Raw genomic sequence first — 126,574 nt, forward strand, 5'->3', positions numbered from 1 at the left:
CACAGACAAAGCTGCCATCCACCACTGACACCCCAGGCATGGAGAGGCGCCTCGCCAACGCGCGGCTCACCAGGATGGGAGATCTGCCAAGGGGGCCTTCTCAGCGGCAGCGGGGAAAACGCCCCCCATTGGCGTTGGGGATGACGAGGCCCCTCTCGGTCCGCCTCCACCGGAGCTCTCAGTCGTGCCACTGCATCGCCAATGCCGACAAACGAAGGCGGATCACAACCTGTGCCGGCTGGAAAACCTACCGGAGGTGGCCTTCGCAAATGTAAAGAGGAAGGTGCTCTACTCCTACATGGTCCGGTTCCACCAACAGGACACCCTGAGGAGCCACAGGGACCATGCCTGGAGGAAAGCCCTGCCCTGCATCTCTCCGGAGAGGCCTCGCTGGAGGCAACTCTACTCCAGCCCGATGTACAACCGCATCGGCGACCTCAGCTGGAGCATCGCCCACGGCACCGTCACCACCAATGTCTCCCTGGTGCGCTTCACCGACACGTCCCCAGAGTGTCGGTTCTGCGGTAAAGTGGAGACGGTGGCGCACCAATACGTGGAGTGCAAGAGCCTGGACTCGCTGTTCAAGGTCCTGAGAAACATCCTCCTAAGGTTCAGCCTCCACTTCTCCCCGACGGTCCTCATCTTTGGATACCTGAAGGGCGACGGACCCCAACATCTTCAGGGGCTGGTCAACGTGCTCTTCGGCTACGCCAAGCTCACCGTATACAGGGCGAGGAAGGTGTCCCTGGAGGGGCAACGTCCAGCCAGCAGCCTGGGCATCTTCCGCACTCTGGTCGGAGCCAGGGTGTGGCTGGAGTTCCGCCATGCGCGGCTGACCCACGCCGTGCCGGCCTTCAAGGAGCAGTGGGCGCTGGAGGAGGCCGTGTGCTCGGTGGGAGATGACGGAGAGCTCTGCATGCAGATCTAAGCTACCTGTCGGAGGCCGTTTGACTGTGGGAAGGGCTGCGTGCAGGTGCAGCACTTGTCGTAGTTATTAAAAAAATAGAGCGAGAGAGCCAAATGGAGTAGGAAGAGAGGGTGCAGGGAGACAGGGGGGGGGGGGCAGAGAGGGGGGTAGAGAGAGAGGAGAGGCAGAGAGGGGGGTAGAGAGAGGGAAGGGGTAAGGAGAGCAGAAAAAAAAGAAAAAAATATATTTTGTTGGGTCTTTCATTTAAAAGGGGGGGGGGGGGGGGTTACATAAAGCAAAGCATAAAAAAAACGAAATGATGAACGGAGCAAAGTGCCGACTACACCGAGCATCTTCTTGTTTCTTCTGATCGTAAAAAAGGAGAGAGGGAAGGAGAGATACTGGGAGAGGGAGGGAGAGACACGGAGAGAGGGAGAGACACTGGGAGAGGGAGGGAGAGACACTGGGAGAGGGAGGGAAGGAGAGACACTGGGGTCCTGGCCCTGCCACTGGAGTGACTAAGGTAGTCACGGGCTGGTGTGTGTGTGGAGTCAGCTGACCACCTTCCCACTGCAGGCCGTGCAAAAGTTCCTGCACCCCGTCCCTGCACTGCCCTGAAGCGTCACGGCCTCCTTCCTCCTGAAACAGCTGCGGGTCTGCAGTGCTCCAAACATCTATTCTACATGGACCTGCAGGGCCTCCCATTGGGACACCTGCCACCTTTCTACAGGAGCGTCCTGCAGACATGGAGCTCCCTTGCCGTCAGGTGGCTCAACTGGCCGTGATCGGCCGAGGATCTGGTCTTCGAACCGATCCTCAGGAACCCACAGAACCATGCCTGGAGGAAAGACCTGCCCTGCATCTCTCCGGAGGGGCCTCGCTGGAGGCAACTCTACTCCAGCCCACGTACAACCGCATCGGCGACCTCAGCTGGAGCATGTCCCACGGCACCGTCACCACCAATGTCTCCCTGGCGCGCTTCACCGACACGTCCCCAGAGTGTCGGTTCTGCGGTAAAGTGGAGACGGTGGCGCACCAATACGTGGAGTGCAAGAGCCTGGACTCGCTGTTCAAGGTCCTGAGAAACATCCTCCTAAGGTTCAGCCTCCACTTCTCCCCGACGGTCCTCATCTTTGGATACCTGAAGGGCGACGGACCCCAACATCTTCAGGGGCTGGTCAACGTGCTCTTCGGCTACGCCAAGCTCGCCATATACAGGGCGAGGAAGGTAGCCCTGGAGGGGCAACGTCCAGCCAGCAGCCTGGGCATCTTCCGCACTCTGGTCGGAGCCAGGGTGTGGCTGGAGTTCCGCCATGCGCGGCTGACCCACGCCGTGCCGGCCTTCAAGGAGCAGTGGGCGCTGGAGGAGGCCGTGTGCTCGGTGGGAGATGACGGAGAGCTCTGCATGTAGATCTAAGCTACCTGTCGGAGGCCGTTTGACTGTGGGAAGGGCTGCGTGCAGGTGCAGCACTTGTCGTAGTTATAAAAAAATAGAGCGAGAGAGCCAAATGGAGTAGGAAGAGAGGGTGCAGGGAGAGAGAGGGGGGACAGAGAGGGGGGTAGAGAGAGAGGAGAGGCAGAGAGGGGGGTAGAGAGAGAGGGAATGGGTAAGGAGAGCAGAAAAAAGAAAAAAAATATTTTGTTGGGTCTTTCATTTAAAAGGGGGGGGGGTTTACATAAAACAAAGCATAAAAAACAAAAAAAATGATGAACGGAGCAAAGTGCCGACTACACCGAGCATCTTCTTGTTTCTTCTGATCGTAAAAAAAAGAGAGAAGGAAGGAGAGACACTGGGAGAGGGAGGGAGAGACACGGAGAGAGGGAGAGACACTGGGAGAGGGAGGGAGAGACACTGGGAGAGGGAGGGAAGGAGAGACACTGGGGTCCTGGCCCTGCCACTGGACTAAGGTGGTCATGGGCTGGTGTGTGTGCGGAGTCAGCTGGCCACCTTCCGACTGCAGGCCGCGCAAAAGTTCCTGCACCCCGTCCCTGCACTGCCCTGAAGCGTCACGGCCTCCTTCCTCCTGAAACAGCTGGGGGTCTGCAGTGCTCCAAACATCTGTTCTACATGGACCTGCAGGGCATCCCATTGGGACAGCTGCCACCTTTCTACAGGAGCGTCCTGCAGACATGGAGCTCCCTCACCGTCAGGAGGCTCAAGCAGCTGTGATCGGCTGAGGATCTGGTGATCAGCTGAGGATCTGGTCTTCGAACCGATCCTCAGGAACCCACAGAACCATGCCTGGAGGAAAGCCCTGCCCTGCATCTCTCCGGAGGGGCCTCGCTGGAGGCAACTCTACTCCAGCCCGACGTACAACCGCATCGGCGACCTCAGCTGGAGCATCGCCCACGGCACCATCACCACCAACACCTCCCTGGCGCGCTTCACCGACACGTCCCCGGAGTGCCGGTTCTGCGGTAAAGTGGAGACAGTGGCGCACCAATACGTGGAGTGCAAGAGCCTGGACTCGCTGTTCAAGGTCCTGAGAAACATCCTCCTAAGGTTCAGCCTCCACTTCTCCCCGACGGTCCTCATCTTTGGATACCTGAAGGGCGACGGACCCCAACATCTTCAGGGGCTGGTCAACGTGCTCTTCGGCTACGCCAAGCTCGCCATATACAGGGCGAGGAAGGTAACCCTGGAGGGGCAACGTCCAGCCAGCAGCCTGGGCATCTTCCGCGCTCTGGTCGGAGCCAGGGTGTGGCTGGAGTTCCACTATGCGCGGCTGACCCACGCCGTGCCGGCCTTCAAGGAGCAGTGGGCGCTGGAGGAGGCCGTGTGCTCGGTGGGAGATGACGGAGAGCTCTGCATGTAGATCTAAGCTACCTGTCGGAGGCCGTTTGACTGTGGGAAGGGCTGCGTGCAGGTGCAGCACTTGTCGTAGTTATAAAAAAAGTAAGCGAGAGCCAAATGGAGTAGGAAGAGAGGGTGCAGGGAGAGAGGGGGGGGCAGAGAGGGGGGTAGAGAGAGAGGAGAGGCAGAGAGGGGGGTAGAGAGAGAGGGAAGGGGTAAGGAGAGCAGAAAAAAAAATATTTTGTTGGGTCTTTCATTTAAAAGGGAGGGGGGGGTTACATAAAGCAAAGCATTAAAAAACCGAAATGATGAACAGAGCAAAGTGCCGACTACACCGAGCATCTTCTTGTTTCTTCTGATCGTAAAAAAAGAGAGAGGGAAGGAGAGACACTGGGAGAGGGAGGGAGAGACACTGGGAGAGGGAGGGAAGGAGAGACACTGGGGTCCTGGCCCTGCCACTGGACTAAGGTGGTCACGGGCTGGTGTGTGTGCGGAGTCAGCTGGCCACCTTCCGACTGCAGGCCGCGCAAAAGTTCCTGCACCCCGTCCCTGCACTACCCTGAAGCGTCACGGCCTCCTTCCTCCTGAAACAGCTGGGGGTCTGCAGTGCTCCAAACATCTATTCTACATGGACCTGCAGGGCCTCTCATTGGGACAGCTGCCACCTTTCTACAGGAGCGTCCTGCAGACATGGAGCTCCCTCGCCGTCAGGAGGCTCAACCAGCTATGATCGGCTGAGGATCTGGTCTTCGAACCGATCCTCAGGAACCCACAGAACCATGCCTGGAGGAAAGCCCTACCCTGCATCTCTCCAGAGGGGCCTCGCTGGAGGCAACTCTACTCCAGCCCACGTACAACCGCATCGGCGACCTCAGCTGGAGCATCACCCACGGCACCATAACCACCAACACCTCCCTGGCGCGCTTCACCGACACGTCCCCGGAGTGCCGGTTCTGCGGTAAAGTGGAGACGGTGTCGAACCAATACGTGGAGTGCAAGAGCCTGGACTCGCTGTTCAAGGTCCTGAGAAACATCCTCCTAAGGTTCAGCCTCCACTTCTCCCCGACGGTCCTCATCTTTGGATACCCGAAGGGCGACGGACCCCAACATCTTCAGGGGCTGGTCAACGTGCTCTTCGGCTATGCCAAGCTCGCCATATACAGGGCGAGGAAGGTGGCCCTGGAGGGGAAACGTCCAGCCAGCAGCCTGGGCATCTTCCGCACTCTGGTCAGAGCCAGGGTGTGGCTGGAGTTCCGCCATGCGCGGCTGACCCACGCCGTGCCGGCCTTCAAGGAGCAGTGGGCGCTGGAGGAGGCCGTGTGCTCGGTGGGAGATGACGGAGAGCTCTGCATGCAGATCTAAGCTGCCCATCAGAGGCCATTTTGACTGTGGGAAGGGCTGCGTGCAGATGCAGTACTTGTCGTAGTTATAAAGAAAAAAGAGACAGCGAGAGAGAGCCAAATGGAGTAGGAAGAGAGGGGGCAGAGAGAGAGGGGGGGCGGAGAGGGGGTAGAGAGAGAGGAGAGGCAGAGAGGGGGGTAGAGAGAGAGGGGGGGCAGAGAGGGGGATAGAGAGAGAGGGAAGGGGAAAGGAGAAAAAAAGAAAAAAAATTTTGGGTCTTTCATTTAAAAGGGGGGGGGGGGTTACATAAAGCAAAGCATAAAAAAACGAAATGATGAACGGAGCAAAGTGCCGACTACACCGAGCATCTTCTTGTTTCTTCTGATCGTAAAAAAAGAGAGAGGCAGGGAGAGTCACTGGGAGAGAGAGACACTGAGAGAGGGAGGGAGAGACAGAGAGAGAGAGGGAGAGACACTGAGAGAGGGAGAGACACTGAGAGAGGGAGGGAGAGACACGGAGAGAGGGAGGGAGAGTCACTGGGAGAGGGAGGGAGGGAGAGACACTGAGAGAGGGAGGGAGAGACACGGAGAGAGGGAGAGATAGAGAGGGAGAGACACGGAGAGAGGGAGAGTCACTGGGAGAGGGAGGGAGGGAGAGACACTGAGAGAGGGAGGGAGAGACACGGAGAGAGGGAGGGAGAGACAGAGGGAGAGACACGGAGAGTGGGAGGGAGAGTCACTGGGAGAGGGAGGGAGAGTAACTGGGAGAGGGAGGGAGAGACACTGAGAGAGGGAGGGAGAGAAACTGTGGACTGGGGCGTGGGGGTTGGAGAGACACTGAGTGGGAGAATCTCGCGTGCAGAGTGGCGATGGTGATGGTGGTGACGTGATGAGTGCCATGGTGATGAGGATGACATAACGCCGCTTCCCTCGACCGGGACAGGTGAGTGTCGAACGCGCGCCTGTGCCTGCGTGTATGTGCGTGTGTGTGTGTACCGGTGTGTATGTGCGTGTCTGTGTGTGTACCCGTGTGTATGTGCGTGTGTGTCTGTGTGTACCCGTGTGTATGTGCGTGTGTGTGTACCCGTGTGTATGTGCGTGTGTGTACCCGTGTGTGTGTGTACGCGTGTGTGTGTCTGTGTGTGTACGCGTGTGTGTGGGGAGCGGTGGCATAATGATTAGCGCTGCACTGTGCTACGAACCCGGAAACCCTAGTTCGATTCCCGCTCAGGGCCAACACTGGCGACGGATTATCCGAACCGGCCCTGGGACTCCCCTAGGTCGACTCAGCCTCAAATGAGTACCCGGTGCGGTGTAGTTGCTTGCCACTCACTCCCTCTTGTGCCACAGTGCCGGCAGCCTTCATAGGTGCTGCTTCGCTACCAGCACTTGCCCCTGCAGTCTGTTACAGGCTACACGGGGGGTCTGTGTGCACGTGAGTGTACACGTGTGTGTACACGTGTGTGTGTGTGTGTCAGTTGGATTCCCGCTCACGGCCAACATCAGTGGCGGATATCTTGCATCGGTCGTGGACCTCCCCTAGGTCGACTCTGCGTCAATACATATATTGGCACGGCGTTTAGACATCACCATTTGGGGAGACAAAGGCGGCCGGGCGTGGCGCGGCCACACCTCGTGTGCCACAGTCCCGGCCTTCACGGATGCTGCTCGCTAGCGGCTCTTGCCCCAACAGTCTGTGTGGGCTACACGGGGGATCTTTGTATGAGCGTGTGTGTGCACGCGCGCTAATGTACAGGGTGGTGATGTTGGTGGTGGTGATGTTGGTGATGGTGATGTTGGTGATGATGGTGATATTGGTGATGATGGTGATGTTAGTGATAGTGTTGGTGATGATGGTGATGGTAGTGATGATGGGGATATTGGTGATGATGGTGATGTTGGTGATGATGTTGGTGATGTTGGTGATAATGGTGATGCTGGTGATGATGGTGATGTTGGTGATGATGGTGATGTTGGTGATGATGGTGATGTTGGTGATGATGGTGATGTTGGTGATAATGTTGGTGATAATGGTGATGCTGGTGATGATGGTGATGCTGGTGATGATGGTGATGTTGGTGATGATGGTGATGTTGGTGATGATATTGGTCGTGTTGGTGATAATGCTGATGTTGGTGATAATGCTGATGTTGGTGATGATGGTGATGTTGGTGATGATGGTGATGTTGGTGATGATGGTGATGTTGGTGATGATATTGGTGGTGTTGGTGATAATGCTGATGTTGGTGATGATGGTGATGTTGGTGATGATATTGGTGATAATGGTGATGATGGCGATGTTGGTGATGTTGGTGATGATGTTGATATTGGTGATAATGCTGATGTTGGTGATGATGGTGATGTTGCTGATTTTGGTGATGTTGGTGATTTTGGTGATAATGGTAATGTTGGTGATAATGGCGATGTTGGTGATAATGGTGATGTTGGTGGTGGTGTTGATGATTTTGATGATGATGGTGATGGCTCTGATTGCTGTCATCAGAAAACGCGTGGTGATGAGGCGAGTAGCGATGATGCATTATGATGGATGATGATGATTATTGAGGTCACGTGAATTACTCTCGGCGCGGATGGGTAAGTGTGTCACGGGGTGATGGGTCAGTGTGTCACGGGGTGATGGGTCAGCGTGTCAGGGGGTGATGGGTCAGCGTGTCACGGGGTGATGGGTCAGCGTGTCACGGGGTGATGGGTCAGCGTGTCACGACGTGATGGGTCAGCGTGTCACGGGGTGATGGGTCAGCGTGTGACGGGGTGATGGGTCAGCGTGTCACGGGGTAGTGGGTCAGCGTGTCACGGGGTATTGGGTCAGCGTGTCACGGGGTGGTGGGTCAGTGTGTCACGGGGTGGGGGTCAGCGTGTCACGGGGTGATGGGTCAGCGTGTCACGACGTGATGGGTCAGCGTGTCACGGGGTGATGGGTCAGCGTGTGATGGGGTGATGGGTCAGCGTGTCACAGGGTGGTGGGTCAGCGTGTCACGGAATGGTGGGTCAGCATGTCACGGGGTGATGGGTCAGCGTGTGACGGGGTGATGGGTCAGCGTGTCACGGGGTGATGAGTCAGTGTGTCAAGGGGTGATGGGTCAGCGTGTGACGGGGTGATGGGTCAGCGTGTCACGGGGTGGTGGGTCAGCGTGTCACGGGGTGATGGGTCAGCGTGTCACGGGGTGATGAGTCAGTGTGTCACGGGGTGATGGGTCAGTGTTATAGGTTAGGGGTATATGTTTAGGGGTTTGTTGCTGTTAGGGGTTATAGTCTTATAGGTTCGGGGTTTTATGGGTTGGGGTGGTGTTTAAGGGTTAGGGTTTGTAGTGTTATAGGATAGGGGTTAAAGGGTTAGGGGTAAAAATACTAGGGGTTTACTAATTGATTGAGAACTTACATTCCATCCTCATATTAATCACATTTCAAAGAAATCTAATTAAAAATCAATTTTTTTATATACAGAAACGAACAATTGTTTTCCCATTCGACGACTGCAAATTGTTGAAGCGATCACTCTTCCGTTGTTTGATGACTATGACGCTGCTTGCAGATCAGCTACTAATGAATCACGAGACAGACTACGCCCGCTTTCATCATTCTGCTCTTCGATTCGCACTGGATGTACCTTACAGGACCCACTATTGTAACCTCTACTTAAAACTCCAATCTCGCATCACTTGAAGCAAGAATACATCTCTATTGTGCCTTGTTCATCCATAACATCCTTATTGGCAAATCTGTGCTATGCTTAGCTAATTTCATTAACTCCACTGTCAAACTCAGTAAACCTAAGACGTCCATCTAATTGCCTTTTAACTATCCCAAGAACAGCAATAGGAATAGGCGAGAAAGCCCGTGCCATTGCAGCACCAACGTTTTGGAACAACAACCTCGTTTCCATCCCCTGAACATCGTAAAAATCTTCCTTCGATATACATTCCGAAGCAGAAGATTCGTGCTGGACACAGCCACCACGTTTACAAATGTGATTTGTAGCTTTGATCCTTACCCACGTATCGAAAGTTAAATTTGAATGTGCATTTTTTTATTGAAGGGCTGTGTTGTTATTGCCTTGGTGTGGTCTAGGACTTTTTTTTCTGTTATTTTACTGCCTTCCCCAAGCTGAGGAATTGATGTACTTATGAAATTTGAAACGTTTTATGTTTTTTATTAAAAAAAAATTAACTTTAAAAGCGACACGGTGTCATAAAGTTAACTACCTCGCCTGGTATACAGGAGGTCGGGGGTTCGATCCCGACCCTGACGCCTGCTGCTGTATATTTGTAGTTTGTGTCTCTCATCCTCATCACGGTGGCTAGATGTTAACCACCTCGCCTGGTATACAGGAGGTCGTGGGTTCGATCCCGATCCTGATGCCTACTGCTGTTTATTTGTAGTTTGCGGTGTCTCTCTCCCCGTTCTCGCGTGGATTATTTTTCTCCGGGTCGTCCACATTTAGAAACAACATTCGTTTAGATTATGTCAAATTATTTTTGGTGCGATACATTTCCACGTGATGAGCCACTTCGCTGAGCCATCATTTGTGATAGCCAGGTTGCTTCTAAAAAATAAGCTAACAACTCAGTGTGTCTTGCCTAGTAAAAGAAAATAAATTGTTTCAGTTTTATTCGTGTATATTTTTGTAAGCAATGCGTTTACCTTTTCTGTACTTTGCACTACCATCGTGTTTCTGGTATTATTTGCTGTTGTAACGTTCCGAGCCCGTGCCCCTACTGGACATCTGCGTCAAGTAGCTTTATAGCTCATCGGATTCCTCCTGCAGTATAAATAAAATTTCTGACTCTGGGTTGGCGTCTTCTCCGTCGCGTCTCCTTACCCAACCTCTCTGCACGGCTCTCGTTCCCAATATTTTGCACAGGCCACCGCTTCTTGCCTTGGCATTGCCAAGCATTGATGGAGTAGCGCATTGCGCGGAGCTGCGGGGCATGCGCAGGAGATGGCCCGTGGCTTGCTTCCCCTGACGAGCACCATTGTTCGGTTGTGAAGAAGCCACCCTCCACGCTTTCAAGGGGAGAGCGGCATCTGTCGATACCCACCTGCTCTCGGTCTGTTTAGACTGCGGCCACGTGAGCCATTGGGAATTGGAGCCAGACGCGAGCTCCCTCACTGCGGGGGTGGGGGGGAGGGGCGGGGTGATTCCTGGGTTACTGTTCGGGAGTTACTGGAATCCATCTCGGTGCTGTGATCACAGACTCGGAGCTACTGTGAGGGGGGTGGTGCGGGTGGGGTGGAACGGTCAGAGGCTCTGGGGATTCGAGATCCATCCTCGCGCTATTGATCGGGTCGCGTGCCGGACGATTCCGCACCGAGGAAGGCATCGTGGCGACGCGCGTGGGCCCTCTTTTTCGCGAGCGCCGGGCAATCGATGCGCGATCGTATGTTTGCGTGGAAGCAATGAAAACAGCGGTCGCGCGCAGAAGTCGCACGTGGAAGAAGAGCCGACGATGCAGGCAGTGGTGAGGAGGAGGCCGGGCGCTGTTTGGTGGTGGGATGGACAGCAAGAGGAGCGTGTAAAGTGATGTTGTTGTCGGTGTTCGGAAGAATGGAAGGAACCGGAAAGTGAGGAGGACCTCACAGAGAATGGGTTTGACGGCGACGTCCTGAGAGAGTGATGCCAGAAAGATGTGGCCGCTACTTGAGCGTATTGGCAGAGTAGACAGAGGGGAGCGGCAACAAATGTGCAGTGGACACCTGCGGGGCGATCTGTCCACGGCTCGCGATCACGATGACGATGTTTGCATCTCCCAAGTTTGGAGCGCTGAATTTACGGCCAGTCCACCTGGCCCTCTCTGGGCTAAGTCCCGAGCTGATAGCAACGCGACAGTACTTCTACGTGTCACGATGAAGGGCTGTGGTGAAGAAGCGTCATTGCCCGAAACGTCGCCTGTTATATATGTTTTCGTTCAAGGCCACACACACACACAGCGGTGAAGTTGTTATTGACACGGAGCGGTGTTGAGTGTTGTTATTGGCTGTGCTTGTGCACCACTGCCAGCAGCAGCAGTGCCACCAGATATTGAGGTGAGCTCACCACGTGGCCTGCTGCTGTCTCTCTCTGAGCGAGTCCGGCTGGGAGAGGTTTTCTTGGTGGGTGTAGGGGATGGCGTGGGTGGGTGTGGGTGTAGGGGAGGGCATGGGGGTGTGTGGGTGTAGGGGAGGGCGTGGGTGTGTGTGGGTGTAGGGGAGGGTGTGGGTGTGTGTAGGGGAGGGCGTGGGTGTGTGTGGGTGTAGGGGAGGGTGTGGGTGTGTGTAGGGGAGGGCGTGGGTGTGTGTGGGTGTAGGGGAGGGCGTGGGTGGGTGTAGGGGAGGGCGTGGGTGTGTGTAGGGGAGGGCGTGGGTGTGTGTGGGTGTAGGGGAGGGCGTGGGTGGGTGTAGGGGAGGGCGTGGGTGTGTGTGGGTGTAGGGGAGGGCGTGGGTGGGTGTAGGGGAGGGCGTGGGTGTGTGTGGGTGTAGGGGAGGGTGTGGGTGTGTGTGTAGGGGAAGGGCTGGGTGTGTGTGGGTGTATGGAGAGGGGAGGGGCTGACTGTGTGTGGGTGAGTGTGTTTGTGGGAAGCAGTAGTGTAGCGTTGGCCCGAGTTCAATTCCTGCTCACGGCCAATAACAGTTGCGGATATATTAACCGGTCCTGTGTCGACTCAGCCTTTGAGGTTAATTACCTCGCCTGGTATCCAGGAGGTCGTGGGTTCGATCCCGACCCTGACACCTGTATATTTGGAGTTTGCGGTGTCTCTCTCCCCGTGGTGAGATGTTAACTACCTCGCCTGGTATGCAGGAAGTCGTAAGTTTGATTCCGACCCTAACGCCTGCCGTATGTTTGCAGTTTGCGTGTTTCTCTCCCCATGGTAGTGTGGATTTTTCTCCGGGTCCTCCGGTTTTTCCCTCCACATTTAGAATCAACATCGCGCTTTAAAATATTTGGCTGCTGCTCTAAATGTCCACGTGATGATGATGATAAGCCAACTTTGTTGAGGCTATCATTTGTGATGGCCATAGCTCAGTGTTGGGCCTTACATAGTCAAGTAAAATATACACACACACACAGCGTGCTTCAAAAAAATGTTAACACTTCAGAGAATTCGTAACAACACCACGTGACATGTGCTGCCGCCTCCGGGCTCTGGAGACCACCTGGAGAAGATTCCAGGCCACGTGTTGACAACGATGGCGAACAATTGGAGACTTTTTAACTTTCATAAGCTATTAACATTACATTTCTTATCATATTCTTGGTTATTTCGGTAAAGTCACGTAGAAGGGAAACAAGATAATAAAAATATAAAACAATAAAATTCTCACGACGTTTCGACTGCAACACAAGCAATCATCATCAGGTGTGAAAACCACAGCAAGAAAATTTCAAAAAACCACAGCAAGAAAATTCTAAATTTTCATGCTGTGGTTTTCACACCTGATCATGATTGCTTGTGTTGCAGTCGAAACATCGTGAGAATTGTATTGTTTTATATTTTTATTATTTTATTGTTTCCCTTCTACGTGACTTTACCGAAAGAACCAAGAATATGAATCCCTGCAGTCACGAAAGCTTTAAATCAAAATTTCTTATGTTATAGTGTATATAATCCGTTCTTGTCCCATTAAAAACAATAGTCCCATCTAAGTGTGAACATTTTTGAAGCACCCTGTAAATCGTGTTCATGGGGGACCCAACCAGTGCTGAGTGAAAAATCCGTGCCGGATTTCCTCTGCAGTGGAGGAGGCGGTGAGCCCCCAGGGCTACGGCCACCCTCCTCCACCCGTGGGCCTCCTGGAGCCCCAGGGGCACGGTAAACACGGGAGGGGTCACGAGAACGGCCGCTCCGATTCGGACCCCGATGGACCCGCGGTCACACCTCGTGGTGATGGAAGTGGTCGACATGCACAGCCAACAATAACAACACTCAACGGCTCCGTGTCAACAACAACAACAACACTGTGTCTGGACGTCACGTGTGGTATGAGGAATAGCAACCTCGGTATGCCGGGTTCTTAGCGTGCGCCAACTCACACACACACAACAACAACCGCCACTCGCCACTAAGTGGCGGTGACGTCACCACGACGCTTGCGCCAGGCCATGTGCACCTTGAGGCCACGTGAAGTGTCGAACGCCCGCTGGCAGGAGGTCACGGGGCAGACCCAGATACCACAGATCGACTGACTGAGACAACTGGCTGATGCACCAACTGTGACCCCTACTGTGCCAACCTGCTGTGCTTTAGCCACCCGGCGCTCCGCTCGTTGTCAGCGTCACTCCTCCGCCCTCTGTTGTTGTTGGAGGGCGATTGTCTCCAACTGCCCAGTAGCGTCCTTCACGAGCCTCCTCCACAGAGGCCGATCTTGACACCGCTGGTACCAGTCACCGGCAAGTCCACTCAGCTCCACGTCCTCCTGTACCACATCACTCCATCTCTTTAGCCCGTGCCGCGCCCGTTTAGCCCCCTCGATCCGGCCAAACAAAAGCTGTATAAGCATGCGGTGGCTGGGCATGTGGGCTACATGACCCAGCCAACGCAGCCTTGCCTGCCATTGGAGCTCACCAATGGAACTTTGCCCAGATTTTTCAAGGATTTGTAAGCTCACACAATCCAGCCTGGTTAAACCCAGGATGGATCGATGGCGGGCCAGCCGAAATATTCCCAACCGGCAAAGATGTCCCATTAGGGGGGGCCCACGTTTCGCAAGCATAGAGAAGGGAGGGCATGACTTTGGCTGAAAAGACCTAAAGCTTTGTGTGGAGCGACAGACCAGGTAGCTCCACACAGTGTCACGTAACCGATAAAAAGGTAATGCCGCTCGACTGATTCGGAGTGAGACTTCTGCTGTCAAACCAGAGCCAGTCATGAGCACACTACCCAGGTATGGGAAACTCTCCACTATCTCCATAACTGCCCTATCACCAATTGGGAGTTGTGGGGTGGAGTGTTTGATGGTATAAATACCCAGGCAGATGCTTAGTTTTGGTGGGGCTGATGGTAAGGCTCCACCTCTTGGTGGCAAGCTTCAGGTTCAGCAGCAGCATCTCCAACTCCTCGGAGTGAGCAGCAATTACCAGATCATCGGCATACGTAACATGGTTTACCAATCAGGAGCCATCCCTGGACCGCACCCAAGTATCGATCAGCTTCCCATTGTATCTGTACCAGATGGAAATTCCTCCGGTGCAGCCATCGAAGGCTTCACAAACTATGTGCTCGAAATATATTTTAAATAATGTGGGAGCCAGAGGATATCCCTGTCGCACCCCAAGGTGAACAGGGAATGGCACTGATTCCCAGCAATGTAGTTTTACCCGGGTCCGCTCACCATCATGAACGTCCTTAATGATCGTGAGTAGAGAGTCAGGGACTCCGAAAGCACGAAGAACAACCAAGAGCCCAGGCCTACTGATGGCATGGCCTTGACGAGGTCAATAAAGCAGAGATGTAGGTCTTGTTGGAATTCCCTACACCTCTGCTGTATCAGACGGACAGAAAATATGGCATCTCACAGGACCGCCCTTTCCCGAAACCACATTGGGGCTCCGCAATCCTCACATCAGCGTGCCTGGCAAGGCGATGCTGAATAATCCTTACCAGGACCTTTCCCAACACACTGAGGAGTGTGATGCCCCTGTAGTTAGAGTCTGTGTGATCCCCTTAAAGAGGAGCACCACCAGGGCATCCTTCCAATCCTGCCGAACCCGTCCAGTGATCCAGACTGTTATTATGATGTCATATAGGGCAATCTGTGCACAAACGCCACCCTCCCTCAGCATTTCGCTTAGGATATTATCTCTGCCCAGTGCCTTTCCTGGTTTCAGACTCTGGATCGCCTTCAGTACTTCCTCAACAGATGGTACCTCAGCCAGCTACTCAGAGAGGATGACAACTTCTTCCAATATTTGAGGCACAGCAGCCTCAGCAGAGTCATCCCCACATTGTCCAATGCTGTTTTCCAGGCTGAGGGATTTCCCCTCCCCCAAAATATCGCTTAAATGGTCAGCAAATCTGCAAACCTGTTCCTCGTGGTCGGAGCTTGGATCACCATTCTTTCCCCCAATGATGGTGATAGGTGTGGCACTACAAGTCACTTTTTATGGAATTAAAGAGTGATTTGTGATCGCGGACCACTGAGGCAGATTCCATTTCCTCAGCAACGCGCGACCACCACCCATCCTTGTAATGCCTCATAGCTCTCCAAACCTCCCAGCGAAGACTATGGTAAGCCGCCTCATTCTCTGATGTGGAATGCTGTAGCCGATGAGAGTGGGCTTGTTGCTTTTTCTCAATCAGCCTGAACACCTCCTCTGTCAGCCAGGGTCTCTGCGGAAGTCTGGACCGTGTACCCAAGGCAGCCAGCTGCATGAGCCACAGTCCTAAATCTCGCCCATTTCCCCTCGACATCAGGAGGAGTGGTGGACGATGCCAACTCCAGCCGCAAGCGATGGTGAAATTCTCGCTTGCAACTTTCATCAGCTTGCTGAGACCAGGCCACTATGGGTTTGAATGGGGTCCTGGGTGTACACCCACCACCAGAGCGGAAGAATAGTAGTATCATCTTACAGATGACAAGTCAATGGTCAGTGGGTAGATCATCTCCACGTGAGGTCCTGATGTCAAGGAAATTGGCCCGCAGCCGCTGTGCCGTCACTATATAGTCCAGCAGATGTTCTTGCTTGGACCCAACATGCATCCATGATTTTGTGTGGATGCGCCCATGCAGCCCATGGGCTGCACAAAAGTCTAACTGCCTTCGTTGTTATTAAGCTGATCTATCCCATGCCTTCAAATCACTCCAGACCAGGTGCCAGCATCATGACCAACTCGGACATTTAAGTCACCCAACAGGATGACTCTATCCCGAGGGGTCACTTTAAATAGCACCTTTGACAGGTCATAGAAGGCATTTGACTCATCTGCCTTGCCTGAATCCCAACACTGATGTTCATCTTCGGTGGGGCATAAGTAACCACGACCACCACTTCTCGCCTCTGGTTGATGGGAAGGCAAGCCCAAAGTAGCCTGGGGCTTACAGCTTCCCATATCTCACCGCCACACTCCCATGCCCCCTTCATTCTTTATTCTGAAAAAGAGCCACTCCCTGTTGTTTGGCACTCTCCTGCCCCGATTAGAGAACTGTCCACCTCTCGTGGTAACAAGAGCCAGAGCCAGTCCACTGGACCTCCTGAATACCACAAAGATCCAGGCGGTACCGGACCAGCTCCCGACAGAGGAGTGGCAGCCTCTCCTCTGCAGTGAGCATTCGAACATTCAACATGGCCACCCGCAGTGGTGTTTTTGCTGCTTCTGGAGGAATCCCGAGGGTAAGGATTCAGTCTCCTGGCTCTGCCAAATGTGATTTGGCCAGGAGACGTCATAGACGGCTGTCCACCCGGGGCATCCGGCACAAGTTTTGTTTGATATTTTTTTTGTAGTATAGTGGTAATTTATTTGAAGGTTGAGGGGTTACCAGCCCCTCGCACCCGTCCAGAGACACCATTTGGCCGCTTTTGTGGCTACAAACGCCATGAGGAGAATGGCCAATCGAAATTGGCCCTCCCCCCACGGCACTGCTCATCACAGCGTTACCGTCCGGCACCAACGAGGAGATAGGGGGTTGTTTTGCAGGACTAGCATATACAGTACCCACCCATACTCACACACTCCCACACACACCCACGCCCTCCCATACACCCACCCACACTCCCACCCACACCCACGCACTCACACACACCCACCCACACCCTCCCATACACCCACCCACACTCACACACTCCCACACACACACGCATTTACACACACTCACACACTCCCACACACACCCACGCACTCACACACAACCACACCCTCCCCTACACCCACCCATACTCACACACTCCCACCCACACCCACGCACTCACACACACTCCCACACACACCCACGCACTCCCACACACACTCCCACACACACCCACGCACTCCCACACACTCCCACATACACCCACGCACTCACACCCACACACATCCCACCGTACGGTGGCCGTGTCGCACTCAATCGATCTGGCCGAGTGTTGACGTCACGCGGCGCGAGGGAGGAACTCCACTGGGAACTCGGGAGCGGCTGTGGACACAGACGGCCTCGTCACGCGGCTGGTGATGATGGCACTGCTGGTGGTGATGATGACTGCTGGTGATGATGGCACTGCTGGTGGTGATGATGACTGCTGGTGATGACACTGCTGGTGACGATGATGACATTGCTGGTGATGATGATGATGACACTGTGGGTGATGATGACTGCTGGTAATGGTGGCACTGCTGGTGATGATGATGACTGCTGGTGACGATGATGACATTGCTGGTGATGATGATGATGACACTGTGGGTGATGATGACTGCTGGTAATGATGGCACTGCTGGTGATGATGATGACTGCTGGTGACGATGATGACATTGCTGGTGATGATGACACTGTGGGTGATGATGACTGCTGGTAATGGTGGCACTGCTGGTGATGATGATGACTGCTGGTGACGATGATGACATTGCTGGTGATGATGATGATGACACTGTGGGTGATGATGACTGCTGGTAATGGTGGCACTGCTGGTGATGATGATAACTGCTGGTAATGGTGGCACTGCTGGTGATGATGATGACTGCTGGTAATGGTGGAACTGCTGGTGATGATGATGACTGCTGGTAATGGTGGCACTGCTGGTGATGATGATGACACTGCTGGTGATGATGACACTGCTGGTGATGATGATGGCACTGCTGCTGGTGATGATGATGACACTGCTGGTGATGATAATGATGACACTGCTGGTGATGATGATGATGATGACACTGCTGGTGATGATGATGATGACACTGCTGGTGATGATGACACTGCTGGTGATGATGATGACACTGCTGATACCACTGGTGGGGATGCTGATGATGATGTTGACAATGCTGAGAATAGTTGTGGTTATTCTGCTGATGCTGCTGCTGATGATGATGATCATAATGGTGCTGGTGACAACGATGTTGCTGATGATTGTGGTGACGATGATGATGCTGTTTGATGATGATGATGATGGATGTTAATTTGATAGATGGATGCGCTTTTGACAGAGTGCACCGTGCTCTGTGTGATGATGACCGTAGTGATGATTGCGATGGTAATTATGATTAAAGTCCAGGTGATGATGGCGTTGTTGATGTTGTAATGTAAGAAACACAAAACCATGCTAATAGCATCTCTAATAAATTTTTCTGTCGCATCACGGTGTTCATTAAATAAATGTTAATGCACGGTGATGTTGATGGTGTAGGAAGTGATGACGTTGGTGATTACGTTGTGGATTTATAGTGGTGGTGATGATGATGTTGTGGATGGTGGTGGTGATGATGATGTTGTTGGTGGATGGTGGTGGCGATGATGACGGTGGCATATAAATCCACGCACGTGATCTCTCTCTCTCGAGATCTCCGAGGCTCGGCCATGGCCTCGTGGCAGCTTCCAATGCGCGCGCTCAGCACGAGCACAGGGGAGAGACAAAGGCGGCCGGGAGGGCGTTGGCGGGCGCGCCGCGTCACCCTTACCCCGCGGCCTGCACGCGATGCGCGTGCACCACGTGCGGGGGGAGCGGTGGCGCAGCGGTGAGCGCACCGCGCTGCGCACTCGCTGCGCGTCGGGGCGTGCCGATGACCGCACCGCCGCGCGCGCTCGCTCGCTCGCTCTCTCTGTGTTGAGGCATCGCTCGCAGCGGTAGCAGCAGTGGCATTAGCAGCGGCAGCAGTAGCAGCAGTAGCAGCGACATCAGCAGCGGTGGTGGCGGTAGCGGCGGCAGCAGTAGCAGTGGCAGCAGCAGTGGGAGCAGCGGCCTTAGCGCGTTCCACCCGCACGTGCGGCCAGCCTCGTGGCTGGTGTCAATGCGCGTGATGGTGACAGCTTATCGTCATCATCATCATCACGGATCATCACGTGCCATGTGCCCAACAGACATTGTTGATGACGAGCGGCGGGGGGAGGGGGAGTGGGGAGTGTTACCCCTCCCCCCACGCCCCACCCCACCCCTCCCGCCCACCCCCTTCTGGGATGTGTAAGGCTGGAGGACGTGGGTTGTTACATCACAGGGATAATGCAGAGATGGTGATGGCAGTGGATGTATCATGGCTGCTGCAGATGATGATGGCAGGACGGTGCTGCTAATGCTGGAGATGAGATGTCATCAGCAGGAGCCGTGGTCAATCCACTGCTGGATGAAGGCCACCCTCCCCAATCTGCCACCACCACCACCGCTGCCTCTCGCGACCTCTGCCCTGTAACGATCCCCCCGGGAGGACGCTCCGCGAGGCCGATATCAATCATCGCTCCATCTCCTCCACGTCGGTGGTGGTGGTGGGGGGAGGGGTGTGGGAGCCGCCTCCTCTGGGTCGCGTCCCACTCGTGGGTTCACGCTCGGCGATGATTCCGCGACCTTTCGGCCATCACCCCGGCGAGACGTGCCTTGTCCCGCTGAGTTCATCACGGCTCCACCTCTGTGTCCAACCGGACGTATGCGAAGTAAGAGCTTCGCGGCTCATCGGATTCACGCTCCGCTTTCTGAATAAAGATTCCGTCTCGAGTGGCTGCCGCTCCGTTATTAAACGAAAGAAAAAAAAACGTAGCTATTTTTATTTTACCAGGTGATGCCCACTGAGCTCTATGGCTCTTTTTTTTCAGAAGCTACCTGGCTCTCACAAATGAGAGCTCGACAAAAGTGAGCTCATCGCGTGTACATTTATAATAGCAGACAAATACTCGGGACACGTGACGGATGTCCCGGAGAAAAATCCACGCGACCACGGGTAAAGAGAAAGAGATGCAAACTCGAAATCTACATGAGCAGGCATCAGGGTCAGGATTGGGATCGAACCCACGACCTCCTACACACCAGGCGAGGGTGATTAGATCTCACCACCACGGCACGTCCTATTGTCAATAGTATCCATACCTGTCAACCGCGTTTCAGTGCCTACCTTGTTACCGACCAATCCAGACCTTATTGGTCACCCAAGTGCACGTATACATCTCAACGTTCATCCTACAGAGTCCCATCGCAATGAAGAAACACAAACAGACTTCTTGTGCCCGTATTGAAACGTCTGTACGCCGCATGGATCTGAAAACTTGACGAGTATGGTATAGGGGTGGCAGTGCTGAGTCTATGGGTGGCAGCGCTGAGTCTAGGGGTTGCAGTGCTGAGTCTATGGGTGACAGAGCTGAGTCTATGGGTGACAGTGCTGAGTCTATGGGTGGCAGTGCTGAGTCTATGGGTGGCAGCGCTGAGTCTATGGGTGGCAGTGCTGAGTCTATGGGCAGTCCTGAGTCTATAGGTGACAGTGCTGAGTCTATGGATGGCAGTGCCGAGTCTATGGGTGGCAGTGCCGAGACTATGGGTGGCAGTGTTGAGTCTAAGGGTGGCAGTGTTGAGTCTATGGGTGGTAGTGTTGAGTCTATGGGTGGCAGTGCTGAGTCTATGGGTGGCAGTGCTGAGTCTATAGGTGGCAGTGCTGAGTCTATGGGTGGCAGTGCTGCGTATGGGTGGCAGCGCTGAGTCTATGGGTGGCAGTGCTGAGTCTATGGGTGACAGTGCTGAGTCTATGGGTGGCAGTGCTGCGTATGGGTGGCAGCGCTGAGTCTATGGGTGACAGTGCTGAGTCTGTGGGTAGCAGCGCTGAGTCTATGGGTGGCAGTGCTGAGTCTATGGGTGGCAGTGCTGAGTCTATGGGTGACAGTGCTGAGTCTATGGGTGACAGTGCTGAGTCTGTGGGTAGCAGTGCTGAGTCTATGGGTGGCAGTGCTGAGTCTATGGGTGGCAGTGTTGAGTCTATGGGTGGCAGTGCTGAGTCTATGGGTGGCAGTGCTGAGTCTATGGGTGGCAGTGCTGAGTCTATGGGTGACAGTGCTGTGTCTATGGGTGGCAGTGCTGAGTCTGGGTGACAGTGCTAAGTCTATGGGTGGCAGTGATGAGTCTATGGGTGGCAGTGCTGAGTCTATGCGCAGTCCTGAGTATATAGGTGGCAGTGCTGAGTCTATGGGTGGCAGTGCTGAGTCTAGGGGTGGCAGTGCTGAGTCTATGGGTGACAGTACTGAGTCTATGGGTGGCAGTGCTGAGTCTATGGGTGGCAGCGCTGAGTCTATGGGTGACAGTGCTGAGTCTATGGGTGGCAGCGCTGAGTCTATGGGTGACAGTGCTGAGTATATGGGTGGCAGTGCTGAGTCTATGGGTGACAGTGCTGAGTCTATGGGTGACAGTGCTGAGTCTGTGGGTAGCAGCGCTGAGTCTATGGGTGGCAGTACTGAGTCTATGGGTGGCAGTGCTGAGTCTATGGGTGACAGTGCTGAGTCTATGGGTGACAGTGCTGAGTCTGTGGGTAGCAGTGCTGAGTCTATGAGTGGCAGTGCTGAGTCTATGGGTGGCAGTGTTCAGTCTATGGGTGGCAGTGCTGAGTCTATGGGTGGCAGTGCTGAGTCTATGGGTGACAGTGCTGTGTCTATGGGTGGCAGTACTGAGTCTAGGGGTGGCAGTGCTGAGTCTAGGGCTGGCAGTGCTGAGTCTATGGGTGGCAGTGCTGAGTCTATGGGTGGCAGTGCTGAGTCTATGGGTGGCAGTGCTGAGTCTATGGGTGGCAGTGATGTGTCTATGGGTGGCAGTGCTCAGTCTATGGGTGACAGTGCTGTGTCTATGGGTAGCAGTGCTGAGTCTATGGGTGACAGTACTGAGTCTATGGGTGGCAGTGCTGAGTCTATGGGTGGCAGCGCTGAGTCTATGGGTGACAGTGCTGAGTCTATGGGTGACAGTGCTGAGTCTATGGGTGACAGTGCTGAGTCTATGGGTGGTAGTGCTGAGTCTATGGATGACAGTGCTGTGTATATGGGTGGGAGTGCTGAGTCTAGGCGTGGCAGTGCTGAGTCTGGGTGGCAGTGCTGAGTATATGGGTGGCAGTGCTGAGTCTATGGGTGGTAGTGCTGAGTCTATGGGTGGCAGTGCTGAGTCTATGGGTGACAGTGCTGAGTCTATGGGTGGCAGTGCTGAGTCTATGGTTGGCAGTGCTGCGTATGGGTGGCAGCGCTGAGTCTATGGGTGACAGTGCTGAGTCTATGGGTGGCAGTGCTGAGTCTATAGGTGGCAGTGTTGAGTCTATGGGTGGCAGTGCTGAGTCTATGGGTGACAGTGCTGAGCCCATGGGTGACCGAGCTGAGTCTATGGGTGACAGTGCTGAGTCTGTGGGTGACAGTGCTGTGTCTATGGGTAGCAGTGCTGAGTCTATGGGTGGCAGTGCTGAGTCTATGGGTGACAGTGCTGAGTCTATGGGTGGCAGTGCTGAGTCTCTGGGTGACAGTGCTGAGTCTATGGGTGGCAGTGCTGAGTCTATGGGTGACAGTGCTGAGTCTATGGGTGACAGTGCTGAGTCTATGGGTGGCAGTGCTGAGTCTATGGGTGACATTGCTGAGTCTATGGGTGACAGTGCTGAGTCTATGGGTGACATTGCTGAGTCTCTGGGTGACAGTGCTGAGTCTATGGGTGACAGTGCTGAGTCTATGGGTGACATTGCTGAGTCTATGGGTGACAGTGCTGAGTCTATCACACCTGTCAACCCCTTGTCAGTGACCTACCGATCTCCCGGCGCGCCAGCTGCAAACAATGTGGTTCATTAGTTCTACTGCTGGATGATATTTTTTTCCGCCTGAGGACGACCGCTTGTGTTGCGATCGAAACCTCGTGATATATATATATATTTTTCTACCTACGTGAATGTGGGCAAGGTGTATGACCTCTCCCTGCCCTCTCCTCTCCGTCCGCCGGGCAGTGGCGGGGTGAAGCGTGGCCACTCCCCCGATTGTCCCCAAGACGACCCGGCCCGCGTAGAAGCAGTGGTCCGAACACCCTCCACGTATGCGTGTGGACGCTGAACTTCTTTCGCAAGCCTGGGTAGTCAACCGCGCAAATCGGAGGTGCGGGCGGGGGTGGGCGGGAGGGATGAGAACCAACTTTAACACGACAAAGCAGCCCTTAAATAAAAGGGATTTCAATTCAGATTTGAAAATTTGCACAAATTGTTAAGAGTGCAATACAGCTCTGGAGGAGACCCCCCCCCCCCTCGTAGGAGCCTTCCTCGTGTGTGAAGGCCCCTTCCCTGAGCAGTGGCGTGAGCGAGCGCTTGCTAGGGCCGCGCCTTTACCCAGCGAGAAAGCGGCAGGCCCCCTGCTGGAACTCGCCGAGGGCTGAGACCCCCCCAGCGAGGCACGGCTGGGCGAGGCACGCGGGGTCTGTGGCGGCTCTGCTGGGCCGGGGGGCCTTGGGGTTGAGCGGTCGGGAGGAGAGGGTTAGAGGAGCTGCTGCAGCCGGGGCGCGTGTTTGTCTGTTGTGTTGTTTTGTTGTTGCTGTTTGTTGTTGTGTTTAGTTTGTCGTGTTAAATTCTAGATTTGAAGCTTTCGTGACTGCAAGGATTCATGCTCTTTGGTTTTTTCGGTAAAGTCACGTTAGGTAAAATAAAATGTAAAATAAAAGAAAACTAAATGAAATCACGACGTTCCGGAGGCAACACAAGCTTCCGTCTTTAGACGGAACAGTCACGGCAAGATAGCTGCAGCCTCCGCAAACGTCGTGATTTAATTTAGTTGTTTTATTTTATTTAAAATTGTATTTTGTTGTGTTTAGTTTGTTGTCGTTCCCCCGCACCTCCGATTAGCTACGTACGGTGGTGCGAAATAAGTTCAACGTACACACACACACACATGGGCAGGCCTTCATCTCAGCCGGAGCTGTCCGGGGCTGAGCTCCGAAAAACAATATCCTCCCGCGGTCGTGGAAGGGGTGTGGGATGAAGGGGAGGAGGGAGAGGGGGAGCGGTGCGTTTGAGGGGGGGGGGTGGAGGGAGGCAGGAAAACATTGCATGAGAAGCGTAGACTCTGGCTTTAGGGGGCAGGGTGACGAGGGTACGAGTGGGCAAAGGGCAGCAGCGCAGCGATCGTGGGGGCAGTGGGGGGGGGGGGGGGGTGCCTCCCCTCCCGCTCCGTGATGACCAAAGTTGTGGTACCACCGTGAGATGTTTTCGACAACGGTTGTACGAAAAATATGAACAGCAACAACAGACTTATTTAAAACGGAGCGCCCCCCTCCCCCCCCACAGCGTTAAATGTTCGAGCCCGTGAGCCTAACGACGACGATGTGATTGGGTCAAAAAAGCGTCAGCGTCGGTGTATTTATAACAACGACCGTGAGAAGAGACGAACCAAACATTGGGGGCACCCCGCCTGACCCATCGCCGCACCCCGTGAGCTGACAATGGAGTCCCTACTGACGAAGCGTCCATTGTTAGGGGTAGGCTAAGGGAGGGGAAGGGTTCGAGGGAGGGGTACGGAGCAAAACGGTGGCGTCTCATCTCTCTCCTGCCCCTCCCCCCCGTGCTGCCCCCTACCCCTCCATCCCCTATAGGTTCCTCCCCGCTCGCGACTGTTCTTCTGGAAGCAGAGAGCGGAGGAGCAGCCCACGGGAGAGAAGAGAGCAGAGACACGCGCAGGGTGGAGGTGTGAGAGAGACAGGGGAGCAGAGAGAGTTGGGAGCGGGTTGGGGCGTTGGTGAGAGAGAGAGTGAGTGTGAGTGTGGGTGGAGTGAGTGATTGGGCTGGTGAGTAGGTGGGTGAGTAAGCTAGTGAGTGAGTGATTGGACTGGTGAGTGGGGGGGTGGTGAGTTAGTGAGTGATTGGGCTGGTGAGTAGGTGGGTGAGTGTGGGTGGAGTGAGTGATTGGGCTGGTGAGTAGGTGGTTGAGTGAGCTAGTGAGTGAGTGATTGGACTGGTGAGTGGGGAGGTGGTGAGTTAGTGAGTGATTGGGCTGGTGAGTAGGTGGGTGAGTTAGTGAGTGAGTGATTGGGCTGGTGAGTAGGTGGGTGAGTTAGTGAGTGAGTGATTGGGCTAGTGAGTAGGTGGGTGAGTGAGTTAGTGAGTGAGTGATCGGGCTGGTGAGTGGGTGGGGTGATTGAGTTAGTGAGTGATTGGGCTGGTGAGTAGGTGGGTGAGTGAGTTAGTGAGTGAGTGATCGGGCTGGTGAGTGGGTGGGGTGATTGAGTTAGTGAGTGATTGGGCTGGTGAGTAGGTGGGTGAGTGAGTTAGTGAGTGAGTGATCGGGCTGGTGAGTGGGTGGGGTGATTGAGTTAGTGAGTGATTGGGCTGGTGAGTAGGTGGGTGAGTGAGTTAGTGAGTGAGTGATCGGGCTGGTGAGTGGGTGGGGTGATTGAGTGAGTGAGTGAGTGATTGGGCTGGTGAGTTGGTGAGTGGGTGAGTTAGTGGGTGGGCGATTAGCGCTGGTGAGCGTGTGGACGAATAGGGTTAGAGAGCGGATGAGCAGTGCAGCAAGCGAGTGGCAGTGCGAGTGAATGAGTGTCTGAGTGGGTGGTTGAGCGAGTGTGATTAGTGGGGAAGGAGTCGGTGAGTGACCCGGACCCTCTGACCATGAGCGCGGCGGCCGTGACACGTGGTCCCCAGGGAGTCCCCGGCGCCCCTTCTGCCAGAGGGCACGCGGGGGGACCCGAGGGGGCAGCAGACCCCGAGTCGAACTGCAACAACTCTGACCCCGAGTCGAACCCGGATCCTAACCCTGCTCGACAAACCGAAATCCCGGCGACGTCATCAACATCATCATCAGCAACAACATCATCGCCATCGACATCAGCATCTTCATCATCGTCGCCTTCCTTGGGCGTTTCGGCCGCCACGCACGGTTCGCCGGGGCCACGGCGCGCGCGGCAGCAGCAGCAGATAGAGCCTGCACTACAGCAGCAGATAGAGCCTGCACTACAGCAGCAGCTGATAGAGCCTGCACTACAGCAGCAGCTGATAGAGCCTGCACTACAGCAGCAGCAGATAGAGCCTGCACTACAGCAGCAGGGGCAGCAGCATGGACAAGGGCAGCAGCAGCAGGGACACGGGCTGCGGGGGCATCAGTTAGGGGCACGGCAGCAACAGCAGCACATCCCGGGGGAAGGGCAACAGCGACTTGGACAAGACCAGCAGCAGCATGCGGGGCAGCAGCAGCGGCAGCAGCAGCAGCAGCAAATAGAGCCTGCACTACAGCAGCAGCAGCAGCAGATAGAGCCTGCACTACAGCAGCAGCAGCAGCAGAAGCCGGTAGAAGGGCAACACGCGGGGCGGCAGCTGAGAAAGAAGCCGGGAGAATGGCATCGAGGGCAGCAGCAGCAGCAGCAGGGACAAGGGCAGCAGCAGCAGCAGCGGCAGCCGGGGCAGCGCGCGGGGCAGCAGCAGGAGCAGCAGGAGAGCTGCGCCCCGCGCTGGAGCCGCGCGGAGTGCGAGCGGCGCCGTGTGCTGCGAGCCTGCGGGGGCCGCTCCCTGCAGGAGAGAGTCCGCGCGCTCCGCGCCGCCGCCTCCGGCACGGCCCGCGGGCCCGCGGCGGGAGCCCCGCGGGTCCGGCACTCGAGCGTGGGCGACTACGACGACGACGAGGACGACGAGGACGACGAGGAGGAGGAGGGTGGCGGTCGAGGGTCGAGGTCCGTGGGGGTGGCGAGGAGGCGACCGCCTCGGAGGTGCCGGGAGCCGGCACGCCGCTCCTCGGACGCGGGGGTCGGCGCGGCCGCGGTCCCCGCGGCCTCGCCCCCCTCGGCCCTCGGGGCCACCGGCGGCCCCCACGGCGCCCCCGAGGGACAGCGCGCGGGGGGATGCTCGTCGTTGCCGGGGAGACGAGTCGCCATGGCGACCGTGGCGGAGGGGGAGGCGGCAGGGTCCCTGGCGCGCATTCCGTTCATCGGTGAGGTTACGCAACCCGCTTCACTCTCCCTTAACTCTCCCTTAACTCTCCCCACTCTCCCTTAACTCTCCCCACTCTCCCTTCACTCTCCCTTCACTCTCCCTTAACTCTCCCTTAACTCTCTCTTAACTCTCTCCACTCTCCCTTCACTCTCCCTTCACTCTCCCTTAACTCTCCCCACTCTCCCTTAACTCTCCCTTAACTCTCCCTTAACTCTCCCCACTCTCCCTTAACTCTCCCCACTCTCCCTTCACTCTCCCTTAACTCTCCCTTAACTCTCTCTTAACTCTCTCCACTCTCCCTTCACTCTCCCTTCACTCTCCCTTAACTCTCCCCACTCTCCCTTAACTCTCCCTTAACTCTCCCTTAACTCTCCCTTAACTCTCCCTTAACTCTCCCTTAACTCTCCCTTAACTCTCTCCACTCTCCCTTAACTCTCCCTTAACTCTCCCTTAACTCTCCCTTAACTCTCTCCACTCTCCCTTCACTCTCCCTTCACTCTCCCTTAACTCTCCCCACTCTCCCTTAACTCTCCCTTAACTCTCCCTTAACTCTCCCTTAACTCTCTCCACTCTCCCTTCACTCTCCCTTCACTCTCCCTTAACTCTCCCTTAACTCTCCCTTAAGTCTCCCTTAAGTCTCCCTTAACTCTCCCTTAACTCTCTCTTAACTCTCTCCACTCTCCCTTAACTCTCCCTTAACTCTCCCTTCACTCTTCCTTAACTCTCCCTTAACTCTCCCTTAACTCTCCCCACTCTCCCTTAACTCTCCCCACTCTCCCTTCACTCTCCCTTAACTCTCCCTTAACACTCCCTTAACTCTCCCTTAACTACTCCCTTAACTCTCCCTTAACTCTCCCTTAACTCTCCCTTAACTCTCTCCACTCTCCCTTAACTCTCCCTTAACTCTCCCTTAACTCTCCCTTAACTCTCTCCACTCTCCCTTCATTCTCCCTTCACTCTCCCTTAACTCTCCCCACTCTCCCTTCACTCTCCCTTAACTCTCCCTTAACTCTCCCTTAACTCTCCCTTAACTACTCCCTTAACTCTCCCTTAACTCTCCCTTAACTCTCCCTTAACTCTCCCTTAACTCTCCCTTAACTCTCTCCACTCTCCCTTAACTCTCCCTTCACTCTCCCTTAACTCTCCCTTAACTCTCCCTTAACTCTCTCCACTCTCCCTTCACTCTCCCTTCACTCTCCCTTAACTCTCCCCACTCTCCCTTAACTCTCCCTGCCACCCCTCCAGCTCCACATCTCCCTGCCCTTCACGCTGCCCCTCGCTGCCCCGTTGACGCTGCAAGGTCACGTGGTTCACGTCGCGTCTCAGTAAAAAAACAAATTTAGTCGCGGCCACTTCGGGCTCCCCGTTTCCCTCCCCCGCACATTTCCCCTGCACGGTATCCGTGCCGGGTTTAGCAGAGCAGCGCTGGGGGCTCGAGGCTCCGTGGTGGTGGTGGGGGGGTGAGGTGGGGGGCTCTTAGTGATGTTTGTGAACTCGTCGCTGGATCCTTCCGCGACGTCATCGCAGTTTTGTGCAGAGTAATTATCGAGGGAGAGGCAGAGAGAGGCAGAGAGAGCGAGATAGCAATCCCCCCCAGCGCCCGGCTGGACCGTGCTGCGATTTATATCACTGTGTGTGTTGTGTGTATCGTGTGTGTCGTGTGTGTGCGTCACGTGTGTGTGTGTGTGTTGTGTGTGTCGTGCGTCATGTATGTGTGTTGTGTGTGTCCTGCGTCATGTATGTGTGTTGTGTGGCGTTTTGTGTCGTGTGTGTGTGTGTTATGTGTACGCTTGGCAGCCAAGGGCTCACTCCGAATCAGTCGAGCGGCATTATCTTTCCATCAGCTGCGTAACGCTGCGTGGAAGCTGGCCTTGCCCCTCGCTCCACACAAAAGCTCCGGGTCTTCTCGGCCACGGTTCATGCCCTTCCCTTCGCTTAGCTTGCGCAACGTGGAGACCTCTAAAGCAGGGATCCTCAACCCTCGGGCCACGGACTGGTACCGGTCCGTGGCCTGTTAGGAACCGGGCCGCACAGCAGCAGGAGGTGAGAGCGGTGAGTCCGCGCGTGGCCCGACCCCATTATTTTATTATTCACCACTTCCATCCGCGCCTCTTTCCCGCACTGCGCACTCGTCTCAGTCACAGCGTTGGTAAGCCCACAAGCTCTAACCCCTAGTAGCCACAATGAGTAAGCCCACAAGCTCTAACCCCTAGGAGCCACGATGAATACAAAAGAAACGTCGCTGGAGAGCTTATTTGAAAAGGGGGGAAAGACCCAATGATGACCCCCCCCCCGGTCCATGAAAAAATTGTCTTCCACGAAACCGGTCCCTGGTGCCAAAAAGGTTGTGGACCGCTGCTCTAAAGGAACATCTGCACCGGTTTGAAACGTTCAGGCTCGCCTGCCTACGGATCCATCGTGGGTTTAACCAGACTGGATTGTGTGAGGAGCTCACAGATCCTTGAGAGATTTGGACGCAGTCCCATCGGTGAGCTCCTCCGGCAAGCAAGGCTGGGCTGGCTGGGTCACGTAGCCCGCATGGCCCAGCAGCTTCTGAATGGCCGGATAGAGGGGGCTAAATTGGCACGGCACGGGTTACCAACGAGATGGGTTGATGCGGTACAAGGAGGACGTGGAGCTGAGTGGATTTGCCGATGAATGCTCCCAGCCGTGTCAAAGATCGACCACTGTGGAGGAGGCTCGTGAAGGACACTGCCACTAGGCAGTTAGAGACAGTCGCCCTCCCAAAACAGCGGAGGTCAGATGAGCGACGCTCACAACAACGAGCGGAGCGCCGGGTGGCTAAAACGCCAAAAAGTTGGCACAGTAGCGGGCACAGCTGGTCCATCTTCCAGTCATCTCAGTCAGCCAACCCATGGCACCTGCTGGGTATGTTCCGTGACCTCTCGCCAGCGAGCCTTCAACACCTCACGTGGCCTTAAACTGCACAAGCGCCGTGGTGATGTCACCGCCACTGAGTGGCGATTGGCGGTTGTTGTTGTGTTATGTGTGTGGGTCGTGTGTGTGTGTTGTATGTCATATTTGTGTCGAGTGTGTGTGTTATGTGTTTGTGTGCGCGTAATACATACGTACATCTCGCACAATAATTGTAAAATAATCGGCAACGTTTCGGGCAATGGCCCTTCTTCGTAGAACATAATAATGCCATTTGTAACGCGTACAATATTTCACAGACCTAAAATGAACCCAAAATATATGCTCTCAACAAGGCCCGTTGTCAGAAACGTCGCCTGCTGTATAATTATCATTTTAAGGCTACAGTGTCGTTCTTGTTGACGAACGTGTTGAGGCTTTCTGTTTTACGGTATTTGTGTTGTTGCGCCAATGCTTCCAGGCCATTAGCTTGTATCACGTAATAATAATAACGTGTTTAAAATAATCACTGCAATTTGCGTCGGTTAGCGAGCAGGAGGAATACACCCCACAAGCCCCGCCCACTTGCCACGCCCTATTCCTCATTAGCCACGCCTACTCACCACACTACACGCGTGCCAATATGATCAGATTCCGACCACCGATAAAGCTTCTGCCCCCTACCACGGTGTGAGATGGGTGGGGGGGGGGCTGGAGACTTTTCACAACTCAGTTCAACACCAACACCGTGGTGACTCCACCAGCCTCGCCTGGACGGTGCTAGCCAAGTTTAGGGCGTCACGGTGTCTAGGAGATGTTAACTACCTCACCTGGTACACAGGAGGTCGTGGTTTCGATCCCGACTCTTGCCCCTGCTGCTGTATATTTGGAGTCTGCGTCTCTCTCTCATCATCATGACGGTGGCTAGGAGATGTCAACTACCTCGCCTGGTACACAGGAGGTCGTGGGTTCGAGCCCGCCTCTGACCCCTGCTGCTGCTGCTATATATTTGAAGTTTGCGTCTCTCTCTCATCATCATCATCACGGTGGCTAGGAGATGTTGACTACCTCGCCTGGCATGCAGGTGGGTCGGGAGGGGAGAAGGGCTTTTCGCAGCAATCTGTGCGTGATCCACCAACCCCACGTTCGCTGCTGCCGCCTCCGCCGGTGTTGCTAACGCGTCTGCAGCCTCAGCAGACTGCCCGGGGCAAGCGACGAGAGCGAGCGGCACCCGCGAAGTCCGGCACAGGCGCACGAGGGGGCGGGGTGGCCGGGACCGCCCGCCCGGGCCGCCTTTGTCTCCCCGCTGACGATGTTTAGAGACAGGACCCAGGGGGAGGGGCGGGGTGGTGCAGCAGGCGACCTCTGCACTGGCTCGCTGCCGCCACTGTCAGGGGGTCTCCACAAGCGGGGAACCCCCGAGTTGACTAGCGGGGTACAAAAGACAAAGATCCCCCCGTGTAGCCTTAACAGACTGTAGGGGCAAGTGCTGTTAGCGAGCACCTATGAAGGGCGGAAACGGTGCACGAGGGGATGGGTGGCCAGCACCACGCCTGACCGCCTTTGTCTTCCCAGTGGCGATGTTTACACAGCACACCAGGTACTCATTTGAGACTGAGTCGACCTACGGGAGGCCCAGGACCGGTTCAGATAATCGTCATCGGTGTTGGCCATGAGCGGGAATCGAACCCGGGTGGCCGTGTTCATAGCGCAGCGCGCTAACCACTACATCACCGCTCCCACTAGCGGGGACCCCCCCCACACACATCCCATCCCCCCCGTAGAGTGGTACTTGGCCTACTTATCTTGTTTTTTTTTAATTCGGTAAAAACAACAACTCGCAATGACACCACGTGGTGCAGACGAGACGGTGGCGGGGTGCTGAATAACTGACGTCACGTAAGGGCGCTTAATGCGGCCGCATGCAGCTCCACAGCCGCGGGTTGGCGACCCCTGCCGATGGTAAACTGGACTCCCATGGTAAACTGAACTTCCATGGTGAACTGGACTCCCATGGTGAACTAGACTCCTATGGTAAACTGAACTTCCATGGTGAACTAGACTCCTATGGTAAACTGAACTTCCATGGTGAACTAGACTCCTATGGTAAACTGGACTCCCATGGTGAACTAGACTCCTATGGTAAACTGAACTTCCATGGTGAACTAGACTCCTATGGTAAACTGAACTTCCATGGTGAACTAGACTCCTATGGTAAACTGAACTTCCATGGTGAACTAGACTCCTATGGTAAACTGAACTTCCATGGTGAACTAGACTCCTATGGTAAACTGGACTCCCATGGTAAACTGGACTCCCATGGTGAACTGGACTCCCATGGTGAACTGAACTCCCATGTTAAACTGAACTCCCATGGTAAACTGGACTCCCATGGTAAACTGAACTCCCATGTAAACTGAACTCCATGTTAAACTGGACTCCCATGTTAAACTGGACTCCCATGTTAAACTGAACTCCCATGTTAAACTGAACTCCCATGGTGAACTGGACTCCCATGTTAAACTGAACTCCCATGGTAAACTGAACTCCCATGGTGAACTGGACTCCCATGGTAAACTGAACTTCCATGGTGAACTGGACTCCCATGGTGAACTGGACTCCCATGGTGAACTGGACTCCCATGTTAAACTGAACTCCCATGGTAAACTGGACTCCCATGGTAAACTGGCACCCAATGAGAGCAATGTTTTTCCTGAATTTTAAATTGCCGCACCGCAATCCTCACAGAGCCGCTGCCCCGGTCTCGACAGAGGTGGACGCACCAACACCACCACCACACGGGTGGACACATCAAGCGGGGGGGGGGGGGGGGGTAGTGGTAGAGTGGGGGGGTGGAGACTGAAAAGAGGCCCCGTGTGGTGAGGGAGGGAGAGGGGGGAGGAGGGGGAGTGGTGAGGGAGGGGAAGGAGGGTGAGTGGTGAGGTAGGGGGAGGGGGAGGGTGAGTGGTGAGGGAGGGAGAGGGGGGAGGGTGATGGTGAGGGAGGGAGAGGGGGGAGGGTGAGTGGTGAGGGAGGGGGGAGGGTGAGTGGTGAGGGAGGGTGAGTGGTGAGGGAGGGAGAGGGGGAAGGGTCAGTGGTGAGGGAGGGAGAGGGGGGAGGGTGAGTGGTGAGGGAGGGCGAGGGGGGAGGGTGAGTGGTGAGGGAGGGAGAGGGGGAAGGGTGAGTGGTGAGGGAGGGGGGAGGGTGAGTGGTGAGGTAGGGGGACGGGGGAGGGTGAGTGGTGAGGGAGGGGGGAGGGTGAGTGGTGAGGTAGGGGGAGGGGGGAGGTGTGAGTGGTGAGGGAGGGGGAGGGTGAGTGGTGAGTGGTGAGGTAGGGGGAGGGTGAGTGGTGAGTGGTGAGGGAGGGAGAGGGGGGAGGGTAAGTGGTGAGGGAGGGGGAGGTGTAAGGTTGAGTGGTGAGGGAGGGGGGAGGGTGAGTGGTGAGTGGTGAGGGAGGGAGAGGGGGGAGGGTGAGTGGTGAGGGAGGGGAGGGGGGAGGGTGAGTGGTGAGGGAGGGAGAGGGGGAAGGGTGAGTGGCGAGGGAGGGTGAGTGGTGAGGTAGGGGAGGGGGGAGGGGTGAGTGGTGAGGTAGGGGGAGGGGGGAGGGTGAGGGAGGGGGGAGGGTGAGTGGTGGGAGGGAGAGGATGGAGGGTGAGTGGTGAGGTAGGGGGAGTGGTGAGTGGTGAGGTAGGGGGAGGGTGAGTGGTGAGGGAGGGAGAGGGATGGAGGGTGAGTGGTGAGGTAGGGGAGGGTGGAGTGGTGAGTGGTGAGTGAGGAGTCGTCACGGGGGGGTTTGGTGACCGCGAGATTGGGGATCGAACCCTCGACTCGCCGGGTTCGTAGCGCGGTGCGCTAACCGCTGCACCACCGCTCCCCATGTGAGTGGCGACCTCTGGGGCCACGCGCGCGCTGTAAGCGGTGGTCACGGACCCCCCCTGACCCCCCCCGTCACCCCCCCCACGACACACACGATGGGGGGGGGGGTGCAGGCGCCAGGAAGTGGAGCCTGGGAGCCGGATTGCTCCCGCCCCTCGCTTCCCAGAGATCGCTTCTCCCTCACCGCCTCACCCCTCTCTCTCTCTCCCTCACCACCCTCACCCCTCTCTCTCTCACCCCTCTCTCTCTCTCACCCTCACCGCCTCACCCCTCTCTCTCTCCCTCACCACCCTCACCCCTCTCTCTCTCACCCCTCTCTCTCTCACCCTCACCGCCTCACCCCTCTCTCACCCCTCTCTCTCTCCCTCACCACCCTCACCTCTCTCTCTCACCCCTCTCTCTCTCCCTCACCACCCTCACCCCCTCTCTCTCTCTCTCTCCCTCACCACCCTCACCACCCTCACCTCTCTCTCTCACCCCTCTCTCTCCCTCACCACCCTCACCACCGAAACCCTCCCTCCCCAAACCACTCCGCGTTGCTCTTCCTCGCTCCTCACCACTCTGTCGCCATCTTCCTCACCACTCCCTCACCACTCACCCTCCCCCTCCCTCACCACTCACCCTCCCCCTCCCTCACCACTCACCCCTCCCTCACCACTCACCCCTCCCTCACCACTCACCCCTCCCTCACCACTCACCCCTCCCCCTCCCTCACCACTCACCCCTCCCTCACCACTCACCCCTCCCTCACCACTCTGTCGCCATCTTCCTCACCCCTCCCTCACCACTCACCCCTCCCTCACCACTCCCCCTCCCTCACCCGTCCCTCACCACTCACCCCTCCCTCACCACTTACCCCTCCCTCACCACTCACCCCTCCCTCACCACTCACCCCTCCCTCACCACTCTGTCGCCATCTTCCTCACCACTCCCTCACCACTCACTCCCCCCTCCCCCTCCCTCACCACTCACCCCTCCCTCACCACTCACCCTTCCCCCTCCCTCACCACTCACCCCTTCCTCCACACTCACCCCTCCCTCACCACTCGCCTTATCCTCTCTCTCCCCCTCACGCTCCCATTCACCTCCACCACCCACAGCCGCACGGCTAACATCAGTGGCGAGTGAAGTCTGAACCAGTCACGTGCCCCCTTCCGACCCCCCCCTCCCGCACCGTCTACTACCATTAATCAACCAACATTGACCAGCGTGGTGAAGTATGGTCACACAACTTCCCCAGGCCTGACGTGAGAATGCCGTATAAATCACGGTCGCTGTACAGGATGTTCATGTGCCCCACGTGTGTGTGTGAGTGTGTCTGTGTGTGTCTGTGTGTGTGTGTCTGGGGGTGAGTCTGTGTGTCTGTGTGTGAGTGTGTCTGTGTGTGTGTGTCTGGGGGTGAGTCTGTATGTGTGTGTCTGTGTGTGAGTGTGTCTGTGTGTGTGTCTGGGGGTGAGACTGTATGTGTGTGTCTGTGTGTGAGTGTGTCTGTGTGTGTGTGTGTCTGGGGGTGAGTCTGTGTGTCTGTGTGTGAGTGTGCTGTGTGTGTGTGTCTGGGGGTGAGTCTGTATGTGTGTGTCTGTGTGTGAGTGTGTCTGTGTGTGAGTGTGTCTGGGGGTGAGTCTGTGTGTCTGTGTGTGAGTGTGTCTGTGTGTGTGTGTCTGGGGGTGAGTCTGTATGTGTGTGTCTGTGTGTGAGTGTGTCTGTGTGAGTGTGTCTGTGTGTGTGTGTGTCTGGGGGTGAGTCTGTGTGTCTGTGTGTGAGTGTGTCTGTGTGTGTGTGTGTCTGGGGGTGAGTGTCTGGGATGAGTCTGTATGTGTGTGTCTGTGTGTGGGTGTGTCTGTGTGTGTGTGTCTGGGGGTGAGTCTGTATGTGTGTGTCTGTGTGTGGGTGTGTCTGTGTGTGAGTGTGTCTGGGGGTGAGTCTGTATGTGTGTGTCTGTGTGTGGGTGTGTCTGTGTGTGAGTGTGTCTGTGTGTGTGTGTCTGGGGGTGAGTCTGTATGTGTGTGTCTGTGTGTGAGTGTGTCTGTGTGTGAGTGTGTCTGGGGGTGAGTCTGTGTGTGTGTCTGTGTGTGAGTGTGTCTGTGTGTGTGGGTGTGTCTGGGGGTGAGTCTGTATGTGTGTGTCTGTGTGTGGGTGTGTCTGTGTGTGTGTGTCTGGGGGTGAGTCTGTATGTGTGTGTCTGTGTGTGGGTGTGTCTGTGTGTGAGTGTGTCTGGGGGTGAGTCTGTATGTGTGTGTCTGTGTGTGGGTGTGTCTGTGTGTGAGTGTGTCTGTGTGTGTGTGTCTGGGGTGAGTCTGTATGTGTGTGTCTGTGTGTGAGTGTGTCTGTGTGTGAGTGTGTCTGGGGGTGAGTCTGTGTGTGTGTCTGTGTGTGAGTGTGTCTGTGTGTGTGGGTGTGTCTGGGGGTGAGTCTGTATGTGTGTGTCTGTGTGTGTGAGTGTGTCTGTGTGTGTGTGTCTGGGGGTGAGTCTGTGTGTCTGTGTGTGAGTGTGTCTGTGTGTGTGTCTGGGGGTGAGTCTGTATGTGTGTGTCTGTGTGTGAGTGTGTCTGTGTGTGTGTGTGTGTCTGGGGGTGAGTCTGTGTGTCTGTGTGTGAGTGTGTCTGTGTGGGTGTGTCTGGGGGTGAGTCTGTGTGTGTGTGTCTGTGTGTGTGAGTGTGTATGTGTGTGTGTGTCTGGGGGTGAGTATGTATGTGTGTGTGTGAGTGTGTCTGTGTGTGTGTGTCTGGGGGTGAGTCTGTATGTGTGTGTCTGTGTGTGAGTGTGTCTGTGTGTGTGTCTGGGGGTGAGTGTGTCTGTGTGTGAGTGTGTCTGGGGGTGAGTCTGTATGTGTGCGTCTGTGTGTGAGTGTGTCTGTGTGTGTGTGTGTGTCTGGGGGTGAGATTGTATGTGTGTGTCTGTGTGTGTGTCTGTGTGTGAGTGTGTCTGGGGGTGAGTGTGTCTGTGTGTGAGTGTGTCTGGGGGTGAGTCTGTATGTGTGTGTCTGTGTGTGAGTGTGTCTGTGTGTCTGGGGGTGAGACTGTATGTGTGTGTCTGTGTGTGAGTGTGTCTGTGTGTGAGTGTGTCTGGGGGTGAGTCTGTATGTGTGTGTCTGTGTGTGGGTGTGTCTGTGTGTGAGTGTGTCTGTGTGTGTGTGTCTGGGGGTGAGTCTGTATGTGTGTGTCTGTGTGTGAGTGTGTCTGTGTGTGAGTGTGTCTGGGGGGTGAGTCTGTGTGTGTGTCTGTGTGTGAGTGTGTCTGTGTGTGTGGGTGTGTCTGGGGGTGAGTCTGTATGTGTGTGTCTGTGTGTGTGAGTGTGTCTGTGTGTGTGTGTCTGAGGGTGAGTCTGTGTGTCTGTGTGTGAGTGTGTCTGTGTGTGTGTCTGGGGGTGAGTCTGTATGTGTGTGTCTGTGTGTGAGTGTGTGTGTGTGTGTCTGGGGGTGAGTTTGTGTGTCTGTGTGTGAGTGTGTCTGTGTGTGTGTGTCTGGGGTGAGTCTGTATGTGTGTGTCTGTGTGTGAGTGTGTCTGTGTGAGTGTGTCTGGGGGTGAGTCTGTATGTGTGTGTCTGTGTGTGAGTGTGTCTGTGTGTGTGTGTCTGGGGGTGAGTCTGTATGTGTGTGTCTGTGTGTGAGTGTGTCTGTGTGTGAGTGTGTCTGGGGGTGAGTCTGTGTGTGTGTCTGTGTGTGAGTGTGTCTGTGTGTGTGTGTGTGTCTGGGGGTGAGTCTGTGTGTCTGTGTGTGAGTGTGTCTGTGTGTGTGTGTCTGGGGGTGAGTCTGTATGTGTGTGTCTGTGTGTGAGTGTGTCTGGGGGTGAGTCTGTATGTGTGTGTCTGTGTGTGAGTGTGTCTGTGTGTGTGTGTGTGTCTGGGGGTGAGTCTGTATGTGTGTGTCTGTGTGTGAGTGTGTCTGTATGTGAGTATGTCTGGGGGTGAGTCTGTGTATGAGTGTGTGTGTGTATGTGTGTGAGTGTGTCTGTGTGTGTGAGTGTGTCTGTGTGTGTCTGTGTGTGAGTGTGTCTGTGTTCGTGTGTCTGTGTGTGAGTGTGTCTGGGGGTGAGTCTGTGTATGAGTGTGTCTGTGAGTGTGTATATGTGTGAGTGTGTCTGTGTGTGTGAGTGTGTCTGTGTGTGAGTGTGTCTGTGTTCGTGTGTCTGTGTGTGAGTAAAACAACCCCCTACCTCCTCGCGGTGCCAGACGGGAAACTCTGTCGTGGACAGTGCTGTGGGGGGAGGGCCAATTCCGATTGGCCCCTCCTCTCATGGCGTCTGTGACCACCACAGTGGCTAAACGGGGGCTCTGGACGGGTGCGAGGGGCTGGTAACCCCTCCACCTTCAACATTTTTACCACGAAACCAAGAATAAACATTTAACTAATAAGCTTGTGCCGGATGCCCCGGGGGGACAGGCGTCTATGATGTCTCCTGGCCAAACCCCAATTGGCAGAGCCAGGAGATTGAATCTCTACCCTCGGGGCTCCTTCAGAAACAACGAAAAGCCACTTCGTGTGGCCACGTGGAATGTTCGAACGCTCACTGCGGAGGAGAGGCTGCCACTCCTCTGTCGGGAGCTGGACCGGTATCGCCTGGATCTCTGTGGCATTCAGGAGGTCCAGTGGACCGGTTCTGGCTCCTGCCACCATGAGGGGTGGACAATCCACTACTCGGGGCAGCAGACTGCCGAACAACAGGGTGTGGCTCTTCTTTTGAACAAAAGATTGAAGGGGGCGTGGGAGCGTGGCGGTGAGGTGTGGGAAGCTGTAAGCCCCAGGCTACTTTGGGCTCGCGTTCCCATCAACCGGAGGCGAGGAGTGGTGGTCGTGGTTACTTAGGCCCCCACCGAAGACGAACATCCGTGGAGGGATGCAGGCAAAGCTGATGAGTCAGATGCCGTCTATGACCTCCTGTCACAGGTGCTGGCTAAAGTGTCCCTCGGGATAGAGTCATCTTGTTGGGTGACTTCAATGCGCGAGTTGGTCATGATGCTGGCACCTGGTCTGGAGTGATTGGAGGGCATGGGCCAGATCAGCTCAATAACAACGGTAGGAGGCTTCTAGATATTTGTGCAGCCCATGGGCTTGTAATTACCAACACACTGTTCCGGCATCGGCGCATCCACACAACATCATGGATGCATGCTGGGTCCAAGCAAGAACATCTGCTGGACTACATAGTGACAGACCAGCGGATGCGAGCTCATGTCCTTGACACCAGGACCTACCGTGGAGCTGATCTGCCCTCTGACTATCGACTAGTCATCTGTAAGATGTGCCTGCCATTCTTCCACTCCGGTGGTGGGTGTACACCAAGGATCCCATTCCAACCTAAAGTGGCCTGGTCTCAGTTATCTGATGAAAGTTGCAAGCGAGAATTTCATCATCGCTTGCAGCTGGGGTTGGCATCATCCCCCACTCCTCCTGATGTCGAGGGTAAATGGGCGAGGTTTAGGATTGTGATTCATGCAGCTGCAATGGCTGCTTTGGGTACGCGGTTCAGACCTCCCCAGAGACCCTGGCTGACAGAGGAGGTGTTCAGGATAGTTGAGAAAAAGCGACAGGCCCACTCTCATCGGCTACAGAATCCCACATCAGAGAATGAGGAGGCTTACTGCAGCCTTCGCTCGGAGGTTTGGAGAGCCATGAGGCGCTGCAAGGATGGGTGGTGGTCACGGGTTGCTGAGGAGATGGAGTCTGCCTCAGTGGCCCACGATCACAAATCTCTATTTAACTCCATAAAAAAGTAACCTGCAGCACCACACCTATTACCATCATTAGGGGAAAAAAACGGTGATCCAATCTCCGACCCCCAGGAACAGGTTTGCAGATTTGCTGAGCATTTCTGTGAGGTCCTGGGAGAGGGGAAATCCCTCAGCCAGGAAAACATCGTGGCACAAAGTGGGGATGACCCTGCTGAGGCTGCAGTGCCTCAAATATTGGAAAAAGTCACCCCCTGTGAGTGGCTGGCTGAAGTACCATCTGTTGAGGAAGTACTGAAGGCGATCCGGGAGTCTGAGACCAGGAAAGGCACCGGGCAGAGATGATCTCCCAAGCGAAATGCTGAGGGAGGGTGGCATTTGTGCACAAACTGCCCTATATGACATCATAACAGCAGTCTGGACCACTGGACGGGTTCCGCAGGATTGGAAGAATGCCCTGGTGGTCTCCCTCTTTAAGAAGGAAGACCGCACAGACTGTAACAACTACAGGGGCATCTCACTCCTCAGTGTGCCGGGAAAGGTCCTGGAAAGGATTATTCAACATTGCCTTGCCAGGCACGCTGAGGAGAGGCTTGCGGAGCCCCAATGCGGTTTCAGGAAAGGGCGGTCCTGCACAGATGCCATATTTTCTGTCCGTCTGCTACAGCAGAGGTGTAGGGAATTCTAGCAAGACCTACATCTCTGCTTTATTGACCTGGTCAAGGCCTATGATACCATCAGTAGGCCTGGGCTCTGGGTTGTACTTGCTTTTGGAGTCCCTGACCCTCTGCTCACGATCATTAAGGACTTACACGATGGTGAGCGGGTCTGGGTAAAACTACGTGGCCGGGAGTCAGAGCCATTCCCTGTACACCTTGGGGTGCGACAGGGATGTCCTCTGGCTCCCACATTTAACATCTATTTTGACCACGTAGTTCGTGAAGCCTTCAATAGCTGTACCGGAGGAATCTCCGTTTGGTACAGATATCATGGGAGGCTAATCGATGCCCGGGTGCGGTCAAGGGATGGCTCCCTATTGCTCAACCACGTTATGTATGCCGATTATTTGGTAATAGCTGCTCATTCAGAGGAGGAGTTGGAGATGCTGCTGCTGAGACTGGAGCATGCCACTAAGAGATGGGGCCTTACCATCAGCCCCACCAAAACTAAGCACCTGCCTGGGTATTTTTATACCATCGGACACTCCACCCCTACAACTCCCAATCGGTGATGGGGCAGTTGTGGAGAGAGTGGAGAGTTTCCCATACCTGGGCAGTGTGCTTATGACCGGCTCCAGTATAACAGCAGAGGTCTCACTCCGAATCAATCAATTGTCGCTCCGCACTAAGCTTCAGGTCTTCTCGGTCACGGTCATTCCCTCCCTTCTCTACGCTTGCGAAACGTGGACCCCCCCTAATGGAACATCTTCGCCGGTTAGAAACATTTAGGCTGGCCTGCCTACGATCCATCCTGGGTTTAACCAGGCTGGATTGTGTGAGTAGCTCACAAATTCTTGAAAGATCTGGGCAAGGTCCCATCGGTGAGCTCCTCCGGCAGGCAAGGCTCGTTGGCTGAGTCATGTAGCCCGCATGCCCAGCCACCGCATGCCGAAACAGCTTTTTTTCGGCCGGATCGAGGAGGCTAAACGGGCATGGCACCGGCTAGAGAAGAGATGGAGTGATGTGGTACAGGAGGACGTGGAGCTGAGTGGACTTGCCGATGACTGGTACCAGCGGTGTCAAGATCGGCCTCTGTGGAGGAGGCTCGTGAAAGCTGCTACTGGGCAGTTGGAGGCAGTCGCCCTCCAACAACAATGGAGGGCAGAGGAGCGACGCTCATAACAACGAGCGGAGCGCCGAGCGGCTAAAGCACAGCAGATTGGCACAGTAGGGGGCACAGATGGTGCATCAGCCAGTCATCTCAGTCATCTTAGTCAGTCGACCCGTGGCACTTGGGTCTGCCCCATGACCTCCTGCCAGCGGGCGTTCGACACTTCACGTGGTCTCAAGGTGCACATGGCCTGGCACAAGCGTCGTGGTGACGTCACCGCCACTTAGTGGCGAATGGCGGTTGTTGTGTCTGTGTGTGTGTCTGTGTGTGAGTGTGTCTGTGAGTGAGTGTGTGTGTGAGTGTGTCTGTGTGTGAGTGTGTCTGTGAGTCTGTCTGTGTGTGAGTGTGTCTGTGTGTGAGTGTGTCTGTGTGTGTCTGTGTGTGTGTCTGTGTGTGAGTGTGTCTGTGTGTGTCTGTGTGTGAGTGTGTCTGTGTGTGAGTGTGTCTGTGTGTGAGTGTGTCTGTGTGTATGTGTGTGAGTGTGTCTGTGTGTGAGTGTGTCTGTGTGTCTGTGTGTGAGTGTGTCTGTGTGTGAATGTGTCTGCGTGTGTGTGTGTGTGTGTCTGTGTGTGAGTGTGTCTGTGTGTGAGTGTGTCTGTGTGTCTGTGTGTGAGTGTGTCTGTGTGTGAATGTGTCTGTGTGTGTGTGTCTGTGTGTGAGTGTGTCTGTGTGTGAGTGTGTCTGTGTGTCTGTGTGTGAGTGTGTCTGTGTGTGTCTGTGTGTGTCTGTTTGTGTGTGTGTGTCTGTGTGTGAGTGTGTCTGTGTGTGAGTGTGTCTTTGTGTGAATGTGTCTGTGTGTGAGTGTGTCTGTGTGTGAGTGTGTCTGTGTGTGAGTGTGTCTGTGTGTGAATGTGTCTGTGTGTGAGTGTGTCTGTGTGTGTCTGTGTGTGTCTCCGCTGCCCCTATTATTTCATCTCTATTGATTCTCATTTTCCCTCCGTAATTCTCAACAAATCTCTCCCAGTTGCATCTCTCTCTCCGTGACCTCTGTGTTTTATTTGAAACCTGCTGCCATGCGTAAACATCGCCACTGGGGATACAAAGGCGGCCGGGCATGCGTGTGTGGTGCTGGCCAGCCACCCCCTCGTGCGCCGTGCCGGCCTTCTTCGGTGGCTACTCGCGAACAGCAACTTGCCCCAGCAGTGTTACAGGCTACACGGGGGGGGGCCTTGTATTTACAGTTCGTGTGTACATTGCCATTCCCCATGGGTGCATCATTGTGTCTTCCTGTTTACACGACGCTAGAGCACAATCCGTCTGCGTGTGTGCGTCTGCGTCTGTGTATCTGTGTGTGTGCGTATCTGTGAGTGCGTATCTGTGTGTGTGTATCTGTGCGTGTGGGGAGCGATAGGGGAGCGATAGTGTAGCGGTTAGCGCTACGCTGCGCTATGAACATGACGACCCGGGTTCGATTCCCGCTCACGGCCAACACCAGTGACGATTATCTGAACCGGTCCCGGGCCTCCCCTAGGTCGACTCAGCCTCAAATAAGTACCTGATGCGGGGTGTAAACATAGCCACTGGGGAGACAAAGGCGGCCGGGCGTGGTGCTGGCCACCCACCCCCTCGTGTGCCGTGTCGGCCTTTATAGGTGCTCGCTAACAGCACTTGCCCCTACAGTCTGTTAGGGCTATATGAGGGATCTTTGTCTTTTATCTTTGTGGCAGTGAGCGTGTAAATGTGGGGAGCGGTGGTGTAGCGGTTAGCGCTACGCTGCGCTGCGAACCCGGCGACACGTGTTCGATTCCCGCTCACGGCCATCACCGGTGACGATTATGTGAACCGGTTCTGGGCCTCCCCTAGATCGGCTCGGCCTGAAATCACCCCCCCCCCCCCTCGTGTGCCGTTCCGGCCTTAGTAAGTGCTCGCTCGCAGCACTTGCCCCAAAAGTGTGCTGAGGCTACACGGGGGATCGTTGTCTTTGTCTTGGTTAGCCGCATGGTACTACGACCCCGGCGACACTGAGTTTGACTTCCACTCCCGGCTCACATCAGTGGCGGGCCCTGTCAGAGCTTGTCCCGGGAGCCCTGCCCCGTAACGTCGACTCAGCCTGGTGCGGAGGGTGAATCTCGTCACTCGGGATGAGACAAAGACGGCCGGGCGTGGTTCCTGCAGCCACCACTTCGTGTGCAATGCCCTGGGAAGTCGGAATGCCTCTGCCGGGACCCCTTCTATATTCACCTGTATCTGTGTATGTGTGTATCTGTGCGTGTGTGTATTTGTGTGTATTTGTGTGTGTGTATATATGTGTGTGTGTGTATATGTGTGTGTGTATATGTGTGTGTGTGTCCCCTAGGTCGACTTAGCCTCAAATGAGTACCTGGTGCGGTGTGTAAATATCGCCACTAGGGAGACAAAGGCGGTCGGGCGTGGTGCTGGCCACCCACCCCCTCGTGTGCTGCGCCGGCCTTCATAGGTGCTCGCTAACAGCACTTGCCCCAACAATCTGTTAAAGACTATCCGGGGGATCTTTATCTTTGTCTGGTGTGTCCATCTCTCTCCATCTCTCACGCAATCTCCTCCAGCCTCACCCACACCGCTTCTCCCCCCTCACAATGCCCCCACCCCCACATCCCCTCCCCCCCACCCTCAACCCCCCACTCACCACCCCCCTGACAATGCCCCCCCCACTCACCGCCCTTCACCCCACACCCCCGCCAACCCTAACCCCACGCCCCTCCCTCACCACCCCCCTTCTAGCATCAACTCCACATCCCTCATGGAGCAACATTTACACGAATAACGATCGTCCAAATGGTGATACAGGGACCGCATTCGGAAACGTATCGTGGCCATCAGAAAACAAACGTTCGTAAGCCACCTCCAAATCAAAGATTCGTCCGCAGAAATGGAAACGTAGAAATGTCCCCCCCCCACCCCCCCCCCCCCATCAAAGATGAGTCGGCGGGTCAACGTTTCGCATCCGATACACCCCCCTCCCCACCCTTGGCAGTTTAACGCGTTCGGCTTTGTCGACCAATATCATCCATAATCGAGGTGTCGTTGGGGTTAGGTCGTCTGATGAAGCGAGTTGTAATTACTGGCGAAACGCCACGGTACTGAGTAAATGTTGTGGCTTGGCTCTTCGACACACCGCCGGTTAGTGCTGTCCTAGTGACGAGTTGGCCACGTTCTAGTCACGTGACCCCCCCCTCGCCCTCGATCACTTATCGCGGTTCGCATCGCAGTTGGAGCAATTCCCCGTGAGGGTCAGGCGGCCGGGCACACTCGGTCCGCTCCACTGCACGGCTTACATCGGCACGAGCCGACAACTGCCTCCTCCCTTCGTCTCTCTCTCTCTCTTCGTCTCTCTCTCTCTCCGCCTCTCTCTCTCTCTCCGTCCCCGTCTCTCTCTCCGCCTCTCTCTCTCCGTCTCCGCCTCTCTCGACTCTCGACATCACGGGCCACACGGTGCCAACCACCCCACCAAACACAGCTGCCCTCACGGTCCTCCGCCCGTCGCTAGAGTATCGCACGGTTCGAAGCGAGCGGCCGCCCTGGTTATCATTCCTGCGGTGGCGTGCACAACATTGTACAGCCACGTGGGCGCCGTCCGCTCCACTCGGGGTGCACGTTAAAGACCGCCCCGCCCCCCCCCGCGCCCCTCCCCCCCCCCACCGTGCCGCCGAAAAATTTGAAAAATTACCCCTACCAGCAAATCACCTCCGATTAACGCGATTGGCAACGTACGGTGTGAAGGAAGTTCAACGTGCACGCCCAATTTGGGGATCACACACACAGCAGCAGGAGCAGCAAGCACCCCCCCTACCGTCAACACGTGGCAGGATCAAACTTGGTTTCAAGCTTTGCGTGACTGCAGGAATTAATCTTTGGTTCTTTCGGTAAAGTCACGTATAAAATAATAAAATAATAAAATAACATTATAGCGTACGACGTTTCGGTTGCAACACAAGCAGCCATCATCAGGTACAGAAGAGCTAAATTTACGAGAGAGAGGAAACACATAACCATCATGGCTGCTTGTGTTGCAACCGAAACGTCGTACGCTATTATGTTTATTTTATTATTTCTTATTTATACGTGACTTTACCGAAAGAACCAAAGATTAATACGTGGCAGGATCCTCCTAAAAACAGGAGTCTTGAGACTCGCCGAGGCTTCCTGGGTAAAACCAAGCAGCAGAGTGACGTGAATGTGTCGACGTTGCAAGCCAGTCCCATCACGAGGCCGTGACTAACTCCGTCATTAGCCCCATCCTGGTTACAGTACAGGCTGCCTCAACAGAGTGTTCACACTTACACGGGACTATCGTTCTTAGTGGGAAATGAACGGGGATATTTCGCTGTGACACGATAACAAGTGTCGTGTTAATAGCGTCAGTAAGGTCCCCGAGTCTCCCACGTGTTCGCCATCATCGTCATCTTCTCCAGGTAGTATCTCCAGATCCCGGGGCAGCAGCACATTGGTGGCGGCATTGATGCAAATTCTCCAGAAGCGTTACAAAACGTTTATTTTTTTATTAAGCACCTCGAGTATCGCCAGCCCCATCACGCAGTGCGTGACCACGGAATTTGGAATGCCGTGGTGAGCGCTGCTTCACGAACTCTGTCTGCTGAAGCTCTCTCGCCGTGGCCAGCAGCAGCAGCATCAGCAGTAGCAGCATCAGCAGCATCATCAGCAGCAGCATCATCAGCAGCAGCATCAGCAGCATCATCAGCAGCAGCATCAGCAGCGGCAGACCTCGACATTGGCATCGATAGCTCGTGAACCACGTGGCAGCTGATGCTGCTGCTGCTGGTGGTGGTGCTGCTGCTGCTGATGCTGCTGCTGATGCTGCTGGTGGTGCTGTTACTGCTGGTGGTGGTTCTGCTGCTGGTGGTGCTGCTGCTGGTGGTGCTGCTGCCACCATTCGCAAGGATGGAACAGAATTGTGCATCCCCATCCCGTAACAAATTGGGACTCTGTGACAGCGACCAGTACTGGATCCTTCACGCGTAGAGAGAAAGAGATAATGATTCAGAGAGAGAGAGAGAGAATTATTCAGAGAAGGATTTAGAAAGATAGAATGAATCAGATGAGTCAGAGAATGATTCAGAGAGAGAGAATTAATCAAAGGGAGAGAATGATTCACAGAACGATTCAGAAAGAGAGAACGAGTCAGAGAGAGAGAGTGATTCAGAGGTATAGGGAATGGGTGGAATCCTCCTGCAAGAATCGCGTTTGATCCCAGAGGAGTTTGCTCACCCCTCCTCGCTCACCCCTCCTCGCTCACCCCTCCTCGCTCACCCCACCCCCTTCCTTACCCCCCTCCCCCGGCCCGGCCGCCTTTGTCTCCCCAGACGAGCCGGTGAGCCCCAGTGTGGACTACTCTGGCGCCGGCATCTCGGCCGTGGAGGTCTTCACGAGCAGCCACGAGCCCGAGCCACCCCTCCCCCACGGTGAGGGGTGGGCGGGTGCAGGGAGGGGTGGGTGGGGAGGTGCAGGGAGGAGTGGGGGGGGGGTGCAGGGAGGAGTGGGGGGGGGTGCAGGGAGGAGTGGGGGGGGGTGCAGGCAGGGGTGGGTGGGGGGGTGCAGGCAGGGGTGGGTGGGGGGGTGCAGGCAGGGGTGGGTGGGGGGTGCAGGGAGGAGTGGGGGGGGGTGCAGGGAGGGGTGGGTGGGGGGGTGCAGGGAGGAGTGGGTGGGTGGGGGGGGGTGCAGGGAGGAGTGGGGGGGTGCAGGGAGGGGTGGGTGGGGGGGGTGCAGGGAGGGGTGGGTGGGGGGGGTGCACGGAGGGTGGGTGGGTGGGGGTCCAGGGAGGGGTGGGTGGGGGGGGTGCAGGGAGGGGTGGGTGGGGGGGGTACAGGGAGGGGTGGGTGGGGGGGTGCAGGGAGGAGTGGGGGGGGGGGTGCAGGGAGGGGTGGGTGGGGGGGTGCAGGGAGGGGTGGGTGTGGAGCTCTCCGTGTGTCTTAGGTGAGGCTCTGCTGTGCACTCACAGCCCCCCCCCGCCCCCCCCCATGTGCTGCTGTGGGGTGGGGGTGCTGCCAGCAAGGCCACGAAGGCCGACACCCATTGACTCACAACAAAGACAAAGATCACCGTCTCGTCTTTAACAGCTCCTGAGGGCGTGGGTGGCCAGCACCACCATAAGTTGAACTTCTTTCGTACCGTACGTAGCCAACCGTGGTAATTCGGAGGTGCGGGGGACGGACAGCAAACTGAACTAAAAAAAAACATGTATTTATTTTAGGCTGCGTCGACCTAGGCGATGCCCAGAGCCGGTTCACACATTCGCGATCGTTATGAGCGGGAGTCGTAGCACGGTCCGCTGACCACTGCACAAACACTCCCCACGCGTGCACACAAAGACAAAGATCCCCCGTGTAGCCCTAACAGACTGTAGGGGCAAGTGCTGTTAGCGAGTAGCAGCACCTGTGAAGGCCGGCGCGGCACACGAGGGGGTGGGTGGCCAGCACCACGCCCGGCCGCCTTTGTCTCCCCAGTGGCGATGTTTACACACCGCATCAGGTACTCATTCGAGGCTGAGTCGACCTAGGGGAGGCCCGGGAGCGGTTCAGAATAATCGTCACCGGTGTTGGCCGTGAGCGGGCATCGAACCCGGGTCGCTGGGTTCGTAGCACAGCATAGCGCTAACTGCTACAGCACCGTACACACACGCACACAGACACACACACAGACACACACACAGACACACACACACGCACACACAGACACACACACAGACACACACAGACACACACAGACACACACACAGACACACAGACACACACACAGACACACACACGCACTCTCAGTGAACTAACACCGCCTCCGTCTCCATGGTGATGCAGGGAGAGCCTACTCCGTCTCCGTGGAAACGGCGCGTCGCCTTGACGACAGGTACCCGGATGTGTGGGTTGCCCCGCGTGCTCCTGCGGCTGAGCGCTTGGTGGGGTGCGTGGTGGGGTGGGGTGTGTGGTGTGTGGTGTGTGGTGTGGTGTGGTGTGTCGTGTGGTGGGGTGTGGTGTGGTGGGGTGTGGTGTGGTGGGGTGTGTGGTGGGGTGGGTGTGTGGTGTGGTGGGGTGTGTGGTGGGGTGTGTGGTGGGGTGGGTGTGTGGTGTGGTGGGGTGCGTGGTGTGGTGGGGTGCGTGGTGTGGTGTGGTGTGTGGTGGGGTGGGTGTGTGGTGTGGTGGGGTGCGTGGTGTGGTGTGGTGGGGTGCGTGGTGTGGTGTGGTGGGGTGCGTGGTGTGGTGTGGTGGGGTGCGTGGTGTGGTGGCGTGCGTGGTGGGGTTGAGGTTCGTGGTGTGGTGGGGTGCGTGATGTGGTGCGTGGTGGGGTGGGGTGCGTGGTGTGGTGGGGTTCGTGGTGTGGTGGGGTGCGTGGTGTGGTGGGGTGCGTGGTGTGGTGGGGTGCGTGGTGTGGTGGGGTGTGTGGTGTGGTGGGGTGCGTGGTGGGGTTGAGGTTCGTGGTGTGGTGTGGTGTGTGGTGTGGTGGGGTGTGTGGTGGGGTTGGGGTTCGTGGTGTGGTGGAGTGCGTGGTGATGTGTTGGTGGTGTGGTTGGAGTTGGTGGTGTTTTGGTGCACATGGTGCGGCGAGATTTTATGGTGGTGGTTGTGGTTACGTCCTATCCCCGTTACATCTCGGAATCTAAGCAAGCCGTGCACCACGTGTCTGCCGTGCACCACGTGCCTGCCATGCACCAGGAGCCTGCCGTGCACCACGTGCCTACCGTGCACCACGTGCCTGCCGTGCACCACGTACCTGCCGTGCACCAGGAGCCTGCCGTGCACCACGTGCCTACCGTGCACCACGTGCCTGCCGTGCACCACGTGCCTACCGTGCACCACGTGCCTACCGTGCACCACGTGCCTACCGTGCACCACGTGCCTGCCGTGCACTACGTGCCTGCCGTGCACCACGTGCCTGCAGCCTGTAGTCCAGTGCTGTGGAGGCAGCAGCAGCGAGGGTTGGTGGACCACGCACTGATGGGCTGTGAAACTCCCTTCCCCCGTGGGTGGGCGTCGAGAAGGAGTTGTGCCCTGGCTCGCCACAAACCGGCAGCGTGGAGACAATGCGGACTCCGCCTGCTCCATCTATGCGGGATCGCATAGATGCCCCCTTGCACCCGCTCTGACCAGCGTGGTGAAGTATGGTCAAACGACGCTCGTGACTCACGCGGCTCGGAGAGTCTTTCATCCAGCAGTGGATAGATCGTGGCCGATGATGGTGCTGGTGATGGTGTTGGTGGTGCTGATGATGATGCTGATTCTAGATTTAAAGCTTTCGTGACTGCAAGGATCCATACTCTTTGGTTCTATTGGGTAAAGTCACGTAGGTATTTTATTTGTTACCTACGTGCCTTTACCCAATAGAACCAAAGAGTATGATGATGCTGATGTTGCTGATGATAGTGCTGATGATGATGCTGATGGTGCTGATGATTATACTGATGGTGCTGATGATGCTGGTGGTGGTGCTGATGATGTTGATGGTGCTGATGATGGTGCTTATGATGATACTGATGGTGCTGATTATGCTGATGATTATACTGATGGTGCTGATGATGGTGCTGATGATACTGATGGTGCTGATGATGCTGATGATGATGCTGATGGTGCTGATGATGCTGGTGGTGGTGCTGATTATGTTGATGGTGCTGATGATGATGCTGATGGTGATGCTGATGGTGCTGATGCTGATGATGCTGGTGGTAGTGCTGATGATGTTGATGGTGCTGATGATGATGGTGATGCTGATGGTGCTGATTATTCGATTCAAGATCCCATTGCGTTGTCTCGTTTTGGTTGCGTGGATGTGGTTGTGATTGTTTGCGCTGATTGTTGAAGTTGTGTTTGTGTGGTTGTGTAGTTGTGTGGCTGTGTGGCTGTGTGGTTGTATGTTTGTGTGTTTGTGTGGTTGTGTGTTTGTGTGGTTGTGTTGTTGTGTAGTTGTGTGGTTGTGTGGCTGTGTGGCTATGTGGTTATCTGTCTATGTGGTTGTGTGTTTGTGTGGCTGTGTGGCTGTGTGGTTGTGTGGCTGTGTGGTTGTGTGGCTGTGTGTTTGTGTGGTTGTGGGTTTGTGTGGCTGTGTGGCTGTGTGGTTGTGTGGCTGTGTGGTTGTGTGGCTGTGTGTTTGTGTGGTTGTGGGTTTGTGTGGCTGTGTGGCTGTGTGGTTGTGTGTTTGTGTGGTTGTGTTGTTGTGTGGCTGTGTGTTTGTGTGGTTGTGTGGCTGTGTGTTTGTGTGGCTGTTTGGCTGTGCGGCTGTGTGGTGGTTGTGTGATTGTGTGGTTGTGTGTTTGTGTGACTGTGTGGTTGTCTGGCTGTGTGATTGTGTGGTTGTGCTGATCCAATCTCTTCTGTTTGCAGGAACTTGACCTCTGCAGTAGAACGACTACATGAGGTGAGTGCGGTGAGTGTAGTGAGTGTAGTGAGTGCGGTGAGTGTGGTGAGTGTAGTGAGTGTAGTGAGTGTGGTGAGTGTGGTGAGTGTAGTGAGTGTAGTGAGTGCGGTGAGTGTAGTGAGTGAGTGTAGTGAGTGTAGTGAGTGAGTGTAGTGAGTGTAGTGAGTGCGGTGAGTGTAGTGAGTGTGGTGAGTGTGGTGAGTGCGGTGAGTGTGGTGAGTGTGGTGAGTGTAGTGAGTGTGGTGAGTGTGGTGAGTGTAGTGAGTGTGGTGAGTGTAGTGAGTGTGGTGAGTGTAGTGAGTGTGGTGAGTGTGGTGAGTGTGGTGAGTGCGGTGAGTGTGGTGAGTGTAGTGAGTGTGGTGAGTGTAGTGAGTGTGGTGAGTGTAGTGAGTGTGGTGAGTGTGGTGAGTGTAGTGAGTGTAGTGAGTGTGGTGAGTGTGGTGAGTGTAGTGAGTGTAGTGAGTGCGGTGAGTGTAGTGAGTGAGTGTAGTGAGTGTGGTGAGTGTGGTGAGTGTAGTGAGTGCGGTGGGTGTGGTGAGTGTAGTGAGTGTAGTGAGTGTAGTGAGTGTGGTGAGTGTAGTGAGTGTAGTGAGTGTAGTGAGTGTGGTGAGTGTAGGGAGTGCGGTGGGTGGTGGTGAGTGTGGTGAGTGTGGTGAGTGCGGTGAGTGTGGTGAGTGTAGTGAGGTGGTGGTGTAGTGAGTGTGGTGAGTGTAATTGAGTGCGGTGAGTGTGTGAGTGTGGTGAGTGTATGAGTGTGGTGAGTGTGGTGAGTGCGGTGAGTGTAGTGAGTGTGGTGAGTGGTGTGGTGAGTGTGGTGAGTGTAGTGAGTGAGTGAGTGTGGTGAGTGTGGTGAGTGTAGTGAGTGTGGTGAGTGTGGTGAGTGTGTGGTGGTGTGAGTGAGTGTGGTGAGTCGTGGTGAGTGTGGTGAGTGAGTGAGTTGAGTGAGTGTGGTGAGGGTGGAGTGTGTGGGTGTGGTGAGTGTGGTGGTGAGTGTGGTGAGTGGGTAGTGAGTGTGGTGAGTGTAGTGAGTGTGGTGAGTGTGGTGAGTGTAGTGAGTGTAGTGAGTGTAGTGAGTGGTGAGTGTAGTGAGTGTGGTGGAGTGTGGTGAGTGAGTGAGTGTGGTGAGTGGTGTGTGGTGTGTGTGTAGTGAGTGGGGTGTGTGTGTGTGAGTGTGGTGAGTGTGGTGAGAGTTGTGTGAGTGGTGAGTGTGAGTGATGTAGAATGAGAGAGTGTGGAGCCAGTTGTTAATGTCACTCTGGGACCCAAACGTGTGGTGTAGCGGTTAGCGGTGCTCTGAACCCGGCGACCCGAGTTCGATTCCCGCTCACGGCCAACACCAGTGACGATTATGTGAACCGGTCCGGGCCTATCCTAGGTCGACTCAGCCTCAAATGCGTACCTGGTGCAGAGTGTAAACATCGCCACTGGGGAGACAAAGGCGGTCGGGCGCGGTTCTGGCCACCCACCCCCTCGTGTACCGTGCCGGCCTTCATAGGTGCTCGCTAACAGCACTTGCCCCAACAGTCTGTTAAGGCTATACGGGGGATCTTTGTCTTTGTGTGGGGAGCGCGTGGGAGGTGATGGAGCCGCAAGTCGCCCTGCGGAGCGCGAGGGACGACTCAAGTACTGCGAGCTAAAGAGCGAGCACGTGGGTGACTCACTCACCACACTCACCCTCACAAACTCACCACACTCACCACACCATACACTCCCACACTCACCACCACACACCATACACTCACCACACTCACCACCATACACTCACCACCACATACTCACTACACTCACCACCACATACTCACTACACTCACCCTCACAAACTCACCACACCACACTCACCACACTCACCACCACACACCATACACTCACCACACTTACCACCATACACTCACCACCACATACTCACTACACTCACCACCATACTCACTACCACACACCATACATTCACCACACTCACCATCACACACTCACCACACACCACACACTCACCACACTCACTATCACACACCACACACCACACACTCATCACATCACACCACCACACACTTACCACACTCACTACCATACACTCACCACACCCACCACCGACCACACACCCACCACGCTCATCACCACCACATACTCACCGCACCAAACTCACCATGGACACTCACCCAGAGTCTCATCACGCACACCATCCTTACTATGAACACTCACTAGGTGGCGGTGACGTCACCACAGCGCCTGTGCCAGGCCATGTGCACTTTGAGGCCGCGTGAAGTGTCGAAGGCTCGCTGCTGGCAGGAGGTTACGGGACAGACCCAGTAGGTGCCATGGATTGACTATTTTAGATAACTGGCCCACCATGCATCAGCTGTGCCAACTTTCTGCGTTTTAGCTGCCTGGTGCTCTCAGCTCGTTGATGTGAGCGTCGCTCCTCTGCCCTCCGTTGTTATTGGAGCCAACTGCCTCCACCTGCTGGTATCGGTCTTCAACACATCCACCGAGCTCCACATTCTCCTGTACCGCGCCCGTCTATCCCCCTCTGTCCGGCCAAACATAAGCTGCATGGGCACGCGGTGGCTGGGCACGCGGGCTACGTGACCCAGCCAACGCAGCCTCCGCCTGCCGGAGGAGCTCACCGATGGGAAAATGTGTCCAGATCTTTCAGGGATTTGTGAGCTCATCACACAATCCAGCTCTTTCAGGGATTTGTGAGCTCATCACACAATCCAGCCTGCTGGTTGAACCTAGGATGAATCGTAGGCAGGCCAGGCTGAATGTCTCTAACCCGTGCAGATATTCCAGTAGGAGGGGTTGCACGTTTCACAAGCATAAGGGCAGGGTATGACTGCGGCTATGGCCAAGAAGACCTTAAACTTAATGTGGAGCGACAGACCAGGTAGCTACCACGCAGTGTTATGCAGCCGATGAAAAGATAATAATGCCCAACTGATTCGGAGTGAGACCTCTGCTGTCAAACCGGAGCCGGTCATGAGCACGCTGCCCAGGTATGGGAAACTCTCCACTCTCTCCACAACTGCCCCATCACCAATGGGGAGCTGAGGGGGTGAAGTGTTTGATGGCACGGTTCAGCAGCAGCGCCTCCAACTCCTTCTCTGAGTGAGCAGCAATCACCAGATCATCAGCATACGTAACGTGGTTGATCGATAGGGAGCCATCCTTTGACTGCACCCGGGCATCGATCAGCCTCCCATTGTATATGTACCAGATGGAGATCCCTCCGGTACAGCCATGGAAAGCTCCTCAAACTGCGTGGTCAAAGATGATATTAAATAATGTGGGAGCCAGAGGACACCATCCTCACCACACACACCATCCTCACCACACACACCATCCTCACCACACACACCATCCTCACCACGCACACCATCCTCACCACACAACACCATCCTCACCACACACACCATCCTTACCACACACACCATCCTCACCACACACACCATCCTCACCACACACACCATCCTCACCACACACACCATCCTCACCACACACACCATCTTCACCACACACACCATCTTCACCACACACACCATCCTCACCACACACACCATCCTCACCACACAACACCATCCTCACCACACACACCATCCTCACCACACACACCATCCTCACCACACACACCATCCTCACCACACACACCATCCTCACCACACACACCATCTTCACCACACACACCATCCTCACCACACACACCATCCTCCCCCCCCCACAGTGCCCCCCCCCCACAGTGCCCCCCCCCACCACCACACTTGAGACCCCAGGATTGGGGGTTTCATTGTCATTCACCATTGACCGTTTTGTCGTTGTGCAGAATGATTTGGGATCAGAGATCGATCCGAATGTGATCATTGGCGAGGCGTCCAAGGGGGGCGCTTGGCGAATGGGCGGGTTAGACGGCGACAATCGAAACGGCGACGATGCCGATGATGTTTTGCAGATGAGCGCGAAATTGCGGATAAGAGGGCGTACTTGATGATAAGAGTACCACATGTCTGCCCCCTACCCTGCCCCCCACACCCTGCCCCCCACCCTGCCTCCCATACCCTGCCCCCTACCCTGCCCCCCATACCCTACCCCCACACCCTGCCCCCACCCTGCCCCCCACCCTGCCCCCCACACCCTGCCCCCCACCCTGCCCTCCAGGCATCTGCTCGTCCCCGCTGGGAGGCCGTCTTCGTCTCGCTGGGACCCTCGGGGGTGCTGCGCGTTTACCGCGCTCCCCGGGAAAGCGGCCACAACGCCGCTCGTCACCCTCCTCACCCTCCTCACCCTCCTCACCAGCACCCTCACCAGGACCCTCACCACGAGCCTCACCACGAGCCTCACCACCACCAGCAGCAGCAGCAGCAGGAGGAGGAGGAGGAGGAGCGGCTCATCGCGGCGCTGCCCCTCGCCTCGTGCCTGGCTGACGTCTACTCCAGCGAGACGCGCGGGCAGCACGTGCTGCAGCTGAGCGCCGCCGCAACGGGGCAGCAGCAGGGGCAGCAGCAGGGGCAGCAGCAGGGGCAGCAGCAGGGGCAGCAGCAGGGGCAGCAGCGGGGGCAGCGGGGGCAGCAGCAGCAGCAGGGACGGACTCAATATTTATTCCGAGCGACGGACAGATCAGAGATCCTCGCCTGGATCCAAGCCATTCAGGAGCACAGCGGCGAGACGGTACGTACGTGTGTGTGTGGGTGTTTGTGTGGATGCGTGTGTGGGTGCGTGTGTGTGTGGGTGTTTGTGTGGATGCGTGTGTGGGTGCGTGTGTGTGTGGGCGTTTGTGCACAGACTGCCCTATGTGACATCATGGCGGCAGTCTGGACCACTGGACGGGTTCCGCAGGGTTGGAGGGATACCCTGGTGGTCCCCCTTTTTAAGAAGGGGGACCGCACAGACTGTAACAACTACAGGGGCATCTCACTCCTCGGTGTGCCGGGAGAGGTCCTAGCAAGGATTGTTCAACATCGCCTTGCCAGGCACGCTGAGGAGAGGCTTGCGGAGCCCCAATACGGTTTCAGGAAAGGGCGGTCCTGCACAGATGCCATATTTTCTGTCCGTCTTCTGCAGCAGAGGTGTAGGGAATTCAAACAGGACCTGCGTCTCTGCTTTGTTGACCTGGTCAAGGCCTATGATACCATCAGTAGGCCTGGGCTCTGGGTTGTTCTTCGTGCTTTTGGAGTGCCTGACCCTCTGCTCACGATCATTGAGGACCTTCGTGAAGGTGGGCGGGCCCGGGTAAAACAACGTGGCCGGGAGTCAGAGCCATTCCCTGTACACCTTGGGGTGCGACAGGGATGTCCTCTGGCTCCCACGTTATTTAACATCTGTTTTGACTACGTAGTTCGTGAAGCCTTCAATAGCTCTACCGGGGGAATCTCCATATGGTACAGATATAATGGGAGGCTGATCGATGCCCGGGTGCGGTCAAGGGATGGCTTCCTATTGCTCAACCACGTTATGTATGCCGATGATTTGGTAATAGCTGCTCATTCAGAGGAGGAGTTGGAGACGCTGCTGCTGAGACTGGAGCGTGCCACTAAGAGGTGGGGCCTTACCATCAGCCCCACCAAAACTAAGCACCTGCCTGGGTATTTTGTACCATCGGACACTCCACCCCCACAACTCCCAATCAGTGATGGGGCAGTTGTGGAGCGAGTGGAGAGTTTCCCATACCTGGGCAGTGTGCTTATGACCGGCTCCAGTTTAACAGCAGAGGTCTCACTCCAAATGAGTCGAGCGGCAATATCTTTTCATCGGTTGCGTAACGCTGTGTGGAAGTTACCTGGTCTGTCGCTCCGCACTAGGCTTCAGGTCTTCTCGGCCACGGTCATTCCCTCCCTTCTCTACGCTTGCGAAACGTGGACCCCCCTAACATTTAGGCTGGCCTGCCTACGATCCATCCTGGGTTTAACCAGACTGGATTGTGTGAGGAGCTCACAAATCCTTGAAATATCTGGGCAAGGTCCCATCGGTGAGCTCCTCTGGCGGGCAAGGCTGCGATGGCTGGGTCATGTAGCCCGCATACCCAGCCACCGCATGCCGAAACAGCTTTTGTTCGGCCGGATCGAGGGGGCTAAACGGGCGCTGCACGGGCTAGAGAAGAGATGGAGTGATGTGGTACAGGAGGACGTGGAGCTGAGTGGACTTGCCGATGACCGGTACCAGCGGTGTCAAGATCGGCCTCTGTGGAGGAGGCTCGTGAAGGACGCTACTAGGCAGTTGGAGGCAGTCGCCCTCCATCAACAACGGAGGGCGGAGGAGCGATGCTCACAACAACGAGCGGAGCGCCGGGTGGCTAAAACACAGCAGGTTGGCACAGTAGGGGGCACAGGTGGTGAATCAGCCAGTCATCTCAGTCATCTTAGTCGGTCGACCCGTGGTACTTGGGTCTGCATAGTGACAACCTAGTGACTACGTAGTGATTACGTAGTGATTACATAGTGACTACGTAGTGATTACATACCCGACCCCTCCGCCCCCCCCACCCGCCCCCTCCCCCCGAGCGAGGCTGACGCGCGTGGCGTGCACGTGACTCGTAGAGATCGCGGTGCGGCAGCCAGGACGAGGTGGAGGAGGGATCCAGCGAGGATGCGACGAGGAGCAGGTACCGGCGCTGTGGTCACGACGACGATGATGACGATGATGACGACGATGACGACGATGATGACGACGATGATGGTGATGCAGTGTGGTGGTGGTGGTGATGATGATTACCATGCTGTTACTGATGGTCATAACTTTGCCACTGCTGACGATGATGGTGATGACGGAGGTGATGACGATGATGATGGGGGTGATGTCGAAGTGAATGCTGTACTTGGTGACGATGATGATTACGATGATGACGATGATGATGGTGATGACGACAACGATAACGACGATGATGACGATGATGATGCTGACGATGACGACGATGGTGACGACGATGATGATGGTGGTGACGACGATGATGACGACGATGATGACGATGATGCTGACGATGACGATGACGACGATGATGATGGCGATGACGATGATGACGATGATGATGATGATGATGACGACGGTGATGATGGTGATGATGATAACGATGACGATGATGATGACGATGATGACGATGACGATGATGACGATGATGATAAGGATGATGATGACGACGGTGATGATGGTGATGTTGATGACGATGATGACGATGTTGATGACGGTGATGATGATGACGATGATGACGATGTTGATGATGATGATGGTGACGATGATGACGATGTTGATGATGATGACGATGATGATGATGATGACGATGTTGATGATGGTGATGATGATGACGATGACGATGATGACGATGTTGATGATGGTGATGATGATGACGATGATGACGATGTTGATGATGATGACGATGATGATGATAAACGATGATGGTGATGATGATGACGATGATGATAAACGATGATGGTGATGATGATGATGACGATGTTGATGATGATGACGATGATGATGACGATGTTGATGATGATGACGATGTTGATGACGATGATGATGATGACGATGATGACGATGTTGATGATGATGACGATGTTGATGATGATGACGATGATGATGATGATGACGATGATGATGCTGACGATGTTGATGATGATGACGATGATGATGACGATGATGATGACGATGTTGATGATGATGACGATGATGATGATGATGACGATGATGACGATGTTGATGATGATGACGATGATGATGATGACGATGTTGATGATGATGATGATGACGATGATGATGATGACGATGATGGTGATGATGATGACGATGATGACGATGATGATGATGACGGTGATGATGATGACGATGATGACGATGATGATGATGACGATGATGATGACGATGATGATGCTGACGATGTTGATGCCATCGCTCTGCCTCCCAGCTCCTCCCTGGACAGGGACGGCGTGGCTGCCGTGGCTGCCGTGGGGCTCTTGGGGCGCGCCGAGCGGCAGGGGGGGGTCAACGGGGGAGGGCGGTCCCCCACCCCCTCCCCCACCCCCTCCCCCACCCCCTCCCCCACCCCCACCCCGGACCCCGACAAGGCGGAGCCTGGGAAAGGTACTCGTGCAACAACAACACCAACAACAAAACACAGTAAACACAACTAATTGGCTGACAACGTCTAAAATAACACCACGTAACACAATCTTTGTTCCTGGTTACTAAGTGATATTTCGTACTTGCTCATGCCTAAAGGGTAAAGAAAATTGATATTATTCACCACAAACTTTGCTTTTGTGACCAGGACAGTGATATTTAGAAATTGACCTTTTCAGTTTGTTTTTTCAGTTTCATTTATTTGGTAGATCCCTGTGAGACATTCAGCTCTTTAATCGGGTGCAACCGCAACGAACAAAAAACTAAAACATGAACAAGTAAACATCTCAAAGTGACTATGCGCAAACAGAAAAATCCAGGAAAATCAGCAAAATCTTCCAGAAAAAGCGCCGTACACCAACGCTGTGTGCAAAAATCCCAGTGGGATGCAAGTCAAACAACAACACCTATTTTCAATGAGAAAACGGCCGAATTTGTGTCTTTTCGTTCACGTAAAAGGCAGATTTATTTTTTACATCTGAATCAAAATTAACATGTTTTTATGCTAAAGTAATGCAACAAAAATACTAGAAAAGATTTAGAAGTGAGTAGTTTTTCGAGATTTACGATTATACTGTAAATCACTTTCACGATTCAGCCCCCAAATGTAGTCTCCCATCATGTTCTCGTTATACTTTCCTTGGTAGCGGCATTCAAAGTCCAGTATATCCTGGTGGAAGTGCTCGCCTTGCTCCTCCGAGTACGCTCCCATGTTCTCCTCGAAATTATCAAGATGAGCGTCAAGGATATGGACTTTGAGGGACATCCTACATCCCATTGTGCCGTAATTCTTCACCAAAGTCTCAACCAACTCCACATAGTTTCGACCTTGTGATTGCCAAGGAAGCCACGAACCACTGCGACAAAGCTGTTCCAAGCCGCTTTCTCCTTACTAGTGAGCTTCTTGGGGAATTCATTGCACTCCAGGATCTTCTTTATCTGTGGTCTGACGAAGACACCGGCTTTGAACTTTGCCTCAGACAGCTTAGGGAAGAAGTCTTGAAGGTACTTGAAGGCTGCCAACTCCTTATCTACAGCTCTGACAAATTGTTTCACGAGGCCCAATTTGATGTGCAGTGGTGGCATCAGCACCTTCTGGGGGTCCACCAGTGGCTCCCACTTGACGTTGTTCCTCCCCACAGAGAACTCGGTCCGTGGCCAGTCCCGCCTGTGGTAGTGCGCCTTGGTGTCCCTGCTGTCCCCAAGGCAAAGATAGCAGGGAACCATACTCTTTGGTTCTTTCGGTAAAGTCACGTATGTATAAAATAAAATAAATTAAATCACGACGTTTCGGGCGCAACACAAGCGTCCGTCATCAGGTGGGACAACCACAGCAAGAAACAATTTCTGAAGTGGGCAAAAGGGCTGCCGTGACAAGAGGCTATAAAACCGCGTTGGAGACCCATCAGGAATGCCATCATTTTGAAGTCTCCGATGACCTCTTAGCCGTACTCATCATACTTCAAGGCGTCCAGCAAGGTCTTGATGCTGTTGTAATCCTCTTTGAGGTGCACCGAGTGAGCCAGGGGAAGAGACGGGTACTTGTTACCATTATGGAGCAGCACGGCTTTGAGGCTCCTGGATGAGCTGTCAATGAAGAGGCGCCACTCATTCGGGTTACAGGCGATTCCGATTGCCTCGAACAGACTGGTCACATTTGTGGCATAAGCAGAGCCCATCTTGTCGGGTGAAGAAGCTGCAAAAAAGTTAGTGACGCTTCCTCTGATCTGCGACTTGCACGCTTTCATCCAACAAGTTCCACTGCTTGAGCCTAGACGTCAAAAAGCTCGGTATTGGACTTGGTGAGACCAAGATCTCTGATCAAGTCGTTGAGATCTTTTTGGTTGGGGTAGTATGGGTTTCTCTCCTCAGCTCCACCTCTGAATTTGTCATCTGGATCTACAACGTCTTCCTCGCTCTCTGACTTGCTGCTCTCTTCTAAAGACGGCTGCTCTCTCTCCGGAGGAGTGGGTATGTACGGGGAGCTCATGGCAGGCATGCCGAAATATGCCTTGCAGCCCTCACACATCTTAGCAGATGCTTCCACAGAGTTCTTTTTAGCTCTTGTCTTGATAAATTGGCCGCAGACAGAGCAAAATGCGTCTGCCGGATGCTTGCAGCCTCTTGATGCCATCTCAGAAAAATGCAGATATGTACAGTATCCACTTAGGCAGCTGGAACTAAAGTGAACTGGTGGGCTTAAGGCCCCTGTATTTATACTCATATTTATATTACTGAAAAGTTCTCGAATGTTCTAGAAGTTTCTCCAAGTTTACTCAGCACTGAATTTGTCTGGAATGTTCTGGAAAATAGGTAAATTTCAAAACATCACTGTCCTGGTCACAAAAGCAAAGTTTGTGGGGAATAATATCTATTTTCTGTACTTTTGAGGCATAAGGAATTAGGAAATAACACTTACTACCCAGGAACAAAATAAATGTGTTAAAGAGTATGATAAAAAGAAACGCCACAGTTGCAGCACCCTGCTGTTAACGAGTCCCTTGTCTCTAATCAACTAAACTATATATTTTTTTTATTTAAAGCTTTCGTGACTGCAGTAATTCATATTCTTAGCTCTTTCGGTAAAGTCACGTTGAAGGGAAACAATAAAATAATAAAAAATATATATATAAAACAATAAAATTCTCGCGACGTTTCGACCATAACACAAACGGTCATCATCAGGTGTGAAAACCGCCACTTCTTTCAAATGTTTCTTGCCGTTGGTTTTCACACCTGATGATGACCGTTTGTGTTATGGTCGAAACGTCGTGAGACTTTTATTGTTTTATATATATTTTATTATTTTTATTGTTTCCCTTCAACGTGACTTTACCGAAAGAGCTAAGAATATATATTTTAATTTTATTTTGCCAGGTAAGAGCCGCCGAGCTATACGGCTCCTTTTTCAGAAGCGACCTGAACTCGGTCACAAATGATACCTGCTCAATGAAGTGGCTCATCGTCATCGTCGTCGTCATCACGTGGACATTTATAGCAGCAGACAAATACTCTGAGCGCGTAGCGACGTTGATTCTAAATGTGGAGGGGGGGGGAGGGGGGAAACCCGGAGGGCCCCGGAGACAAATCCACGCGACCACAGGGAGAGAGAGAGCGAGAGAGACACCGCAAACTTCAAATATACAGCAGCGTCAGGGTCGGGATCGAACCCACGACCTCCTGTAAACCAGGCGAGGGAGTTAACATCTCCTAGCCACCGTGATGATGATGAGAAAGAGACACTGCAAACTTCAAATATACAGCAGCGTCAGGGTCGGGATCGAACCCACGACCTCCTGTAAACCAGGCGAGGCAGTTAACATCTCCTAGCCACTGAGGCGCCCCTCAGTATGACCCCAGGGGGAGGCGTGGCGGGGGGTGTCGTGAGCGGCCCACGTCCCTCCCGGAGGGCCCTGGGGGACAGCGGAGGCCCTCCCGCGTCTCCGCGAGGTCTCGCCGGACAGGGGTGGTGGGGGGGGGGGACGCCTCTGAGGGTCAGGCGAGGGGGGAGAGGCCACGCTCTGCGGTGGTTGCGGAGCCTCAGAGGTTGGGGGAAGTAGCCCAACCCCGCCCCCCCCCCCCCCCCCCATGTGAGTGGCCTTGTGCTGCCAGGACGCGTGGAGAGCGATCGGGAGCACGATAGGTCTGGGTTTGACCCCTGGCAATGGCCTTAAACGAGTAACCCCGGTGCGTCGTGTCTGAACGTCGCCACTGGGGAGACAAAGGCGGCCGGGCGTGGTGTCGACCACCCACCCCGCACACATGCCGTGCCGGCTTTCAAATGTGCTGCTCGCTAACAGCACTTGGCCCAACATTCTGTTCAGGCTATACGGGGGATCTTTGTCTGTGTGTGTGTGTGCAGAGAGGGGCCCGTGGAAGGGAATCTCTCAGATCATCCGCAGGCCATTTGGGGGCCGCTCGCCCCCCGAAACTCGCCGCGTGTTTGGGGTGCGACTTGAGGACTGCACCCCCTCGCTCGCACACACGGTGAGGACCCTGTGTGTCTCTCTCTGTGTCTCTCTGTGTGTGTCTCTCTCTGTGTCTCTCTCTGTGTCTCTCTCTCTGTGTGTCTCTCTCTGTGTCTCTATGTCTCTCTGTGTCTCTCTGTGTCTCTCTATGTGTCTCTCTCTCTGTATCTCTCTCTGTGTGTCTCTCTGTGTGTCTCTATGTCTCTCTGTGTCTCTCTATGTGTCTCTCTCTCTGTCTCTCTCTGTGTGTCTCTCTGTGTGTCTCTGTCTCTCTCTCTGTGTCTTTCTCTGTGGCTCTGTCTCTCTGTCTCTCTATCTCTCTGTGTCTCTGTTTCTGTGTCTGTGCGTGACCCTGCGTGCGTGACCCTGCGTGTGTGACCCTGCCTGTGACCCTGCCTGTGACCCTGCGTGTGTGACACTGCATGCGTGACCCTGCCTGTGACCCTGCCTGTGACCCTGCGTGTGTGACACTGCGTGTGTGACCCTGCGTGCGCGACCTTGCGTGTGTGACCCTGCGTGTGTGACCCCGCGTGTGTGACCCCGCGTGTGTGACCCTGCGTGTGTGACCCTGCGTGTGTGACCCCGCGTGTGTGTGCGTGCGCGACCCAGCTGGTGCCGCGCGTGCTGGAGCTCTTCTGCGAGCTGGTGGAGTGCCACGGGCTGGGCTCGCGAGGCATCTACCGCGTGCCGGGCCGCGTGTCGCACGTGACAGCGCTGCAGCAGGAGCTGACGCGCTGCGGCGGGGAGGTCGATACCACAGAGCAGGTGCGGGACGACTCGGCGGCGGGGAGGGGGGGTGCAGAGAGAGACAGGGAGACACGGGTACACGGGACAGGGAGAAAATCCACGGAGCAGATGTGGGACAGGGGGACACGGAGACAGACAGAGACACAGACTGCACAGGACAGGTGTGGGATACGGAGAGACAGCGAGAGAGCGACTTTTTGGCTTTTAAAATCCGTGTTGATTCTCACGAGAAGCAACACGCCGTCGCTACTGCACAATGTAAACATATCATATTGTGCAAAAGATTATGAACATGAAGCATATACAAGAGAGTGTGGGAGAGAGGGGGAGAGTGAGAGGGGGAGAGAGAGAGGGGGAGAGTGAGAGTGTGGGAGAGAGGGGGAGAGTGAGAGGGGGAGAGTGAGAGGGGGAGAGTGAGAGGGGGAGAGAGAGAGGGGGAGAGAGAGAGGGGGAGAGAGAGAGGGTGGAGGGTGAGAGGGGCAGAGTGAGAGGGGGAGAGTGAGAGGGGGAGAGTGAGAGGGGGAGAGTGAGAGGGGGAGAGTGAGAGGGGGAGAGAGAGAGGGGGGGAGAGAGAGGGGGAGAGAGAGAAGGTGGAGAGTGAGGGGGAGAGTGAGAGGGGGAGAGTGAGAGGGTGGAGAGTGAGAGGGGCAGAGTGAGAGGGGGAGAGTGAGAGGGGGAGAGTGAGAGGGGGAGAGAGAGAGGGGGAGAGAGAGAGGGTGGAGAGTGAGAGGGTGGAGAGTGAGAGGGGCAGAGTGAGAGGGTGGAGAGTGAGAGGGGGAGAGAGAGAGGGTGGAGAGTGAGTGGGGGAGAGAGAGAGGGAGAGAGAGAGGGGGAGAGTGAGCGGGGGAGAGTGAGAGGGGGAGAGAGAGAGGGGGAGAGAGAGAGGGTGGAGAGTGAGAGGGTGGAGAGTGAGAGGGGCAGAGTGAGAGGGTGGAGAGTGAGAGGGGGAGAGAGAGAGGGTGGAGAGTGAGTGGGGGAGAGTGAGAGGGGGAGAGAGAGAGGGTGGGAGAGTGAGTGGGGGAGAGTGAGAGGGGGAGAGAGAGAGGGGGAGAGTGAGAGGGGGAGAGTGAGAGGGGGAGAGTGAGAGGGGGAGAGTGAGTGGGGGAGAGAGAGGGAGAGTGAGAGGGGGAGAGAGAGAGTGAGAGAGTGAGGGGTCTGTGTCTGTGTGGGTGCGCGTCAGAGGTGGCATGACCCCAATGTGGTGAGCTCCCTGCTCAAGTCCTTCCTGCAGAAGCTGCCAGATGCCCTCCTCACTGAAGGTACACTCACCATCACTTACTCACCATCACTCACTCACCATCACTCACTCACCATCACTCACTCACCATCACTCACTCACCATCACTTACTCACCATCACTCACCATCACTCACCATCACTCACTCACCATCACTCACTCACCATCACTCACCATCACTTACTCACCATCACTCACTCACCATCACTCACCATCACTCACTCACCATCACTCACTCACCATCACTCACCATCACTCACCATCACTCACCATCACTCACCATCGACCTAGGAGAGGCCCAGTGACCGGTTCGTATTATCGTCACTGGGTGTTGGTGGCCGTGAGCGAGATTCGAAGTGGGGTCGCTGGGTTTGTAGCGCACACAGCACAACGCACACTCCCACGCGCCTCGCTCGCACTCTGCAGAACAGAGGCATGGGGGATCGTACAAACTCCACGTGGAGAGGCGCCCGATTCGGTGATCGAACCCAGGCTTGAGTGCCGCGTGGCGCCACCGCTACGCTGTGGCCACCCTGCCACAGAACGGCGGTGATGTGGTACGTGCATACCAGTCAACCCCTTGGCAGGGGCCTACCTTTTAACAGACTAATTGAGACCTTATTGGTCACCCCGTGCCCTTATAAATCCCAACGTTCATCCTGCAAAGGTCGAGAAACACAAACAACTAGACGAATAAAAGAAGTGTGCCCGTATTGGAACCGGCTGCACGCCGCATGGACCTGAAACACTCCATGTCCCTGCACGAGAGACACGAGGCGAACCGCACGGCTTGACAGCTCTGCACGTGCGTTGAACTTCTTCCGTACCGGAACGTAGCCCGCCGCGCTAATCGGAGTTGCGACGGCAAGGGACAATCGAGCTGAACGCACAAGGCGGTTCGAAAGAAATGCGTTTGTCGATCTAGATGACGACGAAGATGATGATAAAAAGTTTCCCCGAGCTCCTGTGGCCTCGTCATGTCGGAAGGAAGAGCGTTCCAGACGGCCGCACGGGCGCGCCCCGGGAGCCCCGTGCGACGATGCGGTGTTGCCGTCTTCGTTCGACGGACAGCCCGGGGGAGCCGCTGGCGCTGCGAGGTCGACCGGGGGTGGCGTGATTCATGGTTTATGCTTCACTTGATGCAGACGGCAGAGGTGTTGACGACGATGTCGCTGCCCCTCGCTAGGGAAGTACAAGGCGCTCATCGAGGCGAACCAGAGGGCCCAGCCGGCGGAGAGACTGCGCGCCCTGCGGCAGCGGGTGAGGGGACCGCACACTGCTGACGATCGGGGTGACGATGACGACGATGACGACCGTCGGGGTGACGATGACGACGATCGGGGTGACAATGACGACGATGACGACGATCAGGGTGACGGTGCTGCTGCTGCTGCTGTTCACTGCTGCACTGTGCCTCTGTGAGCCGGCGCATGAAGAGGGCTCTTGCCCAGAGGTAACGAGCATCTGTAGCGATGAGTTCCAGTGAGGGTGAAGCCGGTCGCCTACGTTTCACCGCTGCCGCAGACACGAGCGGCAAGGCCGCAGCAGAAGCGGCCAATTGGCAGCGAGGAACCAATTGGCGGTGGGGAGCTGACAGCGACCAACAATTGGCAAAGCTCTGTGGCCCTCTATGTATTCAAACGGTTTCAGCCAAATAATGAAACGTGTATCGGTGTGCGAGGAAAACCGGGGCACTCGGAGAAAAGCCGCGCATGCGAGGGAGCAACGCTGTATCCCCGTGCAGATGACAGAGGTTGGATGTCCGCGTTGTTTTGCTGTGCCGCCTTCTCCTGGCGAGCCAGGGTACGCGGGGGACGGAGTTTCGCAGCCCATCAGTGTTTGATCAACCAACCCTCGCTCGATTATACAGGCCACGTGCGTAGCCACGGCTGCCTGGCTAACAATCACCGACGGTAATGACAACGACAACGGCCGCACATTCGGATGTGCGATGCCGGTGGTTTTGGGCGACGCTGGGAGCATTTGTACACCCGTCGGTGACGGTGCGCGTCATCGGAACGGAACTAAAGGGAAGAAAAGCTAAAAATAACTTCGCGGGTACCGAGGCTCCCACGAGGACCACGCGGGAGGGGCTGCGCACGCGGCACAGTTTTGGCGCCGCTTGCGGGCGGTCGTGTCGCCAGAGTTCTCTGCGGTGAGCAACAACGCAGGCGCTTCTCGCGTTCCGGCACAACCCCGACCCAGCCTGCAACTTGCAGACGTCCCGGAACGGGAAAGTGGTTCAACTGTATCTGTTGTGAATTCCGCTGCTGCTGCTGCTATGCACCCAGACTGGCACGCTGCTACGCCTTGTCGCTTACCATCGTGTGATTCGTTTACCTGGCTTGTACTTTGCACAGCTGTCATGCTTGTTGTATTGTTTGTTGTATTGTTTGTTGTATTGATGCTTGTATTGTTTGTTGTATTGTTTGTTGTATTGTTTGTTGTATTGTTTGTTGTATTGTTTGTTGTATTGTTTGTTGTATTGATTCTTGTATTGTTTGTTGTATTGTTTGTTGTATTGTTTGTTGTATTGTTTGTTGTGTTGTTTGTTGTATTGTTTGTTGTATTGTTTGTTGTATTGATTCTTGTATTGTTTGTTGTATTGTTTGTTGTATTGTTTGTTGTATTGTTTGTTGGATTGTTTGTTGTAATGTTTGTTGTATTGTTTGTTGTATTGTTTGTTGTATTGATTCTTGTATTGATTCTTGTATTGATTCTTGTATTGTTTGTTGTATTGTTTGTTGTATTGTTTGTTGTATTGTTTGTTGTATTGTTTGTTGTATTGTTTGTTGTAATGTTTGTTGTATTGTTTGTTGTATTGTTTGTTGTATTGTTTGTTGTAATGTTTGTTGTATTGTTTGTTGTATTGTTTGTTGTATTGATTCTTGTATTGATTCTTGTATTGATTCTTGTATTGTTTGTTGTATTGTTTGTTGTAATGTTTGTTGTATTGTTTGTTGTATTGTTTGTTGTATTGTTTGTTGTATTGATTCTTGTATTGATTCTTGTATTGTTTGTTGTATTGTTTGTTGTATTGTTTGTTGTATTGTTTGTTGTATTGTTTGTTGTATTGATTCTTGTATTGATTCTTGTATTGTTTGTTGTGTTGTTTGTTGTATTGTTTGTTGGATTGTTTGTTGGATTGTTTGTTGGATTGTTTGTTAGATTGTTGAATTGTTTCTTGTATTGTTTGTTGTATTGTTTGTTGTAATGTTTGTTGTATTGTTTGTTGTATTGTTTGTTGTATTGATTCTTGTATTGATTCTTGTATTGATTCTTGTATTGTTTGTTGTATTGTTTGTTGTAATGTTTGTTGTATTGTTTGTTGTATTGTTTGTTGTATTGTTTGTTGTATTGTTTGTTGTATTGATTCTTGTATTGATTCTTGTATTGTTTGTTGTATTGTTTGTTGTATTGTTTGTTGTATTGTTTGTTGTATTGTTTGTTGTATTGTTTGTTGTATTGATTCTTGTATTGATTCTTGTATTGTTTGTTGTGTTGTTTGTTGTATTGTTTGTTGGATTGTTTGTTGGATTGTTTGTTGGATTGTTTGTTAGATTGTTGAATTGTTTCTTGTATTGTTTGTTGGTGTCACGTTCTTACCCCGCGCCCCGACTGCACCGTCTGTGTAAAAAGAGCTTTATAGCTGATCGTATTCCTCCTCCAGTGTAAATACATAATCAGATTCTGATCGTTCATGTTGTTTATCACATCGCTGATGAAGTTTCTGCTGCTGCTGTTGTTGCTGCTGAAGCTTGTTAAGTTGATGGAAATGTCGTTGTTGTTGTTGATGCTTTGAACATTACCGTTTGTTGTCCTTGTTGATGTTACGTCGTTGGCGTTGCTGAGGACTATGTCAACTTTTCTCTGTGTATTTGAGTAGTTGCTGATGAGCGTTGTGATTGCTACAATTAACGAGAGTTTTTGTTGATGGTCTTCTTGTCGACCTTGTTGTTGTTGTTGCGATGCAGGTGCAGGAGATGCCCGGACACCACTACCACACGCTGAGGTTCCTGGCGAGACACCTGCAGAAGGTCACCCAGCACGCACAGCACAACAAGGTGAGCCGCACCAAAGGCAAAGCTCCCCCGTGTAGCCTTAACAGACTGTTGGGGCAAGTGCTGTTAGCGAGTAACATCTATGAAAGCCGGCACGGCACACGAGGAGGTGGGTGGCCAGCACGACGTTTTGTCTCCCGAGCAAAGATGTTTACGCAGCACTGTTCTGTGCACTCATTTGAGACTGAGTCGACCGATGGGAGACCCAGGATCGGTTCAAATATACCTCGCTGGTGTTGGCCGTGAGCGGGAATCGAACTAGGGTCGCCGGGTTCGTAACGCAGCGTAGCGCTAACCGCTACACCACCGCTCACCGTGGTCGTGTACCTGCTCACGCACGAGTCTGTGTGTCTGCGCGTCTGTCCGCGGTGGGAGCGGTGGTGCAGCAGCTAGCGGCACTGCGCTACAAACCCCGAGACCCGAGTTAGATTCCCGCTCACGGCCACTGACTCCGGTGACGATTATCTGAACCGGTCCTGGGCCTCCCCTAGGTCGACTCGGCCTCAAGTACCTGGGTGCGGTGTGTAGTAAACATCGCCACTGGGGAGACAAAGGCGGCCGGGCGTGGTGCTGGCCACCCACCCCCTCGTGTGCCACAGTGTCGGCCTTCATCGGTGTTAATCGCTAATGGCACTTGCCCCGACAGTCTATTGAGGCTACACGGGGGATCTTTGTGTGCGTGTGATGTGCATCAATGATCTGTGTGTGTGATGTACCTGTGTGATCTGTGCGTGTGTGATCTGTGTGTGTGTGATCTGTGTGTGTGCGATCTGTGATGTGAGTGAGAGGGTGGGAGAGTGAGAGGGTGGGGGAGTGAGAGGGTGGGAGTGTGATGTGTGGGTGATGTGTGTCTGTGTGATGTGTGCGTGTGCGTATGATGTGTGTATGATGTGTGTGATGTGTGTGATGTGTGTGTGATGTGTGTATGATGTCTGTGTGATGTGTGTGTGATGTGTGTGTGATGTGCATGCGTGTTAGATAGACGCACACAATTTGGCGATCTTAAGGCTATACGGGGGATCTACGTGTGCGTGTGCTGTGCGTGTGTGATATGTGTGTGTGTGATGTGCGTGTGCATGATGTGCGTGTGTGCGATGCGTCTGTGTGATGTGTGTGTGATGCGCGTGTCCGTGATGTGTGCGTGTGTGTGATCTGCGCGCGTGTGTGTGACGTGTCTGTGAGATGTGTGATGCGCGTGTGTGTGATGTGCGTGTGCGTGATGTGTGATGTGCGTGTGTGTGACGTGCGTGTTAGATGGACGCACACAACCTGGCGATCGTGTTCGGCCAGACCGTGCTGCGCCCTCCGTGCGGCTCCCTCACCAAGCTCATGGCCAACATGGCCGAGCACAATCGTCTCGTGGAGTCGCTCATACGACACGTTCGTCACCCCCCACTTACCCATTTTATCTCGTCGCCCGGTTACCCGGTTACCCCTGCAACCTATTACCTCGTTTCCCAGCTGTCCCGTTATCGCATTACCCGTGATATCGTTTGCCGGGCTATGCCGTCGCCCTTTGACCTCGTGACCCCATTACGCATGCAGCTGAGACGGGGTCACTCACCGCCCACGACAAACGCCAATTAAATAAATTAACTCGAGCGCTTCCCCCCCCCCTTCCCCTGCACCCCCCCCCGTCTCCTCTCCACCTCCACCACAGTGCGACTGGTTCTTTTCAGAGAACTCCGATCTTCCGGTGAGTACCATGCTGCGCACGTGATTGTGTGTGTGTGTGATGTGCGCACGTGATTGTGTGTGTGTGTGATGTGCATGCGTGATTGTGCGTAATGATGTGTATGCGATTGCGCGTGTATGAGATTGTGTGTCTGTACTTATGATTGTGATTGTGCATGCACATCTGGATCGTATTGTTGCTAGATTAGCGCTACGACACGGCCATTATGAACCTCATAAGACAGTTTAACACGTGGGAGGCTTTTGCGACCAATGTCATCCGTAATACTGGGTTTTTTTTATTGGGTTAGATCGCGTAAATACATTAATTTCGCTAAACCTTACCCCTCCACCTACATCTACCCCTGTTTAAGGATCGAAACAGGAGGACTTCTCCACAAATCTGGTTGTCGCCTGATGAAGCTGGTTGTAATTACTCGCAAAACGTCGTACTCAGATTCTAAATGTTGTGGCTTGGCTCTCCACCGGTGTGCTGTACTAGTGACGGATTGGCACGTTTTGTTTACGTGACAAACCTTACTAATCGGCTGTGTTGGATGTTGGCGGGTTTAACGACTCATAAGACACTTGGCAAATTGTACGCAATTTCAGCACCGTGGACAGCGCCACCAGCACCTCTCATGATATTACTGAATAAGTACCGCAGACAGCTCCTGGCTGTTCACGCGAACGTCGGTATACCTGTGGGGGGTTCGTTGAACACAGTGTGGTAGATCAGACTAAAACTGTCAGCGTCTGGCTCAGACCGAGTCCTCAACACGGGTGGAGGAGGAATCAACGAGTGAAGTCTGCAGCAGCAGCAAACGTGGTAGCAGCTACAGATGAGTGATAGGGAGGCGAACCGACCGCTGTTGAGCGAGTGATTGGAGTGATACGGTGAGCTGGCGACGCAGCGCGTGATTTTATTAATTTAAGGGGGCCCCGTTAATAACAAAATAAAAATCGCCCCCCCCCGATCGGCCTCTGGCTACAACGCTTGCTCACCAAGATCCCCCTTCCCCCGCGCCTCCCATCTCCCCGTCCCCAGACACCGGACGACGAAGCGAAGGTGGTGGGCGAGGTGAAGGAGGTGGTGGGCGAGGAAGAGGGCCTGGCGTCTCACGCGGAGTTCCCGGACGGCATCCCGGGCACCGAGGGGATCACCGACAGCGGCTCGGGTGAGGCGTGATGACCTCACACTCGCCCCCCCCCCCCAAAGGAGAAAGGTCCCCACGTGTGGCCTTTGGCAGGCTGTTGGGGCAAGTGCTGCTGGCGAGCACCTACGAAGGCCGGCACGGCGCACCTGAGCAGGTGGTGTGGCCGCCACCACGCATGCCCGGCCACCTTTGCCTCTCCAGCGGTGATGTTTCCACACCTAACCAGGGTAATCACCCAAGGCTGATTTGACCTAGGGGAGGCCTGGGACCAGCTCAAATATTCACCGCTGAACATAAGTGCTAAGGAGGCAACCGATTGCCAGTGAGCGAGTGACCAGAGTGAATTGGTAAGTGCCGAATCATCAAGCGCCCTGGGCTGATGTACCGGGTGCCGTGCGTGTGAGAGCGTGGTGAGTGTGGAGAGTGCGTGGCGAGTGCGTGGTGAGTATGTGGTGAGAGCGTGGTGAGTGTGGAGAGTGTGTGGCGAGTGCGTGGTGAGTATGTGGTGAGTGCAGTGTGGACACTAACAGCCCAGTGCTTCCCCCTCTCTCCCCCAGCTTTCCCCCGCGCCAAGCAGGAGGCCGACTAACCCGGTAGGATTAACCCCCACTCACAGCCCGGCTGAACCCACTGGCATGCCAGCCTTAAGCCTAGCTCTAATGGTAACCCAAACACTAATTCTATCACTCACCTTAACCATAACACTAACCATATTCCTAGCACCAAACCCTTTCCATTACCATAGCCCTAACTGTGACACCAGCTCTAACCATAACTCTGCTAACCTTAGCGCGGGCACTGACCCTAATTCTAATAATTCTGGAGGTATGAGTAACGCTAGCCCCAACCAGCACCATGACTATAGCCCTAACCTCTATTCCAGCCCTAACTATACTCACACTTCCAACTTTAGCCCTAACTCTAACACTAATCTTACCCTTAGCCATGGTGGCGAGATGTTAACTACCTCGCCTGATATACAGGTCGTGGGTTCAATCCCGACCCTGACGCCTGTATAGTTGGAGTTTTCATGTTCTCCCCATGATTGTGTGGATTTTTCTCTGAGTCCTCCGCGTTTGATCTCCACGTTTAGAATCAACATGGGTTTACAGTATTTGGCTGCTACAAATGTCCACGTGATAAGCCACTTCGAGTTGAGATATTATTTTGGGCAGATTGCTTCTGAAAAAAAGAGATACATAATTGAATGGGCCTTACCTGGTCAACTAAAACATAGTTTAGTTTAGCTCCAACTCTAACCCGACCCCTAGCTCGAACCCCAGCCATAGCCGCAAACCTGGCCCAGCCGCTGGGCCGGCACTACTGTCACCTCAAGGTCACCGCAAAACCATCAGGGTGGAACAAATCCACGATGAACCACCGCTCATAATGCGCCATTAAAGTACAACACTTATTGTATAATAATACTGATAGATTACATAGTATCTGCATACCAACATAAATCTTACCATGTTCTAAATAGAAATCCACACAGCAGGTGACGCCAATTTTCTGCACAGGTCACAGCCCGAAGGACATCATCGCACGTGTTGTTTTATATTTGCCGTACATGTCTTTGTGCGTGTCGCGTGCAAACCATAGATACAACATCTGTCTGTCTGTCTCGTCTGTTGTCTTAGGACCAGGTAAGCAGAGCCCATTGACATCCAGGGTCTATTTTGAAAGGCAGACCTGTGTTTGACTGGGTTTGAGTGAGAGGGGGGGGGAGGGAGGAACTAACCACAACACAAAGGTCATAAACTTTTAGACGAAAGCCACGGCAGAAGATACGACGCGGATCCAGTGGCAGCACAAACCCCGCTAAGCCTCTGCCGCTTCGTGCGGAAAAGGGTTTGCGGTTTGGACCTGGTGGGCACGCTCCCCAGTCAATACTGCGGCTTGCGTGCTTAACCGTAAACGAACTTCACGCCACAGTGGACGTCAATGACCGCCCACCCCCCCCCCGACCACCCGTCCCGTGACGTCTGGCGAAGAGCAGGCCGTTGCGTGCCGGCGTCGCGTTGTGAATTTGAAAAAAATGCCTCGCCAGTTATTAACTGTTAGTTGGACACATCCGCAAAAGATTCCCGCGACGTCGTTCGCGAGAGTAAGGCCGTCGCGTGCCGGTGTCGCCGTTCAAACTTGGGCAAGTTTGCCAAAAAATTACGATTATTCGGTTGGAACGTGCAGAGCATTCGTCGCACACTGCTGCGAAGAACTGGGAGGTAACCTCCCGAATGAGGCATGCGACTCGACGATAAGGCTTTCCCGGATAAACAAGTGCAGGCATCATATCAAAATCAAAATCCCATTCCTTTGAAATCTGTACACATTACATACATGTGTAGCATAATCGATAGTTGTACTGTGCTCTCATATCCATCTATGCACACCCCCCCCCCCCACCTTCGTCAAGCCCGCACTGACCAGTGTGGTGAAGTATGGTCAAATAACAACCACCCCCCCATGACCCGCAACGGCTTGGGGAAGGGAGGCCTCCCTCATCCAGCAGTGGATCGACGACGGAGCTGCACGTGTCCGATTACACACACAAAGAGTGGAAATATTAATATTTAATTGCAACAAACATTTGCATTTCATTGTTTATCAATGCAGACGAGCTGAGTGCACACACACAGGGGAGCTAAGTGCTCCTAAGTGCCGTGGTTACGATTGTACGAGCAGACTTTGTTGTTTAATGGATTCTGAATGAGCGGGCCGAGAGGGATGGTTGTGTTGTAATGTTTGGGGGGTGTGGGGGGGGTGTAGAGGGGGATGTCCTGTGTGAATAGGGGGGTGGGTGCGGTGGTGGTGGAGTGTGTGTGGAAGGGATGTCCTGTGTGAATAGACGGTAGGGAGGGTGTAGTGGTGGTGTGTAAGGGATGTTCTGCGTGAATAGGTGAGTGGGGAGGGTGTAGTGGTGGTGTGTAAGGGATGTTCTGTGTGAATAGACGGTAGGGAGGGTGTAGTGGTGGTGTGTAAGGGATGTTCTGCGTGAATAGGTGAGTGGGGAGGGTGTAGTGGTGGTGTGTAAGGGATGTTCTGTGTGAATAGACGGTAGGGAGGGTGTAGTGGTGGTGTGTAAGGGATGGTCTGTGTGAATAGGTAGGGGGGGAGGGTGTAGTGGTGGTAATAGATGTTCTGTGTGCATAGGCGAGTGGGAGGGTGTAGTGGTGGTGTGTAATGGATGTTCTGTGTGAATAGGTGGGAGGGTGAAGTGGTGGTGTGTGTGTGAAAGGGACGATCTGTGTGAATAAGAGTGTGAGTGTGTGTAAGAGACTCTTTGGGGTGTGCATTCCGGGTGTACTAATTTGTGCAATGTGAATAGGAAGTGTGTGAGGTTGTGATGTGGGGTTTGTATCGAGAGGTTGTCTTGTGTTGAAAGTGTGGTGTGATGTGTGTACGAATTATTTGTTCCACGTGCATAGGAGAGTGTGAGGTTTTGATGTAGAGGGTCTTGTGTTGAGGGTGTGGGTGGGACATGGTGCGAGGCTATGGTGCGACGTGGCGCGTGCGAGGAGCCATCGCGAGTGTGACCGCGGCGGCGGCGTTTGTGTGACACGTTCACAGACGACACGGCAGGGGGCGAGGACACGACGGCACGGAGGAGAGACGCGCAGAGTGCGGTGAGAGGAGTCGTACATCAGTAACATCACCCTCATCATCGTCAATGTTGTTATCGTCACCACGGCGCACTCCCCACACAGGAGCGTTAAAACGCATCACGTAGCGCGGGCCGCGCAACCCGGGCCACACAGTCTGGGTGTGTAGTTACTACAGAAGAGCTGCTGGTCATTTTGGTCGCATATCCCTCTAACGTCACCCCGTGGCCCCCCCTCCCTACCCCCCGACCTTCCCAGGGTGCAGCGCCCCCGCGGCCCCTCTCCCTCCTCTCCCCCAAGCGCAAGAAGAAGAGCTACAATGGCACCCGTCACGGCAACGCTGCCGACGAGCCGGACACCGAGCGGTGGGCGGGCAACGAGAAGCGATCCCGCGCCAGAGCCGTCTCCGCCATTACCGCCGCCGTCTCCTCGCGCTCCGCGGGGGGAGGGGGCGGCCCCACGGCCCCCGGCGGGGGCGTCGGCGGTGACCCCGCGCCGGCGCCGCTGCCCGCCCAGTTGACCGTGCGCGTGGCCGCGCGGGGGTCCGCCCGGGTGGCGTTGCCGCTACGTCTCTTCCCGTGCGGGCCTCGTGGTCCCGCGCCCTTCGTCGCCGTTCCACTGCCGCTTCTGGAGGCCTCGGTGGGCTCCGCGGATTCGCAGACGGCGGCATCGGCCCCCTCTACCGCCTTCCGCTGCCGCATCGCCATCGTCGTGGAGCCGTGCAGCGACGCGGCGGCGGCGGCAGAGGGAGGCGTGGCGCAGGCCGACGAGACCGGGGCCCAGCAGGGCCAGCAGCAGGAGCAGCAGGGCACGGGCCGCTCGCGCGCCTTTAACGCGTTCCGTGTGAAGCACCGCGACACACTGACGCGCAAGCGGCGCGAGCGGCACGCGCGCTTACAGGTGTGCGCGAGCGCACCGCCTGCGCCGTCGCAGCGGGGCGAGCGGCGGGGAGGGGCGCCGTGGGGAGTAGGCGGGGAGGAGAGGGGCGACGCGGGGGGAGACGCGACCCGGCGGGAGAGGCCCCCGCGATGGTCGACCGCCTGTCTCGCCCCGGTCACCGATGACCCCCGCGACCCACCCGAGGTATCCGCAGCTCAGCCCGAGCCCAGTGTTGTCGGCGGCAGCAAAAGCAGCAGCAGCAGCAGCAGCAGGAGGAGGAGGGAGTTCAGGCTGAGCCGGAGTATAAAGACGCTGTAAGTGCCACTCCCAAGGGCACCAGCTTGGGCGAGTCCGGCAATGGGAGTTGCAACTAAACCGAAGGTCGCAAGCAAGAGGTCATCGTGTCCAGTGCTGCGGGGGCCACCACTCCTCTCCCCGCCGAAAGATTGCGCAGCTGCCACAGACGACATGAGGGTTGCCACCTGTCCGGGTTTGAATTGGCACTGAGATTTGGTTGCGGGAATCGAGTTGAACTTTATTACAGCACAGTGCACAGTTTGATCATTAATTCGACCCAAGGCCGACTGAGAAACATGTCCGGGTTTTGTCTCCGGAAACGGTGGCAAGCCGAGTCAATGCCCAGTCTCCGATGTCCACTCCTACAATTGCAACACCGCTCATTATCTGGCGGCTTCAGATTTTGCCCCCGCTTGATCGCCGGAAGCTCTGGGTGCCACTTCTATGTTGGACTCGGAAACCTGGCCTCCTCTTCCTCCTCCACCCTGCACACGCGTGCCTCTCACTACGTACAACCTCCCACTCCTGATCACATTCACAGCGCTTTTGTTGCCAAGATTAATACTGAAGTTGAGAGTTGCTTTTCCCCTATTCTGCTGTAACGAAATGTCAGACCTCCACATGCACCTGTGCCGAAAAGCCAGCAGCGTCTGCAACTTGGCCACACAAACCAACGCAGATCAAACTCTCAACAAACCACTGCAGAGTAAACTCTCAACAAGTCACTACAGATTGACCTCTTTCATCAATCACCGATGATCGACCTCTCAACCAACCACCAAATTACCTCTCACAAACATCACCAGGCAGATGTAGCAGAACAAAATACATTTGGGGGGTGGGGGGCAGGGTATGAAGAGAGTGACAAGATGAGAGACAATACAATGCATAGAAGAACGACATACACCAAGACACGTAGACCGACAGAGACGCGAATGAGACGGAAGTTATGGGGGGTAGGGGGTGCACTTGGTCAGCCTTCACTACAGGTTCTGCCATATCTACCATCACATCAACTCACTCCCATCCACCACATCAACTCTCTCCTCGCTCCCATCCACCACTTCCAACTCTCTCCTCGGCTACTGTCACACGCAACTCTCACGTCCGGTGGTTGGTTGGGGTCATAGCGAGGGGATCGCCGCGTTCTTAAATTAATCGGAACAAAAGCAAACACCGATGTATACGCAACTCGGCCGCATATTGTATTTGCTTGTTCGTGCGCGCTGTATATGCGAGGAGCGCTGTGCGTTATAGGGCCTGTCGGCTCACTTATATCAATAAATCTACATGTTTTATTTAACCAGGCCGGAGCTCATTGGGATTTATTCTTCTTTTGTTTCACTGGAGAACTTGGTTATTTTTTTGTCAAATGGGGTAATTATAGAGCTCTTGAATTATGTTCCGTGTTGTCATGGATTTTGTAAAAAAAAAGAAAGACACAGCCCTTTGTCAATCCATGACTGGATGAAGGCTCCTTCCACACTATGTCAGTCATGGGGGTTGTTTGACGTTACTTTGCCACTCTTGTAAGTGCAGGTTGGTGAAGTTGCAAAGCCCCAAGGCTGGTCACTCATGGAATGTCTAGACAATAGACTGACAGACCCGTCTGTGATGGGGTATATAGGCAATAGAACGGTGTCTGATGGGGGGGGGGGGGGGTCTCGAGTCAAATGACGGTGTTTTTTTTTTCTCCTGAACAAATATGCACCGCGAAGTGAACACAAGTAATGGTGAACAGTTAAAACAAGACTAGCAGAGGACTCGACGCGATGAAACATCTCAAAACATCTTCAGCTCCGGATCTTCTCCGCCCGTCACCACCGCCGCGTCCACCGCTGCCGCGATGCGCAGCCTCCCCTCCCGACCCTCGCGCCTGCTCACCGCAAAACCCACACCCAGGGCTCGAACTCACACTGCCCACGCTGACGTGCGAGGTGTGAGTTTGCTTGCACGTGCGCGTGAATGAGAGTGCGGGTGCACGTGTGCGTGAATGGCCATGCGAGAGCGCATGTGTGGGGGGGGGGGGGGGGTGAAGCCTCGATAATAATTTGTCTACATTGGCCTTCAAATGAGTTAGATAGTCCGGCAGTGGAATGTTTGCTTAAACACGTTAATATTATTGATCGTTTCTGCGTGGATTAAATATCGGCCGTTCTAAAGGATTCGAGGGAGGGGGGGGGTGCGTCAAGCGTACCTACGCAGGTGAGGGGGGGGGTGTAAAAGTACGCGTGCATACAGGCAGAGGGGGAGGGGTCAAGTTTTAACAGATTTTTGCGTACATACTAAATGGATGGCCCCTTAACAGCACTCGCTCAAGCAGTCTACTAAAGGCTACATTGGCGATCTTTGTCTTTATGAGTGCCTTCGTGTGTGAATGTGTGAGCGCATGTGAGAAGCAACGCCCCTCCCACCTGGATGAGGAGGTAAACCCTGCGTTCACACGGAGGTCTGCAACACCGGTTGGTCCATCCTGACAATACAATTAACATGTATATATTACCACTATATTTATACATAGGCCTTAAAGACCAATGCGACTCACAATTGGTTTATTTTGGGTTCGGTTGTGTAAATAAAATGTGTGTAGTAAACCCTCCTCCACCCGACACAGCCAATTAATAAATGTGTCACGTGAATCAAACGTGCCTAATCTATTGGTGCTTCAGCAACACCAACAGTGCCGTTATTGGAGAGCCACCTCACAACATTCACTTGGGCACAGATGCTTCACTGGAGATTACATCCAGCATCATCAAGTTGTTAACAGGAGCTCAGATCTCAGGTGAAAGCGCTTCCTAATTCAGGTCCTCAAGTAGGTGTCATTATATCATAGGGGCAGTCATGCACGTGATCTAATTTAATCATAAGTTGTTTGCTACTTGTTGGGTTGTGACTGGCAGGTTAGGTTAGTGTAATAAGGTGAATATATTTATCGGTTGGTAAAAATAGCCTATCCTTAATCACCTTGAGGTGTAATGTGTAAGTAATAAAGCTGGAATTTTAACGCTGTCATTTTCCTTGGGACTTTCGGTAAAGCCACGTAGATAGAAAAAATAATCAAAATAATAACAATATCACGACGTTTCGATCGCAACACAAGCAATCGTCTTCAAGTGAAAAAAGAGGGGGAAATCTGCCGAGGCAGGCTGTTTATAAAGGTTTAGAGATGGGCGGGGCAGCTAATGCCAATGTGGGGGAGGTGCTACAGAGCTGTGGGGGATGGCCATTGTATTGTGAGAGATTAGCATGTCAATGTAAGACAGCGCAGTGGCCACATGGAGGTGGAAAAGAATGGCAAGCCGCCATTTACTAACACAGCTAACAGTGGCTGTGTTATTGAATGTAACTCAGAGAGTCGAAAATAACTGCTAGGTAGGATAGGAACATCACAGCCAGTTATGACCTCAACTGGTTAATAACGTCCTTCCAATGATTGCTCAGTTTGTACCCATCTTCTCGGTTGAAATTGAGTCTGTGTTTATATATATGGATGGCTTCATGAACGAATCTTTGTTGATAGCCAGTGGGTTTTCAGAGTACCTTCATCTTGGCAAAATAAATTTCGTGTGTGCCCACAGCGTTAAAATAATTATCAGCCACGGCTGAGGTATTGGTCCTACTGTGTTTCAGATCTGCCTTATGTTCACGGACCCGGTCCGAGACATGTCGCTTAGTTTCCCCAATGTAACTGCTGCCGCAGACACAGCTTAGTTTGTAGACACCCGGGTATTGCATGTCGGGGATCGCATTCTTCACAGAAGGGATCAAATCACGAATTGTATGTATTGTGTTGAATCGTACCTGGATCTTGTGTTTGCTCATGTTTTTGGAAACATTTTTGCTGACCCTGGCTATGTATAGCAAGGTGATGGTTTTGATTGGGTCCTCAGATGGTTCTCTTCCCACGGTTGGGTTGATAGCTTTACGGATTGTGTAGTCCGAATATCCATTCCTCTTGATGGCTTGGTGTACGTGCTCCAGTTCACTGGCTAGGTGGTGATGGTCGGAAATACAATGAGCTCTGTGGTGTAGAGTTTTGATGAGGGAATTATTCTGGGATGGATGGTGGTGGAAGTCAGGTTTTAGGTAAGCATCCGTATGGGTGGCTTTCCTGTAGACAGTGTCCCATTGAGCCATCAGGTCTCTTTTCGATTAAAACATTCAAGAATGGTAACTTGCCATCCTTTTCCATCCAATTGGTGAATTTGATGGCTGGGTGTATGGAATTGATGTGGTTGAAGAATTGGTCCAGAGCTGGTAGGCCATGTGGCCAGATGATGAACGTATCACAAGGAAGGACGTCGGGTGGATGCCTGGATAGCATCTGTCTCCAATTTCTCGATGAAAACATTGGCTACAACTGGAGATAAGGGAGAACCCATAGGGGTACCTTCAACTTGTTTGTAGAAAGTTCCATTCCAGGTGAAGTAAGTGTTGGTGAGGCAGTGTCTAACCAGAACTGGTACATCAGCATTCAATCCTTGTTGGACCACATCTTCAATGATTCTATTGGTGTGAGGCACAGGAACTTTGGTAAACAAAGATACCACATCGAAACTGACAAGCAAATCACCTGGAGATAGTGAGATGTCCTTAATGGAAGATATCAAGTGAGCTGAGTTAAGTACAGCTGAGGTGGTCTTACCAGTGAATGGTTGCAAGGTGTCTGACAGAAATCGGGCCAGATTGTAGGTGGGTGAGCCAATGGTGGAGACGATAGGGCGGAGTGGTGTGCCATCTTTATGGATTTTTGGTAAGCCATAAAATCTGAGTGGTCTAGCAGCAGAGGGTTTTAAGGCAAGCCGCTTGGTTGGTTCGATTAAAGATGTCGAATCAGTGATGATGTTGTTGGTTTTCGTAACCAGGCGGTTGGTAGGATCTCTATTGATTTTGGTATAGCTGGCATCATTAAGTACATGTAGGTCCTGAATTTTGTTATTGTACGTGGTTTTGTCCAAGATGACAGTGGCATTGTCCTTGTCAGCTGAGAGGATGACTATGTCATCTCTCTTTTTTAGTTGAGAGAGTTCAAGGCGCTCATCCTTGCTGATGTTGCTAATAGGTGTCTTAGCGTTTTTGAGGATTGCAGCGATTTCTGAACTTGCTACATCTGCAGGAATGTGTCCCAAACCCTTAAGGGCTACGTCGACCTAAACAATGATATCATCAACTGGGATGTGTTTAGGGGTGACTGCAAAATTCAACCCTTTAGCTAGAACCGATTTTAGGCTGTCGGAAATTGGGCTGTTGCTCTGATTGATAACAAACTTGTCACCATCTAACTTTTTAGTGTCTGGATCTGGCTTCTTCTTGGAGAGGAGGTTGAACTTGGAAATCAGGTTATCTTTGCATTTAGCTGGCATTGAGGCGGCTGAAGAGGCTGTCATGTTATCTACATGGTTCCAATCAGATGTAGACATTTTTTATGTTAATGTTAAGTGTGATTGCAATAGGGGCTTGTCTAAATTGTCTAGTTCAAATCAGAACACTCCAATTCTCTCTGAGACCAGGGCTAGGCTGGCCCTGAAGAAGATCTGTTTAGCATTAGGAGAAGTGACAACAGCAGATGTAAGTGTAAAGGCGATCGGTATTACCTTAGTGTCGCGACATCTCTTCAGAAATGTGAGCGACTCGATCAGCTATTGTCATTGTCGTTAAATGTAAATTTAGTTGTTCATAAAGGTTATGGAGATTATCACGATGAGAAATTAGTGATACAAAGTTATTCTTGGTGTTTTTAATTTTCAACATTATAATAAATTAAACATACGTGGCGAGAGTTGATTATAGTCGTTGTAAATTAAGCGTTATAGTAGCACTATGGGGTTTAGTACAATCATGATTTAACGATAAGGGTTGATCAAAGAGGCTTGGTGAGTTATGAATTTAGTTACGTCAGAGAGGTAGGTTAACGTGCGGAAGGGAGTGGTAGGAGAGCGTGTGGAGGAGAGAGAAGTGAGATGATAGAGGAGAGGTATGAGAGCGTGTGGCAGTAGAGTGAGACGAGAAGGGAAGAGAGCATGTGGAGTGTGATGAGAGGGGAGAGGTAGGACGTGTGGAGGGAAGTAAAGTGACATGAGAGCGGAGAGGGAGTAGCGTGTAGAGGTGCAGCAGAGAGATGACCCCGCAAAGGTAGGAGAGTATTTAGAGGTAGTGCATTGAAATGAAAGGGGATAGGTAGCAAAGCGTGTGTGTGGGTGTGGATGAGAGGAGAGGGGAGACGTAGAAAGGGGCAAGACCATGAGAAATCTTAAAAACAGTTCCTGCTATCTTAGAGCGCATCCGAGACTTAACAGGAAGCCAGCGCAAAAATTGGAGCACAGAAGAGATACAATCGCACATCCCTGAAACAGCCGGCTCAGTGAGAAACGAAGGGAAGTGCACAAGGGGAGACAGCGAGTGCACGGTGCACGGGGAGAGGGGGGGGCGCACCTGAGGACATGGTGCAGCTCCTCCTCAGTGCTCCCCAAATCCTTCACATTCGTGAAAGCGCAGTTCTCTTTCAACAGCAGTGCCCTGTACACAGAGACACGCGCTCAACACCCGCACTTTCATCACCATCAGCCGTTGTCTATCCACTGCTAGATGAAAGCCTCCGTACACTGTCACCATGCCTCATGGTGCAGTGCTGCTACCATCCTTTCATTACAACCATCCCGGCTTTGGTTGTCTTCTTGGGACGTCATGGGACCTCCTTTGCCAGTATCAAAATATAAGAATAGGTTTTGTGTCTAACACTGTTTGAGACTAGGCTCTAAAGAAAACTGTCTCTGGTGTGGACCAATCAGTTTCAGAGACAATGCATATAATATCAGAGCATGTGTTTTTGTTTGCATGTTCACCACAAGTATATGTGGTTAATGCAGACATGATTCCTTGCAAAAGTTTCAGTTTGGTGTTTTTAACATCTTAACACCTATATTCTTGGTTCTTTCGGTAAAGTCACGTAGAAGGGAAACAATAAAATAATAAAAATATAAAACAATAAAATTCTCACGACGTTTCGACTGCAACACAAGCAATCATCATCAGGTGTGAAAACCACAACAAGAAAATTTGAAAAAAGTGGCGATTATTTTTAACGTTAGCACCACGGATAGCGATTTGACAGTTTGTTCAGATGGACGAGTCCATCTATGTTCGGAAAAGAGGAGGGGGGAGACGAAAAATAATGGATGCGGTCTGAAAGCCACCTTAAGCGTGATCAATCAAGACCCGAAATTATTAATCAAATCCTTCCAATGATTGCTAAGCCAGAATCCATCTTCTCGGTTGAAATTGTCTCTGTGTTTGTATATGTGGATAGCCTCATGAACGAATCTCTCATGGTAGCCAGATGGCTTGCAAAGAACCTCTGTCTTGGAGAAGTCAATGTCATGTGAACCTATTGAATTATAACAGTGATCTGCCACGGCCGAGGTGTTAGTCCTACCGTGTTTCAGGTCTGCTTTGTGTTCACGAATGCGGTCCGAGACATGTCATTTGGTTTCTCCAATGTAACTACTACCACAGAGACAACTTAGTTTGTGGACGCCAGGGTACTGTATGTCCGGAATCACATCTTTTACAGACGGAACCAGATCACGGATTTTATGTAATGTGTTGAATCGGATCTGGATCTTGTTTAATTGCCAGAAAGGGTAAAACCTACTCTTGGGACGTGTTCGCTGTATGGGCTGCCATTTCATTACTGGTCTTGTCCGTCGGCTCCCACATATACACACACCTGCACTTATATTCGGCTTCACTTACAGCTGCACACCCACATTTTCCCTGCAGGCTACAACACGTTATGCATGATGGTGCAACATCCAAGCACTATCCAGGTTTGCAGTCCTGATAAGCTTCTGAGATCTGGTGAGATTGTGCACAAATCAGGAGATTTGGTCAGAAAGGCTACAGCTGTGGACAGCAGAGGACAATGCAAGCAAAAATATTTGCTGTCGAGTACTTTTATACCCGTATCGCTATGCTCCCCACCCGCATTCATCAGCCTGCGCTAACCAGGTTTGTGCCAAATAACCCCCTACATCCCGCATAGGTGTGGGGAGGCCCTCATCCAGCAGTAGATTGGGTAATGGGTGCTGAGGGATGGACAGGAGGAGCAGCGCACTCCATGAGCTGTGTCTCCATTCTCTGCAGGAAGCCCTGATTCTCCTGGGGCTCCTCGCTCTGCGTCGCCGCCAGATGCGAGACTGCAGTACAACGGCGCATTCAACAAATGATGTGGCGATGCTTTCGTGCGCAAGTAACAAAAACTCAACACATCCGTCAATAACGCCGATGGCTTTAACATGTGAAAAAAATATTTATATAACGGGAAACATTTCTGAAAATTGCCCTTCTTCATCACACACATACACCGACGGTATTAATCAGGGCGGCCTGCTGAATTCGAAACCACAAACCACTGCAATATGGGGCCATTGAATCAGAATCTTTATTTAGATTGGAAGAATCCGGTGAGCTAAGAAGGAAACTCTCTCTCTCAGATGTCGTATCACCACCTCAATAAAGGCAATGCACGTGTAGCACACGAGGTAGTGGCGTGGATGAGGTATCAGTCCATCTTATCGTCCACTCAAGGGGGAGGGGGGGAGTGCGGCACCCGTGCATGTGGGGGGCCCCTCACCTCTCAGGGAGCACTCTTCAATCTCCTTCTCCAAGCTTTGCGACTGGCGCTGCAAATTTCTTTGTATCTGAGCGGCGGCAAAACGACGTCTCTCTCAGATTCCACTACCAACGGAGTAACCGCACGTGCTCATCATCTTGTCACTCATCAATCCACCACTGGGTGAAGGCCTCCTTCTCAGCAGTTGCATCTCTCACGTCACTACGTTCATTATCGTTAGCCTCAGGCATCAAAAACAGCCTCGCAGCCCCTACACAGATGATCACCCTGAGCCATTATAAATGCAATCGTTCTGGTCTTAGAACAAATTCGTTTCGTACAATGCAGCCTGTTCAGGTGCAGAATAGCATGCGAAGAAGTTTATATCCATTGACCAAAGTGTGACTTTCATCGCCTCAATCTCAACACATCTTCACCGCCTGCCAAATCTACATCCCCATCATCCCTTTCCGTGAGCATCTTTTAAGCGAAATAAATGTGAATATAAGAGAATGCCAGCTGGTTCAGAGGTCAGAGCACTGAGCTGGCACTGCAGAGAGCACTGCAGGTAACTCAAGCATATTGAGTTAATGGTAACAGCCTGTTCCAATGCGACAATAAAACACATTAAATATGGTTCTGCACTTAATTTAGTGAACATCTCGCAGTGGCGAGTTGTTAAGCACCTCGCCTGGTAAACAGGTCGTGGGTACGATCCCTACCCCTGACGACTGTATATTTGGAGTTTACATGTTCTCTCTCCCCATGATCGTGTGGATTTTTCTTCGGGTCCTTCGATTGTTCCCTCTACATTTAGAAACATGCGTTTAGAATATTTGGCTGCTATAAATGTCCACATAAAGGGCCGTCCATAAATGACGTCACGCGATTTTGGACGATTTTTGACCCCCCCCCCTCGTCACACGGCGTCACAAAAAGTCAGACCCCCCCCTCAAATATGACGTCACAAAGCTGTCCCCCCCCAACCATATTTCCATTTTGAAAATAAAACATGCTTCAAATCGCTTTAAAATATTGTCATTGTAGTGCGTATGTAATGTGGCGCTGCACTCTGATGTTGTAGCAGAAAACACGTATTAAAAAGGAGGCGTTGGAAAGCTTAAATTTAGCATAATATTCACTTGAAAATATTCAACGTCTAACTAAAACTGCAGATGTTCAGAATATTATATTGAAATTTTATAATTAGAAAATATTTAAAGTAATTATAACTATAAAAATACTTTAAACTTAGTAGTAGAACGAAGCAAAATGGAGAGTACAATTATAACAATCATATATTCATTCGACAGAATGAAAAGCCCTGGTAGAATCATTAGAATCAAAATGTTTAATAACAATCATTAAATAAATGTTCAAAATGTATGCTTCTTCATTCTCCAATGGAGAAGCAAGATGCTCCTTCATGGAATAAATAAAAGGTGATCTTAGTAAATTAAAATAATCAAATAGTTAATAATGAAAATTAATCAAAATTAGTGTTGTTATAACAATTCTATATTTATTTAAAGTTGCGCATTTTGATGTGACGTCACATTTCTCAAACCCCCCCCCCCCCCCTCACATACTTTGGTTCTTTCGGTAAGTCACGTAGGTATAAAATAAATTAAATCACGACGTTTCGATTGCAATCGAAACCTCGTGATTTAATGGATCCCTGCAGTCACGAAAAATTCAAATCTAGACCCCCCCCCCTCGTCACAAATGTCTGACCCCCCCCCCCAGGTGCGTAACGTAATTTATGGACGGCCCCCAAGCTACTTCATTGAGTTATCATTTGTGGCCAGGTCGCTTATGAAAAAAGAGCTATATAGGCCAGTGGACCTTACCTGGCAAAATAAAAAAAATGGTTTAGTTTATAGTTTTATTATAGTATTGGGTTTGACCATGATGCAAGAAAAGTATTACTGTCAGTGGACAGATAGGGTGAAAAAGTGCTGCCCCCTTCTGCGTAAACAGGGCAATGAATACCCTTTGGGTCTTTCGGAAAGTCACGTAGATAGAAAAATAATTAAAAAAATCACGACGTTTCGATCGCAACACAAGCAATCGTCTTCAGGTGAAAAAATACAGCAGGTGAACTGCTGAGGCAGGAGAAATATAGCGAGAGAGCTGCTGCAGCAAGAGGTTATATAGGTGTGAGATGGGTACAACCCAAGGGTAAGTGGGTGGGGCTAGAGATGGAATTTACAGGCCATGGTATTGCTAGAGATTAGCATGTCAATCTGTTAATGTAACCCCACGACTACGGTGCTGAAGAAGCCATTGTATTGCTCGAGATTAGAGATTAGCATGTCAATGTGAGATGGCTCCCACAGCAGCGGCTGTGTTAATGAGACACATTCAGCCTATTAAACAACGAGAGCCACCACCACATCGAGGAAAAGGGAAGAAGCGGTTATGTTAGTGAGATATTTAGCCTGTTAATGTAAAGACACTTAACAAGGTAATGTAACTCAGAGTCGGAAATAACTGTTAACATCGGCATAGAGGATGGAAGCATCACAGCCAGTTACAGCGACATGCTAATCTCTAATCTCTAGCAATACAATGGCTTCTTTCAGCACCATAGTCGTGGGGTTACATTGACAGATTTACATGCCAATCTCTAGCAATACAAAGGCCGAGGTATATTACTGTAGTGTTCGATTTCACTCGGACAACTTCTGTTTTTCTTCGAACACCGCTTTATTTACAACTCTCAGCATGTCCTCCACTTTCCACAATATCCAGGTCGCCAGGGCTCGCTCGCCGTGCTTCACTTGACTCGCTCGCCACCTTTGTCTCTCCACTCCCCACGGTTACTTCGCTTGCTCCGCACTCAGCGACTCCGCACTCAGCGACTCCGCACTCAGCAACTCCGCACACAGCGTCTTCGCACACAGCGACTTCGTACACAGCATCTTCAGCTCCGTTGTCGCTACGCTCTCTCCACTACTGGCTATTCTCGTCTCTAGCTCCACTATCGCTACGCTCTCTCCACTGCTAACTACTTCTCTTCTTCAGCTCCGCTATCGTTACGCTCTCCCTACTGCTAGCTGCTTCTCTTCTTCAGCTTCGCTCCACACTCTGCTTCCAAACTCTGTCTCCAACTCTGTCTCCAAACTCTGTTTCCAATTCTGTCTCCAAACTGTTTCCAATTCTGTCTCCAAACTCTACGTCTTGCCTCGTCCAGCTCCCAACTCCAACTCCCGCTCCAATTGCCGACCCCCCAATTTATCCCCGCTCTCATTACGCCCCAATTAATTAGTCCGCGTCCCAACGGCACCCCACGTGACCGCACACCTGTTTCTCGCCAGACTTCAAGACGCCTCTCCAGCCCCGGCAACAGCCCCAACCAATCACAGCCGTCCTTGGCTCTCCCAGCTTAATTGCCCCAACGTAACCAGCACTGTATTTGCCTTCGTTACAGGCTGACCCAACATAACCCCAATGACTTTGCCTTCACAACAGGCTGACCCAACATAACCCGCACTGTCTCTGTTTCCATGCAATACGCACCTTTCTACTCCACTACATTACTGTAAATTCCATCTCCAGCCCCGCCCACTTACCCTTGGGTTGTACCCATCTCACACCTATATAACCTCTTGCTGCTGTAGCTCTCTCGCTATATTTCTCCTGCCTCAGCAGTTCGCTTGCTGTATTTTTCCACCTGAAGACGATTGCTCGTGTTGCGATCAAAAACGTCGTGACTTTACCGTAATGCTGTCATCGCTGCTTTGGAAGTGGTGCAGGAGCACAAATAACAAAAACAAATCAATGCTTTCGTCAATAAGACTGCCTCATAGACTGTTCCTTTAAAGACAATATTATTGACGAATGTGTTGAGTTTTTGTTGTTGTCAAATTTGATTTTTCAGAGGCGGCCGAATGCCTCCAGGGGTCTTTACAGCGCTACGGGTAACCGCAACTTTCATTACAGCATCTCAGTATCATCATAATTCTATGTCCGCTAAGGCCACAACAAAACTAAGGTTGTTAAATGATAACTGGGATACCGGTAACTCTTTTCAGAATCCATTACCAGTTCCGAAAATCGGGATCTGATAACTGTTTCCAGTGCAATGTGAGTCATGAACACAACCGATTGGCACGTTCGAACATTAGTTATAAGGTAAAGGTGCAGTTTTGCAGTTATATGCTTGCTTTGTTCACGCCATTGCCAGGAGGTCATCACCTAGAGGGAGCTCTAGCGGGTATTTGTGCTGTACCCACGGATGGCTGCTTGGTGGACAGGCAGTGAGGGTGTTGGGATTTAAGAAACTTTTCCTATTGTTTCAACTACGTGCTTGTGAAATGGAATCGATCCGAGAGCCTCTGGATTACAAGTCCAGCATGCTGATTATCACTGCACCACAGTGGCGGCCCTCTTGGTTTCTCAGCTCAAAACTTTATGCTTATCACGAGACATTTCTGTATGCGTGGCAAACTGGTAACCTTTTTTTTAACCGGTTATGCAATAAAAAATGGAATAAACCAACTACAACCGGGCCGTTATTATAAGAGTCCCATAGTCCACAGCTGGGCACAGTGCTGTGCCGTCCACATTGAACGCGTGACCTGCGGAGCGGACACGCTGACAAGTGTGCGCGCGGCGCTCAAGACGCACGTAGTATTCCTTAGCGTCTTTGAGGATGTTGGCGAGGCTCATCATGTCCTCCTTGAACTTGTCCCTGCACAGAACGAACAACCCCCACCCGCGTTAGCCTTTCAGGCCGACGGTCCAAGCGCCTTTAGCGAGCAGCCACTTAAAAGGGTGACAACGGTGCACCGAGGCGGGCGGTGTGGCCATGGCAACAACGCCGGGCCACATATTTGATCTCTTCCATTGCTGCTGTTTACACACATAAGGTGAACAGGTACTTATTCAAAGCTGAGTTAGGCACTGAAGTTAGCCATTCTGGGGAATTGTGACTGTACTCTTTGGTTCTATTCGGTAAAGTCACGTAGGTAAAAAAAAATAAAACAACAAAAATCACGACGTTTCGGCCACAACACAAGCGGCCTTCATCAGGTGAAGGGACCAGCCTGTCTCAAAGACTGCGCTGTCCACAATGCTCCGTGCACGCACAGTGCAGCTCACACTCTACCCCAGGTGGTGCGGGTGTGCAGGGCTCGGGTGTATTAAAACGAAGGGCGAGGAAACAGGAAACTTTGATTATTTTGATTTAATTAGGCAATGGGCACAGCAGGAAAAAAATGCGTAACCGTGAGAAAACACGATCCAAGGAATAGGATCCAGAATCGTCGCGTGCGAATCTCCCTACCTGAGCTGCGAAGTCATCTCCTTGACCTCCTTGATGGCCACGTTGTAGTTCTCCATGAGCTTAAGATGTAACTTCATCACATCCCCCAATCTGCACATGCACACCCACAATAACGTCACACTTCCGAGCTCCTTGGCTCGTAACACATTTAAAACATACAAAAATAATCACGTTGTGTCTCCCCCACCCCCAAATTTTATCCCGATTTCTGTCGCCATCATGTCAAGTGACGAAGAATCCACTTGGATCTCTCACACATCACAGAGCAAGCCTTTGTTTTAGAGAATGCCCCTCGGAAGTGGATATCACGGAGATGTCTCTTGAGTGACCTCTGGTCCACACAGCAGGGGGTCGTCCTCGTCCATGAAGATATCCGTCATTTATTTTAATGATTGTCTAGGGTATGATTGATTCATTATACGCAGTGACCAGTCGTATTGTCCACATTCTTTGATAGCTGGCGTGTAATGGATGCATTTGACACACTGTTCAATCACACACAAAAAATAAAGATCCCCCGTGTAGCCTTAACATACTTTTAGGGCAAGTGCTGTTAGTGAGCACCTATGAAGGCGGGAACGGTACACGATGGGGTGAGTGGCCATCACCACGACCAACCGCATTTGTTGCCCGTGAACAGGAATCGAACCTGGGTCACCAGGTTCGTAGCAGTGCGCTAACCGCTACACTACCGCTCCCCACTCAAGCACACACGCAATTAAATGCAAAAACGTCTCATTAGAAATCAGAGTACCAGTCATCAAATATGGAACTGACACTTGGTCCAAAGAATACTTGATCCTGTTACGCACTGAAAACATAAAGATATTAATCAGTTACTTAACTCAGAATTTAGGTTAATAAAGCATCACCCACTGCACGCTATGATGATTATGATAAGGCAAGCAATGCAACAAAGGCAATTGGCTTTCAGGATATGAAGCCTGGTTAATATTGGGTGCATATACTACATTTAGAATACCAATTGCATCATAGGCTCCGATACGTTTTTTTATGTTCTTGTGATTGTCAATATAATATGCGATAATGAGATTATCGTGATGGAATGGTTAAGTGTCAGGTAGTGATAACCATAGATTCGTATTCATTTGAGGCACAGTCTGTAGCAGATGGTCTCAGTCTATGGTGAAATGGTGACATGACAGAGGTTTTCGAGTCTTCTGTGGCTGGTGAATTTGAAGTCAATGGACGAGTAACAGACAGGTCCCTTGTGTTGTAATGTCGTCGCACACGTCACTCGCGCAACGCAGAAAGCAGCATTCATGGATGAAGGCACGGTAGTCAGGTGATTGAAGTAGTCAATAACTTGCCATGTGTGATGGGTCTTGACGACGTGTAAAATGATGACACCCGTCTCCAATGTCCTACATAGAAATGTGTCGTCATCTTGAAAATTATACACGGACTTGTTGTTTTACAGTCATTTTATTTTAATCTCGTGTCGTCTACAGCACGTTCAGTGCAATGTCAACTTCTCTCCCTCTCAAAAGCAATGACTTTCCTTTTCCATTAGGCAAATCTCTTCTCTCTCTCTCTCCTTCAATATTTATTCTGCAGCACTCACTTTGCGTCTCCTTAATCTCACTTGCCATCATGTATCAGCTCTATATTATTAAAAAAAAAACAGCAAATATAAAAGTTTGCTTTTAGATATGATGGCCAAGAGCTTCATGATACATTTGTGGATATTATTAGGGTTAATTCACACATAATTGCGCTTATATCAGGGGAATGTCAAAGCCAAGCAATTGAGTTGCGAAAGGGACATAGGGCATACAATGACCTGGAAGCAAATATACAGCATAGATGGGGGGCATGCCCATCTGTGATTACCTTGCTGATCTCAAGGGGCATAAACCATCACGTGAACTTCGGTCATCCTCGCAGCGACTTTTGGCTAGCAATCGAACAAAGACGGTCACTGCATCGCTCGCTTTTGGATGCACTTCTGCGGTCGTCTGGAACGCTCTTCCTTCCGATATTAGGAAGCCACTGGAGCTATGGCACTTTTAAATCTAGATTGAAAACTCATTTATTTAAAACTGCTTTTTGTGTTTAGTTTGTTGTCCTTCCCTCGCGGCTTCGAAATAAGTTCAACATACATACATAAGAGAGGCAGGGTGGTAAATGAGGAATATGATGGCATAGGAGACTATACCAATCAGGAAAAAAATAGTGGGAAAAATAAAGTGTTATCTGAAATTCATGTTGTAAAAATCATTTGAAAAAAATAAAGATTTTTAAATCTTGATTGAAAACTAATTTCTTTGGAACTACTTTTTGTGTTTAGTTTGTTGTCCTTCCCCACATCGAAGATTAGCATGGTTGCCCATGTACAGTGCAGAAGAAGTTCAACATATATATAAGAGAAAGAAAGAGAGGAATATTAGGTACATGATAGATAGGATGGAACAACTCAAGGATCGTGTGCAGTTACGAATGAAACAAGTTCAGGTCACACTGCGACAGACAACTCTTCAATATGCCGGAAAAGTTACAGCGATTCCGAAACAAGGCACGGCCTAGCTGACTGGGAGCATGATAGTGGCCCAGATAGATGCGGATAGATCGGCAATGATCGACGTAAATACGGGGAGTATGATCACGGCCGAGGAAAAGCAGGGAGTGTGATAAAAGCGTGTTGGGCATAAGACATGGATGCAGCTTGCCCCACTCAAGACATGAGTAAAATAACGTGGGACAATGATGTACATAATTCTAGTCCCAGTGATCAGAGGACTGTGATCGGAGCCGACAGAAAACGGAAACATGGACGATGCCATCAGCGACGACAATGCCCCACCCACGGTACGAGTCCTCTGACACGGATATGTAGATGAGGATCGACACATGAGGGGCCATGTAACAAAGAGCACGGATAAAGCTCTCAGCAGCATTACCTGTGTTGACCCGAGCAACAAACGTGACATACAAGTGCGTATACAGTAATGACCCTTTGAATCCGAGGCTGGATATAGAAAGTTGAGGTCGAGTGAAAGGCCAGCCTGTTAAACTGCAACCTACTGTACACCAGTGTTATTGTCGTGTTTAAATCGTCTCCCATCAAAGACCAAAACATGTTTTCAGTAGTTGAGCGAGGAAATTACACAGAGATTTGGGAAATTGATGACATCTTTGGACAGACTGGGTACCTCCACAACTATGCAGCAAAGACCAGATGAAGACCCTCGAGATTAACTTCTACGCTCTAAGCGTTTTTTTATGTGAGAAGGGAAAGATGATGACGAAAATAGGGTGTGTAATATGTATTACTTCCATGTCCGTAAGGCCAGAAATCACAAATGATGTGAGCAAGTGTGGATCCAGAGACAGCTCATCGGCATCGCACAGAGCTCAAAGCATACCAGACATGGTTACACATGTGTCTGAGGCAGCAAGTGGCATGGGTCCACGTACTGTGGGAAATGAGATGCCAGGGGGAATATCAGAAGATAACACTGCAACCTTATGTAAGACTCATCACATAGACATACATTAACAAGGGAACACAACAACTCCATCAGACGAACAGGAAAACTGATCATCCAGATCATGGAAAGGGGGCAACTGGTCTATCTACATACGAGGGAGAGGAGGCTGGAATCAAGGAACGGGATGTACGCCCATGAGTGGCAGATAGCCTAGCTTCAGAAATATGCTGCCAAGTGAGCATGGAAAGACATCAAATGACAAAAGAGAATCAATCCTAGCTACTGTATCGACCAAGGAAACAGGTAAACCTGGAAGAGCCATCCACGGTGCCAACAAGTAATGCGACCAAGTGCCCCGAGAAAAAAGATGAATGAAGAAACAAAAGTGTACGTATGTCAGGCATCAGAATGTGCATACAAATGTAAACGCACCAAGTGGTACAATAAAGTGTAGATTGCCAAGTTGCCTGCAGCCCATAGATTTTGAGCAGAGACACAGACGGTAAGAAAATTTGGAAAAAAACTGCACTGTCTGCCATTGCCAAGAACGCGTGTTGAGACAAATGAGCCCATCCCATCGCTCGAAGTGATGAAAAAGTTGAGGATTTTGAGGGGAAAAAACACTGATTCGACATCTTTTATCGAACCAACCAAGCGGTTTTCCTCAAAACCCTCTGCTGCTAGACCACCCAGATTGTATGGCTTACCAAAAATCCGTAAAGAAGGGACACCCCTTCGTCCTATAATCTCCACCATTGACAAACCCACCTACAGACTGGCCCGATTTCTGTCTGAGACCTTACAACCATTCACTGGTAAGACCACCTCAGCTGTACTCAACTCAGCTCACTTGGTATCGTTAATTAAGGACATCTCACTATCTCCAGGTGATTTGCTCGTTAGTTTCGATGTGGTCTCTTTGTTTACAAAAGTTCCTGTGCTTGACACCATTGCAATCATTAAAGATTTGGTCCAACAAGGACTGAATGCTGATGTACCGGCCCTGGTGAGACACTGCCTCACCAACACTTACTTCCCCTGGAATGGAACATTCTACAAACAAGTTGAAGGTACCCCAATGGGTTCTCCCTTATCTCCAGTTGTAGCCAATGTTTTCATGGAAAATCTTGAGACAGATGCCATCCAGGCATCTATCCTACGTCCTTGTGGTAGAGGTACGTTGATGATACGTTCGTCATCTGTTCACATGGCCGACCAGCTCTGAACCAATTCCTTAACCACATCAATTCCATACACCTAGCCATCAAATTCACCATGGAGGTGGAAAAGGATGGCAAGTTACCATTCTTGGATGTTTTAATCGAAAAGAGACCAGATGGCTCAATGGGACACTCTGTCTACAGGAAAGCCACCCATACGGATGCCTACCTAAAACCTGACTCCCACCATCATCCATTCCAGAAGAATTCCCTCATAAAAACTCTACACCATAGAGCTCAATGTATTTCCGACCATCATCACTGAGCCAGTAAACTGGAACACGTACACCAAGCTCTCAAGATGAATGGATATTAAGACTACACAATCCGGAAAGCTATCATCCCAACCGTTGGGAAAGATCCATCTGAGGGCCCAATTAAAACCATCACCTTGCCATACATAGCAGGGGTCACTAAAAACATTTCCAAAATCATGTTCAAACACAAGATCCAGGTTCGATTTAACACAGTACATAAAATTAGTGATCTGATCCCATCTATGAAGGATGTGATCCCTGACATGCAATACCCCGGCGTCTACAAACTAAGCTGTGTCTGCGGCAGTAGTTACATTGGGGAAACTAAGCGACATGTCTCTGACCGTGTTCGTGAATATAAGGCAGATCTGAAACACGGTAGGACCAATACCTCGGCCGTGGCTGATCATTGTTTTAATGCGGTGGGCTCACACGAAATTGATTTCTCTAAGATGAAGGTGCTTTGCAAGCCCACTGGCTATCAACAAAGATTCGTTCATGAAGCCATCCATATATATAGACACAGACACAATTTCAACCGAGAAGATTGGTACAAACTGAGCAAGCATTAATATGTTATCAACCAGTTTAAGTCATAATTGGCTATGATGTTCCCATCCTACCACCTTCCAATGTTAGTTGTGCTTTACGCCCATTTCAAACTTGCGCTTTCACGGTCACTTCGTGCGCCGACCCCTTGGTTGCGGCTCTGCGATCTTCCAATAACATACTAATCTCTCTTTAACATGCTAATTGGTGGAAAACGAACCACCGCCGGGCTCGCTGCCGAACACTTACATTATCATTGGCTGCTGACGTTTGTGCTACGCCCATTTCAACCCCTTATAAACAGTTTCCCTTGGAAGCTAACCCCCCTTTTCCTGAAGACGACCGCTTGCGTTGCGATTGAAACATCGTAGTTTTCTGTTATTATTATTTCTTTTCTTTGAACCTATCTATGTGACTTTACCGAAAGGCCCAAGAATATGGGAAAAAACAGTTCAAGAAAAATTACTCTCTCACCGAAAACAACAGTTCCACTGCATTTCAGTGTGACATGACAGTGGGTGATGATCATAAAGCATGTGTTCCTTCAAAAACTGATGAGTGTCTCGCCAGAAATGTTGAATACAATTATCGATGTAAAAGGACAATGGCTAACAAGATATTTATAGTAAAAATATCTGGAGAGCTGAAATGGGGAGATTGCCAATGAAATTGAGTTCGACAGACCCCATCACGGGAGAGGATACTACAAAGCTGTGCGGAAATGCAAGCGATATACTGCTTCTCATCTGAAAAAAGTGAAAGCATGCATTTTAAGGTTCCTTTTATCTTGGACAGGACTGCATGGAAAGAAGTCATGAAAGCTATTATAGGCACAACATTAAATTGTTGAATGTGGACAACCAGATTAAGTTAATTGTTACAAATTAATCACCCTGCAGAGAAGGTGGGAAGGAGTAATCATGGGGTTTTTTTAATCGTAAAAAGGGGGGGGGATGGAGTTTTAAATTATAAAAACTGTCATGCTCTTCAGCAAAGATGGGTATTGTGTACTAAAATTACGCTTGAAAATCCATTGTTGCACATGGCATCATCCCGCCTGTTGACGTTCCTTTCCTGCAAGCCAATTGCCTTTGTTGTGTTGTTGCCTAATTAAAATCATCATAGCGTGCAGTGGATGGTCTCTAATTAACCCAAATTCTGAGTTCAGAATCTTTATTTAGACTGGAGGAGGAATGCAATGAGCTATGAAGCTGTTTTTCACAGATGTCCAGTAGTTAAGTCATGGAGCAATTTTTTTTATTTTTGTAACAGTATCAAGTATTTTTTGGACTGAGTGCCATTCTTAATAACTAACAGACTTGTTTACGTTAAAATCTGTCCGTGTGTTTGGTTGAACAGGGTGTCAAATCCATTCGTTACAAACAAGACATTACATGATCTGGACAATGAGGCTGGCTTCTGTCATTCTGTATAATGACTTAATCATACCCGAGAAAGATCAAGTATCAAACCAATTACATAACTTCCAAAACGACAGGACAGCATATTCCTACCTGCTCTGCCACTGAGAGCAATGTTCATTGCATTCCAGTCAATCGCTGGAATTTAGCCAATGTCCACTCAATTACAAATGAATGGACATGTGAAGGGACATTGGTTCGCCCATGAATAAAGCGGCTTGCTCCATAAGAGAAGTTCTGGATGAGACCACTTTGAATAACGAATTTGCCGATTGATGATACAACGAATTTGTCGACAAGACTCCTCTTATCTGAAAAACATTGGAATTAATAAGAATCTGTTTCGCAATGCATAACGGGAAACCATACGAATAGGGATACAGTTAATAGCATTTTGTGTGGACCCTCTAGGTTCTGGATTAAAACTGTGAACCTCTGCAAACAGCGGTGAGCCCGCTACCGCTGGGCCACGTAGCAGTGTATGCGGTATGTACGGGGCACCTGGAGAAAGACTGTTGCTGGTGGTCAACTTTGAACTGGAGGTGACGCACCTTGGCTGAGGGAGATGCGTACACACACACACGGGGGGGGAGGGACCAGGGATTAGCGCCTTGGGATCAGTTCCCTATAACAAGGATACGTGTGACCCTCCCTTGCCGTCGACTCATGACTGCTCCACATTCTTACCCATCGTCTTGTGGTAGGCCCCCGTCATGCCAAATAGCTCCTTGTTTGCTGTAACACAACGGAGTAGAAGGTGGAGACAGGGCACACGCTCAGGAGTATTACTCGTGGGGTTTGTGGGAGGGCTGATTAAAGCCGAGGGTTGTTTGTGCGTCTATTGTGCGTGACTAAAAGATTTCCTGGCAGTCAGCCTTTTTAAGAAGGGAGGCCGCATTGATTCCAACAATTATCAGGGTATCTCGTTCCTCAGTGTGCCAGGAAAGATTCTGGCATGGATTATCCAAAGTTGCCTTCCCAGGCAGGCTATGACACTATCAATAGGCCATGACTCTGGGTTATTCTTTGTGCTTTTGTGGTCTCTGACCCTCTGCGCAGTTATTAAAGACCTTCATGATGGTGGGCAAACCTGGATAAAGCTGCGTGGAAGCTAGCGAGAGCTATTATCTGTTCACCTTGGCGTACAACAGGGATGTCTGATGGCCCCTGCACTATATAACATATTTTTGACCACATATTTCAAAAAGCATTTCATGACTATACCAGAGGAATTTCCATCTGGTACAGATAGAACGGGAGGCTGATCCATGCCCAAGTATGGCCGAGGGCTGGTTCTCTATTGGTCAACCATGTTCCGTATGCAGATGATCTGCTGATTCCTGCTCATTATGAGGAGTTGGAGACTCTGCAGCTGAACCTGGATCATGCTACTCAGAATGGGCCTGAAAAACAGCCCCCAGAAAACAAAGCACCTGCCTGGGTATGTTATGTCATCATATATTCCACCCCCTCAACTATCCATGAGTGATGGGGCATTTGTGGAAAGTTTGGAACGTTTTAATACCTGGGCAGTATATTTATGACCAGCTCTAGTTTGCCAGCAGAGGTGTCACTCCAAATCAATTTAGTAGCATTAACTTTCATTTGACTGCATAACGCTGTATAGAAGCTCCCTGGCCTATCATTCCATATGGCACGCCGGGTCTTCTCTGTCACAATTAAGCGCTCCCTTCTGTATGCTTACAAAACATCAAACCCTTTTAAAGAACATCTGCAATGGCTTTAAACATTCAGGCTGGCCAGCCTATGATTTCTCCCGGGATTAACTAGACCGGCTTGCGCGAGGAGCTCACAGATTCTTGAAAGATCTGAACAGTTCCATCAGTGAGCTCCTCCACCAGGTGAGGCTGTATTTGCATGGGTCATGTAGCACGCATGCCCAGCCACCGCATGTCCAAGCAGCTTCTGTTTGGCTGGATAGAAGGGATTAAATGGGCATGGCATGGACTAACATAATGAAATATGGTACAGGAAAATGTGGAGCTGAGTAGGCTTGCCAATGACTGGTACCAGTGGCGTCAAAATAGGCCTCTGTGGAGACGACCCGTGAAGGTTGCTACTGGACAGTTGGAGGCATTTGCTCTCTGACAACACTGGAGTGCGGAGGAGCGATGCACAACACGCGGGGTGCCGGACAGCTAAAACGCAGCAAAGTGGCACAATCGTGAGAACAGGTGGTGCCTCTGCAAGTCATCTCAGTCAATTAACCCATCATATCTGGGTCTATCCTGTGACCTCCTGCTCGGGAGCCTTCTAAATTTCCCGTGGCCTCAAAGTGCACTAATCCTGGCACAAGCGCTGTAGAGATGTGACCACCACTTTGTGTTAAATGGCAGCTGTTGTGCTGATATGTGTGTGGTGCTGGGGCTGTTCACCAATGTGTATATCCTCGGTCGTGATAAAATTCTGTTTCTTCCACACCGGAATGTTTTCTTCCACGAACAACATCCCTGCAAATGTCAAGATGATCATAAACTATAATGTTTTGTTGTTTCCTTTAAATACCATCACTGAGCACAGGCCCAATGCCCATAACATTGAGTGGTCAATAACACAAAGCTTAATCTAATTTGTAATAGGTAAACGATAACACTTTCTTTATTTGGTTATTATAAGAGCTTGGGAAAAGGGAGGAAGGAGACGAAGGAGCGAGTTCCAAGGTGGAGCAGTGCATGGGAAAGAAGCAGAAAGGAGTATTTTGATCTGCAGAGTGGTGGATGAACACTATATGGACGACATGTAACAGTCTCTAAGAATGAGTCCACAAAACGGCAACAGTAACTTACGTATTATCGATAAAACAGTGATTAGAAGGTGATTAGCCACCAGTGAACTAGTGACTAGAATAAGTAACAAAGGTACCATTTTTTATGGGAAGCTCAACCGAGACACATGGTGGTGGGCTGGCACAGCCTCTCCCTCAGCTCTGCCCACTTTCATATAGCCACACCCACTCAACCACTAGCTCGGCCCACAGTCCTTACTCTAACAATAGCCCCAGCTAATGCTCATAGGCTCCACAAACTCCTCCTGCAACCCCGCCAAGGGAGCCCCACCCACTACCCAGGTAGTCTGACCCCACCCACTACTCAGTTCCCTACACCCTTTGTCCATACCATGAGATGAGCACAAGGCCAAATTAACACCCAGAACAAAATAAAATGTTTCACAAATATTTTTTTAAACACAGGAAAGGACTATAAAGCAGGTACAGGCAGTCCCAAAGATACGGAAGTCCGGCTTACGAACATCCGCACTACAAACTGCCGTAACACGTTATTATTTTTAACCATCCGACTTGCAAGCATTGGGTCATACTTACGGACAGAAGTGCAGCACTATTTTGTTTGGCGGAGCAATTCTCCACGGGATGTAATGGGTCCCAGCATCCCGCGTGATGCACAACATACTTCCCTTTTTTTAGTGAACTAAACACATTTTATAACACTGACCGTATTTACAATTAAGTATTGAGTTCCGAGATAAGAACAAATCGACTTACGAACGGGTCTCAGAAACGCAACCCAAACAAGGACGTTTGATATACGACACGAGTTATCCACGTACAAAGGGACAACTTTGGTTTAAGGATGAAATTCCAGAAAAAAAAGTTTAACTGGGTTTAAAATTACATTCCCCTTTTAACACTGATGAGTTTCGATGGTATATTATTAGAACCAGAGGGCAGAGAATAAAAAAAGCGATAGCAGCGAGGGTAGGGCAAGAAATGCAGTGAGGGGAGGGCCTGAAATGTAGTAATGAGCAGGCATGACAGGGAGGGGAAGGTAGTTCATGGAGGTTAGAACAGGCAGTAAGGAGCCATCCATTTAGTACGTACGCATGGAGTGGGGGGTTAACCCAAATGCGTACGCTTGCGTATGGGCGGTATACTATAATGGGGGGGGGGGGGGGGGGTGTGAAGCCTCGATAATAACACTCTATAACCAAAAAAGGTTTTGGTTCCTGGGTAGTAAGTGTTATTTCCAAATTGCTTATGCCTCAAAAGTACAGAAAATAGCTATTATTCCCCACAAACTTTGCTTTTGTGACCAGGGCAATGATATTTTGAAATTTACCTATTTTCAATGAGAAAACGGGCGAGTTTGTGTCTTTCGTTCACATAAAGTCCTGGTCACAAAAGCAAAGTTTGTGGGAATAATAGCCAATTTCTATACATTTTTAGTACCCAGGAACCAAAATTGTGTTACATAGCGTAATTTGTCTACATTGGCCTTCAAATGAGTTAGATAGTCTGGCGGTGTAATGTTTGCTTAAACACGTTAATATTATTGATCGTTCCTGCGTGGTTTAAATATCGGCCTATCTATAGAATTCTGGGGGTGCGTCAAGCCTACGTACGCAGGTGGCGGGGGGGGGGGTGTAAAAAGTATGCGTGCGTACAGGGAGGGGGGAGGGGTAAAGTTTTGACAGATTTTTGCGTACATACTAAATGGATGGCCCCTAAGGACTCTGACAACACGAAAAAAAGGGGTGAGGGGAAGGGCAGGGAAGGTGGTGTTTGGGCAGGGAGGGGTGGCGTCAGGGCAGGGAGGGGTGGAGTCAAGGCAGGGCAGGGAGGGTGGTGTCAGGGCAGGAACGGGTGGCGTCAGCTCAGGGAGGGGTAGCGTCGGGACAGGGAGGGCGGTGTCAGGGCAAGGATGGCATTGCTTACTTTGGTAAATTTCCTCCAAGCCGTTCTCCATGGTCTGCATACTGAAGGAGTCCATGGCGACTCTAAAAAGACACAAAAGCAACTGCCTGAGTGTTTATTAAGATTTGAACCTTTCGTGACTGCAGGAATCCATACTCTTTGGTTCTTTCGGTAAAGCCACGTCGGTAGAAAAATAATAGATCACGACGTTTCGATCACAACACAAGCAATCGTCATCAGGTGGGACAACCACAGCAAGAACAAACTGCTCCTATTTCAGCAGTTTTTTCTTGTGATCGAAATGTCGATAGATTCTTTTTTATTTTATTTTTCTACCTACGTGACTTTACCGAAAGAACCAGAGTATGTTTATTAAGAGTTGTGCAATATGTACTGTTGTGCATTGGTGATTCGATTCATTTGTAGTTGTTGTTAGGGAGACTTCCTCCTGTCTCCCCGTTCTCCTGTGACCCACCGTCCTCCTGCTCTCCCCCCTTCGCTGCTGCTCCTTGGGGCATGATTTAACTTGCTGCACTAACCAACTCGCAGATACGCCGCGGTGCCCTTCTCATACACGCCAACCACGAGCTGCGCAACGGCGAGAGTGCCCACGCGTACAGAACATGCGGGGCACCACAACGCACGGGCTCACAGTTAACGTGCACGGCGAACGCGCACGTGCGGGCAAAATATACGCTCGTGCGCAAACACAAGACACCACACAACGCACAGGCTCACCACACCACGCACCCCCCTCCCTCCCCGTACTCACAGAGACAACACGACACGGTTTAATGTCGACTGGTGGTTTATTCTCCATTTAACTAGAATGATTCTACTCGTGTTAGTGCGGGTCAGCAGGGCAGGTCTGTCCTATCTTCCAGCTGTTTAGGGCTCAATTTGCCTAGTCTTTCCCTAATCACCCCTCTACGGGATTTTCTCCTCGGACTTACTTCTCCACTCTATACTTACGCTCCGACCTCGAGGTGTAGGAAGCCGCGGAAAGGCGAGGCTGCACGTGGCTTTGGCTGGGAAACTGGACCCGGCTGCTCTCTGACCCGTCTCACAGACGTTCGAGTAGCAGTGGGGATGAGGACTCCTCGATCCCTTTCTCCAGTTGACCCCCGGCGCAAAGAGACTGAGCTTCCCAAATCCGTCCCTTTTTATGCTCCAACTTCAAAGCCTACGTGCCGCCGACCCGCTGGCCCCTTATCCAATCAGCAGCCTCGGATTTCCCGTCCCTGGCCAATCGGATTATCCCCTCTCTCCGACGCCCCGCCCCTCATTGTTTAACCGATGTGTGCCACTTTGTGGTGATCGTGTGCCAGTTTGTGGTGATCGTGTGCCACTTTGTGGTGATCGTGTGCCGGTTTGTGGTGATCGCACACATCGTTTACAGACCTTAAAGGTCAATCTGCGCCGCCCCGCCCCCCGCCTGCCTGCCGTTGCGTGTGCCTTGGGCATTTCCTCACTGCGGTTCTCAGTGAGTTCTCCGTGGCCATACAATTTTAAGTTAATCCACGGCGCCGCAGTGTCATTCGGCCTGGGAGGGGTTCTGCCAATTCCCTGGCCCTGAGAAACCGTGGAGCACCCCCACGAGGGGTCTCTCGGGTAAAAACTCAGGGGCAGGTGACCCCCCCCCCACGAGGCCCTACGTGAGTGCATGTGTGTGTTTATGTGGGGGGGTGGTGGGGAAAGCGCTGTGACCGAAGCCGGGTGGCTTCTCTGTTGCAGCAGCACAGCGGCGGCCCCGCCCTCGGCGGAGCGGCTTCGCTGTCGTGGCATCACATTGTTAATGTGCATTTGTTATGATTTAAGTACTGATGTTATTTAATATAAATATATAATTATTATATGGGTTTCTATGTAAGTATGTAGGTGGATGTTTTTTTGCGATTATGTGGATCTTTATGCCAGTCTAAGGATTTTTTTGGGTTAGAAGGCGTAAATATGTAAAAATGTGTCGTTAAACCCGCCACGTGACTACCGTATTTTCCCGCATATAACCCGCGGGGTATACCACTTTTTACAAACAAGACCCTGCGGGGTATATGGAGGTGCGGGCTATCCCAAAAATATTTTACAGGTGTGACATGCCATAACTCGTTAAAAACATTTTTATGGTAGGACTATCCACTATGCAACACTTACCTTTGACTAAAGCACTGCTGAATAAACCACTCACACTAAAATTGAACATGTTATCACGTTTTAAATTATTCCAATTGTTTGTACAATTAAACGACAATGTTTGAAGTGCGCGCTCTTTACCGGCGACGGGAGAGCTGGGGAGAGAGGTGGGGGTTGGGGGGTGGGGCAGCTGGGGGGAGAGAGAGGTGGGGGTTGGGGGGTGGGGCAGCTGGGGGGAGAGAGAGGTAGCGGTTGGGGGGTGGGGCAGCTGGGGGGAGAGAGAGGTGGGGGTTGGGGGGTGGGGCAGCTGGGGGGAGAGAGGTGGGGATTGGGGGGTGGGGCAGCTGGGGGAGAGAGAGGTGGGGGTTGGGGGGTGGGGCAGCTGGGGGGAGAGAGAGGTGGGGTTGGGGGGTGGGGCAGCTGGGGGGAGAGAGAGGTGGGGTTGGGGGGTGGGACAGCTGGGGGGAGAGAGGTGGGGGTTGGGGGGTGGGGCAGCTGGGGGGAGAGAGGTGGGGGTTGGGGGGTGGGGCAGCTGGGGGGAGAGAGAGGTGGGGTTGGGGGGTGGGGCAGCTGGGGGGAGAGAGGTGGGGGTTGGGGCAGCTGGGGGGAGAGAGAGGTGGGGTTGGGGGGTGGGGCAGCTGGGGGGAGAGAGAGGTGGGGTTGGGGGGTGGGGCAGCTGGGGGGAGAGAGGTGGGGGTTGGTGGGTGGGGCAGCTGTGGGGAGAGAGTGGTGGGGGTTGGGGGGTGGGGCAGCTGGAGGGAGAGAGAGGTGGGGGTTGGGGGGTGGGGCAGCTGGGGGGAGAGAGAGGTGGGGGTTGGGGGGGCAGCTGGGGGGAGAGAGAGGTGGGGTTGGGGGGTGGGGCAGCTGGGGGGAGAGGTGGGGGTTGGGGGGTGGGGCAGCTGGGGGGAGAGAGAGGTGGGGGGTGGGGCAGCTGGGGGAGAGAGAGGTGGGGGTTGGGGGGTGGGGCAGCTGGGGGGAGAGAGAGGTGAGGGGGGGGGCGACGGAGTTACCGTAATGCTGCTATTATCTGCGCAGTGAGCAATCTACCAGTGCTAAAACTGTAGTAATCTACCAGTTGTGTTACTTATTTATTGGATATTTACTTTTGTTACTTATTTACCGTTTTAAGTTCACTCGTTTCCGGTTAGTTTGTTTTCTTTGTGCACGTTATGATTTTAATGTTAACAATTGATAGTGGAATAGATTACAAATGTAAACTTCGTACTAATATGATGGAATTAAGCTGCGGTAACGACGTTAAATATATGAATGCATGCGGGGTATATGGAGGTGCGGGCTATCTGAATTTTTTTTACACAAAACGCTATTTTTTGCGGGGTATATGCGTCTGCGGGTTATATGCGAGAAAATACAGTAATTGGCTGTCGGGTGGTGGTGGGTTTAACTATACATTTATACATTTACCCGATCTAACCCAAAAAAACCTATATAATGGATGACATTGGTCGCGAAAGCCTACCTGTTAAACTCTATAGATTTTCTATAGATTGTGTTTAAGTCTACGTACATGCAGCCGATTCAATGGGTTTCTTTGTGACTCCATAGGTTTATTTGAGTCTATGGATCTCGATGCGAGTCCATGGGTCTCTGTGGATCTATGGGGTGATCTCGCCTGGTATAGAGGTCGTTTGTTCGTTCCTGACGCCTGTATATTTGGAGTGTGCATGTTCTCCCCGTCATCCCCTCCACATTTATAATCAACATCACGGATTCAGAGTATTTGGCTGTAATAAATTCACACGTGACAACGATAAGTCACTTCGTTGAGCTATTATTTGTGACTAGCTTTTTTGCCCGTCCAAGGACGGGTGTAAATTGCAGTAAATCTGAAATATTCAATCCAAAAATTGTTCAGCTCATGATTATTGAGGGGGGGGGGGGGGTTGCCCCATGTGGAGTGACGTCACCAGCTATGGTTATTGGGGAGGGGTGCAGAATGTGGAATGACGTCACCCGCTCATGATTATGAATGAAGGGAGGGGTACGGCATGTGGAGAGCGCGACCTTGTGCGTTGTGTAAATTTCCACGCGGGCATGAATATATACGAGGGGGGCTCTTTTGCAGTGACTTCATGCACGGATGCAGCATTGTGCTACGTAGATTTATTTTTTTCTCGTCACTTTCTATAAAGAAACGTCATGGTGAAGCGATTTTGCATAATACATTATTTTATTCAGCTCTAACCTTCCGCTGCGTTCGTGTAAAAATCCACCCACTCATGAATATTGAGGATAGATGGGCCTCATGTGAAGTGACGTCACGCGGGGGTGGGCCTTTGTGGAGTGACGTCACGCGGGGGTGGGCCTCATGTAGAGTGACGTCACGCAGGAGTGGGCCTCATGTAGAGTGACGTCACGCGCGGGACAGACAGACATTTCTGGGTGATTATTGTAGGTAATAGCCAGGTCGCTTCTGAAAAAGAGCTACATAGCTTAGTGGGCCTCACCTGGTAAAATAAATATTCTTTGGGTCTTTTGGTGAAGTCACGTAGATAGATCTTGACTTAAAGCTTTCGTGACTGCAGGAATTCATATTCTTTGGGTCTTTCGGTAAAGTCACGTAGATAGGTTAATAGAAAAGAACAAATTAACAAAACACTACGACGTTTCGACCGCTTGTGTTGCGATCGAAACGTCATAGTTTTTTTTATTTTCTTTGAACATATCTACGTGACTTTACTGAAAGACCCAAAGAATCACGTAGATAGGTTAAAAAAAAAATAACAACAAAATACTACGTTACCCAAAGTCCCCAAGGAATAGTAATTCCTGCAGTCACGAAAGCTTTAAGTCAAGATTTGCTAAAGCAAAAGAAAGTTTCGATTTAAAGCTTTCGCGACTGCAAGGATTCATCTTCTTTGGTTTTTTCGGTAAAGTCACGTAGAATGAGAATAAAATAAAACAATAAAATTCTCACAACGTTTAGGCCACAAAACAAGTGGCCTTCTTCAGGTGAAAGGAACGAACCTGTCGGGACGACAGAGCTACAGGTTTGTTCCTTTCACCTGAAGAAGGCCACTTGTGTTGTGGCCGAAACGTCGTGAGAATTTTATTGTTTTATTTAACTATTTTATTCTCATTCTACGTGACTTTACCAAAAGAACCAAAGAAGAAAAAAACAAAGTTTATATATTTGAAATCTGTAAGCAATGTTGTGTGGCGGTTATCGCGCTGTGTTACGAACCCGGAAACCCGGGCACGATCCCTGCCCACGGCCAACACCCAGTGACGATTATCTGAACCGGTTCTGGGCCTCCCCTAGGTCGACTCAGCCTCAAACGTCGATAAGAGCTTTCCTTATATCTCATCGGATCCGGTATAAATAAATATTCTGCTACTGTGTAAACTTCGCCACGAGAGAGACAAAGGTGGCCGAGCGTGGTGCTGGCCTACCCACCCCCTTCGTGTGCTGTGCCGGCCCTTCAAAGGTGCTACTCGCTAAAAGAATTTGCGAGTCGCTGGTTTAAAACCATGAATGCATTGCACTTCAGAACCCGACGATTTAATAACGGGCGGCTAAAATGTGTTTTTTTTTTCTTCCATTATTTAAACTCCGTGCTTAAATGTGCAGGGTCCGAGTACTGAATGCGTTCCTGTGGGGGAGCGGTGGCGCAGTGGTTAGCGCTCACGGCCAACATCAGAGGCGATTTATTTACTGAACCAGTCCTGCATGGGTTTCGCTTACGTCGACTCAGCCTTAAATGAGTACAGTACCTGGGGCAGGGTGTAATTAATATCAGCACTGGGGAGACAAAGACGGCCGGGCGTGGTGCTGGTCTCACCACCCCCTCATAACACTGTTACAGGGACATTTATTGAAAAAGAAGCCGCTTGGTCTACCTCAGAAGTTAATTTGGACCAGAGGTGGACAGTGATATTAGAGTATTGTTTGGCAAAAAAAAATTGTTTATAATAGAATTATCCAATTTGGCTGCTCTATATGCGGCTCCGTTTACCGATACGATTTGCATTGGTGCTTGTATATACAGTCTTTTGTTTCTTGATGTTTTTGTGTGTGTTTACAACGTAAATATATATTTTAAACAATGTTTACCTCAGGAATGAACCCTTCGCGCCGGCAGGGCAACCGAATCCGCGCTCGTTTCGCGCCAAAACGTCACTTCCCGTCACCGGCCGTGACGTCACATCCGGGACCCCCCCACACACACACAAATAAATAAATAATCGCGCGCACCTGCAGGTTCTCGTTGCGATGCATGCAGGGATGGTGGGACGCCTCGCCCCAACGCGGTTCACCTCACGAGGTCGGCTCTGCAAGGTTCACCTCACGAGGTCGGCTCTACAAGGTTCACCTCACGAGGTCGGCTCTACAAGGTTCACCTCACGAGGTCGGCTCTGCAAGGTTCACCTCACGAGGTCGGCTCTGCAAGGTTCACCTCACGAGGTCGCTTTTCAGGAACACGGGGTGGGCGGTGATGCTTTCGGCTGTACGCGGTTTGACTTGGGGAAGGTTATTGCTTGAAAGACAACTTGTGAGGCTTGCGAGGTGTGAGAGTTGACGCAGCTGTCGGAACGTACTGTGTGGGGTGTGAATCGACAGTGAGAACTCTGTTTACCTTGTATGTTTTTTTTGTGCGTGGCATTGTAACACGTGCAGTACTGAACACGCTCGCCAAAACGTTCACGGTGGCTAGGAGATGTTAACTACCTCGCCTGGTGTACAGGAGGTCGTGGGTTCGATCCCGACCCTGAGATCTGCTGCTGTATATTTGGAGTTTGCGGTGTTTCTCTCTCATCATTATCACGGTGGCCAGGAGATGTTAACTACCTCGCCTGGTGTACAGGAGGTCGTGGTTTCGATCCCGACCCTGACGCCTGCTGCTGCTGTATATTTGGAGTTTGCGGTGTCGATTTCGCTCTCTCTCTCAGTGGTGGCGTGGATTTGTATCCTCCGGTTTTCCCTCCACATTTACAACCAAAACGCGTTCAGACTACTTGGCTGCTATAAGTTTCCACGTAATAAGCCACTTCGTTGAGTTATCATTTGTGGCCAGGTCGCTTCTCAGAAAGAGCTCAGTAGGCATTATCTGGTAAAGTAAAACTAAAATTGAGTCGAGTTCACACATTGCCAAATACATGGAGCCGTGCACGTGGTGGAGGAGTCCCGTGTGGGGGCGAGCGTTGGACACGAGAGTGTCGCCGTTCGGGGGAGAGTAATCATAATACAGCAATGGAGAGCGATTCGGTGTCCTTAAATCCGATAACATGGGCGAAAAAAGTATAGAATTAGTCAAACAAAGCCGGAGGGGGGGGGGGGTGATCATTTTGGTTTCATTAACTCAGAGACGTCACGGGTCCCTAAACTCGTCCACCGGTCTCTGTAAATATGAGTCTATAGGTATCTATTATTTGGTATCTATAATATATAGGTATCCATAAGACATGTATCTATAATATGCATATGAACTTCATGGCGGGATCCCGGGGTACCGAATAAACGGAAGTCAAAATCGTAATAAATTTATTTTTGGCGACCCGCCTGGCGCGGGGATCATTCTGTTGTCATGTCCAAGCGCAGCAGTGAGGACGAATGCGCAGAAGAAACTTTGATCAGCGCATCGTGTAGAGCTCGTCGACAGGAACAGATTGCCGTATCGTTCGCCTTCAACAGACATAAAATAACGTCGCAATGCAGTTTATGCGACTGTCGGGGGCTTATGGGACCCCAGGGTCCCGCCATAAGGTTCATATGTATGTATAATATACATATACTATATATTATGTTATATATAATATATGTATCTATAATATATAAGCATCTATACAATATAGTATATCATACAAAGGTATATATAATATATCGGTATCTATACTGTTTGAACCTATGGGAAATGAAAGACAAGCCACCAGTAATCTTGATTGTGCCCATACAACTCTGGACCAAATAGTCAACCACTGTCGTCTGTGATCCTCCAAACAAAACTACACGAACTCCTAAGGGGCCGTCCATAAATGACGTCACGCACCTGAGTGGGGGGGGGGCAGACATTTGTGACGATGTGTGACGAGGGGGGGGGGGTTGAGAAATGTGACGTCGCATCAAAATGCGCAACTTTAAATAAATATAGAATTGTTATAACAACACTAATTGTTATAACAACACTCCTACAACATCAGAGTACAGCGCCACATTAAATACGCACTACAATGATAATAGTTTAAAGCGATTTGAAGCATGTTTTATTTTCAAAATGGAAATATGGTTTGGGGGGGGCAGAGCTTGGTGACATCATATTTGAGGGGGGGGGGTCTGACTTTTTGTGACGCCGTGTGACGAGGGGGGGGGGGTCAAAAATCGCCCAAAATCGCGTGACGTCATTTATGGACGGCCCCTAAAGCCCTCTCGTGGCCAGCAAACCTCGATATTGGCATTCATCGCCTGAACGTTTTTCTGCCATATGCAATAGAATAGAATACGGGTCTCTGTAACGGGTTACCTGCATGAGCCCATTCACGCACTCGAGAACTCGGTTTAATAATGTTTGGGCAGCTGAATCCAGAATTCGAAAGCAGGTTTTTAGTGGTTACTGGCTCAAGTCTCCAATGTCTGAGTCACCCGGCCCCATAGAACAGAGAGGCATTCACCACTCGGTAGTCATCGACTTAGCTGATCCACACCGCTCACCCACCTACACAGTGAGTGAGGAAGACCATTCACATTCACCGGCTCCCCACTGCCCAAGAGACAGCCCTCCAACAATTGTATACACCTGTCTGATGTATTATCTCACATCGTGGATTGAATGATGTATATTGATATGGCAATTTGGTACAGTTGATAAACAGCTCCAAGGCCGATAACCAAATTTGTCGGAAGACAATTTTGCGTGTGTGATTTTTACCTCTTTTGCATGAACTGCAAAGTCATCCCCTACTTACACGCATTCACACAGTCACCCATAACTCACATGTCCTAGCCCAGACATGGGCAAAGTACGGCCCCTGGGCCGTATGCGGCCCATTGGGCTTTTTAATCCGGCCCGCCGAACTTGTCCAAATATTATTAAATTTAATTTTACCTTTCTCCTGTAATGCCCCCATTTCCCAATTAGATGGCGCACTTTGACTGGCCTCTCTGTTAAATTTTAGAACCCATTGTGGCCCACGAGTCAAAAAATTTGCCCACCCCTGTCCTAGCCAGTCACCATATTCAGCTGGCTGACCAGACAATTACACGAGTTGGGTTGACATTGTGGTAGAAGGCGACATCATGATTTCTGTGAACACGTGTAATACTCCATGTGCATTCCACAAATGTATCACATTAGGAGGTGTGTTTTCTGACGAGTCTGCCCCTGATTAGTTTGTCTATAAACAGCGTTTGTCTCTGGCAAGTCTGAGCTAAAGGTGACCGAGCGTCTTTCTGGACAAAATACCTCTTCGAGCATCGTGTTAACTTTCATTGGGGATCGCTAACATCACTTGCCTCAGTAGTCCGTTAAAGGTTATATAGAAGGCCTTTGTGTTTGTATATACCTAGGGCAGCTATTGAAGGCGGCATGGGATTGACATTGATTAATAAAGAGGTGGACGAGAGCCGGAAGAACTTTTTTTTAATATGGAAGGATAGATACGTGAAAGAGGTTCTCAGCTCATTTACATTAATTATATTCTCAACAACGATGCAAATGTGCCTTGCTTTATGGAGTGTTACATCCAACTTAAACGCATGTCTTAACAGGGAGGGCCCTTGCCTATAAACATCTGGCAGTTCAGATAGATATCTTCTTACATGAGTTTGTCCCACTCATATGGGGTCCGCTGTTCTTACCAACCTTCTCTATGCTACCGTGTCCTGCGCCATCTCTCTTTCCGCTCATTGTCCAGTGATACTGCACAAATAACAAAACTCAACATATTCAGAATCAGAATATATATTAATCCCGGAGAATCTGATGAGCTATGAAGCAGTTTTTCACAGATGTCCAGTAGGGGCGGGTCACCAACTTATATGAACAAAAAATACAATCAAGGATAAAACAGTTAAGAGAGAGAAATAAAGCAAGTCATGAAAACATAATAACTATGAATCAAGCATGTAAATACAAATTGCATGAGCATATAAATTCCTGCAGTTGTCAGGATCTAATGTAAGCTTGGGCAAGGCATCAAAACAATAAAAAACCACACAAAGACAATACAGTTACATTGCACTTTAAAATTAAACTATAGATACGGGGATAAGGTTCAGATTTGCAAATCACATTCACAAATGTAGCTGGGTCTGGCAACAATTTTCTGCTGAAGGATATATTTTTGAAAGAAGATTTACGAGGTTAAGGAAGGAAACAAGGTTGTTGCAAAACGTTGGTGCTGCAACGGCAAAAGTTGTATCAAATATTTTATTTCTCGTTAGAGGTATAGTTAAAAGGCAATGATGGACATATAAATGACCGCTTGTGTTGCGGTCAAAACGTCGTAGTTTTTTGTTATTTTGTTTGAACCTACAGTGAGGGAAAAAAGTATTCGATCCCCTGCCGATTTTGTACGTTTGCCCACTGACAAAGAAATGATCAGTATATCATTTTAATGGTAGGTTTATTTGAACAGTGAGAGACAGAATAACAACAACAAAATCCAGAAAAACGCATATCAAACATGTTATAAATTGATTTGCATTTTAATGAGGGAAATAAGTATTTGACCCCCTCTCAATCAGAAAGATTTCTGGCTCCCATGTGTCTTTTATACAGGTAACGAGCTGAGATTAGGAGCACACTCTTAATCTCAGCTTGTTACCTGTATAAAAGACACCGGTCCACAGAAGCAATCAATCAATCAGATTCCAAACTCTCCACCATGGCCAAGACCAAAGAGCTCTCCAAGGATGTCAGGGACAAGATTGTAGACCTACACAAGGCTGGAATGGGCTACGAGACCATTGCCAAGCAGCTTGGTGAGAAGGTGACAAAAGTTGGTGCGATTATTCTCAAATTGAAGAAACACAAAGGAACTGTCAATCTCCCTCGCCTGGGGCTCCATGCAAGATCTCACCTCGTGGAGTTGCAATGATCATTAGAACGGTGAAGAATCAGCCCAGAACTACACGGGAGGATCTTGTCAATGATCTCAAGGCAGCTGGGACCATAGTCACCAAGAAAACAATTGGTAACACAATACGCCGTGAAGGACTGAAATCCTGCAGCGCCCGCAAGGCCCCCATGCTCAAGAAAGCACATATACATGCCCGTCTGAAGTTTGCCAATGAACATCTGAATGATTCAGAGGACAACTGGGTGAAAGTGTTGTGGTCAGATGAGACCAAAATGGAGCTCTTTGGCATCATCTCAACTCGCTGTGTTTGGAGGAGGAATGCTGCCTATGACCCCAAGAACACCATCCCCACCGTCAAACATGGAGGTGGAAACATTATGCTTTGGGGGTGTTTTTCTGCTAAGGGGACAGGACAACTTCACCGCATCAAAGGGACGATGGACGGGACCATGTACCGTCAAATCTTGGGTGAGAACCTCCTTCCCTCAGCCAGGGCATTGAAAATGGGTCGTGGATGGGTATTCCAGCATGACAATGACCCAATACACACGGCCAAGGCAACAAAGGAGTGGCTCAAGGAGAAGCACATTAAGGTCTTGGAGTGGTCTAGCCAGTCTCCAGACCTTAATCCCATAGAAAATCTGTGGAGGGAGCTGAAGGTTCGAGTTGCCAAACGTCAGCCTCGAAACCTTAATGACTTGGAGAAGATCTGCAAAGAGGAGTGGGACAAAATCCCTCCTGAGATGTGTGCAAACCTGGTGGCCAATTACAAGAAACGTCTGACCTCTGTGATTGCCAACAAGGGTTTTGCCACCAAGTACTAAGTCATGTTTTTCAGAGGGGGTCAAATACTTATTTCCCTCATTAAAATGCAAATCAATTTATAACAGTTTCGACATGCGTTATTTTGGATTTTGTTGTTGTTATTCTGTCTCTCACTGTTCAAATAAACCTACCATTAAAATTATAGACTGATCATTTCTTTGTCAGTGGACAAACGTACAAAATCAGCAGGGGATCAAATACTTTTTTCCCTCACTGTATCTACGTGACTTTACCGAAAGACCCAAAGAATAGAAACATTGTTCAGCTCATGATTATTAATTAGGGGGGGGTTGCCCCATGTGGAGTGACGTCACCCGCTAATGGTTATTGTGGAGGTGTGCGACATGTGGAGTGACGTCACCCCCTCATGGTTATTAATGAGGGGGCCTCATGTGGAGTGACGTCACACGCAGGACGCACACATTCTTGGCTTATAATATTAGTAAATCCTTGATCGTTTCTAAAAGGATTAAATATCGGTCGTTCTATAGGATTCGGGGGGGGGGGTGCATCAAGTGTACGTACGCAGGTGGGGGGGGGGGGGTGTAAAAAGTACGCGTGCGTACAGGGAGGGGGGGAGAGGTCAAGTTTTAACATTTTAGTGTACATACTAAATGGATGGCCCCTTAACCATTAGAGCTAATAAATAAATTAAAACTAAGATCATTCGTCCATACTTAATATCCTACTAATAAATTAACCCAGTACATTTTCAAGAGTGGGAGTCTTAGGTAACCATCTAAGTAACACTCTCCATTCTGGCTGGGATACAGGCAGTAAAATCCCATTTTTTTAAAGTTCCTGGACGTATTTTAACAACCAATTCCTATAAAAAGTATTGACAAACATGCCCCTTTAAAAAAAGTTCAGAAAAAGGGTGATCGCCCACCTTGGTTTGATCCAAACATTTCTGAAATAATGAAAACGAGAGATAACCTGGAAAAATGCAAGCACATCAAATAACCTCCCTGGTTGGATTAACTATATAATAGGAAATGAATGTACTCGCCAAGTAAGAACTGCTACGTTTTCTTCCTACCACCAAACTATTCTTAATACACAAGAAAAAACCCAAGACTCTTCTGGCAAGCATTCTATTTTAGTGGAAAACAAACAAAAGCAAAATGTTATTCCAACAAACTCTTTCCGGGCGGCAAAGAATTATTGACAAAACAAGACAGTGTCAATGGATTTGTTTATTATGCAACACCATCCATGGCGTTGCCTAGTTTATCAGCTGTCCCGTCTGTTTTTTTTGTGCTGTACTATGATTCTCGCAGTGCACATGTAGTGAAGCATAATCCGTACGTATGGGGAGACTGAGGGGCTGTATGGTGGAGGGAGGTGATCCCACGACGGAGAACTGCGGGGATGAGGCTCCCGACTTATCGTGCTCAATGTGAACATCATCAGCACCACTGAGTGGACAGAGCCCCGCTCCTACAGCACGTGGGTGTGGAGTGGAGTGTGATTGGCGGAGACGCCGAGGGAGCTGTCATTTGCGGCAGTGAACTGGCAGCTTGCAGGGCTGTCAGTTGGTGCAATGTAGGGAGTAGATTTACATAAATAATATTTAAAAAACCCTTTTTTTAAAAACACGCTTTAATTAAGTGTACCGTACTAGTAATGGAAGAACTCCACGACTCCAGGAAGTGACCCCGAAGCTTGCCATAACGTAAGGGACCGTGGTCAATTACAGCCAGCGTCAGTTTACCGTGGACAATTAGACCCAAGCCGAAACTAAACATTTAAAAAATAATGTTTTAAAGTACATGTTTAAATGTTTTTATGATAGAATATAGTATTGTTATCAGTATGACATAAGTATAGCAAGTTTGCAGTCGATACCACATTGGGAAGTGGGTTAAAATTGAGTTACAAGATTTGAGGATACAACAACAGAGTGAGTTAAATAAAAGCGTGGTAAGAAAGGGGTGAAATAGCAGTTGGAAAGTGGTTAAGCCTGAAGAGGAAAGGGAGTGGCTCTCTTGTGAGAGCTCCATATGAAGTCATAGGATAAATAAGTATTGGAATGTACATAACAAGTTACCGATTGTTACAACTGTGAAGAAATATGTTTTATTAAATGTGTTACCCATTCTGGGTACAAAATATACACTATTGTCAGTCGTATAATGTTAATATATAGCACAATTTAAGCGACGTTACGTTTGGTGGCAGCGATTTTCTTTTATGAACTTAGAAGACGTGCCAAGGAACAAGAGGAGGCACATCCACCAGAGACATCGAACAGGAACGAAGAGAATGAAGTGATGAAGTTGATGCCTGGTTGTCGACGCCAACTCACAAGGCCATCTAGGGTACCTCCAATATCTGCCAAACCAGACTGGGGGGGGGGGGGTGGTCAGACACGGAGGCGCTATGGGAATTGCCGATGTATTTGGATGATGATTCATTCACGGAGTTTTTATTAATTGCAGTAGACAAAAGAAATACATTAACATCTGCATTACATGAACTGAGTTTTTAACTACAGAAAATCTCCAACAGCACCGAAATAAAATGACTTCTATAGTAAAAAAAAGAGGGGAACGGATCTCTTATCAATCTCTACGTATAGAAATAAATTAGCATCGTTGGCAAATAAGGCATTCCCATGGTAATCGCAAGATTAAAAGAATATGCAAAAGTACACACAATTGGTTTACCAATAGTTGCAGAAGGACCGCCAAATTCACAACGGGTAGCAGATTATATTGAACATGTAGAAAATGAAAGTAATATATCACAAAGCAGAGTAATTGGAAAATGATATGGAGAAAGTAGTAAGGAAAAGTAATTGCTGCAGTAGGGCCAAGTGCAGAACAACTAATGTTGCGCACATTACAAAGAAGAGAATTAGGGATTCAGCAACTTGGGGAAAAGAGTATAATTTGGGATTCAGCAACTTGGGGAAAAGAATATCATTTGGGATTCAGCAACTTGGGGAAATACAAATTTTAATCAGCAACCACATGGAATATATTATAAAAGGGAGCAAAATGTAAGGAGGGATTTTAATACAGAAATAAAATGCTTTAAAAGTGGTGGCAAAGGGCACATGGCCATTGTGCCGTTCACAGACGGCTCAAACGGGAAACGCCGAGGGGCATTCGTTACCACAGCAACGGACACCCATAATATTGTGAGCGATCGTTATAACAGTTCAACCAAATCTAATTTAATACCAAATTATAACAATTTATCATGACATTGTTGTGCGATATTACATGCTAACTTTAAAGAACCGCCAACATTAAGAATGTTGAATTAAAAAATGTGTTTAACGATAAAGAAAATAACACCATAACACATCAGGTAAAGAATACATTTAAGAATAATGCTTCCCATAGACAATTACCAACTACTATTATAAAGAAATAGCATCAAAATAAAATGAATTGTAAAACATTTCGATAAAGAAATGACTTACAGTTATAATGGAAGACCAGAATAAAATCCAAAGCGTGCAGTAACGTCTTAAATGCATCATTCATGATGAACAGGAAAAACATTATTGCACCTGCTGGGGCCAGCAGATGTGGCCCATGTTCTGCTGTAACAGTCACTTGTGACAAATGCCATGGATATGCTGCTGAGAGTGGCCCGAGTTCCTTTGGAGGCAAGGCTGCTGGTGGGGCCTGCAGATGTGGCCCAGCGTCTGTTGCCGTGGCAGCCGCTTGTGACAGTTGCCATGGGCCTGCTGCTACTGCTGCTACTGAGAGCGGTCCAAGTGCCACTGATGGAGGCACTGCTGCTCCTGGGGCCAGCGACGGCGGCGAGACAGCCGCACCTGGAGGCGGGGGGAGGCCCGGCGGGAATGGTGACCGCCCCTGGTGGAGGCGATGGTGACCTGGCCGGTGCTGCTCGTGGTGGAGGGAGAGACTCCATGTTGACTCATCTTGGCCGCTTGGAGCGGTGGGAGCAGCTTGGCTGTTGTTGCCGATAGGGAGGGCGGTGGGCGCACGAGGGATATAAAAACCGGAAATACTAAAGAATCGGCCGTTCATGAAATAACTGATTCGTTAAAATGTATTTCAGTAAAAGTTACCGGGAATAGTAATGAATTGGCTGAATGTGAAACGGTAGAGAGTGTCTTTAATAATAATTCGACTTATTCACTAGAATTATTTTCAATTAAAAACATCAGAGATAGAAATAATTCAACCATTCCTTAAATCTTGACTTAAAGCTTTCGTGACTGCAGGAATTCATACTCTTTGGGTCTTTCGGTAAAGTCACGTAGATAGAAAAATTATTTTTAAAAATCACGACGTCTCAATCGCAACACAAGCAATCGTCTTCAGGTGAAAAAGATACAGCAGGCAGACTGCTGAGGCAGGAGAAATATAGCGAGAGAACTACTGCAGCAAGAGGTTATATAGGTGTGAGATGGGTACAGCCCAAGGGTAAGTGGGCGGGGCTAGAGATGGAATTTGCAAGTAAATGTAAGATCGCAGAGCTAGGTATACCTTGGCCATTGTGTTGCAAGATATTAGCATGTCAATCTTTTAATGTAACCCCACGGTTACGGTGCTGAAGAAGCCATTGTATTGCTCGAGATTAGAGATTAGCATGTCAATGTGAGACGGCTCCCGCAGCAGCGGCTGTGTTAATGAGAGACATTCAGCCTATTAAACAACGAGAGCCACTACCACATCGAGGAAAAGGGAAGCAGCGGTTATGTTAGTGAGACATTTAGCCTGTTAATGTAAAGCCTGTTAATGTAAAGACATTTAACAAGGTAATGTAACTCAGAGAGTCGGAAATAACTGCTAACATCGGCAGGTAGGATGGAAGCATCACAGCCAGTTATGACTTTACCTGGTTAATAACGTCCTTCCAATGATTGCTCAGTTTGTACCCATCTTCTCGGTTGAAATTGTGTCTGTGTTTATATATCTGGATGGCTTCCTGAACAAATCTTTGTTGATATAGCCAGTGGGTTTGCATAGTACCTTCGTCTTGGAGAAATAAATTTAATGTGTGCTCACAGCATTAAAATAATGATCATCCACGGTATTGGTCCTACCGTGTTTCAGATTCGCCTTGTGTTTGCGAATACGGTCTGAGATGTTGCTTAGTTTCCCCAATGTAACTACTGCCGTAGGCACAACTTAGTTTGTAGACACCGGGGTATTGCATGTTAGGGATCACATCCTTCACAGATTGGATCAGATCACGAATTTATGTACTGTGTTGAATCGGACCTGGATCTTGTGTTTGCTCATGATTTTGGAAAAAATGTTGGTGACCCCTGCTATGTATGGCAAGGTGATGGTTTTGATTGGGTCCTCAGATGGTTCTCTCCCAACGGTTGGGGTGACAGCTTTATGGATTGTGCAATCCGAATATCCATTCATCTTGAGGGCTTGGTGTACGTGCTCCAGTTCACTGGCTAGGTGGTGATGGTCGGAAATGCAATGAGCCCTATGGTGTAGAGTTTTGATGAGGGAATTCTTCTGGGCTGGATGGTGGTGGGAGTCAGGTTTTAGATAGGCATTCGTGTGGGTAGCTTTAGATTGTCCCAATGAGCCATCTGGTCTCTTTTCGACTAAAACTTTCAAGAATGGTAACTTGCCATCCTTTTCCACCTCAATGGTGAATTTGTTGGCTGGGTGTATGGATTTGATGTGGTTGAAGAATTGGTTCAGAGCTGGCAGGCCATGTGGCCAGATGACGAATGTGTCATCTACGTATGTCTTCCACAAGGACGTAGGAAGGATTCTAGATTTGAAGCTTTCATGACTGCAAGGATCCATACTCTTTGGTTCTATTCGGTAAAGTCATGTAGGTAAAAAATAAAACAACAAAAATCACGTTTTGGCCATACTGTCACTAGGACAGCGTTGGAGTACTTCACTCCAACGCTGTCCTCGTGACAGTACGGTCCCCTTCACCTGATGAAGGCCACTTGTGTTGTGGCCGAAACGTGATTTTTGTTGTTTTATTTTTTACCTACGTGACTTTACCGAATAGAACCAAAGAGTACGTAGGAAGGATGCCTGGATGGCATCTGTCTCAAGATTTTCCATGAAAACATTGGCTCCCACTGAAGATAAGGGAGAACCCATTGGGGTACCTTCAACTTGTTCGTAGAATGTTCCATTCCAGGTGAAGTAAGTGTTGGTGAAGCAGTGTCTCACCAGGGCCGGTACATCAGCATTTATTATTTTTCTATCTACGTGACTTTACCGAAAAACCCAAACAGTATGCATTCCTTAAATAAGTGAACATGAATATAAACACAAAATCTGAAACCGTCACAAACGATGAGTTAAATTAATTGAAGATATTCAGGTTAATTTGGAAGCAATTCCAGTAAATAGGTTTGGCGTGTCAAAAGCCCAAATTCTAAAGTTGAAACATAGAATGATAGCAGCATCTGGAGGCTCATCATTTATACCTAGAAAAATAGGGGGTATTTCAGTGAAATTACTGGACACAGCAGTGGTGTCAATTATGTAATGTTGGACATAAATGATAAAAATCTAGAAATGAAAACATTGTAGCAGTACTCTTTGGGTCTTTCGGTAAAGTCACGTAGATAGAAAAGTAATATAAAATCACGATGCTTCGATCGCAACACAAGCAATCATCTTCAGGTGAAAAAATACAGCAGGCGGACTGCTGAGGCAAGGATATTTTCTTCCTACCTCAGCAGTCCGGCTGCTGTATTTTTTCACCTGAAGACGATTGCTTGGGTTGCGATCGAAACGTGATTTTTAAAATTATTTTTCTATCTACGTGACTTTACCGAAAGACCTAAAGAGTATGCATTTCTGCAGTCACGAAAGCTTTCAGTCAAGATTGTAGCAGTAAATTTAAGTAATTTAGGAATATTAGGATCAATTAAAACCGTAGAAATCGGCAAACTATAAATGTCAGCATGTTTATAAAATGAAGTGTACCATGTATCGTACAGACATACTTTAGAGCATTTACCTTTGATCATAGATACAGTACACCAACAACTACACACTTCTCAGGAAAAGATTGTGTTTATTCAACCCACCGAATTATTGACACAGACTACAAATGTTCAAGCTGCAATGCCAAGTACAGTTCGAATAGCACCATACACAAATTATGTTACCACTACAGGAACGCACCATTTTGGTGACACCACAAGGGAATAGGTTTGTTGGTGCACCAAGATGTGAGGTGGTGGGAAAACATGGGTTAGTAGAGTGAGTTAACATATCTCACCACCGCGGTGCCCCAATTCAGGCTGGCCCTGCCTATGATCCATCTGGGATATCACTCACAAACCGGGACACCGCAATCACGAGTCAGTTTCAGTTTATTTATTTTGGTATAGCCCTGTGAGCCATTCGGCTCTTGAATCGGGTGCAACCACAACAAACAAAAAAACAAAAAAACACGAACAAGAAAACATCTTAAAGTGACTACGTGACTGTGCAAACAGAAAATCCATGAAAAAAAACAGCAAAATATTCCTGAAAAAAGCACCGTACACCAACGCTGTGTGCAAACAAATCCCAGTGGGATGCAAGTCAAACAACAACAACAACCACAAGAAAACTTAGATTAAGGCCATCAGTCTAACTCCGTACTACAACAAAACAAACATGTCCAAACCAAAAAACGTTTTCGAAATCACCAAAAAATAAAGCCATAATTGCAACGTAACAGTGATCATAGGGACTGTGACCGAATTTTTACAATAAACTACATAAATAACATGTAATACCAAATCCTAGAGCCATAGTTGGCTGCATGAGTTACTCCACAACAACAGAAGCATCAGTCGGAGTATCACATTTTTCAATGCACCTTTAAGATCAGCATGCTAAATCAAAATACAGATAAGGCACATTTAACCCAGGAAGCACTCGTAAAAAATGCAATGTTACTTGGAGTCATGGGTTTATTTCATTAACTGTGTAACAAACAATAGTATATAGTAAATTATAACCATGATTGATCCTCTTAACAGGGTGGCATATGGTAGGCAGGCTTCATCCATTGTCTGCACCACACCCCCTCCAGCTCCCACACCCTGGGTCAGCTGCCCCCTTCCATGTTCTGGAAACTGTGAGCGAGGTCATCCCATGAGGACTGCCGGGATGAAAACCAACATGGAAGGAGCCAGGCTGGGGGCAGCTGTGCTTTTGGGCTAGTCCCGTGTGTGGTGTGGTAAGGTTATGTGTGTGGTACTTGTAGTGTGTGTGATGTTGTTTGGGAGTCTCCTGCCCCCAAGTAGAGGACTGTCCACTGCTCATGGTGCCTGGAGCCAGAACCAGTCCACCGGACCTCCTGAATGCCAGAGATCCAGGCGGTACCGGTTCACCTCCCAACAGAGGAGTGGAAGCCTCTCCTCCAAGTGGCCACTCACAGTGGTTTACTGCCATTTCTGAAGGAACCCCGAGGGTACAGGTTTCAGTCTCCTGGCTACACCAATTGGGATTTGGCCAGAAGACGTCATAGCAGCCTCTCCCCCCCCCCCCCCTCCGGGGCCTCTGGCACAAGCTTAGTTAGAGATTAGATTTGTGGTTTAGTGCCAATTGAATGTGGAGGGGTTACCAGCCCCTCGCACCGATCCAAAGCAACCCTTCGGCCACTGTGGTGGCTACAATAGTCATGAGGGAAATGGCCAATCGAAATTGGCCCTCCCCCCATGACACTGCTCACCACAGCATTACCGTCCGGCACCAATGAGGTCGGGGGTTGTTTTTGCCGGACACATACACTTTCAATCTCAATCACACACACGCACACACGCAATCATGCGATCACCCAGCTACACCACCTCCACCACCATCTTTTACCCCTATTCCAACTCCTCTTCCTCCATCTCCTCGTCCACCACCAACACCATCTCTTCCTTCATCTTTGCCTCCTCTGCTTCTTCCTCCATTTTCTCCTGCTTCAACACTTTCTCCTTTACCTTATCCACAACCTCGGTCCTCTCATCAGAGACCTGGGTGAGCGGTGAGGAGGATGGTGGCTGCTCCGGCTCCGCTCTGTGGAGAGGCGCACCACACCGCTCCAACATCCCACTATGGCAGAGGTCGCAGTTGGTCCCCTGATCACCCGCGGGTGGACTAACTGCACAGCGGATTAAAACTAAACTATAATCCTCCTGTTTCTTAAATATAGGCGATACATCTTTTCTCCACAAATCTGGCTGTCACCTGATGATGCTAGTTGTAATTACTGACAAAACATCATACTCGTATTGTAAATGTTGTGGATTTACGCTAACACACCGGTGTGCTATACGAGTAACAAATTGGAATGTTCTGTTTACGTGACAAACCTTACTAATTTGCTGTGTCTGGTGGTGGCGGTTTTAACGACACATTTATATTTACGAAATCTAACCCAAAAAAAACTCTTATGGTTAATATTGGTCGGGAAAGCCTCTGTGTTAAACTATAACTAAACTGTAAATCAATTTTTTTATTTTATCAGATAAGGCGCACTGGCCACATGATAGCCCAACAAAGTGGCTTATAATGTGGAAATTTCTCGCAGCCAAATACTCTAAATACATGTTGATTTTAAATGTGGAGGGAAAAACTGGAGGACCTGCAGAAAAATCAATGCGACCATGGGGAGAACGTGCAAACTCCAAATATACAGGCGTCAGGGTCAGGTTTAAAACCACAACCTCCTGTATACTAAGACAAGTTCAAAGCATAGGAAAGTAACTGAAAATAAATACAAATGTACATAAATTCCTGCCGATTTGAAACACTAAATGCAAACTTGGGGCAATGGCAGTAAAACAAAAATAATCCCAGACCATATGAAGACAACAGTAGTCCCTCGATTAAATTGCTCATTAGAATTGAACCATCAAAACACGGCTAAGGATCAAAGCTACAAATCACATTTGCAAACGTGGTGGCTGTATCCAGCACTAATCTTCTGCTTCAGAATATAACAACAGTCCCAGACCAAACCAAGACACACATTCCCTCAATAAAATTGCTCATTAACATTGAACTATCGTTCCCCTGAATTCTGCAGCTTCCTCCACGTAATTGACCCCTCACCCACGTGCCATGCAACCGTTGTTGAACATCCCTGCTAGTGCTGAAAATTTTACCCCCAAAGCACTCAACTGGGATCGCAAAGCAAGAACAGCAGGAACTATGTTCCCTCCTGCAAACACAACCTGCCAAGACCCTCCTGAAAAGGAATCTTGAGACTCGGCAAGGCTCATCTTGGGTAAACAAGCGCTGTAGTAGTAGTAATTATAATATATATTAAACACACACAGGAGAAGAGCAGTCCCTGGGGTATACAGCAAATCGGGGTCAGTCCCGGGCCCCACATTTTGGGGAGGGGCCCGTGCTTCCATATCACGGTGTCAGATGTAATATTTCCGGTTTAGTTTGAAGGTACCATCCGCCAAGCTGTTTCTCCCTCCATACAGAAACAACCACTTGATACTCCGGTCAAAACCATCACACTACCATATATAGCAGGCGTTACTAAAAAGATCTCCAAAATTCTAAACAAACACAAGATCCTGGTCCGGTTCAATACAGTACACAAAATCCGTGACCTGATCCCATCCGTGAAGGATGTCGTTCCTGACTTACAGTACCCCGGGGTTTACAAACTGAGCTGCACCTGTGGTGACTGCTATATCGGGGAGACGAAACGACATGTCTCTGACCGAATTCGCGAGCATAAATCAGATTTGAAACACGGCAGAACGAATTCTTCTGCCGTAGCTGATCACTGTTACAACGCTGTGGGTGATCACGATATAGTTTTCTCCGATACCAAGGTTCTCTGCAAACCCACGGGTTTTTATCAGAGATTTGTCCACGAGGCAATTCAGATTTACAAACACAGACAATTTCACCCGAGAGGATGGTTTCAAATTAAGCAATCATTGGAAAGATGTTCTAAATCAAACCAAACATTAAACTAATTTTCAATGGTACAGTATATTAATTCAAGTAGTGGTATTCCAAACTTTCACAGCAGCTTATTTCCCTTCACACCAACATTATGTAAACTCCCCCCCACTCCCACCGTGCCGGTCCAGTACATCATTGTTATGCTAATTCCTTTGTCAAGGCGTTTTTTGTTTCCTCCCACACAGCTTAAAGGACGCGACCTGGGCTTGCTGTCTTCACTCCAACGCTGTCCTCTGGACAGTCCAGTCCCTTCACCTGATGAAGGCCACTTGTGTTGTGGCCGAAACGTCGTGATTTTTTGTTATTTTATTTTTACCTACGTGACTTTACCGAATAGAACCAAAGAGTATGGATCCTTGCAGTCACGAAAGCTTCAAATCTAGAACTGGGGGCATGCCCTGTTACACCCCTGTGCGCGTGGAGCTCGCAACTCCTGACAAGTTAAATATTTATTTTAAACAAAATAGGTAAAGGAGGCAAGATTTTCAAAAGCACACGCTTTTATTTTCACTAAAAAGCAAATTTAATTATTTAGAATTGATCAAATGTAACGCGCTCATTAATAAAATTAAACGTACAACCAAAGGAAGCCGGCCACTTTTATTGAGCACATCACCTTACTTTTGAGTGCAATTAAAAGTGTTCGCATTGAACATTTAAAAATCTGGTTTAATTTCAGTTAATAGTTTGTAGTGTATTTGTTGTTGCTCTCGCGTCTCATTGGTCAGAGGCTGGCCAGCAACCGCCGCTGTGATTGGACCAAACGTTTCGCCGTCGTAGGGTTGGCGCGACCATTCGTGATTTCAAAAAAATGGGGGGGGGGGGGTAAAATGTACGACTATTAATTCCTTTTCTTTGGGTATTTCGGTAAAGTCACGTAGATAGGTTCAAAAAATAATAAAATTAACGAAAAACTACGTTTCGATCGCGGCACAAGCGACCATCATCAGGTGGAAAAAAAGGGGGGGTAAGCCACGCAAGGTAAGCTTTCGGTAAAGTCACGTAGGTATAAAATAAATTACGACGTTTCGGGCGCAACACAAGCGTCCGTCATCAGGTGGGAAAGCATTTTATGTTTCTATCTACGTGACTTTACCGAAAGAACCAAAGAGTATGGATTCCTGCAGTCACGAAAGCTTCAAATCAAGATTGAAAGGCAAGCTGGTTTTAAATGTTTAAAATGGGCCTAGCCCAAGCGTCCTGGTCTCAGATCGAAGCGGGCAGGGCACAAGTGCCCTGGGTGATGACCTGATGACGGTCACTTGTCGTGCGATCGAAACGTCGTTTTTTTAATTTATCTTATAATTTTTTTGAACCTATCTACGTGACTTTACCGAAAGACCCAAATAATATGAATTCCTGCAAGTCACGGAAGCTTTAAGTCAAGATTATTCATTGGTAAACTTTATTTAAAAACAATAATACCACGATCGGCGGGACCTGGACCGGTTTAAAAAAAATAAAAAATCTGGGAATTGTCATGTGAGGCGAGCCTGTGTATAGAACATTTCAACTCGATAGGCTTTGTAGATGCGCAGATATTCATCGTCAAAGATCCCAAAGAATATACTCCCGTGTGGCCGTACAGGGGTGTTTTTTTGGTGTTAGATCGCGTAAATATATCAATGTGTCGTTAAAACCCGCCACCACCCGACACAGCCAACTAATAAGGGTTGTCACGTAAACAGAACGTGTTGCAGAGCCAAGCCACAACATTTACAATCTTAGTACCGTGACGTTTCGCCAGTAATTACAACGAGCTTCATCAGGCGACAGCCAGATTTGTGAAGTCCACCTCTCTCGTTCCTTATAGAGGCGTAGATGTGATGACGACACTTGTGCGCTCTTCTTGCGCAAAGTGGGGGTGGGGGGTAAATGAATCAACGTACAATATGCATGCGCATTATACTGGAGGAATCCGATGAGCTGTAAAGCTCTTTTTTCCCCACACAGATGTGCAGTAAATAGCGCCACCTGCAGGACTTTCGGTCAAAGTGACGCCGGACGCAACCCGAGAGATTTTCGGATTCTCCATCTCCAAGGCGACCCCATAAAGCACCAGAGGAGTAACAATTCGCCAAA

The 126,574-nt window shown here is 51.0% G+C and overlaps 2 protein-coding genes across 4 annotated transcripts; one reads left to right on the forward strand and one right to left on the reverse strand.

Moving 5' to 3' along the window:
* Positions 1-5,797: 5,797 nt before the first annotated feature.
* Positions 5,798-77,425, forward strand: LOC116948560 (rho GTPase-activating protein 23-like). 3 transcript variants are annotated; one of them, XR_012945911.1, is made up of 20 exons: positions 5,800-5,984; positions 24,495-26,821; positions 46,371-46,469; positions 47,859-47,907; positions 50,373-50,406; positions 51,974-52,054; positions 54,553-55,062; positions 56,928-56,992; positions 58,286-58,461; positions 62,363-62,487; positions 63,078-63,233; positions 64,396-64,474; positions 65,639-65,712; positions 68,427-68,516; positions 69,768-69,893; positions 70,174-70,209; positions 71,236-71,365; positions 71,902-71,937; positions 74,915-74,970; positions 75,205-75,270. XR_012945911.1 is itself a non-coding variant. In XM_076071602.1 (19 exons), the coding sequence occupies exons 2-19, from the start codon at positions 25,510-25,512 to the stop codon at positions 76,141-76,143; spliced, it is 4,137 nt and encodes a 1,378-aa protein (XP_075927717.1). In that variant the 5' UTR covers positions 5,798-5,984; positions 24,495-25,509; the 3' UTR covers positions 76,144-77,425. The 3 variants fall into 3 exon arrangements, 2 of the variants coding, with proteins under 2 accessions (XP_075927717.1, XP_075927718.1); XM_076071602.1 differs by lacking the exon at positions 71,902-71,937 and having other exon boundaries at positions 5,798-5,984; positions 75,205-77,425; XM_076071603.1 differs by lacking the exons at positions 74,915-74,970; positions 75,205-75,270 and having other exon boundaries at positions 5,799-5,984; positions 71,902-74,090.
* Positions 76,936-107,851, reverse strand: LOC142929763 (uncharacterized). The gene is made up of 12 exons (XM_076071604.1): positions 107,803-107,851; positions 101,619-101,680; positions 99,322-99,396; positions 97,613-97,660; positions 97,427-97,481; positions 90,027-90,116; positions 89,369-89,432; positions 84,758-84,824; positions 84,239-84,320; positions 82,558-82,641; positions 78,537-78,595; positions 76,936-77,998 (listed from the first exon to the last, which is right to left on the reverse strand). Exons 2-11 carry the CDS (start codon positions 101,671-101,673, stop codon positions 78,562-78,564), a joined length of 654 nt encoding a protein of 217 aa, XP_075927719.1. The 5' UTR covers positions 101,674-101,680; positions 107,803-107,851; the 3' UTR covers positions 76,936-77,998; positions 78,537-78,561.
* Between the last annotated feature and the right edge of the window lie 18,723 nt (positions 107,852-126,574).

Source organism: Petromyzon marinus, chromosome 34 (genome assembly GCF_048934315.1).
Source record: "Petromyzon marinus isolate PM22_M1 ecotype Great Lakes invasive population chromosome 34, UKy_Petmar_22M1.pri1.0, whole genome shotgun sequence".
Taxonomy (NCBI): domain Eukaryota; kingdom Metazoa; phylum Chordata; class Hyperoartia; order Petromyzontiformes; family Petromyzontidae; genus Petromyzon; species Petromyzon marinus.

Excerpts from the sequence above, each read along its gene's own strand:
- LOC116948560 (XM_076071602.1), top strand. The coding sequence starts at position 25,510 with ATGAGCGCGGCGGCCGTGACACGTGGTCCCCAGGGAGTCCCCGGCGCC. Across the intron at positions 55,063-56,927 it reads AGGAGCACAGCGGCGAGACG|AGATCGCGGTGCGGCAGCCA; the intron begins GTACGTACGTGT and ends CGTGACTCGTAG. Across the intron at positions 70,210-71,235 it reads CAGAGAACTCCGATCTTCCG|ACACCGGACGACGAAGCGAA; the intron begins GTGAGTACCATG and ends CCCCGTCCCCAG.
- LOC142929763 (XM_076071604.1), bottom strand. The coding sequence starts at position 101,673 with ATGGACTCCTTCAGTATGCAGACCATGGAGAACGGCTTGGAGGAAATT. Across the intron at positions 97,482-97,612 it reads GGCCTACCACAAGACGATGG|CCAAGGTGCGTCACCTCCAG; the intron begins GTAAGAATGTGG and ends CATCTCCCTCAG. Across the intron at positions 84,321-84,757 it reads TGAAGAGTGCTCCCTGAGAG|TCTCGCATCTGGCGGCGACG; the intron begins GTGAGGGGCCCC and ends GTTGTACTGCAG.